This window comes from Gopherus evgoodei, chromosome 7, assembly GCF_007399415.2.
Source record: "Gopherus evgoodei ecotype Sinaloan lineage chromosome 7, rGopEvg1_v1.p, whole genome shotgun sequence".
NCBI lineage: Eukaryota > Metazoa > Chordata > Testudines > Testudinidae > Gopherus > Gopherus evgoodei.
This window is the reverse complement of record NC_044328.1, coordinates 1,374,519-1,498,981: the sequence shown is the minus strand read 5'-3', so window position 1 is coordinate 1,498,981 and position 124,463 is coordinate 1,374,519. Positions and strand designations below refer to the sequence as shown.

The 124,463-nt window shown below is 61.3% G+C and overlaps 9 protein-coding genes across 22 annotated transcripts in view; 6 read left to right on the top strand and 3 right to left on the bottom strand.

Moving 5' to 3' along the window:
* The first annotated feature begins 3,847 nt into the window (after positions 1 to 3,847).
* PGAM1 (phosphoglycerate mutase 1) lies at positions 3,848 to 9,761 on the top strand. Its single transcript, XM_030570560.1, is given in 5 exon segments — positions 3,848 to 3,986; positions 6,897 to 7,082; positions 7,085 to 7,170; positions 8,329 to 8,509; positions 8,776 to 9,761. Coding segments are annotated over 5 exon segments (762 nt in total). The 3' UTR covers positions 8,946 to 9,761.
* A 1,193-nt stretch (positions 9,762 to 10,954) lies between these two features.
* Positions 10,955 to 16,650, bottom strand: EXOSC1 (exosome component 1). The gene is given in 14 exon segments (XM_030570565.1): positions 10,955 to 11,155; positions 11,569 to 11,619; positions 11,622 to 11,652; positions 11,761 to 11,811; positions 12,299 to 12,332; positions 13,359 to 13,396; positions 13,398 to 13,448; positions 14,176 to 14,223; positions 14,226 to 14,252; positions 15,855 to 15,863; positions 15,865 to 15,915; positions 15,917 to 15,937; positions 15,939 to 15,973; positions 16,620 to 16,650. Coding segments are annotated over 14 exon segments (585 nt in total). The 3' UTR covers positions 10,955 to 11,048.
* A 233-nt stretch (positions 16,651 to 16,883) lies between these two features.
* Positions 16,884 to 26,092, top strand: ZDHHC16 (zinc finger DHHC-type containing 16). 7 transcript variants are annotated; one of them, XM_030570545.1, is made up of 11 exons: positions 16,884 to 16,963; positions 19,536 to 19,788; positions 20,579 to 20,773; positions 21,327 to 21,415; positions 22,022 to 22,050; positions 22,723 to 22,856; positions 23,119 to 23,166; positions 23,750 to 23,835; positions 24,071 to 24,194; positions 24,289 to 24,359; positions 25,613 to 26,092. In XM_030570545.1, exons 2-11 carry the CDS (start codon positions 19,552 to 19,554, stop codon positions 25,725 to 25,727), a joined length of 1,128 nt encoding a protein of 375 aa, XP_030426405.1. In that variant the 5' UTR covers positions 16,884 to 16,963; positions 19,536 to 19,551; the 3' UTR covers positions 25,728 to 26,092. The 7 variants fall into 7 exon arrangements, with proteins under 7 accessions (XP_030426405.1, XP_030426410.1, XP_030426408.1 ...); XM_030570550.1 differs by lacking the exon at positions 24,289 to 24,359 and having other exon boundaries at positions 20,660 to 20,773; XM_030570548.1 differs by lacking the exon at positions 23,119 to 23,166.
* A 574-nt stretch (positions 26,093 to 26,666) lies between these two features.
* On the bottom strand, positions 26,667 to 46,313 carry MMS19 (MMS19 homolog, cytosolic iron-sulfur assembly component). Of its 4 annotated transcripts, XM_030570540.1 has the most exons (31): positions 46,193 to 46,313; positions 43,125 to 43,173; positions 42,300 to 42,400; positions 41,337 to 41,422; positions 40,694 to 40,768; positions 39,954 to 40,023; positions 39,668 to 39,796; positions 39,515 to 39,576; positions 38,385 to 38,471; positions 37,595 to 37,669; positions 37,068 to 37,145; positions 36,664 to 36,802; positions 36,225 to 36,379; positions 36,021 to 36,099; positions 35,572 to 35,697; positions 35,247 to 35,328; positions 34,862 to 34,959; positions 32,305 to 32,445; positions 31,774 to 31,929; positions 31,271 to 31,370; positions 30,252 to 30,354; positions 30,102 to 30,176; positions 29,884 to 30,010; positions 29,694 to 29,794; positions 29,559 to 29,615; positions 29,259 to 29,445; positions 27,748 to 27,830; positions 27,503 to 27,667; positions 27,365 to 27,424; positions 27,038 to 27,138; positions 26,667 to 26,949 (listed from the first exon to the last, which is right to left on the bottom strand). In XM_030570540.1, exons 1-31 carry the CDS (start codon positions 46,296 to 46,298, stop codon positions 26,922 to 26,924), a joined length of 3,081 nt encoding a protein of 1,026 aa, XP_030426400.1. In that variant the 5' UTR covers positions 46,299 to 46,313; the 3' UTR covers positions 26,667 to 26,921. The 4 variants fall into 4 exon arrangements, with proteins under 4 accessions (XP_030426400.1, XP_030426401.1, XP_030426402.1 ...); XM_030570541.1 differs by lacking the exons at positions 42,300 to 42,400; positions 43,125 to 43,173; positions 46,193 to 46,313 and adding an exon at positions 41,553 to 41,680; XM_030570542.1 differs by lacking the exons at positions 41,337 to 41,422; positions 42,300 to 42,400; positions 43,125 to 43,173; positions 46,193 to 46,313 and adding an exon at positions 41,553 to 41,644.
* Positions 46,314 to 50,635: 4,322 nt separating this feature from the next.
* LOC115655286 (ubiquitin domain-containing protein 1-like) lies at positions 50,636 to 62,626 on the top strand. Its single transcript, XM_030570562.1, is given in 8 exon segments — positions 50,636 to 50,950; positions 59,655 to 59,743; positions 59,745 to 59,861; positions 59,863 to 59,884; positions 62,190 to 62,215; positions 62,217 to 62,312; positions 62,314 to 62,490; positions 62,492 to 62,626. Coding segments are annotated over 8 exon segments (684 nt in total). The 5' UTR covers positions 50,636 to 50,880; the 3' UTR covers positions 62,579 to 62,626.
* Positions 62,627 to 65,123: 2,497 nt separating this feature from the next.
* Positions 65,124 to 77,244, top strand: ANKRD2 (ankyrin repeat domain 2). 2 transcript variants are annotated; one of them, XM_030570553.1, is made up of 9 exons: positions 65,124 to 65,272; positions 66,860 to 66,973; positions 68,684 to 68,842; positions 69,083 to 69,190; positions 69,868 to 69,966; positions 70,496 to 70,594; positions 70,916 to 71,014; positions 76,650 to 76,748; positions 77,055 to 77,244. In XM_030570553.1, the coding sequence occupies exons 1-9, from the start codon at positions 65,198 to 65,200 to the stop codon at positions 77,151 to 77,153; spliced, it is 951 nt and encodes a 316-aa protein (XP_030426413.1). In that variant the 5' UTR covers positions 65,124 to 65,197; the 3' UTR covers positions 77,154 to 77,244. The 2 variants fall into 2 exon arrangements, with proteins under 2 accessions (XP_030426413.1, XP_030426412.1); XM_030570552.1 differs by having other exon boundaries at positions 65,124 to 65,284.
* Positions 77,245 to 95,712: 18,468 nt separating this feature from the next.
* On the top strand, positions 95,713 to 107,762 carry HOGA1 (4-hydroxy-2-oxoglutarate aldolase 1). Its single transcript, XM_030570554.1, has 7 exons — positions 95,713 to 96,028; positions 99,037 to 99,165; positions 102,283 to 102,410; positions 104,844 to 104,978; positions 105,930 to 106,026; positions 106,561 to 106,694; positions 107,556 to 107,762. The coding sequence occupies exons 1-7, from the start codon at positions 95,824 to 95,826 to the stop codon at positions 107,703 to 107,705; spliced, it is 978 nt and encodes a 325-aa protein (XP_030426414.1). The 5' UTR covers positions 95,713 to 95,823; the 3' UTR covers positions 107,706 to 107,762.
* A 1,025-nt stretch (positions 107,763 to 108,787) lies between these two features.
* MORN4 (MORN repeat containing 4) lies at positions 108,788 to 118,937 on the bottom strand. 4 transcript variants are annotated; one of them, XM_030570572.1, is made up of 6 exons: positions 118,828 to 118,937; positions 117,088 to 117,411; positions 112,399 to 112,496; positions 111,024 to 111,138; positions 110,318 to 110,427; positions 108,788 to 110,097 (listed from the first exon to the last, which is right to left on the bottom strand). In XM_030570572.1, exons 3-6 carry the CDS (start codon positions 112,463 to 112,465, stop codon positions 109,949 to 109,951), a joined length of 441 nt encoding a protein of 146 aa, XP_030426432.1. In that variant the 5' UTR covers positions 112,466 to 112,496; positions 117,088 to 117,411; positions 118,828 to 118,937; the 3' UTR covers positions 108,788 to 109,948. The 4 variants fall into 4 exon arrangements, with proteins under 4 accessions (XP_030426432.1, XP_030426433.1, XP_030426431.1 ...); XM_030570573.1 differs by having other exon boundaries at positions 117,088 to 117,175; XM_030570571.1 differs by lacking the exon at positions 117,088 to 117,411.
* A 3,149-nt stretch (positions 118,938 to 122,086) lies between these two features.
* PI4K2A (phosphatidylinositol 4-kinase type 2 alpha) overlaps positions 122,087 to 124,463 on the top strand; it is an 18,071-nt gene continuing 15,694 nt past the window's right edge. Inside the window, exon 1 of the mRNA XM_030568820.1 lies at positions 122,087 to 122,452. Within this exon, the coding sequence (XP_030424680.1) occupies positions 122,087 to 122,452 (366 nt within the window). The remainder of the gene's footprint in view (positions 122,453 to 124,463) is intronic.

Here is a 124,463-nt window from a genome sequence, read left to right as displayed (position 1 = left end):
GGGCTGGCTGTGAGGGGAGCTCCCAGCTACTCCCAGCAGGGGGCGCTGTGGGGAGCAGGCGGGATCATGAAATTATTAAAATCCTATAAGCATTATGCAGGATCCTGGGCTGCCCAGTGGTTTAGCCTGGGGTGAAGGGGGCAGGGGCCATGGCACTTTGCCAGCCGCCAGTTGACCCCATCTATGGGATGCTCCCCAGCCCTGAATGGGAAGGAGCCCTGAGCCCTGGTCCTGCCTGTGCTGCCTGCTGCCCACCCTCACCCCGCTGCACCCCTCTGACCTCCTTGCTCTCATGCAGGTGCCCTGAATCTGTACCGAGAAGAGCAGCTGGCGAGATGGTTCCTGCCGGATCCCTTGGGCACGACCCTGTGCCCCCGCAGCAGTGTCCTGATCTTCCACTGCGAGTTCTCCTCTGAGAGAGGCCCCCAATTGTAGGTCCTGGGGGGCTTGCCCAGCACCCCCCACGCTCATTCCCCCTGCTGAGGTCTCTGTGATAGGGAGGAGGACCGCAGAGTTGGGGACACTGGGACGCCTCCCCGGCTGAGATCAAGTGGCCCCCACACAACCGGGCATGCCTGGCTCCACCATCCCAGCAGTGCTGCGCATCCGGGGGCCCCTCGCTGCTCCACTCCCAGGGCAGCAGTGGCAGCCATGGCTGGGTTGCAGATGCCCCCCGGAGGATCTATGTCCTATCGGGACGAGGCCAATGCCTGGCTCTGGCGGCTGGGGCTGGCCAGTCTTGCTGGCTGCAGGCTCCATTAACCCCACAGTGCCTCCCACAGCTGCCCCCTGCCACAGTTCCTGTGCCCATGACCCCTCTTGCCTTCACGAGCTCACTTCTGCCAGTTCAGACTCACCCACTCCTGCCCCGTCCTGTGGCCCCTGTGAGTGGAGGGTCCCTAGAGTGACAATGGGGAGAGGCTCAGTGGTGAAATCCCTCTATCATCGGCAGCAGTGCCGCAGCCTGAGAATGGACCGATATGCCAATCGGTACCCAGAGCTCTGGTACCCAGAGCTGTATGTGCTACGTGGTGGCTACAAGGATTTTACCAGCACTTCCAGTACCTAGGGGGTTGCAGAGGAGGGGTGGCATAGCCTATAACAGAACTCAGGAGTCCTGGCTCCCAGCCCCCTGCTCTAACCACTAGACATGAGAGAAATCAGGGGTCCTGGCTCCCAGCCCCCAGCTCTAATCACTAGGCTCCATTTCCCTCCCCAAGGGAAGTGTCACATGCTCTCTCTCTCTAGGATCTCTGCGAGCCGCAGGGCTATATCCACATGCGACACAAGGACTTCCGAGCCGAGCTTAGGAACTACCAGCGGAGGAAACAGCCTTGGAGCCTGCGCAGGATCCGCAAGGAGCTTTTCAAGCCCCTGTCCCCAGGACTCCCTTCCCATAGCAATATCCCTGACTCACAGCGAGGTACCCACTAGCCTCACTCCTTGCCTCTGAAATGGAGCTGCTCCTTTCCCATTTGGCAAGTCAGACCTTCCCCTGCTGGCTGCCCCTGGAGCTCCAGCATCCCAGCTGTAGTTTAAATCTCTAGCCTTTATGGCTGCAAAGAAAACCTTCAAATATGGCTCTGTCAATGACCTTGATGCAGTGACGTCTTCCTGAATCTGCAGGCAGCCTGAAATGATAGCTCTGTGAGGTTGAACTGCTCCATTCAGCTCGCTGGATGTTGACTTGATGTCAGCGTGTTGTTCAGTTTTTCATTTCGGACGCAGAGACACAGGACAGGGGAGGAGCCATAATTTCATGGAGACCTGTGCAATTTGCCTTTATTGGTGTCACATTTTAGTGCCTCAAAAGGGTGGAGTTTGGACTGTGGGTGGAGTTTGAGTGCACATCACTCCTTCCCCTCCAACTGACCTCAGCCCCTGCCCCAGGGCAGTGATTGACAGGCACTTCCCCCCAGGGCTGCCTTCAGCCCCCTCCCCTCTCGCTCCCCTTCTTGCCAGGCAAATACAATAAAAGTGCAGCAGTGTGAGTAAATTAAACCTGGACTGATGCAGCAGCAGCTTTAAGGCCTGGCTCTTTGTGGCCACCTCGGTCTCCTCTTGTTCCCTCCTCATGTTCTCCTGACATTTCCTTTTACTCTCGCCTCCCTCCTTCCCCTCCACATGCTCCCTCCCCTCTCCTGCTGAGCCACCCTGGGAAATCACGCCTCACCAATCTACTAGAATTCTCTGAGGGGGTCAACAAGCATGTGGACAAGGGTGATCCAGTGGATAGAGTGTACTTAGATTTTCAGAAAGCCTTTGCCAAGGTCCCTCACCAAAGGCTCTTAAGCAAAGGAGTCATGGGATAAGAGGGAAGGTCCTCTCACGGACTGGTAATTGGTTAAAAGACAGGAAACAAAGGGTAGGAATAAATGGTCAGTTTTCAGAATGGAGAGAGGTAAATAGTGGTGTCCCCCAGGGGTCTGTACTGGGCCCAGTCCTATTCAGCATATTCATAAATGATCTGGGAAAAGGGGTAACCGGTGAAGTGGCAAAATGTACAGATGATACAAAACTACTCAAGATAGTACTAAAGTCCCAGGCAGACTGCGAAGAGCTACGAGAGGATTTCACAAAACTAGGTGACTGGGCAACAAAATGGCAGATGAAATTCGGTGTTGACAAATGCAGAGTAATGCACGTTGGAAAACATAATTCCCACTATACATATAAAATGATGGGGTCTAAATTAGCTGTTACCACTCAAGAGAGATCTTGGAGTCATTGTGGGTAGTTCTCTGAAAATCCACTCAATGTGCAGCGGCAGTCAAAAAAGTGACCAGAATGTTGGGAATCTTTAAAAAAGGGATAGATGATAAGACAGAAATATATATAAATCCACAGCATGCCCACATCTTGAATACTGTGTGCAGATGTGGTGGCTCCATCTCAAAAAAGATATATCGGACTTGGAAAAGGTTCAGAAAGGGCAATAAAAATGATGAGGGTTATGGAATGGCTGCCATGTGAGGAGAGATTAATAAGACTGGGGCTGTTCAGCTGGCAAGAGATGAGTAAGGGGGGGGCTAGGACAGAGGGCTATAAAATCATGACTGGTGTGGAGAAAGTGAATAGAGAAGTGTTGTTGCTCCTTCTCATAACGCAAGAACCAGGGGTCGCCCAATGACATTAACGGGCAGCAGGTTTCAAACAAAGCAAAGCGGCGCAGGCGATCTGTGGAACTCCTCGCAGGGGGCTGTAACAGGGCGCCGAGATGCACTCAGTCCAGGGCCGTGGCCCCCGCCTCTCTGCCTGGGGCTGGGGGGGCCAGGGGCTAACTGCCTGGATCGGCGCGCCCCGGGGGCGCCTGGCACTGAGGGACACGGGGCTACGTGCACTACGGGTCTGACCCCCCAGCACCCTGGGCCAACCCCGGCTACACCGGCGGAGGGGGCGGTGGAAGCCCCGGGGAAATTGCGGCGTCTCTGATCCACACTTTACGGTAACAGTGTCTCGGCCGTAGTGACGTCACGGAAGCAAAAGATCACGTTGCCCTTCACGTGCGCTCCGTGCTCTTCGTGCGCCTAGACGGCCCTCCAGGACGCATGCGCCACAGCTTCTTGTCCCCATTGCGCATGCTCCAATTGGCGCGCTTGCTCCGGAGAAATGCTGTGGGAACAAGGAAGAGGTGCGCATGCGTCTGGCCCTGCTCGCGGTAAAGGCTCGAGGACGCACGAGCGAAGCGCATGCGTGAAAGGCTCGGGGACGAGCTCTCCGGCGGGCGGGCAGAAGGACGCGGAGGAGGAGCCAGTGTGACTCGGGCGCGCGCGCATGCGCAGTGCGCGGGGGGCGGGGGCGCGCCGCGCGGCTTTGGTGCAGTCCGGCTCGAGCGCCGCAGTCCGCCATGGCCGCGCACCGGCTCGTGCTGCTGCGGCACGGCGAGAGCGCCTGGAACCTGGAGAACCGCTTCAGCGGCTGGTTCGACGCCGAGCTCAGCCCGGCCGGCAGCCAGGAGGCGCAGCGCGGCGGGGAGGCGCTGAGAGGTACCGGCCGGGCCGGGGGGGCGGTACTGACCCGGGGGGGAGAGCGGGACCGGGCCGGGGGGTGGAGTCTGGGGTGGCGGGGAGGCGCTGAGAGGTACCGGCCGGCCGGCCGGGGGGGCGGTACTGACCCGGGGGGGGCGGGACCGGGCCGGGGGGGGCACTGCCCCGGGGGGGGAGTTACGGGGCGGCGGGGAGGCGCTGAGAGGTACCGGCCGGGCCGGGGGAGCGGTACTGCCCGGGGGGGGAGCGGGGCCGGGGGGGAGCTGGACCGGGGCCAGGGGGGCGGTACTGACCGGGGGGCGGACTGGCCGGGGAGGAAGAGGGAAGGGTCGGTACTGGCCCGGTGGGGGGGGAGGGGAGCGGTGTTGGGGGGGCGGTACTGACGGGGGGGGGCGGTGCTGGGGGTGGAGTTGCTGGGGCAGCGAGGCCGGGGCTCCGTGTGGGGCGGGCAGCAGCCGAGGCCCAGCCAAAGCCTGTGGGGCAGTGGGAAGAGTGGAGCCCATCTCCCCCCCCCCCCGTCCGTGCTCAGGGTGCCCAGGCACGTGCCTGGCGTGGCGAGGGGCCACCCCCTGCCTGGGGTGCTGGCCTTGGCTCCGTCCGTGCAGCGCGGCGCTGTGGGTCAGGAGGAGCGGGCTCTGGGTGCCAGCGCAGGCTGCGTTCAGCGTGAGTAAAAGGGAGATGATCTGTTGGCCCGAGTCTCTGCCAGGGCACAGCCTGGCCCTGTTGAAGGGGGTCGGAGCTGGGAGCTATCACGGGGCTGCGCTTTGGGCCCCCAGGCTGTAAGAATCTTGCCCATACAGGAGCTGCTCAGCCCGGAGTCCAGGGTCCCATTTCCAGCTCTGCCCTTGTGACCTTGAGCACGTCTGTCATGTCTCTGCCTGTCTGCAAAATGGAGTGGGACTTGCCCATCCCCATGGAGGGGGGCTGTTCTGGCCCTTAGGCGGAGTTATCCCTGGATGCTGGGAGAGCCCAGCTTCATTGAGATAAAGCGTTTGGAGCCCCTCTGAAATATGGTGCGGAAGGGCTGTGCTTTATCCCCTGCACCTTGCTTCCCCAGCAGTGTAGTGACCAGTTCCCCTCTCCATCCCTCACGTGGGGCTGCACCGCTGTGCAAGATGCTCTGCTCTGCCAGGACTTCTCTCTCTCCGTGGCGCTGAGTCATTCAGGAGTGGTGCTCCTGACGGTAAGTCTCAGCCATGACTGGACACAGCCCTCTTCTCTCTGGGGAGCAGGGAGAAAGCATGCTCTGGCTGTGGGGTTACAAGTGCTGGCGTGTTCCCTCCCCACAGCCCTGTGAGGGAAGCAGAGTCATTGACAGGAAATTGCAGGACCATTTCATCCTTTTGCTTGCTAGACTCAAAATGAGACAATAGGCAGCAGAGTGCCTGATTCATTCCTCCTGCGATGGAACCAGTGCAGCAGAATGTGATAGGCGCTGGCCCAGCATGTCCTTGGGTGGGACAGAGCATGGTTTATCTAATCACATTGCTGGAGTGTGTGAAGCAAAATGTTCCAGAATAAAAAACGTCTGAGCAAATCTGTGCTGAAGCTGCTCTGGGAAGTCACAGCCCGTGCTGGTTCTCACGCAGGTTGGCCAATCTATCCTGGGCACCGGAGGGATGGGAGAACTGTGCAGTGTGATCCTGGGTGAGATGAGTCGAGTGCCAGGCAGGCACCAGCAAGCTGCACTGCCCTTCCGCTGCACCCTGGAACCCAGTCAGCAGCCTTGCAAAACCCTAATGCCTCTTCTCAGAGCCCTGGTTTGTTTCAGTGTTGTGGGGCAGGCACACTCCAGGGGAGAAGTCGGCCTGGCTTTCGGAGGAGCTGCATTGTCTACCAGGAGGAGGGGATTTCTGAGGCAGTGGTGGGGTGGAGCCCCCAGGTTCCTGTCTGACTCTGGCTTCTGCAGGCAGTGTTCCCTAGAACTAGTCACCTCCCGCTGTGTGTGGAGCTGTCCTTTGTACTCTGCTGGCTGACAGCTGACATGCCTCTGGAGGGGAGGCCTGGCCTAGCACAACTGCCAGCACTGCATCATGCTCCCACTATTCTGGCCTATGTGGGGGTATGGCTTGGTCCTGAGGGCCCTTGGCCACCCCCAGTGCTGTGTAGGGCCACAGCTTCTAGACACTCTTGTGTTGTTGAGATGGATTCAGGCCAGTGATAGAGCTCCTCTGGTCGGGGAGGGGGCTCTCAGAGCCCCTCTCTCCAGTCAGCCCTGCCCTGTGAACCTGCGCTCTCCCCGCATGCTCCCCAGAGCTCTGGAGAGGAAGCAGTGGCTGCCTGGGTCTCCACCACACTGAAGTTACATAAGTATCCTGTCTTTCCACTTCAGAGAGCTGAGCTGCCTTGTGATTGGTAGGCAGAGCTCAGCCAGGCTGTGGAGGGGGCACATTTGCCCTCATCAGGCATTGGGGAGAGCAGAGCATCTGCAGTGAAGCGTCAAGGACAGCAGCTTAAAGCCCTTCTGAGGCAAAATATTCCCTTTCCGTGGTACCCTGTGACTCGCGGGCTGGTCCATCAGGCTGGTCCAGCTGCTCAGCCAGAGGACAAATCAACGCAGGCCCGAGACTCCCCGATGATGGGAGCTAATGTGACCTCCCAAACCTGAAGCCGTGGGTGGATCCGATTCACTGCCAGTGGGCGATGCCCATACCTCATTGCCTCTGGTCGAATCTTGAATGCACCGGAGGCTGCTGGGGCTGCGCATCCCGGAAAGGCTAGGGCCAGGGAGTTCTGGGGACCAGTGCATTCTCTGGTGGTGGGGAGACACAGCCTGATGTCAGAGCCTGGCTTGTTGGACTAAAAGAGGGAAGTGCTCCCAGCCTGAGACTCCTGGCATCTGCCCTTTCCCCTCCTTTGCCTCTTGTGGTTACTGTGCACTGATGGCCTCGGGCTTCTGATCCCTTCCAGATGCTGGCTACGAGTTTGACATCTGCTTCACCTCTGTCCAAAAGCGGGCAATCCGCACTCTCTGGATAGTGCTGGATGCCATTGACCAGATGTGGCTGCCTGTGGTGAGGACCTGGCGCCTCAATGAAAGGCACTATGGTGGCCTGACAGGCCTCAACAAGGCTGAGACAGCTGCTAAGCATGGGGAGGCCAGGTGAAGATCTGGAGGCGTTCCTATGATATCCCACCACCTCCCATGGAACCGGACCACCCTTTCTACAGCACCATCAGCAAGGTAAGATGGGGCCCTCGCAGCTCTGCCTTCTCCCGTCTCCCCACAACAGCCAAATGTGGGGCCTCTGGGCTGGGTAGACGGTTGGCTGGCACGAGGGTTGCTGTTCTGTGGGCTCCTGTGTGAATAGGGGGTAGGGGGTGCTACTGCATAGTCCTGACTGGAGCGAGGTGACATTTTGGGGGTGAATACTTTATTTGCTGAAAAATGCAGCTTTGGGTCGACCAAAACTGTGCAGAGATTTGACAAATCAGGTTGGCCAAAAGAACTATATGCGGGTTGAAACGTAGCTCGTTTGGCTTCCCAGAGGGGAAACAACATGGGGATGAACTTGAAAATTGTTTTGGGTCGAACAACGCATTTCATTGTTTTGGCAAAAAAAACCAAACAAAACAATAATTGTTTTAGGACCACCCAAAAGGAAGTCTTTTCCCAGGTGTTTTTGTTCAATGGTCAAACCAGACAGTCCTTGGCCCAGCACCAGTCCTCTTCCCCGGCTCCCGGTCTCCCAGCCTAGGGCTGGGGTGGAGGGGCACTTGGCACGGCCCTAGGCACCCCCCATTGTGGTCTCTGGCACGCAGCTGCACCCTGACTCCATGTCACCAGTGGCTGTAATGATCTCACTGCTGCCTGGTCTCAATCTCTGCTTGCTGTCCCGTGCCCTGAGAAGAGACTGACTCCACTAGGCACTGCACAGGCAGGAGGTGGGAGCCCTGTTATGCCGTTAATCATTACAGTCCCGTGTAGCTCCCTGAGGTGTTTGCTCTGCAGTGAAACCCTGCTCCGAGATAGGGGCCTGCAGCCCCCGAGTCCAGTTGACAGGTAGGTGAATGTTCGCTAGCCATGGGAAACGCACAGCAATCCAGGTGAGGACCGGGAACTAGAAAAGGCTTCCTGGGTCTGAGTCACTCTGTAACGGACTTGGTTGCCCTGCAGAGCTGGGTTGTGTGTTGTGGCTCTCCCCTCTTCTCTCCCCCCTGCCCCCCCCCCACAATCCTGTGGGGACACAGACCAGGAGAGCAGAGTGGTGGGTGGGGCTCCCTGCAGGAACTCCCAGTGACCACATCGGGGGCAGCTCACCATGAGCCCAAAGCCCTTCACTAGCTAGGCATTGCTGCCCGTGTCCACGGTGACTGAGGGCTATTGGTGATTGTTCCCCAGGACCGTCGTTATGCTGACCTGACCGAGGACCAACTGCCGACCTGTGAGAGCCTGAAGGACACCATTGCCCGGGCCCTGCCCTTCTGGAATGAAGAGATCGTGCCCCAGATCAAAGAGGGCAAGCGAGTTCTCGTTGCCGCCCATGGCAACAGCCTGCGAGGGATTGTTAAGCACCTGGAAGGTACGGCAGCCTCATGCTCTCAGCTGCCTGCGAATTGGTGGGGCTATGGGCTGGCTTGGCCCCAGGGTCAGCAAGGTGCTGGCACCTGCCAGCATGTGTGTCTAATTGAACTCCGGCCCCTGCCTGCCCCTTTCCCCACCCAGCGACCCTCTCCCCTGGTGTTGCTGGGACTCTGCTCCCTGCTGCTCTCACAGCCCCTGGGTCGGGCAGCACCCTGCTGAAGGAGCAAGTGTGGGGCTCGGTGGGTGACTGTCTTGTGTTTGCAGGCATGTCCGAAGAGGCCATCATGGAGCTTAACCTGCCCACTGGCATCCCCATCGTCTACGAGCTGGACAAGAACCTCAAGCCCATCAAGCCCATGCAGTTCCTAGGGGACGAGGAGACTGTCCGCAAGGCCATGGAGGCTGTGGCAGCTCAGGGCAAAGCCAAGAAATGAAGGCAGGTAGTGGAGGCTTGTGAGCAGTAGATGAGCCCCCTTCCCACCCCTCCCCTGCACACACTGCCCACAGCCATAAGAACCGAGTACAGAGCCAGCTCCCTGGGACCTGCACCCCTCCACAGACAACCCTGCAACCCACAGGTCAGCTAGACCGCAGAGACAGCAGGGAGCCTCTCCTCAGTAGCCAGGCGGTACCCGCCTCCACAAGGCTCCAGCGAGCCCTGGGCTAGACAGGGACTGTGTAAGGTATTGGCCAACCCAGGCATTCCCTAGACAGTCCCCCTGGGCCTTCCCAGCTGTGCTTGGGGAGCTCTTGTCATCCTCATGAGTTTTACTGTTCCTTGACGGTGTCATTCCAGGCCTGTGAGTGAGGGGTGAATGCTGCTGTGAGTCAGGGACCAGTCTTCCTCTCATGCCCCTGGGGATTTGTCCCCGTTTACTTCTTGGAAAGCCCCATGTTTGGGGTGCTGCCTCTGTAGCGGTGTTCACGGCGTGGGGGAGCGCACTAGCCAGCAACTGTACCTAGCTCCCCAGGGCCAGCTCTTTAATTTAATGCCTTCTACCACAGACTGGGGAGGGGAGTGTATGGAGTGTGGTGTCGAGCTAGCATCGGCCCTGCCCTTGAACTTCTGCTGCCACAGCTGCCCCCTTGCCTGCTGTGTAGTGCTAGTGATACATGCTCCTGTATGTTAGCCCAGCACTTGTGTACCTGGCCTTGGCCTCGCTGCGTGCCTGGGTTTGCACTGGGTCTAGTGTAACTGTCCAACAGTAGCGGTTGTCTCGTTCAGTACAATAAAGGAGTGATGTGCAATAGCTGCTGTCTGTCGTGTCCCTTGGCAGGGCCAGCACAGAGGCAGTGATAGAACTGGGGGGAGTCCGTGACACCAGGTACACACACATGCACCATTACGCCCTTTGTCTACCCCAGCTGGGCTTTGAGTCCTTATAGGGTTGGTTTCCCATTCCTCCTCCTCCTCCTGCCATGGCACAAAGTCTAGTCTCCCCTTCCCTTAGCCACAGGCCCTCCAGCTGCTCCTGGAACATCTGCTGGAGAGAAGTGGGCCCTGCTCCACTAATTACAAAACCATGGGAGGGCTGCCCTGATCCCTGCCCGTGCAGCAGTGTTCTCACAGCCTGCCCTGCATTGTTGCCATGGTGGAGCTGGATGGCTAGGAGGCTACCTTGAAGAGTTGGTTCCCACAATGCCTAGGCTTTCCCGGAGGGGCACCGTAGCTGTGAAGGGTGCCCAGGCCTTGTGCCACTTAACTCCTGAAGGGAACACCCTGAACAGAACCCACTCTGGTAGGCTCTCCCATCTGCTGCTGCTTTCTCCCCCCCAACTCAATTACACAGGGTTAGCAGGACCCAGGAGCTGGGTAGCTTAGTGGAAATTTAAGCGGTCATGAAAACTGTCTTTAGAAGCTGTTAAAGGGATTGTCAGACACCCCCTTCTCAGGAGCTGTGCAAGGACTGCAGCATTAGAGGGGGCATTCCTCCCTTGTCTCAGCCCAGCCTACACCCCTGAGGCCAGTTCTTGAGTCTGGCCTCTCGCTCCTGGACAGTGCATACCTTCCTGCAGAACTGCCCTGGGGAAAGCCAAGGCTGGGCCGTAGGGGCAGCCTCCTAGGGTGGTTCCATTTAAGCCTGGGCACCAAGTGGCACAGGGACCCATACCTGACCAGAGCAGCTGTCTGTGCAGTGCCCAGGGAGCAGCAGGAGCTAACAGGGCCTGGATGCCAGCTTGTGGGCACAGCCAGCCAAGCAGTATCCGCACCAGCATGACAGGAGCCCAGAGCCCTTCAGGAATATATTTATTCAGGGCACAGCAGTTTAAAAACCAAACTGGGGAGCAGGGCCCTGGCAGGGGCTACCCCTTGCAGAAGGGCATAGGGGACCCTACTCCCCCCCCCCCACACTAGCCTTAATACAATCCAAAATCCAGTGGATGCTCCAGGAGGTGCTGGCTGCATGCACAGGCCCCCTGCCCTGGGGCAGGTCAAGTCCTGGCTCACTGGCCTGCAGGGGTTGCTCTGGTTAAGGGATGACAACGGAGGCGCAGGCTGGTGGCCCTGCAGCAGGGACGGGGCACAGGCTGGCCAGCTAGGTCTGCAGGAATTCCGGCTGCACGCGGGCCACCTTGCGGAGCTCCTTGGAGTGTGTCCTGGGGCACTGCATCTCACACCAGCTGATCGGCACCATCTGTGCCCCTAGAGCCAAGAACAGGAGGTCACTGGCCAGCAGAGAGGGGCTCGGACTATGGAACGTTCCAAGCACCCACAGGACTGCAGCTCCCTCTGGGGAGAGTCCTGCCAGCGTCTCCTCCCCAGGGACCACAGTGCTGTGAGCAGCAGCATCCAGGCTCCCCTCCCCACTGGCTGGAGGAGAACAGAGGGGCCTGCCGAGGCAAAGCCAGGGTTATCAACAGCTCCGTCCCTCGCTAACCACTAGAGAACAAAGCCAGCTCCCAGGCTGTGAGCCGTTAATGCCTAGGACAGGGTCCTGCTGCTCATTCTTCGCCCACTGCCCAGCAGCTACAGTCCTCTCCCCACAGGCAGCATGGAGTTGGAGGCGAGGCTGCTGGCCAGCTCTCCCTGCCAGGCCTGGGGAGCCAGTGACTTACCTGCTTCGCTGTGAGCCACCACCACACCCAGCTCATTCTCCGCTGTGCTCGCAGGTAGTTGGACTGCATGTCCCCCAGGGAGATCTAGGCACCGGCAGCTTAAGGGAAAAGACTCCAGGGCTGGGCTGGAAAAGCCTGGCTGGCCGTGCCCCGCCCCGCCCCACCGCACCGCACCACTGCAGGGAAGGATACCACTTTGGCCAGGACTATGTCCCCAGGCCGGAAACTCTTGTAAACTTCCACCTGCCAGAGAGAACAGAAGGCCCAGGTTAGTGGGGGAGGGGGACAGGAGAGCAGCTTTGGCCTGGACCAAGGCCAGTCCCCTTTGCAGAGAGGAGCCACAGAGCCATGTCCAGCAAGGCCCATTACCTTTGGAGCAGCAGGGTACAGTACCCCCCCGAAGGGACAGCAGCGAGCCCCAAACACTGCTCAGCCTGTCCCAGAGGGGGGCTCCCTTCCAGAGCCTGGGATGAAGACACCAGGCTCAGCAAACCCACCTCCCAGAGGGGATGGGGGGGGAGATATGCTGCAGACCAGGGAGGTGAGTGGACAAGCCATGCTGGGGGGTGTTAGGGCTGCATGGGCAGGGAGATGGGAGTTAGGGCTGCACACAGGGGGAGGTAAGTGGGGTGACCCATGCTGGGGAGGGGAGGTTATGGCTGCAGACATTGGGAGGAGGATGTCAGCTGTCGCACTGGGCAGTAACACAAGCAGGCAGCTCCTGACTGACCTTGTCTTTCTCTGTGGCTCGAATGTCTTCTCTCCTGTGAGAAGAGACAGAAGAATCCCAGTAGCGGGGGCAGGCAGACCAGCCCACTCCCCTGGGGCAGCAGGGCCCAGGGCTACTCCCACCTTCTTTTTGAGACTCATCAGTAACTTGCCCCAACAGGGCTTAGCCACCCCCCTGCCTGCCTCTCATTCTGGGATAGGCTGTTCCCCAGGACACTGCCTGGCGCTGGGGCTGGGCAGAAGGCATTAGCCTGCAGGGGCCAGTCATTGGATAAGGCGAGCACTGGGATTACGGAGCTAGCCCCGTTCTCCTTACATCACCGGGGGGCAGGGCAGTATTAAGGTGTCAGAGTCCCCGGGCAATGCTTTCGAACTGCTCCCCACAAAGCCAGGCAGGACTCTGGGAAGCCTCCTCTCCCTTGGAGCAGACTGTCTGCAGGGCAAGAAGCTCACACAGCTTCACCTCCTGGGTCTGACCTTGGAGCATTCAGCATCCTCTGCCCCTCCATGCGCTTCCCACAGCAAGTCCACCCAGGCAGGGTCCTGAGGAAGCCAGAGGGTCCTGCACCCCCACTTGCGGTCAGATGTGACTCTCAGCCAGTCAGTAAAACAGAGGTTATTCGATGACAGGAACAGGGTCTAAAACAGAGCTTGTAGATACAGAGAACCGGACCCCTCGGCGGGGTCCATTCTGGGGGGCAGTGAGCCAGACCCCCACATCTGCACTTCACTCCTGTCCCCAGCCAGCCCCAAACTGAAACCCCCTCCTGCGCCTCCTCTCTGGGCTGTATCTCTTTCCCAGGCCAGGAGGTCACCTCTGACCTCTTGTCCCACACTTTTAGCATCCCCGTGCAGGGGGAAAAGGCCCCAGCCATTTCTTGGCCAGGATACAGAGTGTCGGCCATTTATGCACACTGGAGATTTAAGAAATGCATAGGAGAAACTGAGGCACCCACACAGTATTCAGAGGAAACATTAAGAACAGCCTCACTTCGTCACATAAGGCACTAGCAGGAACCCAACCCTCCCCCAGGGAAGGGCAGACGAGGCCAGGCCCCTACCGTATGGTGCCTCGGAAGGTGGATTTCAGCGGCGTGGAGGCCGATGTACAGGATGTGCACCTTGGCAAAGCGGGAGTTAATGCTGCACACCTGTGAGGAGAGATTCTGGCATGAACCCTGGGCTGAGCGCTGCCCCCAGAGGTGCACATGTACTAGGCAGGGAGCCCAGCAGGGACTGGCTCCTCCTGGCTCTCCTCTAGGGGACCTAACGCCACTCCTGCTTCTCCTTCCTGCTCCCAGGGGAGTCACTGCACGCCAGGCAGGACCCCGCTCCCCCTAAACAGCACCCCCCTTCCCTCCAGCCTAACAAAGGAGCCAAGCATGCCAGGATTTAATGCCTGCCCACAGCCCTAGGGGGAAAGGTCCTCACCTCTTCCCTAGAGCAGGGCCAGCCTGGCAGAAAGCAGGAATTCAGCCACCATAGCCCACACCCTCAGTGGCCTCTGGGCTAAGAGATGGGGCAGGGGGCGGGGTCCACCATGCTGACACCTGCCCCACCAGGCAAGGAATGATATTCAGCAGCTTGTGGCACTGGGCCCAGAAGCAGAGTGTGGCCTGGTTGGCACTGTGCTGTAGAGCCAAGAGGTGTCCAGCCTGGCCTGCCAGCCCATCGGGAGAAGCCTGGCACAAGGGCAGAGAGGGCATCGTCGCTAGGCTGTGCAGCAAAGGGGAAGGGCTGTAAAACTTAACAGTTTTTACTTGGGCATCTATTGCAGAGGACTCCTGTCCTCCCCCCCACCCCATGCCGTGCCAAAGCGCTCTCCATGTCACTCCAGATGCCGTGCCCCACAGGCCTGGCGGGTTTGGCTGCTTTTACCTTGCACGTCACGATGGCCCCTACGTCAGGCAGGAGCTGGGACTTCGGCAATCTCTCACCACAGACACCACCGGCAGCTGCACAGGTGCAGAGAGAAGAGCCTCTGGTTAGCCCAGTGCCTGGCACGAGTATCTCCCACCCCCTACAGAGCCAGCGACTGGCACACTGGTGCCACGTCCACCAGGCCCAGCTTGGGCAAGGGGCTTAGCCAGTCCAGACTGTCAGCCCCCATGCAGGACTGAGCACTAGTTTTGTCCCCACATACTTGAGTTATTTCTTTATATTCATGGGCAGCAGGTATAATAGGCCTGGGGAGACTCTGGGCTTGTGGTTTGGGGCACAGAGGGTCTTGTGGCTCCAGCTCTGGGGATGGCATGGGCGGAGCTGGGGGCTAGCCCATGCGTATAGTCATCCTTTGTCATCTGACCAAGGTTCCACTTTTTTGTAGGACTTATTTTTGAGTTTCAGATCATTGAAGATCTCCTGGTTAGGCCAGGGTGGTCTCTTGCCAGACTCCATGCAGTGGGATAGTTTGCTCTTGGGCCCTTAATAAGGTCTCTTTGAAAAAGTGCCCAACTGTCCTTCTATTGTTTTTCCCCTTAGACTTCCTTCCCATGGGATCTCACCTACCAACTCCCTGAGTTTGCTAACATCTGCCGCCTTGAAATCCATTGTCGTTATCAGAGCTGTAACAAAGAATTTTGCGCCCGAGGCAAGGCCGGCTCCAGCTCTTTGGCAGCAGGTCCCTGAGTCCCTGTCGGAGGGAAGGACTCGCCCCTGAATTGCCGCCCAAGAAGCGGCAGTGGCAATTTGGTGGCAGGTCCTTCCCTCCGACAGGGACCTCGGCACCCGCGGCGACGGTTAGAGCTGCGCCCCTCCGCTTTGTGCGCCTGAGGCAAGTGCGTCATTCACCTTGCCCTTCTTACGGTGCTGGTCTTTATTGTGCTGTTCTCCCACCAGTGCTTAGGAGCATGACCTCCACCATTTCATGGTCACTTTCACCCAGCCTGCCTTCCACTTTCAAATTCTCAACCAGTTTCCTTCCTATTTGTCAAAATCAGACCTAGAACAGCCTCCCCCCAGTAGCTTTCTCCGCCTTCTGAAATAAAAAATTGTCTCCAATACATTCAAAGAACTTGTTGGAGAATCTGTGCCCTGCGGTGTTATTGTCCCAACCGGTCTGGGGAGTTAACATCCCCCATCACCACCAAGTCTTGTGCTTTGGATGATTTTGTTAGTTGTTTAAAAAGCCTCCTCCACCTCTTCTTCCGGTCAGGTGGTCTGCGGTAGACCCCTACCAGGACATCACCAGTGTTTTTTTACCCCTTTTATCCTTACCCAGAGAGTTCCAACAAGTCTGTCTCCCATTTCCATCTCAACCTCAATCCAAGTGTGTACATTTTAATATGGAAGGCAACACCTCCTCCCTTTTTTTCCTGGCTGTCCTTGCTAGCAAGCTGCACCCTTCTATACCAATATCCCAGCCATGCCTATTACCCCCCAGAGGCAGCTCTCCCCCCACTGGGCGGGCCGCGGGGGCTTTCACTCCCTGGGGTTCCCTGCGCCAGGGCGGGGAATGGGGCCGAGCGCACCCACGCTAACCCGAGCCCAGACACCGGCAGCCTCCGAGTGCAGCCGCGGTGGACCCCGCGGGGCCGGCCAGCAGAGGGGAATCTCACCGCTCCGTTCCTCACTCGTCTTCGCCAGGCAGCCGGCCAGCGCTGCGCACACGTAGCCGTGCCCGGGTGTAGGTTCCGCTGCCCAGCCGCGCCCTCCTCCAGGCTGCAGAGCCGCTCACCTAGGGACAGCCCGAGTCAGGCCCGACCGGCCGGGGGCGGGGGGGGGGAGAAAGGGACTGAGCCGGGGGGGGCAGGGAGCGGGGGCACCTAGGGGGAGGGGGAACCCAGCCAGCCCGGGGGGGAAGGGGATCCAGCCGGCCATGGGGGGTCGGGGAGGAGAAAGGGACTGAGTGGGGGGGAGGGGGACCCAAGCGGCTGCGGGGGGGGGAGAGAAGGGACTGAGCGGGGGGGGAGGGGAGGGAGCAGGAACCCTGCCGGCCCCGGGGGGGGGGTAGGGGGAGGAAATGGGACTGAGCGGGGGGGGCAGGGAGCGGGGGGCACCTGGGGGAGGGGGACCCAGCCGGCTGCGGGGGGGCAGGGAGCGGGTGGGGACCCAGCCAGCCCGGGGGGGGAAAGGGACTGAGCGGGGGGGAGGGGAGGGAGCAGGAACCCTGCCGGCCCCGGGGGGGGGGTAGGGGGAGGAAGGGACTGAGGGGGGGGGCAGGGAGCGGGGGCACCTAGGGGGAGGGGGACCCAGCCGGCCCGCGGGGGGGGAGAAAGGGACTGAGCGGGGGGGCAGGGAGCGGGGGCACCTAGGGGAGGGGGACCCAGCCGGCACGGGTCGGGGGCTGGGGAGCTGGGAATCGACCCCCCCCTCCCCCTCACCTGGGACGCAGCAACGCACCGGCGGGGCCATGCCTGCCGCTTTGCGAGTCTCCCTGAGGAAAGCCGTTTTCCCATTGGCCCCGTCTAGAAGTGCGATTGTAACCGGCGGTGCCATTGGCCGGATCTCCCACGTGATCTTTAATCACGTGAGGGGAGGGATGCCGGACTGCGCGGCGCCCTCTGGAGTTGTAGTCCGGAGGGGGAGAGACTACGGCTCCCAGCGTGCACCGCGGTGGAGCCCGCGCAGGCGCAGTGAGGCCAAGGTGTCGGAGAGATGCCTGGCCGGCGGTGACGGCTGGGGCCGGGGCAGATGGAGGCGGGGCGCGGTCCGGTGCGGGCGGCAGGTAGGGGTGGGCCGGGGGGTCTCGGGGGGGGAGGGGCGGGGTGTCTGGGGTGTCAGGGGGAGGGGCAGGCTCTGGGGAGCTGTCAGGGGGAGGGGTGTCAGGGGGTTTCAGGGGCGGGGTGTCTGGGGGGGTCTCAGAGGGGGAGGGGCGGGGTGTCTGGGGTGCTCAGAGGGGAGGGGTGGGGTGTCTGGGGTGTCAGGGGGAGGGGCAGGCTCTGGGGAGCTGTCAGGGGGGAGGGGTGTCAGGGGGGTCTCAGAGGGGGAGGGGCGGGGTGTCTGGGGTGTCTCAGAGGGGGAGGGGTGGGGTGTCTGGGGTGTCAGGGGGAGGGGCAGGCTCTGGGGAGCTGTCAGGGGGGAGGGGTGTCAGGGGGGTCGCAGAGGGGGAGGGGCGGGGTGTCTGGGGTGTCGGGGAGGGGCAGGCTCTGGGGAGCTGTCAGGGGGGAGGGGTGTCTGGAGGTGTCTCAGAGGGGAAGGGGCGGGGTGTTTGGGGGGTCTCAGAGGGGGAGGGACAGGGTGTCTGGGGAGCTGTCAGGGAGGGGCAGGGGCTCTGAGGGTGTCTCTCTGCTGCCCCCCTGCGTGGTGGTGTCTCCTGTGTGCCCCCCTTGGAGGGGGTCTGGCTGCCTGAGGGACTCAGCTCTGTAGCCCCCCCATGTTTGCCTGTCACCATCCTGGGGGTTAGGCCCCTGATTCTCCCCTCCCCCTCCGCCGGGCCGGTGCTGGGAGGGAATCTCCCCCGTCAGTGTGTCAGTGTCACGCACACCCCATTGAGGGTGGCGAGGCCCCGAGCACCCGGTTCAGCTGAGCACTGCAATGGGCACCCTGGGCTGCTGCACCCATCAGAGCCGCCTGCCAGGCAGGAGCCACGGAGCTCGGGTTGATGGGCGCGTCGGAACAACCTGGTGTAGACAGACCCCCCCCCGCCCCGACTCTGCACTTTCGCTTGGCCTACTGCCCTGGTGGTTGGGCATGTAGGGGATGGGGGGGGCCCAGGGCAGAGGCGAGGACCAGCCTGTCTTCGATATGCTGGGCAGATCCCCTTGCCTGTGGGATTCCCCACCTGTTCCACAGCCCTGTCTGTCGGGGGCAAAGACAGGCTCAGAAATAGCCTTAGCCTGTGCCCTGGGAGCTGGAGGAGATGCCAGCTCAGCAGGGGCAGGGTGTGCCACGTGCCGCCCTGGCTGCCCCGTCTGCTTTTCAGTTCACCCACTTTAATTCACTACAGTATTTTCCTAAATAAAATGCCCCCGTTTTTAGTGGGACACTCTAAAAAGACAGCGTGAGCTCCCCCTGCTGCCTGTGCAGGGCAAAGTCATGAACATGCTGCGGTACCCCTGCACCTGTCAGAGCCTTTCCCAGGTTGAACAGTCACATCCCAAAGCCCTCTGCAGAGCTGAATATCACAGCCAAGGGAATACGGAGGGAGAACCCCCCAGCCCCATATCAGAGCACGGGGGAATGAACAGGGGGAGCCCAGAGAAGGGCAACAAGAATGAAGGGGGGACTGGAGGAATCGAGGATGAAAACAGGTACAGAGTGGGCGAAGGGACAAATCTCGGGGGAGGCTAAGTGCTGGCAGAGACAGGAGACAGGTCTGAGAGAGGCTCCGCTCAGCATGATTCCTCCCCAGAGACGGGTGCGAGCTAGGCTGGGAGACAGGCCCCAGGGCCCCCACTCGTGCTGCCTTGTCCTGGCAGCCGCAGTGTGCTGCACCCTACACTGTACCTGAGCCCTGGGGGGGGCGGTCCCAGGGCAGCCTCTCCTAGTTAATGCTGGATGTGCTGTGGGATGCCCCAAGGAGGCGAACCTGTTTGCTCTTGTGCGGGGCTGGCTCAGGTTCCTCCTCATTCCCAGCTGACTCTCCAGGCTGGAGCAGCTGGCCCAGCAAGCAGATGAGCCCCCCAGCCTGGCAGGGCCCCATTCACCCCACGCCCAATACCAGCTGCACCCACTGGGCAGCTTATCCTTGAACCTCCGCCCAGGGTCTGTGCAATGGGAAATCAATCCAGCCTCGTCTTCCAGGCTTGCCTGAGATGAATTGGACTGAGGGGATGGATAACTTGTGGGGCTCCCCCAGACGGGGCTGTGAGCACTTGGGCGGGAGGGGAATAGCCCCCCAGTGCTAGGTTCAGGCCCAGGAGGGAGGCTGCCGTCTTTGCTGGGGTGGGTTTTTAACGCCACCTGTACCCCTCTGGGGGCTCTCTGGAGGAGCTGGCAGGGTCTGAGCTCCCACCCTGGAGCCAGCCCAGCAGTGCTGCCCTCAGCGCCGTCTCTGGTTTCTTCTGCGTCTGGAGTGGGAAAGGCGAGATGGGGCCAGGGAACACCTGAGCCGGGGATGGGGGCGGGAGCTGCAGGAGTTACCGAGGAGCTAGGCTCTGCTTCCCCCACCCAGGCCAACCGAAGGTCACTGGCATCCATCGCTGCCACCCGGGGGCTGGGCTTGCCAGCGAGCGCTGCCAGCCGGGCAGAGGCAGAAACGTTGGTGCCAGTGCTGGGAGGTCGGGACTGCTGGGGAGAACCCCACCCCGGTCCCTGGCGCTCCCTCGAGGGCTGTGAGCCAGGCTCTGTTCCCGCAGGCTGTGCGCGGCAGGGATGAGGAGCCGCCAGCGGGCGTTCTCAGCGGTGATGCGGCTCTGTGTGAAGTGCCTGCGTGTGGGCCGACGGCGCAGGTTCAGGCTGGCCTGGCGGCTGCAGCAGCTGTGGCGCTACGGGCACCTCTGCCTGGGCTCCCTGCTCTACAACTCCTTCACCAACAGCGACGTGGTGCTGGACTCCCTCTTCGAGCCCATCTACTGGCTGGTGGATCACGTCACTCGCTGGTTCGGTGTGGTGAGTGCCCTGCGGGGCTGGGGGGCGCCAGGTGTGACGGAGCAGGGAGCAGGCGGATTTGACCTGGGAGTGTCGCAGGGGAGTTACATTGGGGATGGGGGCCTTCCCTTGAAGGAAGCTACCCGAGCTGTAGCCTGAGCCGGGAGGGGGTTGGGAGAAGCGACACCTTCTGCCCGGGAGACTGGACAAAGGAGAGGAGGAGTTTTTGGTTTTTCAGTTTTGGTGCTGGAACGCAGGGAACCCCAAGTCTCCCTACCCCCCCCCCCCCAGAAGGACTCAGTGGAGGGGTCCTGACTGTGCCTGCAAGCTCTGCTGTAACCTGCGTTCCTGTTGTCCAATAAACCTTCTGTTTTACTGGCTGGCTGAGAGTCACTGTGGGTCCCAGGAAGAGGGGTGTAGGCCCTGACTCGCTCACTCTCCGTGCCCCTCTGCTCAGGGCTGGGGAGCCAGGAGAGGGAATGGGGTCTCATCCCCTCCCCTCTGGAATGCAGCTGTCTGGGCCAGCCCCAGAGCCTTCTGCCCCCCAAGTTGGAGCTGGCAGGGGGTGCTCACTGGCATGGATGGGTTCCCAGCATGCTTTGCCCGTTCCTGGACCCTGTTTAGCGGTGCTGCTGCCTGAGCTCTGGGCACCATGCCAGAGAGGAAAAACCAACAAAATCTGGATCAGCTGTGTAAAGAGTCATGTGCCCCACACCCTTAGGGGCTTAGGATGGAGTGGGCAGGGGGTGCGCTGGGGGTTCAGGGCAGGGAAGGGGGGTGGGCTCAGGCCCTCTCCTGCTCCTCCCTGCAGGTGTTTGTGGCGCTGGTGATTGTGCTGACAAGCTCCATCGTGGCCATTGTCTACATCTGCCTGCTGCCCCTCATCCTGCAGACCTACCCGCCCGGCTGGATCTGCTGGCACCTTGCCTACGGCCACTGGAACCTGCTCATGATCCTCTTCCACTACTACATGGCCATCACCACCCCGCCAGGGCACCCCCCGCAGGTAGGGTGCTGCTGCTGTCCCTCTTCACCCCAGGGGCGCCGGCTGGCAGGTAGGGAGGCTCCTGCCTGCTCCAGCCCCAGACTCCCCCAGCAGGGGGCACTGCGGGGAGCGGGGCAGGAGCTGGCTGTGGGGGGAGCTCCTGGCTACTCCAGCCTCCCCCAGCAGGGGGTGCTGTGGAGAGCAGGGCGGGGCACTGACTGTGAGGCAAGCTCCTGCCTGCTCCAGCCCCAGACTCCCCCAGGAGGGGGTGCTATCGACAATGTCAGGTTCTTGGTGCATCTCAGGGAGCAGTGGCCAGGACCAGGCCCACTGGCACCACTTCCTTGGACTTCCCAGAGCCGTGGGGCTCAGGCAGTGCTGGGGGCAGGGCCTGTTTCCAGCGTGGCCAAAGGCGGATGGTGAGGAGCCTGCGCTGGGCTCTGGGCAAGGGGCAATCAGGGTCTTGATGGGGCAGCGAGGGGAGCCCTGAGCGGGCTTGGCAGGGCACTGGCCAAGGGACCCAGCGGGATGCTGCTCTGAGTGGTGACAGCCCTGCCCGGGCTTCCCTCCACAGGCCAAGAGCAACACTGTGGCCGTCTCCATCTGCAGGAAATGCATCTCCCCCAAGCCTGCCCGCGCGCACCACTGCAGCATCTGCAACAGGTAGGGGCTCCCCCCATTTAGCCCCCCTTTTCCAGTGCAGCATCTGCAACGGGTAGGGGCTCCCCCCATTTAGCCCCCCCTTTTCCAGTGCAGCATCTGCAACGGGTAGGGGCTCCCCCCATTTAGCCCCCCCTTTTCCAGTGCAGCATTTGCAACGGGTAGGGGCTCCCCCCATTTAGCCCCCCCTTTTCCAGTGCAGCATCTGCAACGGGTAGGGGCTCCCCCCATTTAGCCCCCCCTTTTCCAGTGCAGCATTTGCAATGGGTAGGGGCTCCCCCCATTTAGCCCCCCCTTTTCCAGTGCAGCATCTGCAACGGGTAGGGGCTCCCCCCACTTAGTCCCCCCTGCACCACCTGCAATAGGTAGGGACTCCCCCACTTAGCCCTCCCCCTTTTCCACTGCAGTATCTGCAATGGGTAGGGGCTCCCCACACCTGACCCCACCCCCTGCACCACTGGGCACCTGCAGCAGGTGAGCAGCTCTCCTCTCCCCCTCGCTCCGGTGGGCTGTGCTGAGGTGGGAGACCCCAGCTGGTGCCCGTCTCTGCAGACCGGGCGCGGGGTTACTGTGTGTGGCACTCAGCATGTGCCGCTCTCCTTCTCCCAGGTGTGTGCTGAAGATGGACCATCACTGCCGTATCCTTCTGCAAAGGCGAACCCCTGAGCCCCTGCCCAGCACGGGGAGCAGTAGGATGGAGGGGCAGGGCTCTGGGCAGGCTTTGTGCTGCCCTGGCACTCGGAGGCCAGCTCTTCATGCCTGAGTGGTACTGATGAGCCAGGGGTGCAGCAGGCTGGGCAGGGGGTCCGTGATGCTCACTGAGTGGCTGGGGCTGTACGGAAACCTGCCCTTGGAATGGCGGCTCCACTCAGAGGCCTGGGCCGGCGGACAGACAGGCAGCACCTGGCGGGCTGGGCACGGGGAGGCTTCTGGCTGGGCTGATCAAGGGAAGGGTTTGCAGCCTCCTGAGCACTCGGTGGGTCTCGCTGCACTTGCCGGGCAGTGACCCCGTCCTGTTGGACTCTGGCCCAGGCTGAGGCACTGGGCACCTCTGCTTTAAAAGTGCAGCCCAGTGAGACTCCAGGTCCCAGCACGCTAGGCTCCATGAGCGCCAGATGGGGCAGTGCCTGCTGGGGCTCCTGATTTAAGCTGTGGGGCTGCTTTCCTGCCCCCTTTCTGGGAGGAGCTCCCTGGGTGTTCGTGGGCAGGGAAGCATGGGGCCAGCCAGCAGGAGGCAGGGGGCTTTGCGAGCCTGGCGCAGGGGGGTTCTGTACCCGCCGGCCCACTACGCATCTTTAACCCGGGCGCAGCGTGGCTGAATAACTGCGTGGGCCACTACAACCATCGCTACTTCTTCTCCTTCTGCCTCTTCATGACCATGGGCTGCGTCTACTGCGGCATCAGCAGCTGGGACATATTCCGGGAGGCCTATGCTGCCATTCAGGTGACTGGGGCCTCAGCTGAGCCAGCCAAGGGAGTTTGGGGCCGTTGTGCCCATCACCCTCTCGCTGGGCCATGGGGAGCTGGGAAGCCAGTGCCCTGGGCTGGCAGCCTGGCCGCACGCTGAACGAGGTCCCGCCTCTCACAGGGCAGGGGGGTGCGGCCAGCCCCAGTGAGCAGGGCCAAAGGATGCTGGGCATGTGGGGGAGGGTGCTGGCGGCTCTGCTGTGAGACGTGTAACTGGCGCCCTGTTTTCCGTCCACTAGAGACTGAAACTGCTTGAGAAGGAGACATTGCAGGTGGCTGCCAACCAGGTGGGATATCCCCACTCCCCAAGCTGCTGAAGGCAACATGGGGCAGAGTTGTGTCTAGGGGTCCAGCACAGCCCCTGAGCCTACAGCTCCCAGCATGCACTGCTCCACCCTGTGCTGGAGCACTGCATGCTGGGAGCTGGAGTCTCAGCCAGCTGCACAGCCTCTCTGTGGTTGGTGATGGAGAAGGGGCTGGGTTGGGCCGGGCCAGGAGGCTGCCAGGACACTGCCCCAGCACCTCGGCATTGTGTGAACAGCTCTTCCCCATGTGCCACTCGGCTTCCTGGTCTGGGGGCGCAGCAGCACCCACCTGTGCTGTTTGCTCTGCCAATGCTTGCAGGCCTTGCTTGGCGGCCATCCCATCGCTCCCAGCTGCTGGGGGGCTTAGCCTGAACCAGCCACATACCCCATACTTTGCGCTCTCTCTGTTGCTATCTCCTGCTATGCACTGTCTGTCCATCTGCTCTGGCTGCCCGGGCCCGGGGGACCATTTACACATTGCCGGGGAGGGGGGCGGGTAAGTAGCCTCTGACGGCTGTGGAGGCCCAGCATGAGTCTGGTCTAACCTGCCTGCCCTTCCTTGCAGACATACTACCAGACGCCGCCCCCCACCTTCTCCTTCCGCCAGAGGGCCTTCCACAAGAGCATAGTCTACCTCTGGGTCCTGTGCAGGTAACTGGGCTGGGCGCAGACCTGGCAGCCCCACGCAGGGGTATGGCAGTGGGGCAAGCATGCCTGTACCCCCTGAATTGGCAGGCGAGCCTGGGCCTTTCCCTACAGAGACACACATTGGGAGCCCTGGGGTTCCCTGGGGCAAGGAGGCAACTGGCTCTGCTGGGGTTCGCAGCATGCTTCAGCTTGGCCCCTCCCCCCAGCCATCAGCACCCACTGTCTGCTCTCCCTCCAGCTCGGTAGCCCTGGCGCTGGGGGCCCTCACGCTGTGGCATGCTGCCCTCATCACCCGAGGGGAGACCAGCATCGAGAGACACATCAACAACAAGGAGAGGCAGAGGCTGCAGAAGAAAGGCAGAGTGAGTGCAGGGCCCGTGCCCTCAGCTGGGACATCGGGGGTGAGCTGGGGTGGGTGAGCTGCGGGGACTAATGTTGGCCCTCCCTCCGTCACAGGTGTTCAGGAATCCCTACAGCTACGGCACCTGGGCCAACTGGAAGGTGTTCCTGGGAGTGGACACGCACAGGTAGATGGCGGGGGGGGGCTCTGCTTGCCAGCTGCCCAGTGGACATGTGCACATAGACTGCCTGGTGGGGGGGCTAGGACTCTGCCCGGCAGGTGCCCAGCGGACACGCACAGGTAGACTGCCCGCTGCAGGGGGAGGGGGCGGCTAGGACTCTGCCCGGCAGGTGCCCAGCGGACACGCACAGGTAGACTGCCCGCTGCAGGGGGAGGGGGCGGCTAGGACTCTGCCCGGCAGGTGCCCAGCGGACACGCACAGGTAGACTGCCCGCTGCAGGGGGAGGGGGCGGCTAGGACTCTGTCCGGCAGGTGCCCAGCGGACACGCACAGGTAGACTCCCCGCTGCAGGGGGAGGGGGCGGCTAGGACTCTGCCCGGCAGGTGCCCAGCGGACACGCACAGGTAGACTGCCCGCTGCAGGGGGAGGGGGCGGCTAGGACTCTGCCCGGCAGATGCCTAGCGGACACGCACAGGTAGACTGCCCGCTGCAGGGGGAGGGGGCGGCTAGGACTCTGCCCGGCAGGTGCCCAGCGGACACGCACAGGTAGACTCCCCGCTGCAGGGGGAGGGGGCGGCTAGGACTCTGCCCGGCAGATGCCCAGCGGACACGCACAGGTAGACTGCCCGCTGCAGGGGGAGGGGGCAGCTGGGGCTCTGCCCGGCAGATGCCCAGCGGACACGCACAGGTAGACTGCCCGCTGCAGGGGGAGGGGGCGGCTAGGACTCTGCCCGGCAGATGCCCAGCGGACACGCACAGGTAGACTGCCCGCTGCAGGGGGAGGGGGTGGCTGGGGCTCTGCCCGGCAGGTGCCCAGCGGACACGCACAGGTAGACTCCCCACTGCAGGGGGAGGGGGCAGCTGGGGCTCTGCCCGGCAGGTGCCCAGGGAGGCAGCACTCGAGGGTGATGGAGTCACTCCTGGGTTCTCCAGCTGTCTCGGGCAGATCACTGCAAAGCTCAGGGGCCGGTAGCTAGCCCCCATGCTCACTGCTGTTGGAGCCTGGCCCAGTCTCAGCATGTGACATAGGGCCACCCCCACCCCCCCGGGCTCTGTGGCCCCCCTCGTACTACAGCAATGGGGGCTTCTGGCACCACCTGCTGCAGTGCTGGAGGCCGGAGCCCAGCCCCTGTGAAGCTAATTGAGGGAGGGCAGGGCCAGAGGGGCTGGAGCCAGCCAGTCCCCCCTCTCTCCCCACCCCAGTGGGGACTGGCAGGCAGGCCTTGTCTTCTCACCAAGGGGCTCTATTCTCTCCCCCAGACACTGGCTCACCCGGGTACTGCTGCCGTCTACACACCTGCCCCATGGAACTGGCCTGAGCTGGGACCATCCTCCCTGTGTGACAGAGCCGCGCACACCTCTCCTGGCCATCTAACGGACGTGGGGGCAGAAGCGCAGGGTGTGGTACCCGCCCCAGCAGCGCCTGGCCCCACTCCAGCCTGGCACTAGCAGAACGTCCGCAGGGGTATCCAGCCTGAGGGAATGCACCAGCCGGGTGCCTGGAGCTTCCCAGCTCCGCTCACCGGACCCCTCCAGCAAGCCCTAGCATGGCTGCAGGCAGCCAGTGGCACTGGGGCGCACATGCTGCGGTCTGGACACACAGGGATAGGCAGGCAGCATGTGCAGGGCACCGCCCGGGGCGATCACATGTCCAGGACAGCAGACACTCCCCAGCTGGCACTCAGAGCCCCTCCCCTCCCGGGATTTTAAATGCCAGAAATAAAAACGTTTTTCACGAATGCAGCTGGACTGTTAGTTGCTGCCGGGGCCAAGGGGAGGGGGAAGATTTGCCCACAAGCCTTACTGAGGCAGAAGGCATATAGGGGCCACCCACGGGAGAGCAGTGACCCTGCCCTGCAGGCAGGGGGCAGCACTGTCGCTCAGGCGGCTCTGCTTAGGACACACCCACAGCGTGAGCCAGCACTTCGGGGACCTGAGTTCTGGGCTGGCCTTGGGCAAAGGAGTGGCCAGGGGGCCCTGCCCCCCAACATCCAGCAGGGGATGACCAGGTGCTGCTGCTGGACAGAGCCAACGTAGCCAGGAGTGGGGAAGGCCAGCGGTAGAAGGGCGCTCCAGTTCCCAGATCAGGCCCCTGCCTGCAGGACACAGCAAAGCCCTGGAAGGGGCAGGTAACAGGACCCCAGGCTCACGTGGTCCCTGGGCCTTCAGACCCAGACTGGACCAAGCCCTGGAGAAAACCAGGGCCAGGCCAAACCCTCGCCCTCAGGAGAGAGATGGAGAGAGCGCCGGGGCCAGCTGCAGGGCTCCCACCTCCCTCGGGCCCCTCACCCCAGCCATCTTCCCCACTCAGGCCATTAGCAAAACGTGTGTTTATTCGGCTGGCCCATGGATTCCATGCGCCGCCTACAAGTGGGCACGGCCGGGCGGCAGGCGCCTGCCTTCCGTCCAGCACTGCAGGCAGCAGGAGTGGGGCAGCCCCACAGCTCCGACGTGTGCTAGGAGCAGGCTGGCCTCCAGCAGGGGCTGCCGTCCTTCCCGGCCCGCTCTGGGAGGCTTGGCTGGTTAGTGGGTTCCTGGTTAGATTGTCAGTCAGTGCCAGCAGGTTCCCTCACCTGCCTGGGCTCCCCAGCAGGAACCTGCAGACACAGAACAGACAGCATGGTCGGGGGGGGGGGGGTCCAGGCTGTGTTCCGGGAGCCCCCTGCCGCACCCCCCTGCACTCACCATTCCCCACGGGCCACCACCGCCTCCTTCCGCACCAGCCGCTTCATGTCGTCCAAGGGTTTGGCCAAGGCCCGGATCACCCGTGGCTTGTAAGGGAGCACCTGGAGGGGAGAGGTGCCTGTCAGTGTGGGCCCTGCACGCCATGGAGTGAAGGGGGCTGGCTGCCCTGCCCTGGGGAGCGTCCCCTCCCTCCACGCCCCCGGGGGCAGGCACCCGCTAGGGTTCCCCTGCTCTGTACATGGACCCCAGCTTACCCATGGGCCCTGGCACTCGCCTTACCCCCCAAGGCCAGACACGGTGCCCAGCCTGCGCAGAGCGGGGACTTACCACGGGGACGGGCAGGCTGGTGAGCGCGTGGACACACTGCAGTGCAGCGATGCGGATGGCCTGAAAGACACGGAGCCGGGTGAGCGTGGGAGGCAGTGGGGCGGGACAGGGCGGGGCAGGGCAGGGCAGGGCACGCACCATGGCGGGGCTGGAGGTCAGGCCCAGGAACTTGGTGACCAGGGTGTCGACGTGCAGGCTCATGACATGCGGCGCCTCCAGCAGCAGGGGCTGCAGGCAGCTGAGGGTGGAGAGCTGCACCACGTGGTCCGGGCAGGATAAGGCCTCAAGCAGCAGAGAGAGCAGCTGGGGGGACACAGGCAGTGAGACGCCTGTCAGCTCAGCCCTGCCCCCCACCCCCCAGCTCGGCCCGGCCCAGCACTCACCGTAGGCAGCTCCGTCACCAGCACCGGCCTGGGCAGGTGGTTCAGCACGTGGGACAGGCCCTTCAGGTAATTTGCCTTCACACCTGGGGAGAGCAGAGGGCAGCGGGTCACAGCCCCGTTCCTGGGAGGGGCCATGCGCACACCAAGGGGGCAGCACCCCTGGAGCTGGCGGCCCTGCGGACATTGGGAGGGGCTCAGGCAGCAGGAGGAGCAATCCAGGGGACAGGAGGGGCCCAAGCAGCAGAGGGTGGCCCAGGGGAGCGACCTGGGGGGGACTGGCAGGTGGCTGGCCCAGGGGGTGGAAGGAGCAGGCAGCAGGGGGCCAGCCCGGGGGCGGCAGCCCAGGATGTGGGAAAGGCAGGCAGTGGGGAGCCAGCCCAGGGGGTGGGAGCAGACCGGGGAACAGGAGGGCAGAGAGCAGGGGGGCCAGCCGACCCAGGGGCAGGAGTAGCAGGCAACGGGGCCAGTCCAGGGTGTGGGAGGGGCCCAGGGAGTGGGCAGCCCAGGGGGCAGCAGGGGGTGGGAGCAGCCTGGGGGAGCAGGAGGGGCAGGCAGCGGGGGGTGGGAGGGGCCCAGGGGGCAGGAGGAGCAGGCAGAGGGAGGGGCCTGGGGGGCGGGAGCAGCACAGGGGGGCGGGGGCAGGAGGGACAGGCAGAGGGAGGGGCCTGGAGGGGCAGGCAGCAAGGGGGTTGGAGTGGCCTTTGGGGGGTGGGAACAGCCCGAGGAGCAGGAGCAGCCCAGGGGGGTGGGAGGGGCAGGCAGTGGAAGGGGCCCAGGGGGTGGGAGGGCCAGCTGGGGGGGTGGGAGCAGCCCAGGGGCCAGGAGGGGCAGGCAGTGGGAGCGGCCCAGGGGGCAGGAGGGCCGGCTGGGGGTGTGGGAGCAGCCCAGGGGGCGGCAGGGCCAGGCAGTGGGGGTGGGAGCGGCCCAGGGGCCAGGAGGGGCAGGCAGTGGGAGTGGCCCAGGGGGTGGGAGCGGCCCAGGGGCCAGGAGGGGCAGACAGTGGGAGCAGCCCGGGGGGGGAGTGGCCCAGGAGGGGCAGGCAGTGGGAGCGGCCCAGGGGGCGGGAGAGCCAGGCAGTGGGGGTGGGAGCGGCCCAGGGGGCGGGAGAGCCGGCCAAGGGGATGGGAGAGGCAGGCAGTGGGAGAGGCCCAGGGGGCGGGGGAGGGCCGGGCAGGTGGGCCAGCCGAGGGGGCGGGAGCAGCCCAGGGGGCGGGAGGGCCGGGGGGGTGGGAACGGCCGAGGGGGCGGGAGGGCCAGGAGCGGCCGAGGGGGCGGGAGCAGCCCAGGGGGCGGGAGGGCCGGCCGGGGGGGTGGGAGCGGCCCAGGGGGCGGGAGGGCCGGCCAAGGGGATGGGAGAGGCAGGCAGTGGGAGAGGCCCAGGGGGCGGGAGGGCCGGGGGGGCGGGAGCAGCCCAGGGGGCGGGAGGGCCGGCCGGGGGGGCGGGAGCAGCCCAGGGGGCGGGAGGGCCGGCCGGGGGGGGCGGGAGCAGCCCAGGGGGCCGGCGCGCTCACCGGGGCCGGCAGCGTGGAAGCCCTGGACCAGCTTGGGCACGCTATCGGTGAAGAAGCGCTGGCGGAACATGATGCGCACGTCGGCGTGACACCCTTTGTGCAGCACGTCCGGGGAGTCGGCCATGAGCAGGGAGAAGCCGTCGGCCACCGCAGGGCCTAGCTCAGCGTCCCCCAGGAGGCCCAGCAACTGCAGGGGGCGAGAGGAACCGGGAGGCTGAGGGAGGGCAGGAGCCCAGGCCGGCAGGCTGCCCCAGGCCTAAGGAGAGGGGCAGGGTCTCCCCGGGGTGGCTGGCTGCTCACCTTGTCTGTCAGGCGGGAGCTCAGAGGATGGTAGCGCAGAACCAGGCCTTTGGTCACCTGCAGGGGCAGAGAACAGTCAGCTGGAGAGCCGGGTGGGCACTGTCAGCGCCCGCCCCCCCAGGGTGCTGTCCTTACCCAGAGGAGCAGGGCGAGGGCCTGGCTTCGGAGCGGGCCCTCGGCAAGGCCGGCCTCCATCCTGCTCACCGCCGTCTCCAAGAGCTGGTCCAGCTGCTGCCCTGGGGGACGGACGGCACCGGCTGATGAAGCCCTGCAGCGCCCAGGCTGAGCGCCCCAAGGCTGGCCCAGCGCCCGCCCACCCTCTTACCTGCCGGGTACTTGTTCACCAGCCCCGCGAAGCACTTGGCAGCTGCGGTGGCAGTGAAGGGGCAGTCACAGGAGCAGCTCAGAGCCAGCAGCTCCTGCAGCAGCCTGTCCTGCTGGGGAATCAGCACCTGGAAGAGACCAGACCCCAGGACGGACGCTGGGCGCTCAAACCGCAGCGCTGCCCCCGGTTCCACCCGGGAATCCCATCCCCCGACTTACATTCCTGGGCAAGGAGCAGACGAAGGCCATGAGCAGGGCCACCAGGCGTCTCTGTGCTGCCACGTGCTGCCCGCCCTGCAAGGGAACAGCAGCACCAGCGTCACCAACTGCCCGTGCCCCAGCCCCCCCCCCCCCGCACTCCCCACTCACCTGGAACGGCTGGAAGGGGCAGGGGAAGCTGTCCTGGGGCAGGAAGGAGACCTCCCCGTCCAGGAAGAGGGGCACCAGCTGGGAGACACTCTGGGCAGCCAGCCTGCGGGGAGGGAGGGGGAGACATGCAGGAGCCTCAGAGCTGTGGCCCGGCAGGTCAGGAGAATGGCACTTCCACCCAGTCAGCGCCCCCCACTGTGAGGGAACAGCCCCTCCTCGCTCAGCCCCCAGCCCCCCAGGAGGCAGAGCTGGGGGCTGAGCAGCAGAACCGGCACGTGATGGGACAAAGTGGAAAATGTTTGTAATATTTTATGAGTCGGCATGCCTCAGTTTCCCCTGCGCTGTTCCCCCGTGGGTGGGACAGGACTGTTCGCTCTCAAGACAGGCGGAGACAAGGGTGGTGTTGCCTGGCTGCCCTGTCCCCAGATCAGTGGAGATTTGAGACGTCGATGGCAAATCCTGTCCCCAGGACGCTGACACCCAGCACCCCAGGGGACAGAGATCTTCTCGCCTCTGCGCAGGGAGGCTGAGCCACCCCCCACCCCTGCCAGCTGGAGATCAAAGGGCTTGGAGGCAGGTGGGGGGCTCAGAGGGGGCTGCTGGAAGGAGTCGGACCAAGGAGGCCCCAGCCTGACAGAGCTGGAACCCAGGGACTCCCTACAGCCTGGCCGGGCTCCCCAGAATGGGCCGTGCTGGAACCTTCAGTTCTCTGGGCGACCCATCAGCCGGCCGGCCTGGGCCATGGCCAGTTACTGAACAAACCCAACTGTCTGGCGGTGCTGGGGGAGTTGCTGTGAACACTGGGGCAACCTTCAGGGGCTAATGCCCAAGCCTCCCTAGGGGACTGTCCCAGCTGGACCTGCTGCCCCGAGCTATGGGGGTTCAGGCCAAGGAGGTGGGGAAGCAGCGAGGCTTATCCAAGGGGTCTGGCACACTGACGGGTTCCTCTCACGCTGGGGCTGTAGCACTGACCCTGTGGCTCCGGGACGCGGCCCCAGTTCGGTGCCGGTGTTACTCACTCAGGGCACAGGTGGGCACTGGCCGCGCTGACGACGGGCACCATGGCACTCAAGACCTCCTCCTCCAGCAGCAGCTTCCCCAGTGGCGAGTGAGCGTTCTCTGCAGCCAGCAGCAAGGAAAGGGCCAGGTCAGAGCCTGCCTGCAGCCCACCACGGGGACCTGCCACAGGGCCTGCAGTGCGGGCTCAGGTGCCCCCACAGTGCTTCCGGGCACTGACAGGGCTAGGAAAGGGGCTACAAGGCTGGAGTGGCCATTGCAGATCCTCTCACCAGCGGGGACCAGGCACTGCCCTTCCGTTCCAGGCTCCAGGCTGTGACAGCGCCTCCCCGAGGGCACCACGCCTGGCAGGGCAGCTGAGCCCAGCCCTGTGGGCTGCCGAGGCACAGGGACAGCATCTGTCCTGGGTGCCCTATGGCTGCTTTCCAGCCCAAAGCCCCCAGTTGGACCTCAACGAGCCACCAAGCCCCCGACTGCCCCCTTCCATGCCTGAGCGTGGCCTCACCTTGCATGGCAGCCTGCACCGTGACAGCGAGCAGGCAGGGCACCACGGTCTGGTGGTAATACCAGCAGCTCTCGGTGTCCCGCTGGCACTGCACCGCCACTTGCTGCAGGCTCTGGCACACGGCCACCACGTCACAGGCCCGCGCTGGCACGTTCCCTGCAGGGCGGAGAGTCCCATGAACATACCTCCGGCACAGAGAGCGCCAACACTCCCCCGCTCTGGGGCTCCGGACATGGCAGATGCCAAGCAGCACACGGACAAATTGTGAAGTGCCGTTGGGCCAGCTCAAAGCTCCAGCCCACGAGGCACAGCAAGGTACCAGCTCTGCTAATGCTCCTCAACCCCGACCCGCAGCCCCTGCTAGCCCAGCCCTGGGCACCTCCCTTCCCCCAGGGTTCTGCTGACGCCCCTCAACCCCAACCCCCAGGCTGACTCCAGCTCATGCATCTCTGCTGATGCCCCATCTGGCACCCCCTGCTGGCTCCCTCCGGAACCCGCGAAGGCTCCGGCAGGATTCCCTGGTGGCTTTACCTTTCGGCACCTGCCGCAGACACTGCAACAGGACAGGAATCGTCTCGTGCACTATCCCGGGGTGTGTGGACACGGCTGCCAGCGCCTGCAGACAGCGTGCCCGCAGGGACTGCATGGATCGCCTGCCCTCCTCCTCCCGCTCTGAAAGAAGCAGCACATGGATGAGACCAAGGGCACAGGCTGGCGGCTCAGGATGAGGGTGGTGGTGGGGGAGCAGAGAGACCGGGCACAGCGTGACCTCCCCAGCTGGGATCCGCCCTCAGCCCAGCCCCCTGAAGTACCGCCAGGGCCCAGCCCAGCCCTAGGGCGATGCTGCCACAGCATGGCCCTCAGGGAGCCAGCTCTCAGAGTGCCAGGGCCAGGCCGCAGCAGCAGGGCCCCTGTGAAGCCGGCAGTGACAGGAGGGAAGGGAGAAGGGGAGTCTCAGTGTGTGTGTAGGGGGGGAGGGCACGGCTCTGTATAGCTTAGAATCAGAGAATCGAAGGAGTGGGAGGGACCTCGCGAGCATGGCTAGTCCAGCCCCTGCACCGAGGCAGGACTCGGTATTACCTAGACCAACTCTGACAGGTGTGTGTCCAACCTGCTCTCAAACATCCCCAATGACAGAGATTCCACAGCCTCCCTGGGCAATTTATCCCAGTGCTTAACACCCTGACAGGTAGGAAGTTTTTCCTAATGTCCAACCTAAACCTCCCTTGCTGTAGTTTAAGCCCATTGCTTCTCATCCTGGCCTCAGAGGTTAACAAGGACAATTTACCTCCCTGGAACAATACTTGAAAACTGTTCTCATGTCCCCTCAGTCTTCTCTTCTCCAGACTAAACAAACCCAATTCTTTCAATCTTCCCTCAGAGCTCATGTTTTCTAGACCTTTCATCATTTGTGTTGCTCTTCTCTGGACTCTCCAATTTGTCCACATCCTTCCTGCGATGTGGTGCCCAGAACTGGACACAATACTCCAGCTGAGGCCGTGTCAGAGCAGGGTAGAGCAGAAGAATTACTTCTCGTGTCTTGCTCACCACACTCTGCTAAGACAGCCCAGAATGATGTTTGCTTTTTTGAAACAGTGTTACCCTGTTGACTCATATTTAGCTTGTGATCCACTATGAGCCCCAGATCCCTTTCCGCAGGACTCCTTCCTAGGCAGTCATTGCCCATTTTGTATCTGTGCAACTGATTGTTCCTTCCTAAGTGGGGTACTTTGCAATTGTCCTTATTGAATTTCATGCTATTGACTTCAGACCATTTCTCCAGTTTGTCCAGATCATTTTGAATCTTGATCCTGTCCTCCAAAGCACTTGCAGCCCCTCCCAGCTTGGTATCATCAGCCAACGTTATCTGTGTACTCTGTGCCATTATCTAAATCACTGATGAAGATATTGAACGGAACCGAACTCAGAACCGATCCCTGCAGGACCCCACTCTTTATGCCCTACCAGCCTGACTGTGAACCACTGATAACTACTCTCTGGGAACGATTTTCCAACCAGTTCTGCACCCACCGTATAGCAGCTCTATCCAGGAGCTATGCATAGCACGGGCACTACAGTGACAGGTGTGTGTGGGAAAGTGCCAGTGAGGGGGGCATGGCTCCATACAGCATGACACGGGCACTGCAGGGAGGGGAGGGAGAAGCAGGGTGCCAGTGAGGGGGACGTGGCTCCGTACAGAGTGGCACGGGCACTGCAGTGGGGGGAGGGAGAACGGGGTGCCAGTGAGGGGGGCATGGCTCCATACAGCATGGCACGGGCACTGCAGCGGGGGGAGGGAGAAGCAGGGTGCCAGTGAGGGGGACGTGGCTCCATACAGCATGGCACGGGCACTGCAGCAGGGGGAGGGAGCAGCAGGGTGCCAGTGAGGGGGACGTGGCCCCATACAGCATGGCACGGGCACTGCAGCGGGGGGAGGGAGAAGCAGGGTGCCAGTGAGGGGGACGTGGCTCCGTACAGAGTGGCACGGGCACTGCAGTGGGGGGAGGGAGAACGGGGTGCCAGTGAGGGGGACGTGGCTCCGTACAGAGTGGCACGGGCGCTGCAGGGGGGGAGGGAGAACAGGGTGCCAGTGACGGGGGCGTGGCTCTGTACAGCATGGCACGGGCACTGCAGCGGGGGGAGGGAGAAGCAGGGTGCCAGTGAGGGGGACGTGGCTCCGTACAGAGTGGCACGGGCACTGCAGTGGGGGGAGGGAGAAGCGGGGTGCCAGGGAGGGGGACGTGGCTCCGTACAGAGTGGCACGGGCACTGCAGTGGGGGGAGGGAGAAGCGGGGTGCCAGTGAGGGGGACGTGGCTCCGTACAGAGTGGCACGGGCACTGCAGTGGGGGGAGGGAGAAGCGGGGTGCCAGTGAGGGGGACGTGGCTCCGTACAGCATGGCAGGAGCACTGCAGCGGGGGGAGGGAGAAGCGGGGTGCCAGGGAGGGGGACGTGGCTCCGTACAGAGTGGCACGGGCACTGCAGTGCGGGGAGGGAGAAGTGGGGTCCCAGCCTCTCCCAGGGTGGTGGCGATGGGACCTTCCCCAGGTGGAGAGTTGTCCCCCGCCCACACCAGCCGGGCCCCATACCTGACTGTAACTCCTCCGCTAGCCTCTGCACCATGCGCCCAGAGAAGGCCCCGGGGTAGATGGGGGCCAGAGATCCTGCGGCCTCCATTGCAGCCACGCTGTGGGGAGGAAGAGAAGAGGTGAGAGCGGCCGGGTGGGGCCAGCAGGGTCCCACCCCAGCCACATGCAGCAGGCAAAGGGCTTGGAGCACAGCACCGCGAGGAGACAGGCTGGGTTCACAGCCCCTCTGTAGAGGAGCTGGTGGCTACGCCCCAACCCTGGTCACTCCTCCATTCCTGCGGCAGGCCCCGGTGTAGTTCTTGGGGGTGAAGGGCACCCAGGACGCCAAGAGCCCAGGCATGCTGGGTTTGTTCTAGCCAGGCCAGGAACCCCCGCAGCCACTCACCAGCTCTGGGAATCGTCCGCATGCAAGACGAGCCGGGTCAGGTGATCCACGACCAGCTGCACATCCGGGGGAGCCAGGAGCCCTGAAACGAGACACGGCTGAGCTGCGTCAGGCCCAGTGCCCAGGGCACTGCCCTGCCCCCACAGCCTGCAGCATCATCTAGTGCCCCCAGGTGCTGCCACAGCCCAGCCCAGCAGGCGGGGAACAGGGCCCTAGGGTGCCCCCTACGATCAGCACCCTGCAAGGAACTGACACTGGCCCATAACCAGACAGCCCCCCCGAGCTGCCAGCACCAGCGTCCCCCCTCCCCCAGGAAGACACCAACCTGGCAGCGTGCCCAGGACGGTCAGGGCTCGGATCCCCACCAACTGCAGCTGCACGCTGGGGTCCGTCAGTGCCGAGAACAGCACGGAGCACAGCGGGGCGCGGGAACACAGCAGGGCGCTCTCCTCTGGGGGACACAGACACAGCGTCAGGGCCCTGTGGGCACAAGTCCCAGCACCCCCACCCCACAGGCACCCTCCGGCCTGAGGGCTGCACAGACTTCACACGCAGCACACCTCACCCACCACAGCAGTGCAGCCACCTCTGAGGTGAGACGCAGCAGCTGGTTCATCTGCACATCAGTTTAGAACACTAAGACTGACTGCGCTGCCGGCCCATCGCTGCCGAGTTCAGGGCAGCGGGCCGCGCCCAGGACCAGTCCGCACTGTCGGGAGCGCCGTGGAAGCAGGTAATGGCCCCCATGCTGGGGGGCTGGGGTAACAGCCTCACCTTCATCCTCGTGCCCCCACTTCTGCTGCACCTCTAAGAAGCCCAGAAGCATCTCCAGGATCGTCCTCCGCTGGCTGCTCTAGAAGGGAGCAAAGGCCCAGCCCAGGTCAGAGCCCCTGCTCAGAGCTGGGAGGGGGGGGGGTCCTGTGCAGCGTACCGGCACCAGGCCCCCCCGCGCACACTGCTCTGGCGGGCGCCCCTCACCTGTGGGTGCTGGTTGTACTGCTCCAGCAGCAGAGGCACGACGCTGCTGGTGATCCGGTGGCCGGCTCGGAAGGAGGCGCCTGCCGCTGCCTGCAGGAGCTTGGCGCTTGGCCACACCAGCTTCATATCAGGCTCGCACAGATGGTGCCTGCAGTCTGAGAGAGCAGGTGTCAGCTATGTCCCCCAGAGCCCCAGGCCATGCTGCTGCTCTCCACTCACCCAGAGCCCGCAGGCGCCCCTGCCATGCCAACCCTCTGCTGGGAAGGGTGCGACCCCGGCAGTTCCCCAGGCTTGTCCCCCAGTCCATGCTCCCCGGCATGTCCTGCGAGGGGGGAACAGGATGCGGAGTGGTGGTGGGGAGAGCTGAGAAGGGACAGTCAGTGCACACAGTCCCCGGAGCCGGACGTGGGGCCCCGTACAGGGCCCCTCCAGGAGGTACCTTGCAGGATGCTGCTCAGGAAGGAGTCTAGCAGGTCCTCAGTGTCCGAGCTGAGCACGGAGCGGGACAGGCAGGCAGACAGGCCGTGCAGCGCAGCCAGAGCCTCCGCCTCGACCTTCTCGCTGGCCGTCTGAAACACCTGGGGGAGGGAGTCAGAGAAGCCCAGATGCCGACCAGAGGGAGTCGGGCCCCACTCCCACTAGCTCTGGAAACTGAGCACTCCCCAAAAGCCCCAATGGGGTCTGGGCTTTGCCCAGGTTCCCCATAACCCTCGTGTTCTGGGCAGGGCTGCCAAGGCTGACCGCAGTGCTCTGGGGCTCTCCTGTGGGCATGAGGGAAGACTCCTCTTCCCAGCAGGGAGCCTTCTGCCCCCAGATGCGCCCACAGGGCCCAGCTGCACTCACCTCCCGGCGCAGGGACGACCAGAGGCTGGGGAGGAATTCCTGCAGCTCCTTCTGCCCGTAGATGGTGCAGCAGGCGCCCTGCAGGAGGGAGCCAGGACAGACGTTAGGGAAGAGCCAGCAAGGGAGAGGGCCAGAGAGCAGCGACCGCCCACCTCAGGCTCAGCCTGCCAGGCTGGCTGTGGGTAGGGCTGCAGGGATAATCGCACTAGGGCCAGGGAGGAGAGACCCGGTGCTCCCACTCCCTTCAAGCCAGCAGCAAGGGGAGCCCATGTAGCAGTAAGGTTTAGTGTTTGTATTTTGTGTAACTGAGAACGAAGGACAAAGGATCATAGCGTAGTATGACTGTATTCTGCTGGGATGTGTTTTTTTCCAATGACCCAGGGTCGTTCCTTCCTGCTGCTATCCAGTCGGGGTGGCCGGCAGAATACAATCAAATCAATACATCCTACATTATTATCCTTTATCCTTCCTTCCAAGTTCTACAAAACACAAACAATAAATCCTACTGCTACACCTGTGCCCCGTACCAGGGTCTGCAGGGAGTCCAGCTTGGCGCTCTGCATCTCCGAGTCCATCTTCTCGATTAGCAGCGGCAGCAGGAACTGTAGAGAGAGAGGGGCGGTTAGGATCCCTGGACCTAGTCCAGCACCCAAGCCCACACCGCCAGCTCCCCCGTCCCTGGACAGAGGCAGGGCTGCAGGTGCAGAGCCTTCCCCAGTGCATGGCTGCCAGCAGCCACCCTGAGCTCGCAAGGCAGGGGACATGGCCTTGCAGCCCTTTCCAGGGGAGGCCCAGCCCATCAGCTGCCATCGTCCACCAGAGCGCTGAGATGTAGCACAGAGCACTTGGCGTCAGTGCCCAGAGCCAGCCTGGCCGCTCCAAGCTCCGGGGCCCAGCCATTCACACCAGAGCGGCGTACGTTCGTGACAGGCAGGGGCACCAACCAAGGGAACCACACCCCAAGGGGCACGGGGATTCCCTGGCATGTGCCATTTTTAAAGCAAGCTGAGATGTTTTTCTAAGGATTATTTCAGGGCAGGTCTCCAGCCTGTCACACAGAGGGTCAGACCGGACGATCACAACGGCCCTGGGATCTGTGAATTCCCTTCTCCCACCACAGTGCACCATGCAGGGAGCTGCCTCTGCTCAGAGGTGCCACCGATGGCTCTGGAGAGGGGCCGGTGCCCAGACCAGCACGTCCGGTCCTACAAACCAGAGCCCAGGGCATGGAAACACCAGCCCGCCCGCCCTCCCTCCAGCTCAGAAGGACAATGCTCCTCGGCGTAGTTGCTGCTGCCCACCCGAGGGGCGTCGTACCTCGGCAAACTGGGGCGTGGAGGCCAGCACGGCCCGGAGGCTCACAATCAGGTCCTCTCTCTGAATGCAATGAGGGTCGTTGGGGGGCTGGAACGGAAGCACAAAGAGCAGGAGGCCTGTCAGACAGATTCCCCAAAGAATAAAACAAGCAGCAAAACATGCCGCCATGGCTGAACCAGAGTAAAAGAGAGATTTAAAGGCGTCTTTTAAACCCTGCAAATCAAACCTTATCGAGGAAAATAGAAAGGAGCATAGACTCTGGCAAGTTTCTTTGCATGGATCTTCACGGCTGAGGATGTGAGAGAGATTCCCACACCCGAACCAGCCTTTTTAGGTGACAAATCTGAGGTGTCATTAGAGGAGGTTTTGGAACAAACTGATAAACAGCAATAAGTCACCAGCAATAAGGATCAGATGGGATTCACCCAGGAGTTCTGAAGGAACTCAAAGATGTGAAACTGCAGAAGCATTAATAGTGGTATGTAATCTACCGCTTAAATCACCCTCTGTGCTAGCTGACTGGTGGACAGCTAATGGGACACCAATTCTTAAAAAGGCTCCAGAGGCGATCCCGGAAATTACAGGCCAGTGAGCCTAACTTCAGTACCAGGAAAACTGGATGAAACTCGAGTGAAGAACAGAATTACCAGACATAGATGAACATAATTTGTTGGGGAAGAGTCAACAAGGTTTATGTAAAGGGAAATCATGCCTCACCAATCTACTAGAATTCTTTGAGGGGGTCAACAAGCATGTGGCCAAGGGGGATCCAGTGGACATAGTGCAAATGGGCCTTCAGAAAGCCTCTGTCAAGGTGCCTCACCAAAGGCTCTTAAGTACAGTAAGCTGCCATGGGATAAAATCCATGATCCTCTCGGGGATTGGTAACTGTTTAAAAGAGAGGAAACAAGGGACCAGAGGCCAGCAAAACCAGTCAAACGAACCTGGCCTCACGCACACCGTCCTGCCCTCAGAATGGTCCTCGGCCTACGACACCAAGACACCACAGGACGCTCACCAGCCTCGGTTCTCACCTTGCCCCTCTTACCCCCAGCCCTGGGCAGGACACAGCCCCATGGGAACATGCTGACAGGCAATGCAGAAGGTACGGGGAGGAGAGACTCACTCACAGGAGTAAAATCAATGGGGAAGTAGCAGGATGTCACTTCAAAGAGCTCCTCTACGAAGGGACCTGCGGGGAGAGAACAGAAATGGCTCAGTCCCAGGGCCAGCCCCCCAAGCTGCCTGCAGGGCTGAGGGCAGCAGGGCTGCCAGGTGCTTACCCAGCACATAGTCCTTAAGGATGAGGTCGCAGACGATCTGGAAGGCAACTAGCAGATTGCGAGGGTCCTTCTCCCCGTCCATCACCTGGATGAAGCCGAAAGTGAAGTCGGCGCCCAGGCCCTTCAGCTCTGCAGAGGGAAGGAGCAGGCACAGCGATGGCCCAGGGTCCCCACAGCTCAGCTGCTGGGCCAAGCCACGGGGCACTGCCTATGGGCTCCCCCCTGCCCCCAGCCAGGCCACAGCGCCCACCCTCCCCACTTCCAGCGGGTTGCCTCCCTGCCTCACCTTCCTCTCTGGTGTGCATGAAGTTGGTGATGATGCTGTAGACCGTGTGGCGATCCAGCTGCGGCAGGGACTGGAGGGGAAGAGCGGAGGAGTTAGAAGAACACACTGTCACGGACTCACAGATCATGCCCACTGTGCTCCAGAGCAGAGGGATCACAGCACTGCTGACTAGGGGCTGGAGGGACTACACCACATGGTGCTGCCAGCTGAAGGGACGCCAACATGAAGGACATGCGCCCCTGGGGGAGAGGCGTTAGCGTGGCACACAGGGGCATGCGCAGGAGGAGTGCAAGGGCATTAAACGAGGAGGTCAGGCTGGGCGATCGTCTCCCAGAACAGGAGGAATCCCCGTTGCTTGGAGGTCTAAGCCTGACCTGCAGAACAGCCTGAAGGACCCTATTCTGCCCTGGCCAGAGGGGTCGGGGGCGCAGACCAGATGGGAGCCAAGGCTCTGCTCTCTGAGATTTTTCCAACCACTCCCAGAAGGGAGCTGGCTCCTGAGCAGGCCTGAGCCGCCAGCCAGCAGGGAGTCTCCAGAGACCAGCGCTGCCTCCTCCAGGCATGGCTCGAGCCACAACACCATGCAGGGGGGACAGAGGAGCAGGAGCTGTGCCCCTAGGCAAGAGGCAGCCCAGCTCACCAGACCATGCATGTAACATGTTACCCTGGCCCCTGGGGGCGCGGACAGCAGCTGGGAAGGGCCCGCAAAGGGGTGTGACAGACGGACTCTGGCCGCTTACCTGAACGTGCACCTCCTGGAAGATGGCTTTGAGCACAGACACGGCCAGGCCTGGGGCCAGCACCTCGCACAGGCTCTGGGGACACAGAGAGAGAAAAGCAAGGTACAGCGCAAAGCTGCCAGCCAGCACCGGAAGGTGATCTGCAGCAGAGTGGGATGCCCCCACGCTATCCCCCCACCACATTCACAAGACAGGATTGAGCAGCTGTCCCCTCACACCCTGCACAGCTTAGTCACAGAGCCCACAGGCTCGTCACACTAACGATCCAATCACCTCAGCCCAGCCAAATCCTGCGCCAGAGGGACCCACCCGCTCCTGGGGAGGTGCTAGTCCGTGGCCATTAACATGTAATAAGGGTGATCCGACCTCATGCTTCAAGTTCTAATCTGCCCTTGCCACTCCCCCCGCCGGGTCAGGAAGGCATCTGCCCTCCCCCCCATGCATTAGAAGTGGCTTCAGCTCCTTCAGAAGCATCCTACAGGCCACACAGGCATGTGGAGGAGATGAGACAATGGCTGATGCAGCGCAGACAGGAGGGGCCAACAGACTGTTCCCCCCGCCCCTAGACAGGTTCCCAGCTCTGCCCTGGAATCCTCCCGACCGGCCGGAGATGGGGCTGCAGCAGCAGCAGAAGCGAGCTCACCAGCGCATGGAGTCCCTGCAGCACAGCAGGGATCACAAGGTGATGATCCTTCAGCCGGTTCTCATAGAACAGGACCAGGTGTGTCACTGCACAGAAACAAACCCCTGAGGTGTGAGACCCCCAGCTCTGTGGGCTGAGCCCACACCTCCCCGAGAGCCATGGCACCTGGGACAGGGCAGCAGAGCCAGCTGCCAGGTTAGAACCCAACGCACTTACTGGTGAGCATCTGGCTCTGGAGCAGCTGCAGGCTTTCTGCCATCAACAGCACCACCCACTCCTCCTGGATGGGCCCCCCCGGACACCTCTCTACCCCAAGAACAGCCCTTTCTGCACTCTATGGCTGAGCGCTAATGAGGTGGGGCTCTGCCCACGGCTGGGCGGAACCAGATAAGGGCCTGGGCGTAAGTGCATGTGCAAAGACCAGGCCTGGAGCTGACAAGTCAGCTCAGCCAAGCAGAGACACACCACAGCAGCCTGGGATTCCTCCCACCCGGTTCCAGACACGTTCCTTTCCCCTGAATCATAGCCCAGAGCACCCTGGGGCCACTGTGGCAGGAAGCAGACGCCAGGAGCCAGCTCACAGCACCTGTGCACTCTGCTGCGGCAGGGGAACACTCAGAGCCCTGGCACAAGAGCGCCTTGGAAACAAACCGTGACCCCTTTCGCACAGCAACGCTGCCACTGCGACCCCTCCCCCTTATAAATTCAAAGCACATTGTTTTACATATAATGCCATGATAAATGCTGGAGACAAGCAGCGTTTGGGGATGGAGGCTTGCAGCTCACAAACCCCAGGAAATAACCTTGCGACCCCCTGAGGTGTCCCAACCCCCCCGGGCGCTACGGCACTTCATGCACATGGGAAGTCAGCCACTACCAGAGCAATGCCCATGCTGAGCTGCCCCCTCTCCCATGTCTCGGGCTGCAGTCACACAGGGAGAAGGGGGCTGGCACGTCCCCTACCTTCCTCCTCTTGGAGCATGGAGTGACATTGGAGCAGGACCTGGGACAGCAGCTGGAGGCCTCGCCCACGCGTGCGAGGTTCTGTATTCTCAAGGCAGGACCTAAAGGGGGGGTGGAGAATGACGACAGGGCTGTGGTGAGCAGAGCCCACACTCAGTGTGTACAAGTGAGGGGGAGAGTAGTGGTCAGAGCAGGGGCCGGCAGCAAGGACTGCTCTGCTCTGTGCCCAGTTCTGGCACTGGCTGCCTGGCCTTGGCAAAGTCACTTCCCCTCTTGGTAACACAGCCCCCCGCCTGCCCTTGGGGGGGGAGGACTGGGGGAGCTCACCCACTCATCTGGCCAGGGCCATGGAGCTGACACCAGGGGCCCCTCCCCCCAACCAATACATCCACAACAGGAAACCCCAGTGCTCCGTTAGCTCTTGGTTCCAAGTGGCCGCAGAGACTGAGGGGAGGAGCAGCACCAAGACAAGGACCCTTCTCTGAGAGCAGCCACCCAGCAGGGAACTCCCGTGGAAGATGGGGGGTGGGGGCAGTTACTTTGGATCCTGGCGGGCAAAGATTTGGTGGAGACTCCTGCTCGGTTTGGGTCCTAGAATCCATTCTCCTGAAGCAATCCGGTATGCAGGGGCTGGGCAAGGCCAGGGGCACTCAGCTCATCCCCAGAGGGGGCGCTGCCTGGTACCGATACAGCCAGAGTGCACAGGGGGGTCTCGGCTCCAGGCCACAGGAGCGACACAAAGACCCCTCTGCCTCTAACGCTCCTGCTCCTGACTTTCCTGAGCCGGAGGAGGAAGAGGGAAGTGGTGTACGAGGTTTCTCTCACCCCAGGGCTTCCACGATCTCCAGGATGGTCCAGCTTCCTGCTTTCACCCCTAGGAAAGGAGGCAAATGATAAGCCAGGGAGAGCCCAAAGCATTCCTCAGACAGCCAGGGCCCCAGAGAGCGGGGCTGGGCTGCTCCTCCTCTCCAGGGAAGAAGAGGCAGGCCTAGCTGATGGCACAGGTGCCGTGCGTTTCCCTGGTACCCCACTAAGTACTGGGGGAATTACGGGGAATTGTGGTGCAGGACAGGGGCTGCTGTATACACGCCAGCTCCCGAGGAGACAATAGGCTGGGGCCGGTTTTACGACTGAACTACTTGACAGGGATATGAACTGGGCTAGCTGGAGCCTAAGGAGTATTTGCAGCAGGGTGGGAGACACGAGCTGAGGACTGAAAGCCTGGGAGAGGGACAGAATTTTGACCCAGAGCATGCTCAGTGAGTGGCTGCCCTGCCAATCATGTGGGGACAGTGCTGTTTGTACTGCCCCTCCGCTGACAGGGATTCTGCTTTCTCCCTGCCTGCTTTGTGGGGAGGATGTGGCCCTGGAGCTGGCGGAGGGTGGGGGGAGGGCTGTGACCAGCTAGGAACACCGGATGAGTGTGTGTCAGGTAACCCTCTCATGTGCTAGTAATTGACAGCACGTGCCGAATGCCGTCTAGGACAGCAAATCACATCACTGGATGACATCATAGTGCAATATTAGCTCTTCTCTGGTGCTGTCCCTCCAAAGTTCTCAGTGTGTGTTCCAGACATTTAAAGAGGCCCCAGGCATCCCCTGCAGGTGACTTACACCTGCTTTACTGGTAGGGAAACTGAAGCACAGACAGATGACATGACCTTCCTGAGGGATCTGAGCCACAGCTAGGAATAGAACCTGGGACTCCTGATGCTGTCCCACTTGGGCCGCCCGCTAAGCAAAGATGGCACCAAAACACTGGATCCCTAGAAACCTCCAGTGATGGGGATTCCACAGCCTGCCTTGAAGCCTGGCCCAGAGTGTAACTCTCCTTACAGATTAAGCCCAGTACTTCTTGTCCTATCCTTGATACGCATGGAGAACAATTGATCACCGTCCTCACTAACAGCCCTTAACACAGTGGTCCCCAACCTTTTCCGGGTGGCAGATGTCGGACGACGAGCCACTGAGGACCGTGGCCAGCGGACAAGCACCTGCCAAAATGCAGCTGAGAAGCAGCAACATCAAGAAGTGTCACTGCCAAAATGCCGCTGAAAATTGGCAGCACCGCCTACTGGTGAGGCCGTTTTTCGGCAGCATTTCAGCGGATGCTTGTCTGCCGGCCAGTACACGGGTGCACATAGATGCCATGGCGCCTGCAGGCACCGCGTTGGGGACCGCTGCCTTAACACATCTGCAGACTATTATCAGATGTTCCCTCTAGTCTTTTCTCAAGCAAACATGCCTTTCATTAACCATCCTTCACATGCCAGGTTTTCTAAACAGTTTATCATTTCTGCTGTTGTCATTTCTGCTCCAAGGCCTACTCTTCCTGGGAAAGTTGATTAGCATACCTCTGGTGGAACAAGCTGTTCCACGATAGCTCCCGATGTGGGCACACTCTTCTAGAGTTAACGTGACTTTTATTCCAGAATAATGACTCTACATTGAGAGTAAGAAACTAAGAATATGCAAGGTAGGTGACAGAGGTAAGCCAATGGAAATTTTGTCTTAGTACTGAAAGTTTGGCCTTCGAGTGTACTTATATCTTGCTCTTATACTAAAGCCAGAGAACACAGAAAGACCAAATGCCCATCTTCCCCGAAGCGCGGGGCGCCCACACTAGGACACAGCAGTGCAGCTGAGGCCTGGCCAGTGCCCAGTACAGTGGGGACAGTTACTTGCCACACCTCACCTACCACAGGAGAGACCTATTCCACCACGAGAGGTGCCAGGGAACCTACACACAGGAAAGGCAGCCAGTGACCAGGCCACATCAACCCCAGAAGGTGCAGATGTCACCCAAGTCACCAGGCTGCGGGACGGTGTGTGGGGGTCAGGGAGCCCCAGCTGTGCGGATCCCAGGGGTGCCCTGGACAAAGCCGGTGCTGCCACTGCTCATGTCAATCTAAGTACATGTAAAAGCAGCAAAGAATCCTGTGGCACCTTATAGACTAACAGACGTTTTGGAGCATGAGCTTTCGTGGGTGAAGTCACCTGGAACACTCTTTTCCTGTATCCAGTCTTGCCCACCGACCCCCAGGTAAGTGGCCGTGACCATCTTAACCCAGATTCCCAGCATCCCCACTAGCCCCCAGTGCCCTGTCTCCCAGCACACTGCCCCAGCCCTACATCCCCCCAGCCCTGCCCCATGTCTCACATCCTAACCCCACATCCGCCGGCCCCGCCCCACGCCCCACACCCACCCTGCCCCAGCCCCGCCCCACATCCCCCAGCCCCGCCCCATGCCCCACACCCACCCTGCCCCAGCCCCGCCCCACATCCCCCAGCCCCGCCCCATGTCCCACACCCACCCTGCCCCAGCCCCGCCCCACATCCCCCAGCCCCGCCCCATGTCCCACACCCACCCTGCCCCAGCCCCGCCCCACATCCCCACAGCCCCGCCCCATGTCCCACACCCACCCTGCCCCAGCCCCGCCCCACATCCCCCAGCCCCGCCCCATGTCTCACATCCTAACCCCACATCCTCCAGCCCCGCCCCATGCCCCACACCCACCCTGCCCCAGCCCCGCCCCATGCCCCACACCCACCCTGCCCCATGTCTCACATCCTAACCCCACATCCTCCAGCCCCGCCCCATGTCCCACACCCACCCTGCCCCAGCCCCGCCCCACATCCCCCAGCCCCGCCCCATGTCCCACACCCACCCTGCCCCAGCCCCGCCCCACATCCTCCAGCCCCGCCCCATGCCCCACACCCACCCTGCCCCAGCCCCGCCCCACATCCCCACAGCCCCGCCCCATGTCCCACACCCACCCTGCCCCAGCCCCGCCCCACATCCTCCAGCCCCGCCCCACAGCCCCACACCCACCCTGCCCCAGCCCCGCCCCACATCCCCACAGCCCCGCCCCCCAGCCCGCGCCGGCCGGTACCTGCTGCCACCTCGGCCGCCCGCCCGTCCTGCAGGCCGGACACGAAGTCCCGCACCCAGCCCCGCAGGGCGCCGCCGGGCCCCTCAGCACCGGCCGCCGCCGCCATGATGCGCTGGGGGGGGGGGAAGACAACCACAGGCGCATGCGCGCCGGAGAGAGACCACCCTCCCGTCACGTTGGACAGGCGGGACAAACTGTGTCACGTGACAAAGGGGCCCGGGAGCTGCTAGTGCGCGTGCGTGGAAGGGCAGACTCAGTGCCGGGGGGAGGAGCTTGGATTAAGGGTGGGGCCTGTGACTGCCACCGGGAGGGGCTCAGGGCGCGGGTGGGGCCGGGGGTAAAGGGGATCAGGACCTCCCGCCCGCGGCTATGACCGTGTCCGAGCCGAGCCCGGAGCAGGCCTTGGGGGGCGGGGTCACACTCAGCCCTCCCCATACACACACTCCCATTGGTCTGGCCAGGGGGCGGGGTCAACCCCCCTACACACACTCCCATTGGCCCTGCCTGGCCCGGGGCGGGGCTGCGAGTCTCCGTCACGTGTCCCGGGGGCGGGGCTCTCCGGGCAGAGCCGGTGCGGGTCGGGCGGGCAGCGGCTGTAGGGCCCGGCCCGGGCATCCCCGGCAGGAGCCTCCGCCATGGGCAGCTGCGTGGGGCGGGAGCGCCCGCCGGCCCCGGGCCCCCCCCGCAAGCGAGCAGGTGAGCGGGGACCCTGCGCTCGGGGAGTAACTCCCGTCACACCGCCCCGGGGCCCCCCCCGACCCCCCCCGGCTTCCTGCCCCCGGGACACCCCCCCCGGCTTCGCCTCCTCCAGCCCCGGGATCCCCCCCCCCCGGCTTCCCGGCCCCGGGACACCCCCCCCCGGCTTCGCCTCCTCCAGCCCCGGGGACACCCCCCCCGAGTTCCCGCCCCCGGGGCCCCCCCGGCTTCGCCTCCTCCAGCCCCCGGGGACAACCCCCCCCGGCTTCGCCTCCTCCAGCCCCCGGGGACAACCCCCCCCCCGGCTTCGCCTCCTCCAGCCCCCGGGGACAACCCCCCCCCCGGCTTCGCCTCCTCCAGCCCCCGGGGACAACCCCCCCCCCGGCTTCGCCTCCTCCAGCCCCCGGGGACAACCCCCCCCCCGGCTTCGCCTCCTCCAGCCCCCGGGGACAACCCCCCCCGGCTTCCCGCCCCCGGGACCCCCCCCGGCTTCGCCTCCTCCAGCCCCGGGGACACCCCCCCTCGAGTTCCCGCCCCCGGGGCCCCCCCGGCTTCGCCTCCTCCAGCCCCCGGGGACAACCCCCCCCGGCTTCGCCTCCTCCAGCCCCCGGGACACCCCCCCCGGCTTCCTGCCCCCGGGACACCCCCCCCCCCGGCTTCGCCTCCTCCAGCCCCCGGGACACCCCCCCCCCCGGCTTCGCCTCCTCCAGCCCCCGGGACACCCCCCCCCCGGCTTCGCCTCCTCCAGCCCCCGGGACACCCCCCCCCCGGCTTCGCCTCCTCCCGCCCCCGGGACAACCCCCCCCCCGGCTTCGCCTCCTCCCGCCCCCGGGACACCCCCCCCCCGGCTTCGCCTCCTCCAGCCCCCGGGACACCCCCCCCCGGCTTGGCTTCCCGCCCCCGGACACCCCCCCCCGGCTTGGCTTCCCGCCCCCGGGACACCCCCCCCCGGCTTGGCTTCCCCCCCCCGGGACACCCCCCCCGGCTTGGCTTCCCGCCCCCGGGACACCCCCCCCCCCGGCTTGGCTTCCCGCCCCCGGGACACCCCCCCCCCCGGCTTGGCTTCCCGCCCCCGGGACACCCCCCCCCGGCTTGGCTTCCCGCCCCCGGGACACCCCCCCCCCGGCTTGGCTTCCCGCCCCCGGGACACCCCCCCCCGGCTTGGCTTCCCGCCCCCGGGGCAACCCCCCCCCCGGCTTGGCTTCCCGCCCCCGGGACACCCCCCCCCCGGCTTGGCTTCCCGCCCCCGGGACACCCCCCCCCCCGGCTTGGCTTCCCGCCCCCGGGACACCCCCCCCGAGTTCCCGCCCCCGGGGCCCCCCCCGGCTTCGCCTCCTCCAGCCCCCGGGGACAACCCCCCCCCGGCTTCGCCTCCTCCAGCCCCCGGGACAACCCCCCCCCCGGCTTCGCCTCCTCCAGCCACCGGGGACAACCCCCCCCCCGGCTTGCGCCTCCTCCAGCCCCGGGGACAACCCCCCCCCCGGCTTCGCCTCCTCCAGCCCCCGGGGACAACCCCCCCCCCGGCTTCGCCTCCTCCAGCCCCCGGGGACAACCCCCCCCCCGGCTTCGCCACCTCCAGCCCCCGGGGACAACCCCCCCCCGGCTTCGCCTCCTCCAGCCCCCGGGGACAACCCCCCCCCCGGCTTCGCCTCCTCCAGCCCCCGGGGACAACCCCCCCCCCCGGCTTCGCCTCCTCCAGCCCCCGGGGACAACCCCCCCCCCCGGCTTCGCCTCCTCCAGCCCCCGGGGACAACCCCCCCCCCGGCTTCGCCTCCTCCAGCCCCCGGGGACAACCCCCCCCCCCCCGGCTTCGCCTCCTCCAGCCCCCGGGGACAACCCCCCCCCCGGCTTCGCCTCCTCCAGCCCCCGGGACAACCCCCCCCCCGGCTTCGCCTCCTCCAGCCCCCGGGGACAACCCCCCCCCCGGCTTCGCCTCCTCCAGCCCCCGGGGACAACCCCCCCCCGGCTTCGCCTCCTCCAGCCCCCGGGGACAACCCCCCCCCCGGCTTCCCAGCCCCGGGACACCCCCCCGGCTTCGCCTCCTCCAGCCCCGGGACACCCCGGCCTCCCGCCCCCGGGGCCCCCCCCGGCTTCGCCGCCTCCAGCCCCGGGGCCCCCCCCCCGGCTTCCCGCCCCCGGGACACCTCCCCCGGCTTCGCCTCCTCCAGCCCCGGGACACCCCGGCCTCCCGCCCCCGGGACACCCCCCCCCGGCTTCGCCGCCTCCCGCCCCCGGGACACCCCGGCTTCCCGCCCCCGGGGACACCCCCCCCGGCTTCGCCTCCTCCAGCCCCCGGGACAACCCCCCCCCCGGCTTCGCCTCCTCCAGCCCCCGGGGACAACCCCCCCCCCGGCTTCCCAGCCCCGGGACACCCCCCCGGCTTCGCCTCCTCCAGCCCCGGGACACCCCGGCCTCCCGCCCCCGGGGCCCCCCCCGGCTTCGCCGCCTCCAGCCCCGGGGCCCCCCCCCGGCTTCCCGCCCCCGGGACACCTCCCCCGGCTTCGCCTCCTCCAGCCCCGGGACACCCCGGCCTCCCGCCCCCGGGACACCCCCCCCCGGCTTCGCCGCCTCCCGCCCCCGGGACACCCCGGCTTCCCGCCCCCGGGGACACCCCCCCCGGCTTCGCCTCCTCCAGCCCCAGGGACACCCCCCCGGCTTCCCGCCCCCGGGGACACCCCCCCCCCGGCCTTCGCCTCCTCCAGCCCCGGGGACACCCCCCCCGGCTTCCCGCCCCCGGGGACACCCCCCCCCGGCTTCGCCTCCTCCAGCCCCGGGGACACCCCCCCCCCCGGCTTCCCGCCCCCGGGGACACCCCCCCCGGCTTCGCCTCCTCCAGCCCCGGGGACACCCCCCCCGGCTTCCCGCCCCCGGGTACCCCCCCGGCTTCGCCTCCTCCCGCCCCCGGGATCCCCCCTCCCCGGCTTCCCGCCCCCGGGATCCCCCCCCCCCCCCGGCTTCGCCTCCTCCAGCCCCGGGGACCCCCCCCCCCCGGCTTCGCCTCCTCCAGCCCCGGGATCCCCCCCCCCCGGCTTCGCCTCCTCCATCCCCGGGATCCCCCCCGGCTTCACGCCACCGGACACCCCCCCCCGGCTTCGCCTCCTCCACCCCGGGGCCCCCCCAGCTTCCGCCCCCGGGACACCCCCCCCGGCTTCGCCTCCTCCTGCCCCCGGGACACCCCCCCCGGCTTCGCCTCCTCCTGCCCCCGGGACACCCCCCCACCGGCTTCCTGCCCCCGGGACACCCCCCCCCCGGCTTCCTGCCCCCGGGACACCCCCCCCCGGCTTCGCGCTCCCCCTCCTGCCCCCCAGCCCCTGGGACCATCCCGGCTTCCAGTCCCTGGGCGGAGTCTCCCCTGCCGGCTGCTGCCCTTGCTCCCTGGGGCTCCCACTTTAGGGACTCTCCGTGCCTGCCGGGCACGGACCCAGGCTGGCCCAGCACCCTGCTCTGCCCGAGTCACCGCGGCGTGTCTGCCAGCCAAGGGGGACCCCAGTCCCCGCAGCTCGGCCGGGGGAAACCCGGCAGCCTAGCTGGGTGTTAAGCAGCTCCCACTTGTGGCTGGGCGCTCGGCTATCTGCCCTGTGTGACAGGGCCGTGTACAATCCGTGTAACACGTGTCAGACAGGCGTGTGCAGCCTGTATGGACCAGCGCTGGTGGAGTGACAGCACCTAGCACCTGTGCTGTGGCCCAGCCCTGCCCAGACGCTGCGTTCACTGCTCCAGCCAGGGACAAGTCAGGTGTGATGCTACCTGTCACTTCTGGGGGGCCCAGGTGCTTCTCCCATAGAGCTGCTAGTGCCACGGCCTAGCCCCGTGTCAGGGATCTGTGCTGGTGGAGGGCAGATGTTCCGCTTTAGCGAGTGGCCGGCCTTAAAGAGACAAAAGCTGGGGAAGTCTGAGACAGCCAGAGCTTTGCCTAGCTCCCACAGTGCGTTGGGACCAGCCTGGATCCTGCCCTGCCTGGGGCTGGCCTCATACATCACAGCGGACTGGTTATGCGTTGCCCCCTCTTTGATTCAGGAGCCTCTTATATCCTCGCTGCCCCTGGAGCAGGATGCAGGCCAGGTGTGTAAAGAGAAATGCCCCCCGGGGGGTGGGCTTGCACTGTGCCATAATTCACGTGAAGCCTCACGCGTTGGCTGCTACTGGAGACAAAGCGAGGACTCGGGTGGGCCACTGTCCTGCTGGCAGGATCCTCCTGATCTGTTCTGCTTTGGTATTTCCTGAAAACGACGCAGCAGATTCTGTCCCGGTTCTTTATCCACCTGCAGGAAAAGGGGCCACTTCTGCCAGTGCTTCAGGTGCCTTAAAACTTTGTTTGGGGGCTATTCCAAGCCCCCTTCTCCGGGAGCTGCCGGAGAGCGAGCAGCTGGAGTTGTGTATTGGAAGCATTCTCAGAGGAGTTCCTGTTGACATGTTGTTGGGATTGTGCAAGTGCAAACCTTGTGGACTTGACTGAGTCAGCTAGCAACAAACCCAAATACCCACCCAAGTCTGATTATCTACCGCCCTTCCCCAGGAAAGGCCCCACAGAGCACAGCCCTGCACGTGGGCTGTCCCTGCTGGGGCCCTGTCAGATTTTGGGCTAAGCAGGGCTGTTCTTGGTCAACATTTGGATGGGAGAACTGCAGGGAAGCCAAGTGTTGGGAGAAGGGGTGTTGTGCTAGTGATTCAGTGGAAGAGACTCTGGCTGCTCATGAGCCTTAAAGATCCCCTAGGACTCTTCTGGGAAGTGTTGTTTTGTGAACCTCAGTTTGCTGGCTGACTTCTGACCGGAGAAGGGCTTTGTCTCTACATTCTCCTGCAGTTTCAGCTGGCTGTGGTGTGCGTTGCTCTGTTTCCTGAGCTCTTGTACCATCGCTGTTACACAGCTGCCATGCTGCACCTCAGAGGTGGATGCATATCAGTGGTGGGTGAAGTGATCCTTGCCTGTCCCTCCCTCCCTCGCAGAGGTGTTGTGATGTTTAATTAGTGATGTACCTGGGGACTGTGGGAGGGCTGTGATTGCACTGTGTGACCGCAGATTACACCCTCCCGCCCGTGATAAGCAGCTCCAAGCATTCCATGCACCAGCCACACCAGGAGTGGAGGCAGGGTGGCTGTGGGGCTGACTCACGCTCCCTTCCTGTCACGCACTGGTGATAACTACTCTGTTTGTGGGAAGCAGGAAAGGAGAAAAGACAGCGGGGTCACTGGGTGGGGAACAGGGGCTGAGTGACACCTTCCCAGGGAGGAGAATCCCAGTGTGGCTCCAGGACCTGAGCACAGACAGGCTTGGAGCCAGAGGGCAGAATGCCAGCAGCCAGGGCCCCAGACCCAACCAGCGTATCCTTGTGAGCGCTGGCACGGCTGAGGTGGGGAGTGGGGGAAACGCACTGCCAGAGTTGGCTATTGGACACCAGGCAGCCCAGCAGGTTCCAGTGCCCAGGCACCGAGCAGCCCTGCTCTAGCATTGGCAAAACTAACTGCTGCTGGGTGCTCCCTGGGACATTAGGCTGCAGCCTGCCCAAGCCGGCGCTGGGCCTGCCAGGCGCTTGGTGCCAGCGTCCAGGCTCCGGTGGGTGGGGAAGAGGCCTCATGGTGAGGGGTGCTGCTGCTCACAGCTGGATGGGAACATGGACCTGCCGCTGCTAAAGCAGCGTCACTTACCCAGGGCCTGCTTCTCCCAGCCTCTGAGCCGTGCCCAGTGCGACTGTGCCAAGGTGGCTGCAGGACTGTCAGGGTGATTGGTGCCTGGGCTCTCCTGGCTTAGATCTGTCCTCACTGCCTTTCCCCCTAGCTTGTGGCAGGTGTGAGCTCTGCCACCCTGTGAGCTCGTTGCCTGGTGCCAGCGGTACAGGAAGATTGGGCGTGGGCCTCTGTGCGGCGCTCAGGCATGCGGAGCAGAGCCGCCACTCTAATAACGCAGCGTCTGGCCCCGCTGCAGGAACAGCGCCCCGTGCACAGCTCCCTCCACCTCCTTTCCCCGGGGTCACGACTCCCACTGTGGCAGCTGCAAATACCCTAATTAGCCCCTCTGCAGAGCCCTGGCCCTGCGACTCCTCACAAGCATGCAGGCATTAATTAGCCAGGGGTCCCAGCTCTGCGTGGCCGTGCAAGGTGCTTCACAAACAGCTCCTTGCTGCCGAGCTCCCAAGCTGGGGGCTGGGGGCCCCGTGCTCCCATCAAAGCCATGGGGAGATCAGGGGGCCTCGCCTTGGCCCCCCAGTCTGAGAGTCTAGCCCTTGTCCCAGGTGTGGCTGCACTGCCCTCTTGTTGCACCCCCGGCCCAAGTCGATTTTCAAACTCCTGAACTTAGCCATGGGCTGAGGAGTGGGAGCTGGGCTCCTGCCTGGCCCCACGGGAGCTCGCCCACCCTCTGCCATGTGCATGGTCCCCCCAAGGGCGGCGCTGGGGGAGCGGAGCCTGGAGGAGGCCTTCGCTCTTGTGGCCGGACTGACACCTCGCCTCCTCCTGCCATTCGGGGCATGGGCAGCGACTGGCCTGGGGTCTGAGTTGGGGGTGCTGGGGATCTGAGGGTGGACCAGCAGCTTCTCTGTGAAACCAGGTCTGCATTCCTGTGGGCCCCAGCTGTGAGCACCAGCGGGCCTTGGCTGGGTCACCTTCTGCTGTCCCCAGCCATCAGCTCCCCACCAGGCGTGCTGACCTGCTTAGGTTTTCCTGCAGAACGTCTGCCCTGCAGCACTCCTCATGCTTTCCCACCCAAGGGCTCAGACAGGGCAGCAGGGAAGTCTCCCCAGGGGATCCTGTGAACTAGGTGCTGTGAAGCTGGGAGCACAGAGGGCCTCGGGAAAGTCACTCGCTGCGTGTGGGGTACAGGTCGGCCCTAGTAGCTGGGACAGCACCTGACTGCGTGCATGGGAGACAGGGCTGGCCTCTTGCCCCGGTGCTCTCGCTGCATGGCAGGAGCCCCAGGACTGCAGCTAACTGGTGTGGGATGGAGCAGGTTTGAGGAAGGTGCAGCCCACGGAGACGCGTGAAGCCAGGCTGGCAGTCGGGGTAGAGCATTGCATGCTGGGATCTGTTCATCGGGGGTCACGCTGTAGGGTTCGTGGGCCTCCTCCCCAGGCCGTTGCACTGAGGTCAGAGCGTGCTACTCCCAGCCCAGAGGAGGGGGACAGGCAGCCAAACATGCTCCCCCGGAGCAGTCCCCCCCTCCCCCAGCCCTGGCATGCCATGTCTTTCCAACACAGGCCTGGTGACCTGGCATTTCAGGCTGGGCCCTTTCTTCCCTCTGGGCTTCCCTGTCCCTCTTGCCCCACATCTGTGCATGGCACTCACGTCCTGCAGGATTTACCCCAGATCCCTGTAACGACTATCCCAGCTGCCAACATTAGCCAGGTGTGATGGAGTAGGGACTGTCTGTGTGGGGAGTGGGAGAGCAGGGGAGGACTTTAGGGGATGGACGATGCCAGAGCCTGTAACCTGAGCTAGGTAAGGGAGGGGAAAGGTCAACACCTTTGCCCGGGAAGGGGACAAAGGAAGGGAGTGGCAGGAGGGAAGCAGTTTGAGTTTGGGCTTGGGGCTGTGTGGGTGGAATTCAGGGTAACCTAGCTAGGATCCAAGCACCCTGAAAGCCCAGAAGGACTCGGTGGAGGGGTCCTGACTGTGCCTGCAAGCTCTGCTGTAACCTGTGTTCCTGTTGTCCAATAAACCTTCTGTTTTACTGGCTGGCCGAGAGTCACTGTGGGTCCCAGAAAGAGGGGTGCAGGGCTGGACTCCCCCACACTCCGTGACAACCAGGTACCTGCTGTACCCGTTTGGGGCTTCCTGCCTGAGTTACCTCCTGTGTCAGTGAGTTCCACAGGCTGCTGAGCTCACATGCCCTAGCCCCATCAGCTCTGTGCAGCGGCTTTCAGGCAAGCGTCTCCCTTGAAGCTGCAGGGGCGGCGGGAGCCAGCGTTGCATTTCCCTAGCTCTTGTGAGACTTGCTAGGGGCTCTTCAGCAATGGTTCATGCTCCCAAGGGCTGCACCATGTCGCTGTGCCCGACTCAGGGGAGAGCGTGCTGCCCGCCCTAGCGTGGTGCTGGAGCACTGGGGGTGGTGCTGACCTAGAGGGGCCATGCCCAGCGCTGCCCTGTGCAAAGCCATAGACACCACTGCTGCATGGGCCAGGGAACCAGCAGGGGGCAGCGTGCCCTGCAGCCCCTCCCCGCAGCGCTGGTGTGTGCCAGGGGGCGGTGTGTGGGGGGTTCCCAGCATCACTTCCTGCTGGGGTACCAGGGTACCAGCCCCGTACCAGGGTGCCAGCCCAGGCCCAGTGCCGAAGGGTTGAATCCCCTCCCTGCATGATGGGGATAGGGGCATGTTGGCCCTGACCCACAGCCTCTGCCCCCCACGTGCCCTGCAGCAGCCCAGCCCCCCAGCCTGCCCTTGCTGTCTCTGCCGGGCTAGCCAGAGGGCCACTGGGATGTGACAGCTACACGCTGACCGCAGCCCCCTGGGATTGCCTCTACAGCCGGTGCATGGGGCCAGCCTGGGCCAAGCCCTGCCCTAGAGCTCCCCATGTGCTGCCCTAGCTGGTGAGGGGTCAGGCCAGGGGACATGTGCGGGCGCTGGGTCTCTGCGGAGCCGCTCTCGTTCCAGGGGCCAGGGATTGGCTGCGCTTTCGGCCGTCCCTGGTGCTGTGGGGAGCGACGTCGCTGGTTGGGGATCCGGGCCAGCTAGGAGAGGTGGGGAACAGGGTGGCCTTGGGCGACGGGGGCGAAGGGCAAGCTGCCAGCACCCTGGATCCTGTTGGCCTGGCCCCAAGTGCAAGGAGTGGCCCAACCTGTCTTGGTTTTCCTGCGGGAGGCCCTGGGAGCTGGCGGGGGCGGGGGCTGCCTGGGCCAGGAATAGAGCAGCACAAGGCGATTAGAGATAGCGATAAGTAGAACAGGCTTCACTCCTGCGTCCCTGCCTACCTGGGCCTAGCTCCCTGCGGGGCCTGCGCCGGGCACGGTGCGCTCTTGCCATGTCTCTGACCGACCTCCCACGCCGGCCTGGCCTGGGCCCCTACTCGCTGTCAGCTTCTGGCTGTCCCCTTGTGAGGGGAGCAGAGAGGGAGTGACGGCCGGCTGGGGCCATAGGGCTCCACACAGACCAAGCCCTGAGTGCTGCGGGGAGCGGCCCTGGCCAGCCTCAGGGGTGGCAGCGCCTGAGACATCACTATTGCTCTGCCCTGCAGGAGTCGAGCGCACATCAGAAATGCACCTGCTTCTGGGGCGCGAGAGAGCTGCGAGTGGCACACACCCTGGCTCTGATGCCCAGGCCGGGCAGGCCTTGAAGGCCTTCACCAACAGTCTCTGGCCCCATCACCCTAATCCGTGGGGCAGCTACTGTGTCTGGGAAGAAGGAGCTGGGTTGGCCCTGCCAGGGCTGGAGCTGAACTCACTGGCCCCGTGGGCACCGCCCCACACCGGAGGGAACTGTGGTGTCTGCAGGCACTCCCCTGGGTGCTGAGCGGCTCAGGGGGTGCGGAGAGATGTGGGTGCTGTTGGCCCCATGCACGGCTCCCTCATAGCGGGACCTGCGGCTCGGTGCTGGGCCTTGAAACTGAATTGGATCCGAGCTCGGCCCTCACTACAGCCAGGGGCGTCTGGGGCCACCTAGGCTGCGCCCAGAGGGGTGAGGGCAGCCCAGGCTGTGATGGCCAGGGGCCCTGGCACCCTGCACTCAAGGGATGGGTCCTGGGGGCCCTTTCTCTGCAGAGGAGCAGAGCCTTGCGGCGAGGGGGCCCCAACCCTGGCCATGCCAGAGGGCGGGCCAGGGGCTGTGTCCTCGCAGTGTCTCTAGTGTGTTTGTGGTGCTTGGGTCCTGCCTTCCCGGCCCTGCCCAGAGGGGTCCCGGAGCTGCCTGGGCTATGCTCTTGGCCTGACACTGGGCTTGTGGCTCCACTCCTTTTGGCAGTGGGGTGTCCTGTGTCCCAGGCCGTGCTGGCCCATGGCAGCACTGCAGCGAGCAGGGCCCACGTCGGGGCTCAGAACTGGTCTGGTCTCAGGGCAGTGCTTTAATTCAGACTGGAGGGGTGGGAGCAGGGCCCCCCAGTAGCTTCCAGGGGCCCTTCTCTGTGCGAACTGGCGCCAACTGCCGGTGCGTGGGGCTGGGGACAGGCTCAGCTGTCTTCTTCAGGATCGTGTGCACCCTGGGGCCCTCGGGGAGGGGTGGGGGCTGCACTGGAGGAAGTTAGCACAAGCGTTGGGGCTGGCCCAGGTCTCTTTCACTGCCCACACAGCTGCTCCGAGGGCATCGTGCACAGCGTTCCCTGGCGAGCAGGGCCTGACGTGCTCCCAGCTGCTGCCGGTGTCTGGAGGGCAGGGGCTGGTACAGGCTGGTCCTGTGGGCGAGCTGTGTTCAATGCACCGGAGCACAGGGGAGTGGATGAGTCCCGGCTGCAGCTGCTCTCCCAGTCTTTCGTCCTTCAGAGTCCCCCGCAGCCCTGATGCAGCTGGCTCGGCCTGGCCCAGGGCAGCTGTGATCTCTGCCCTTGTCCTGTGTCACACAGCGCTGCCTCACTCCGTCTCAGGGGCGCCTGGCCTCTGGCTCGGGCTGCAGAGCATGGGGGGCTGGGGACTCCTGCCCTCAGCACCCCGCTCCCTGGGCTACAGCCCCCTGATAGGTGCCCCCTGCACTCCCTGCCTGGGCGCTATCCCCTTCTTGCAGAGTGGGTTTGAACGTCTAGCACACAGAGCAGCATGTCCAGGGCATTGCTCTGCTTAGCACAGATTGCTGGCACACACTGGCTTACCCAGCTGTGCCCATGGTCCCTGGAGGAGCTCAGCTGTCTAGTGTACCCTGTACACACACCCAGGAGCAGCCTTTCTCCATGTGCCCTGCGGCCCCTGAATGCAGAGCAAGAGGAGCCCAGTGGGGCAGCACCTGCCTCCCTCAGCCAGGAAAGCTGGGGGTGGGTTCTTGCTGCGGGAGACAGGGCTGGCACTGGCGGGCATGGGGCTGCGGAGCTCCCTGCCGGGCTCCCAGCAGGTCCGCCTGGCCAGGCAGCAGGGAGAGGGCTGGGTATGTGCCCTGATCCCTGTGCCCGAGGCTGCTGCCTGGGCTCAAAGTCACAAGACCAACCAACGAACTGGCTGCTGACACACAGGCTGCACCTGCATGGCTTGTTGCCTGGCTTTCGGGCCCCCGCTGTGGGTCTCCCTTGTGCCGGCCTGGTGGCAGTCCTCTTGTGATGGTGCCTGGGCCAGCAGCCAGTCCCTTTCTAACCCGCGGGTGAGTTACGCCACCCACCTTGTACCAGGGGGCACCGTGCCTCTTCTACAGATGGGGAAACTGAGCCATGGGCAGCGACTTGCCCAAGGTCACACATGGCAGGCAGGAAGAGAACCCAAGAGTCCAGGCAGCCCCGTACATTAGTCCCAGTGCATCCTTTCTTGTCTGTTCCTCCCCGGCCCCCAGGCGTGGCTCAGCCCTGTAATCCCCCTGCTCTGACTCTGGCTAATTCCCTGAGCTATAAATACTGCCCTTGCCAGGGGGCCCCTCAGTCCCTGCGGCTGCCTGACAGGGTGGGATTAGAGCAGCCGACTGGCAGGGGCACGGGGCGCCTGGTTCCCAGCCAGGCCTCTCCTGATGGTGGGAGCTGCATCTGTTCCCATTAGCGGGGGAGAGCCAGGGAGGGGGCTGGTTTGTGTACTGCAGCTGTGCCCTGCAAGGGGGCTGGGCAGGGTCCCTGGGACCTGAGGAATGCTGCCCCTCACTCCTGACAGCCCAGCCCCAGAACACTCAGTGTCTACCCCCCGAAGCTCCTCCCGCCCTTTCCTTGCCCCAGCATGCCTCGTGCCTCAATGTCCCCCATTCTGCTTGTGGGACAGTGTGCCCAGGGACCCCCAGCTAGTGCAGGTGGCCTCAGCCCAGCGACTGCCCCTCAGCTGGGAACCGAGTGAGGCTGTGGCTCCGGGGACAGGGCTAGGGCTGGGCCTGGCCTGCCCTGTGGGCACTGCCTGGTACCTGTGGGGTCAGTCCTGCGTGGGGGAGGGGAGCGAGTGTGGATTCAGACTGTGACAGGGGCAGGGGTCTGCAGATAGGTGCGGGCCTGGCTGTGATGGGGGCAGGGGCCCTGGGGGGGGGCAGGGTCTGCAAGCGGGTGTGGGCCCAGCTGTGATGGCGGCAGGGGCACTGGGGGGGGGGCAGGGTCTGCAAGCGGGTGCGGGCCCAGATGTGATGGGGACAGGGGCACTGGGGGGGCAGGGTCTGCAAGCGGGTGCGGGCCCAGATGTGATGGGGACAGGGGCACTGGGGGGGGCAGGGTCTGCAAGCGGGTGCGGGCCCAGATGTGATGGGGGCAGGGGCACTGGGGGGGGTAGGGTCTGCAAGCAGGTGCGGGCCCAGATGTGATGGGGGCAGGGGCACTGGGGGGGTAGGGTCTGCAAGCGGGTGCGGGCCCAGATGTGATGGGGGCAGGGGCACTGGGGGAGGGCAGGGTCTGCAAGCAGGTGCGAGCCCAGATGTGATGGGGGCAGGGGCACTGGGGGGGGCAGGGTCTGCAAGCGGGTGCGGGCCCAGATGTGATGGGGGCAGGGGCACTGGGGGGGTAGGGTCTGCAAGCGGGTGCGGGCCCAGATGTGATGGGGGCAGGGGCACTGGGGGGGGTAGGGTCTGCAGGCGGGTGCGGGCCCAGATGTGATGGGGGCAGGGGCACTGGGGGCGGGGGGTAGGGTCTGCAGGCGGGTGCTGGCCCAGCTGTGATGGCGGCAGGGGCAGTGGGGGTGGGGGAAGGGTCTTGGGGCAGGTGCTGGCTCGGGGCCCCTGCTGAGCTCTCTGCCCTTCCCCCCCCAGGCCGCAATGAGCCCCTGCGGAAGGAGCGGCCCAAATGGAAGAGCGACTACCCCATGACGGACGGGCAGCTGCGCAGCAAACGGGACGAGTTTCTGGGACACGGCACCTGCCTTCGAGGGCCGCAAGGAGATCTGGGATGCCCTGAAGGCGGCTGCCTACGCTGTGGAGGCCAACGACCACGGGCTGGCCCAGGCCATCCTGGATGGCCGCCAGTATCACCCTGCCCCACGGTAGGCAGGATGGGGATGTGGGGGCAGGAACCTGGGGCCAGCGGGTGGGAGGGGGACTGCTGTGGACACATCAGGCAGGATGGGGACCTGGGAGAGGATGTGGGAGGAGGACAGAGACCTTTTGGGCCAGCAGGGTAGGAGGGGAACATGGGCAGGGACTTGGGGCCGGCGGGGGACATGTTGGCCAGGGGGTGACCCAGGAGTGGGCCCTGCACTGGAGGAGCCGCTGGAACCCACTGACGGGTGACTGAGATGGGCTGTACCCCCAGGGTGAAGCCTGGAAGCTGTTGGAACCGCTCTGCCCCCAAACCATTCAGCTGGACTGGCCCGCTCAGACTCCTGCTGATGACACACAGCCAGCCCCTCTGGGCCTTGTTATAAAAAAACTATTCCTCTCTCCTAGAGCTGGAAGGGCCCTCAAAAGGTCATTGAGTCCAGCCCCTGCCTTCACTAGCAGGACCAAGTACTGATTTTGCCCCAGATCCCTAGGTGGCCCCCTCAGGGATTGAACTCGCAGCCCTGGGTTTAGCAGGCCAGTGCTCAGACCACTGAGCTATCCCTCCCCCTGTTGTTACCCAACACAACAGTAGGTGGCGCCACACACCCAGCTGAGTCACCTGAGTGCTTTACCTAGGCCAGGTATTGAGGCACCAGCCAATGTCCCAGCTCCTGAGCCTGGCACCCCTGCTGGAGCATAAACCCAGAATGATACCGGCCTGCGCCGCTCAGGGATGTGTACAGTTAATTAGCCTGCTGCCCCTCGCTGTGGGGAAGATACACACCAGCCTTTGTTACAGAGCTGAGATTCCCTAACGCTTCACTCAAAGACACACAGGTTAAGATAAAACATGAAGCAGGTTTATTAACTACCAAAAGATCGATTTTAAGTGAGTATAAATGACAGCAAACAGATCAAAGTAGATTACCCAGCAAATAACCAAAACGCAATCTCAGCCTAATATACGAGATGGGATTTGACTCAAACAGCGTCTCACCCTGTTAGCTAGTACAAGCAGTTTGTCGGTGTTCTGTACCTGGGCAGGAATCAGCTCTTCCAACCTGGGCATAGTTCACTCTTTGGTCCTCAGGTGTTGAGTTGTAGAGGGAGTGAAGCCCCTTGCTGGTGTCACTTTCCCCGTTTAGTTTTTCCACAGGGTGGGATCCCTTTGATCCAAGCCAGGTGCTCAGCTCAGTTTGTGGGAAAATACAGGTTCCAAACTGGAGTTCAGTATCATGTGGTCTGGTCACATGCCCTTGCGTGCATCCCCCAGTCACAGCCACCATTATCCACAGGCTGTCTGAAGGGTCCCCAGGTGAGGACGAGCCTTTTCCAGGGCCCATAGTTTCTGTTGATGGGCCATTAGCACATGCTGTACCTGAAAGGCTAGTTGTGGGTATTACCCAGAGCAAGCGCATTTGAAATACAGCTACATGGTCAGTAGTCATAGCTCCAGAGAGACAAATGATACAAGCCTACAAATAGGAGAATCATATTCAGCAAATCATCACTTTTCCGTTGACACCCCACATGACACAGTTTGTACAAGGTGCATCATAATTATGTCATAATCATACCATTAGGATGAATATGGGGCAGTGTCCCACCGGTCATCACTGGACCCACACCATCCACCCACAGGGGCTCCCTGTGCCCCAGCTCTGCTCTGGGGGTGCTGGGGGCAAAGGCTCCCAATCCCACTCTGCCCACCCAGGATCGGGATCTCCCTCAGCTCAGCTCCAGGCACGTGGGCAACTCACGTGGCTCAGGTTGGTGGCTTCTCCCAGACTCAGATATAGAGCCTCAGAGCTGTGCAGCTCAGGAGGTCCTGGCTGTGTCGAGTCCCGGAGCCCCAGCTCCCCCAGCCAGCTCTTAGATCCCAAAGGAGAATCCGTCTGACCCCTGGCACCCAGGCACTGAGCCATGGTGGCTGAGAGGCCGCACTCCCCCGGCGCACGGGCTGGGGATCTGCAGAGGGAGGGAAATGCGGGTAAGGGGCTTCAGGAGATGGATTTTGAGTGTTATGGGCTGGAATACCATCGGGCTGCAGATTGGAATTGAGGGGCACCATCAGAGCTATTTTGGGGGCAAGGGGACCCCAGGACTGGGCTAGCCAGGGCTGTGGGTTGGGATTGAGGGGCACTGGTAGGGCAGAGCGAGGGGGCAGGACTGGGCTGGTGGGGGCCGTGGATTGGGATTGAGGGGCACCAGCAGAGGGGTCTGTGCTGTTGATGGCTCCTGCCTGTGCTGTAGCTGTCTCCAGCTCATTCCTCTCATCCTTCGCTGGCATCTCCGGCTCCCCCGCAGGGTCCCTGACCGAGTGCTACGACGAGCTTGGGGAACCGCTACCAGCTGCCCGTGTACTGCCTGGTGCCACCTGCCAACCTCATCCTGGAGCGGGGTGGCGACGAGAGCATGGAGCCCCCGGAGAGCCGCACCCAGCGCCCGGCGTGAGTTCCCGCTCAAGGTGCTGCTCTCCACCGGCAAGGACCTGCGGCTGAGCGCCAGCATGGCCGACACCGTGGGGCAGCTGAAGAAGCAGCTGCAGGCGCAGGAGGGCATCGAGCCGGGCTGGCAGCGCTGGTTCTTCTCCGGCAAGCTGCTGACGGGACCGCACGCGGCTGCACGAAGCCAAGATCCAGAAGGACTTTGTCATCCAGGTGATTGTGAACCAGCCGCTGGTGCCCAGGAACTGAGCCGGGCCGTCTGACGGGCGCAGGGGCTGCTGGGCCCCACGGAAACCCAGCAGGGGCCCTCTGGGCTGGAAACTCAGTTTGCCAGCTCAGAGGCGACAGCCCGCACTCGCCCGCCGGGCACGGCTGGGCACACAGCCCCGGGCAGAGCTGCACCCACGGAGCTTGCGCTCGCCTCTGCTCTGCGTCGATCCTCCCCGCCCCTTTGTGCTGCAGCTGCGGGGTGGGGGCTCACTGGCATCAGAACACAGCAGCCCCCTCAAAGCCCTGTCCCTGGAGGAGGTGTACCCAGCAGTCTCGGGAAGGGCTGTGGGATGGGTGGAGCCTCTCTCACCCCATCGGCACTTGGACACTCTCATAAAATGGTTTTGGGATTTGAGACCAAATCTCTTCCTGCAGGAGCCGCATTCCCAGGGCGCCGGGACCCTGCTGCGCCCAGGGCGCCTGGCACCTCGGGCTGCCCTCCCAAGCCCAGCTTCTGGGGCGAGCCAGCCTGGACACTTGGCCCTGCTGCATGTCACCTGGCACCCTCCCAGGCAGGCCAGGCGCTGGGTGGGGCCAGGCAGGGGACAGCTCTCCCGGTTGTCTATGGGTCTGCGTATTTATCAATAAATCCTTTTTAGCTTTTCCCGCCCCGCTGCCCTCCAGCACCTGCTTTCACGTCGGCTGGGGCACAGGGCACGGGCTGGCCAGGCTGCATGGCACACACAGCTGCCCCGTCCAAGCCCAGCCCTGGCCCCTGCGGGATAGGGTAACGGCCTCACCCTACCCCCCCCACCCCTCATAGCTCAGAGCCACCCACCCCACTGCTTCTCCCATGTCATCAAAGGGGGAAACAGAGGCACAGAGCCAGCGACTCCCCGGTCACTAGAGCAGAACTGAGAATTGAGCCCAGGCGTCCTGGTGCCCAACCACTGCTGTAACCACTAGACACCCCAGCCCCTTTCATCCCCAGTGCATGTCCCCCTCTCAAGCCCAGCCCAACCCATCCAGCCCGGACCCCCAGCCCAGCCCCCCACGAGGGGGGCACGCATTGGGCTTGGCTCAGCTCTGCCCCCTGGCTGGGAGGGGCCTGTGCTAGCAGCGCCCCCTTGTGGGCTTGACTTGGCTGATGTCCACCTGCCGGACCTGGACTCTGGACAGTGCTGGGACCCGGCAGGCGGCTTCTCCTGGCAAGGCAGGCTTGGCCCGTTCTCTGCGGTGCCAGTGGCTGTGATGCGCCCGCCTTGGGGCGACTTCAGGTCCCCCTGCGGGGACCTCTGGTGGAAAGGCCAAGGTCAGCACCGGGAGCATTCTCGGCAGCCTGGAATGCCCCCGGGCTCCGGCCGTGGCCCTGGGGCAGGGGCAGCTGGCGTCCCCCACCCCTCGGGAGGCCAACCCCCATGACACAGCCCATGAAACAGCTGGGCCAAAGCAGTGGGTGGAGAGCCCCCCACATGTTTCACCAGCCCCCAGTGTGTGCGAAGCGGAACCTGTCGGCCCCTAGCGACTCGCACTGACCCCGGGTATTGCTTCCGGCAACACTGGTCAGATCCCTGCCCCCAGGCTGCCCTGCACCCCAGGCCTCCCTGCCCCCAGGCTCCCCTGCCCCCCAAGTGTCCCCTGCCCCCACCGGCTCCCCCGTCCTGTCCCCCAGCCCTGCCCCCAGGCTCTCCCACCTCCCAGCCCCCTGCCCTGTCCCCAGGCTCTCATGGCCCCCAGCTCCCCCCATCCCCCACTGCCCTTGACCCCGGCAGCCGCTGGCTGACCAATGAAGGAAGTGCTGCAGCGAGGGCTGAGCGTGGTGCTCAGAGCCAGGAATAGCTCCCGTGCCCCCCGCGGCCTGGCTCAGCACAAACTATTCCCACCATTCCTGGCTGGCGGGGGGCACCGTCCGAGCAGCACATCCCGGGGCTGGGCTCTGAGCTGTGCAGAGCCAGCAGCTCCTGAGATCATCCCTCAAACCAGCCAAAAGCATCACCTGCCACCCAGGCCGGCCAAGGGGATCAGAGACGCTGCCCCGTTCTCACGTGGGGCACCAGGGCACCATGGAGCTGGCCCCTGTCACACAGAATAACCCCAGGTTTGGGGGGCTCTGGCTGGGGGGAGTGACGTGAGGTTCAGATGTGGGAACAGAACAAGGCCCCCCCTGCCCAGACTGCTGGGCGTTCCCGGCACAGGTTGCTAGGGCAGCCTGGCCAGCAAGGGCCGTGCTCTTCCCAGATGGGGGGAGGTGCCAAGGCCCTCACCCCACAGAGCCCCCAGTGTGCCCCAGGCTGCCCGGAGCAGGGCAGCCCCCAGCCCCTCTGCGTGCCCAAGCGGGGGGGGGGGGGCGCTCGGCACCAGGGCCAGGCCCTAGGCTCGTTAAGCCATGCCAGGCACTGGGTGAAGGTGACCCCATGGCAGCGAGACTGAGAATGCAGCCGGGTGAGCTCATGACAAAGGCTCCCGGGTCACGTGGGCTGGGCATCTCGGTTCCCGTGGGCCCTGGGGCGGAGGAGCAGCCCTGCATAAAGCGCCGGCGCTGGTGGAGCCCCCCACAGCAGCATGAGCTCGGACGGGGCCCAGGCGGCTCCGTGGCACAGCCAGCAGCCCTGCCCGGGAGAGGAGCCGCTGGGCGCACACCCAGGGCGTGAGGGGGGCATGGAGGAGGCACCCATGGAGCAGGGCGTGAAGTGGGCTACGGAGCTGATTGACCAGAAGCTGGAGGAGCAGGAGGTGAGACCCTGGGTGAGCGAGCTGGAGGGCAAAGGGGGCCAGGAGCTCCTGGAGCGGGGCGGGGATGGGGGGGTGACGGGGAGCTCCTGGAGCAGGGAGGGGATGGGGGGGTGACTGGAGCAGGGCAGGGCTGGGGGTGACGGAGAGCTCCCAGAGCGAGGCGGGGCTGGGGGGGTGCCTGGAGCAGGGCGGGGATGGGGGGGTGACAGGGAGCTCCTGGGGCGGGGATGGGGGGTGATGGGGGGTGCCTGGAGTGAGGCGGGGCTTGGGGTGACAGGGAGCTCCCAGAGCAGGGCGGGGCTGGGGGGGTGACGGGGGTGCCTGGAGCGGGCTAGGCTGGGGAATGATGGGGAGCTCCTGGAGCGGGTGGAGATGGGGGGGTGATAGGGGTGCCTGGGGCGGGGATGGGGTGATGAGAGCTCCTGGGGCGGGGATGGGGGTTGACGGGGGTGCCTGGAGCGGGGCTGGGCTGGGGAATGATGGGGAGCTCCTGGAGCGGGGCGGGGATGGGGGGGTGATAGGGGTGCCTGGAGCAGGGCGGGGATGGGGGTGACGGGAGCTCCTGGGGCGGGGATGGGGGTTGATAGGAGCTCCCGGAGCGGGGTGGGCTGGGAGGGTGACGGGGGGGTGCCTGGAGTGGGGCTGGGGGTGACGGGGAGCTCCTGGAGTGGGGCGGGGCTGAAGGTGGCAGGGGGGGTCCTGGGGCGGGGATGGGGGTTGACGGGAGCTCCCGGAGCGGGGTGGGGCTGGGGGTGGCAGGGGGCTCCTGGGGCGGGGCTGGGGGTGACGGGGAGCTCCCGGAGCAGGGCAGGGCTGGGGATGACGGGGGTGCCTGGAGTGGGGCTGGGCTCCAGGGGCCAGGCCTGGGAGCTCTCCGCAGGGCTGCATTACCATTGATCTCCTACACCTGAACCTGTGCCCATCACCATGGGCTCAGGGCGCCTCGGTTCGGTAACCCCCCAGACTCACCGACCTGGGGAAACACATGCCTCAGTCTGCGCTGGCCCCATGCCTGGGCCACTGCTCGGCGGGCAGCCCGTGTCAGGGAGTGTGCCAAGCGCTGGGCAGGGAGGTCGTAAGGGCCTGCCCTAGGTAGGGCGATTGGACACTCTTGAAAGGGGCGGGTGTGGGGCACAGGGCACCAGCATGGGGTGTGGGCTGCAGCGCGTGGGGAGTCAGCCCCATGGCAAGTGCAGGTATGGGGTCGTCCCTGCTCGGGTGGGCCCCAGGCCTGGGGGATCCCGGGAGGAGCCCTCGGGGAGATGAGCCTTTGGGGCTGGCCCCAGGCAGTGAGCAGACCCAGATCAATGGGGCATGTCCGTCAGGGCCCATGGGGACGCCAGCACCACCTCCTGGTCTGTTTTGGGGGCCAGGGCTGGAAGCACCCAGAGATTAAGCTGTTGTGCTTGGCAACTCGGGCTAAACCCCTTGCATCTGCAGTGCCCATGTGGGTACTGGGGCTGTGGCAGGAGGGGGCCTGGGCCGAATGCCAAGGGAGGCAGGGGACGGACTCCTGAGGGGGCAGGGGGTGCGGGGCAGGCCGGGGCCTGGCCCTCACCCTGCTGGCTTCTCTGCTTGGCTTCACAGCGGCTCAAGAGCCAGGCCCCCAAGATGCCGCCAGCGGTGGCGAGAATGGACACGCCAGAGCTGGAGGACGAGAAGCGCCGCGGCCCCGTTCACTGGGGCATCGAGGGGCTCAAGGTACGCGGGACTGGCCTGGCCTGCTGGGGGCATCACAGCCAGACCCCCCCGGCGCAGCGAGCCCAGCAGCCCCCCCCACACACACACTGGCACAGCGAGCCTGGCAGCCCCCCCCCCCCACACACACACTGGCACAGCGAGCCTAGCAGCCCCCCCACACCCACACCCACACCCACTGGCACAGCGAGCCCAGCAGCCCCCCGCCCCCCCAGCACAGCGAGCCCAGCAGCCCCACACACACACACACACTGGCACAGTGAGCCCGGCAGCCCCCCCCCCCCAGCACAGCGAGCCTGGCAGCCCCCCATGCCCTGTCTGGCTTGCATCATTAACCCTTCCCTGGCCCAGCCCCGCTCATCAGACTGTGCCAGGAAGAAGCAAGGCTGGGCACTGAGGGGTTACACAGGCTGCAGCCCCCACCACACCCGCTGTGCTGCGCTGGCACTGGGGGTCAGCAGGGAATTGGCCCCACGTCTGGGCTCATCACCTCCCCTGGGCATCTGCGTCCGGAGCTGCAGGCTGGGTCCAGGCCAGGTGGAGCAGGGCCGATGTGGGCAGAGGAGGAACCTGAGGCAGGACTAGCCAGCAGCATGTCAGTCTGACAGAGGGGCAGGGGCCATTCTGTGGTGATGCCCCCCAGGCCTGGCTAGCTGGGGCTAGTCTCTGCACCCCAAATCCATTCCCTGCCCCCTGGTGTGTGGGGCACAGGGCAGCACCAAGCCCCTGGCTCACTGCCCCCTCCCCAGCCTGCCAGACACCTGGCCCAGGCCAGCTGTTAAACACAGGTGGCAGCGCTGCCCCACGCGGCTTCCCTCTGCTGGGGCTGAGGTCGGGCAATCTGCGATGGAGGGGGTCGGCTGGTGGGGCTGGGCAGTCTGATGGGGGGTCAGCTGGTGGGGGCTGGGCAGTCTGATGGGGGGGTCGGCTGGTGGGGACTGGGCAGTCTGATGGGGGGGTCAGCGGGTGGGGGTCGGGCAGTCTGAGATGGGGGGGGGGGTATCGGCTGGTGGGGCTGGGCAGTCTGTGATGGGGGGAGGGGTATCGGCTGGTGGGGGCTGGGGCAGTCTGTGATGGGGGCAGGGGATCGGCTGGTGGGGGCTGGGCAGTCTGTGATGGGGGCAGGGGGATCGGGTGGGGGGGGCTGGGCAGTCTCAGTGGTTTGAGCATTGGCCTGCTAAACCCAGGGTTGTGAGTTCAATCCTTGAGGGGGCCATTTAGGGATCTGGGGTAAAAATTGGTCCTGCTAGTGAAGGCAGGGGCTGGACTCGATGACCTTTCGAGGTCCCTTCCAGTTCTAGGAGATTGGCATATCTCCAATTATTAGTCTGTGATGGGGGAAGGGGGGTCGACTGGTGGGGCTGGGCAGTCTGTGATGGGGGAGTATCGTCTGGTTGGGGGCTGGAGCAGGCATTCTGGGAGGGGTCAGGGCTGAGGGGTTGATGAGGGGCCAGGGGTTGGGTGATTGGTAAGAGGCCAGGGAAGGGCCAGACAGATGGGAGCCAGGGAGTGTGTGGGGGTGGGCTGGGGTCAGGACCAGGGGCCAGGCAGTTGGGGGTCAGGACCAGGGGGTCTGTGTGGAGGGCTGGGGGTCAGGACTGGGGCCAGGCAGGGGGGACCGGTTGGGGGCACTGCCGGGGAGGGACCCAGGAGTCCGGTGCCCTGGCAGGGCTCTCCCCAGAGGCTGCAGCACAGCTGTGCCCGTCTCCGCAGGGCCAGGGGCGGGAGAGGAAAAGCTCGCTGGACCTGCGCCGGGAGATCATCCACGTGGGCGGCATCCAGTACCTCTTCGAGCTGCGCAAGACGCGCCGGAAACGCAGGGAGGAGAAGGCGGCGCCGGAGCCCGAGCCCGAGCCGGAGCCTGAGGAGATCGTAAGTGGGGACCCGGGAGGATGTGGGTCTGTGCCAGCCTGGCTTGGGGGCCAGCGGATCCCTGTTGTTGACTAAGATGGTGGCCACCCCAGAGAGCAGCCCCCTGCCAGTCAGAGCACCTCTGGGGCAAGGGCCATGGAGCTGGCATCCTTGCTGTGGGGCGGGGCTCTGGGCTAGGTTTGTGGAGCCCCCACATGGGGCACACAGGACCCCTGAGCTGCTGTTCCATCCACCCCGCAGGTGGGCCCTGTGGAGGAGGAGGCGTTCCTGAGGGCAGCTGTGCAGGGCAAGATCCGTGTTATTGAGAAGTTCCTGGGGGACGGGGGCTCCCCTGACACCTGTGATGAGGTAACACCCCCCTTCCCTCGGCCCCCCCGGTGAACCTGCGCAGCCAGGCTCCAGCAAGCAGGCAACACTCAGCCCAGGCCCCTCCACCCCGGCAGCTCTTGGCCCAGAGTCTGGCGTGCCCAGCCCCCCGACAGCACCCATGGCTGGAGTCAGAACGATGGGGCCCTGAGGACTATGAAACTGGGGGGCCCCAATCTGGCCCAGTCCCCCCTTGAAGAAGGACTGTCGAGGCCATACCTGAGTGGTGCTGTGATCCAGCGTGCCAGGTTGCGACACCACTTGCCCAAATCCGGGGGACCTTTGAAATGGGGGCCGTGTGTCGGTGCACTGAGGGCATGTGGGTTAATCGAGGTCTGTTGGCACCGAGATACCAGGGGATCGAGCCTTCCCCAGATGGACATTGGATGGCTGGGCTGGGGCACCCCCTCTTCCCAGGCATCTCCCGGAGAGAGCCACCCTCCCTGGAGACAGTGCCTGGCCCAGCCGATCTTGGAGACGCCCAGGAACAGGGCAGAGGGCTCTGCTGGGCTGTCCCAAACACCGAGCAGGCCGGGTGCCTGGGGCCAGACCCGTGGCTCGCCCTTGGGAGGGCTGGCAGCTGTGGCTGCCTGGGGCGGTGCAGCAGCACTGGCTGGAAATCCTTTTGATATCTGCATCGTTGCCGCCTCCTGCCCCAGTTCCACCGGACGGCCCTGCACCGTGCCTCGCTGGAAGGGCACATGGAGATCCTGAAGACGCTGCTGGACCATGGCGCTGCCGTGGATTTCCGAGACCGGGTGAGACGGGCGCTCTCCCTGCCCACGAAGCAGTGATGTGCCCAGCTTGGGCAGCACTGGGACTGGTACCGAGTCTGCACACCTCCGGCCAATCCATCCAGGGAGGAGCCGCAGTGGGGTGGAGGATGTGGGGCGGCCAGACAGGCCCAGCCATTGCAGCCAGGAGACCCCTTCCTGGGGGGTAGGCTGCGCCACGCTGCTACCGCACGGCTCACCCCCCTTCCTCTGCACAGCTGGTGCAGGGCACCATGGGAGACGTGGGGACACCAACCTGGCTGTTCACACCTCAACTCAGACCCCAAACCAGCGTGCAAGGCCGACCCCAGGCTGCTGCCGCTGCCCATGCACATCCTGCCCCACTGCAGGGCCTCCCCCAGCTGCTGGAGGGGGCAGAGCATCCAGCCTCCCCCAGCCCCATATCCTCATCAGATAGAGGGACTGGAGGGTGGGCAGTGAGGGGTGCAAGGTGGGGAGCGGAGGGTGCGGGTGTTGCTGCTGCCGTCCTGACTGGGGTCTCTTGCTGGTGCAGCTGGACTGCACGGCCGTGCACTGGGCCTGCCGGGGGGGACACCTGGATGCCGTGAAGCTGCTGCAAGACCGAGGCGCTGACCTCAACCTGAAAGATAAGGTGGGGGCTGGGGGGCCATGGCAGCACTGGCAGTGAGGGGCAGGGGAGAGCTACGGCTGGCATAGAGCAGAGGCAGGAGGGTACTGGTGGAGGGGGACGTATGGGGGGCAGGACTGAGGTGGGTGGATGAGTGGGGAAGTAGGGGGGCAGGGCTGAGGTGGGTGGATGTGGAGTGGGGGCAGAGTTGTGGCAGGTGAGTAGGGGTGGGGGTGAGGTGGGGGATAGGGTGGAGATGGGGGTAGCAATGAGGCTACAGCATTTGGCTGGCTGGATTAATTATTGTAAACCAATGGGGAGCTAATCCCCTCTTGCCGTACTCAGCTCCTGAGCACCCCCCTGCATGTGGCGACCCGAACTGGGCAGACTGACATTGTGGAGCACCTGATCAACACAGGGGTGGATGTCAACTCCCGGGACAGGGTAAGAGCCCCCAGGAGCAGTGTTTGCACCCATGGGTGTCTGGCACCCATGGGTGTCTGGCACCCCCAGTGCCAGCAGCTGGTGTGCATCCCCCCACCCCCTGTGACCCAGAGCATCCAGAGCAGCCCACACTGACAATGCCACGGTCAGGGCAGGCTGCAGGAGGAGAGCAGATCCCCCCCCCCCCCAAACTGGTGGTTAGATTCACCCACCAGTCCCAAACTGTGCTCCGGATCCCCCGGCTGGTTATCAAGAAGCTGAAAAAGGAAATCACCCAGGGCCCTGTATTGCATTCCAGTTCTCTGGCTCCCAATCAGCAAACTGGCTCAGGAAAGTGAGAAATGACTTTGAAACTCCTCATTCTGTTTGCTGATACAGACTAACACGGCTGCCACTCTGAAATTAGAAACTCTGCTCATTGATACAAATGTCCTTCTGAACCCAGAAGGGCCAGCCACGTTCCCAGAGCAACACTGGTTTCAGAGTGGTAGCCGTGTTAGTCTGTATCAGCAAAAACAACAAGGAGTCCTTGTGGTACCCTAGAGACCCAGCCACTCCCAATCTTTATTCAGGCCTAATTTGATGGTGTCCAGTTTGCAAATTAATTCCAGTTCTGCAGTTTCTCGTTGGAGTCTGTTTTTGAAGTTTTTTGTTGAAGAATGGCCACTTTTTAACTCTTATCGAGCGTCCAGGGAGATTGAAGTGCTCTCCTACAGGTTTTGGAATGTTACAATTCCTGATGTCAGATTTGTGTCCATTTATTCTTTTGCGTAGACACCGGAAGTTTGGTCAATGTACATGGCAGAGGGGCATTGCTGGCACACAATGGCGCACATCACATGGGTAGATGTGCAGGTGAACGAGCCCCTGATGGCGTGGCTGATGTGGTTAGGTCCTACGATGGTGTCCTTGAATAGATATGTGGGCAGAGTTGGCACCGGGGTTTGTTGCCAGGTTTGATCCCTGGGTTAGCGTTTTTGTTGTGTGATGTGTAGTATCCTGCAACAAACTGTTATCATGGCCCCTCTCACTCTTCTCTTCTCCAGACTAAACAAACCCAATCCTTTCAATCTTCCCTCAGAGCTCATGTTCTCTAGACCTTTCATCATTTGTGTTGCTCGTCTCTGGATTTTCTCAAATTCGTCCACATCCTTCCTGAAATGTGATGCCCAGAACTGGACACAATACTCCAGTTGAGGCCTAATCAGCACGGGGTAGAGCGGAAAAATTACTTCTCCTGTCTTGCTCACAACACTCCTACTAATACAACCCAGAAGGATGTTCACTTTTTTTGCAACAGCCTTACCCTGTTGACTCATATTTAACTTGTGATCCACTATGACCCCCAGACCCCTTTCCGCAGGACTCCTTCCTAGGCAGTCATTGCCCATTTTATATGTGCAACTGATTGTTCCTTCCTAAGTGGGGTACTTTGCATTTGTCCTTATTTAATTTCACACTATTTACTTGAAACCATTTCTCTAGTTTCTCCAGATCATTTTGAATTTTGATCTTATCCTACAAAGCAATTGCAGCCCCTCCCAGCTTAGTAACGTCTGCAAACTTTATAAGTGCACTCTCTATGCCATTATCTAAATCATTGATGAAGATATTGAACAGAACCGGACCCAGAACTGATCCCTGCAGGACCCCACTCGTTATGCCCTTTTTCAGCGTGTCAAGATTTTTTCCCCCACTTTGAACTTTAGGGTACAAAAGTGGGGACCTGCATGGACACTTCTAAGCCTAATTACTAGCTTAGATCTGGTAACACTGCCACCACCCAGAATTTCAGTGTCTGGGGCACTTTTTGTGTCCCCCCAGAACTTTCCCCTCCTGGGTTGCCTTGAGGGACTTCACCAATTCCCTGGTGAACACAGATCCAAACCCCTTGGATCTTAAAACAAGGAAAAATCAATCGGGTTCTTAAAAAGAAAGCTTTTAATTAAAGAAAGAAAAGGTAAAAATTATCTCTGTAAAATCAGGACAGAAAATGCTTTACAGGGTCATCAGATTCCTATAGACCAGAGGGTCCCCTCTGCCCCCCAAGCCTTAGGTTCAAAGTTACAGGAAACAGAGGTAAATGTTTCTTTTTGCTGGAAGGATTTTACAAGTTGAGAAGACAAACATAAGACTAACACGCCTTGCCTGGCTACTTACTTACAAGTTTGAAACATGAGAGACTGATTCAGAAAGATTTGGAGAGCCTGGATTGATGTCCCATCCCTCTCAGTCCTGAGAGCGAACAACAACAAAAACAGCACAAACAAAAGACTTCCCTGCACCAAGATTTGAAAGTATCTTGTCCCCCTATTGGTCCTCTGGTCAGGTGTCAGCCAGGTTTACTGAGCTTCTTAACCCTTTACAGGTAAAAGAGACATTAACCCTTAACTATCTGTTTATGACACAGCGTGACTGTGAACCACTGATAACTACTGTCTGGGAACGATTTTCCAACCAGTTTTGCACCCACCTTATAGTAGCTCCATCTAGGTTGCATTTCCCTAGTGTGTTTATGAGAAGGTCATGCAAGACAGTATCAAAAGCCTTATTAAAGTCAAGATATACCACATCTACCACTTCCCCCCCATCCACAAGGCTTGTTACCCTGGCAAAGAAAGCTATCAGGTTGGCTTGACACGATTTGTACTTGACAAATCCATGCTGACTCTTATTTATCACCTTATTATCTTCTAGGTGTTTCCAAATTGATTGCTTAATTGTTTGCTCCATTATGATTCCGAGTACAGAAGTTAAGCTGACGGGTCGGTAATTCCCCGCGTTGTCCTTATTTCCCTTTTTGTAGATGGGCACTAGATTTTCCCGTCTTCCATGACTTTTCAAAGATAATCGCTAATGGCTCAGATTCTCCTCAGCCAGCTCCTTGAGTATTCTAGGATGCATTTCATCAGGCCCTGGTGATTTATAGACTTCTAACTTCTCTAAGTAATTTTTGACTTGTTCTTTCCCTATTTTAGGCTCTGATCCTACCTCATTTTCACTGGTATTCACTATGTTAGACGTCCAATCGCCACCAATCTTCTTGGTGAAAACCGAAACAAAGATGTCATCAAGCACCTCTGCCATTTTCACTTTTTCTGTTATTGTTTTTTCCCCCCTCGTTGAGTTAACAGTCTGTCCTTGGTCTCCTCTTGCTTCTAATGTATTCATAAGATGTTTTCTTGTTTCCTTTTATGTCTCTTGCTAGTTTAATCTCGTTTTGTGCCTTGGCCTTTCCAATTTTCTCCCTACGTACTTGTGTTATTTGTTTATAGTCATCCTTTGTCATCTGACCGAGTTCCCACTTTTTGTAGGGCTCTTTTTTTATTTTTAGATCACTGAAGATCTCTTGGTTAAGCCACGCTGGTCTCTTGCCAGACTTCATACTTCCTATGCAGTGGGATAGTTTGCTCTTGTGCCCTTAATAATGTCCCCGAAAAACTGCCACCTGTCATCAATGTTTTTCCCCTTAGACTTGCTTCCCATGGGATCTGACCTATCAACTCCCTGAGTTTGCTAACATCTGCCGCCTTGAAATCCATTGCCTTTATTGTGCTGTTCTCCCTCCTACCATTCCTTAGAATCATGAACTCCACCATTTCATGGTCACTTTCACCCAGCCTGCCTTTCACTTTCAAATTCTCAACCAGTTCCTTCCTATTTGTCAAAATCAGACCTAGAACAGCCTCCCCCCAGTAGCTTTCTCCACCTTCTGAAATAAAAAATTGTCTCCAATACATTCCAAGAACTTATTGGAGAATCTGTGCCCTGCTGTGTTGTTGTCCCAACAGATGTCTGGGGAGTTAACATCCCCCATCGCCACCAAGTCTTGTGCTTTGGATGATTTTGTTAGTTGTTTAAAAAAAGCCGCCTCCACCTTTTCTTCCTGGTTAGGTGTTCTGTAGTAGACCCCTACCATGACCCCTCCTACTTCAATCTCAACCTCAGTCCAAATGTGCACATTTTTAATATCTAACGCAACACATCCTCCCTTTTTTCCCTGCCTGTCCTTCCTGAGCAAGCTGTACCCTTCTATCCCAATATCCCAGCCATGTGTATTATCCCACCAGGTCTCTGTGATGCCAACTATGTCATAGTTGTTTATTTACTAGCATTTCGAGTTCTTCCTGTTTATTCTCCATACTTCTCACATTAGTATTTAGACATCTAACAAACTGATTTGGTTTCCCCCCACCCAGTTCTGTCTTGTTTCAACCTTATTTCTGCTATAACAGCCCATGCTCCCCCCAGATTCTGACCCTTCTCCCAGGTCTCCATGTCTTTTACTCACCCATGGGCTTTGGTCACCTGCTCCCATCAAACCTAGTTTAAAGCCCTCCTCACAAGGTTAGCCTGGCTGTATCCAAATATGCTCTTCCCCTTCTTTGATTGGGTCCACCTATCTCTGCTTAACAATCCTTCTTCCTGGAACAGCATCCTGTGATCAAAGAAGCCAAAGCCCTCCTGGAGACACCATCTTTGCAGCCAGGCATTTATCTCCAGGATGTACCTATCTCTGCCTGGGCCCCTACCCTTTATCGGAAGGATCGAACTCATTCACTCTTACTCCCAGAGCCCTGTAGTCACTTCTGATCTGCTGAGGGTCATACCTCGCAGTAGCATTACTGCCCACATGGATGAGTAGCATGGGGTAGTAGTCAGAGGGCCAGATGAGCCTCGACAATCGCTCCGTAACAACTCAGATATGGGCCCCTGGCAGGCAGCATAAGTCCCGGGATGCCATGTCAGGGCGACAGATGGGTGCCTCTGTCCCCCTCAGAAGAGAGTCCCCAACCACCACTACCCTACGTTTCCTCCTGGGAGTGGTCGCTGCGATCCTCCCGGCCCTGGGGGTACATGGCTTCTCCTCCTCCATCTTTTGGGGGTGATTCCTCATCACTCGTTGCCAGGGCAGCATATCCATTTTCCATCACTATGGTGGGTGGGTTGAAAGTAGGGGTGGAGCCCAGCCTGCTGCCGGAAGTCACCAGCAGCCAGTGTCCTCCCTGTGACAGAGCCACATCCTCCTCCCCCAGGGGTGTGACAGAAGTCCTCTGGAGCTGGGTAGCATCTGCAGCCTTGGCTGCTCCATGTGAATACTCTCTAGGAATTCCTTCTAGGCGCGGATGCTTCTCAGCCCAGCCACCTCCTCCAGTAGCTCTGCCACCTGCTCCCTGAGAGATTCCACCAGCAGGCACCTCTCACACTGGGTGCCCCCCCCAGCCTGGCTTCCTGTGAGTGGGAAATGCAGGCCACAGTCTCTGCAAATCCACACCAGGATCTGGGTAGAGGCATCCTGGGTAGGGATCTCTGTCTGGATGCAGGCACAGGCGGAGGAGACAGGAACAGCGTTGGCACTAGCGATGTGGCCCTTCCTAACCATAGCGACTATATCGCGTCTCCCTCCCACAAACTCCACTGTTTGCGGCCCCCTGTTCCCATACCTCATGCACTCGCCCCTTACGTGGCAGATCTGTGCAGGATTCATTGCAGTGTTGTAATATGGGTACAGGTACTGTTATAAATAGTCACCTCTGTTCCATCCAGCGTCACATCCCCCCGCATACACCCCAGGCCATGCTGGCCCCGTGCGAACAGGGTTCCCTGTGACGCCCATGCGCTCCGTCCCTTGCAGGAGGGGGACAGCGCGCTGCATGACGCCGTGCGGCTCAACCGCTACAAGATCATTAAGATGCTGATCCTGTACGGGGCGGACATGATGGCCCAGAACCTGGTGAGTGGTTCCCCCTGCGGCTGCCTGGGCTGGAGGAGGCGGGCAGGGGGCAGCCCCCAGCGGTGGGATCACACAGCACAGATAAGAGCCTTGCTTCTGTCACCAGTGGGGGATTCTCCTTCTTTAGGGGGGCTGAGCCTCTGTCCCCAGAGCTGCCCATGTGCTGCATAGGGGGAGCCTGCAGTACATGGAGGGGTGGCAGGTCTCGGCACCTCCCACATGTCCCAGCCCCAGCTGGGCTGCTCACCTCAATGGGGAAGCAGGTACTGGCTCGTCTCACCCTCGGCCCCCTCTCTCCCCCCACAGGCAGGAAAGACCCCCACAGATCTGGTGCAGCTCTGGCAGGCAGACACCCGGCAGGCGCTGGAGACGCAGGAGCCTGGCGAGACGGAGGCCCCGGCGTGAGGGGTGGGCGGAAGGGCCCTGGGCTGGGGAACGGGACCCATTGCACGACTCCCAGCTGCGTGAATCTCAGAATAAAACCCAGTGAACAAGAGGGCAGCATCCGGTGCCAGCATGAGCCACATGGGCTGCAGGGGCAGGTGTTACCCGGCTGAGCCCGGGGCGTCCCTCGGGGGTGGGGGAGGGCGGTGCCCGGCCGGGGGGGGTCCATGGTGTCCCTCGGGGGTGGGAGCAGGGCAATGCCCGGCTGGGGTCCATGGTGTCCCTCGGGGGCAGGCGGTGCCCGGCCGGGGGGGTCCATGGCATCCCTCGGGGGTGGGAGCAGGGCAATGCCCGGCTGGGGTCCATGGTGTCCCTCGGGGGCAGGCGGTGCCCGGCCGGGGGGGGGTCCATGGCATCTCTTGGCGGTGGGGGCAGCGCGGTGCCCAGCTGGGGTCCATGGTGTACCTCGGGGGTGGGGGCGGGCGGTGCCCGGCCAGGGTCCATGGCGTCCCTCGGGGGTTGGATGCTGGGCAGGGCTGCCCTATTTGAAATCTGGATTCCTTTTCCTTGCATTAATCCCATCTGAGGGGGTCGGCTCTACGTGCCCTGCCCCCCACAGTGCTCTGTTCAGTGCCAGATCCTCCGTCGCTGTGACATGCCAGACACAATCCAGGCCAGTGAGTAGCTGGGTCACCCCTTCCCTCTAACCTGGGCGGCCCTTTGCACTGCTTTGCTGCTGGAGCCTCACAAACAGCCCCACCTGCAAGTCACTCCCAGCCATGTCTGTGTGCTGCGGCCAGCCAGTCATCCCTTGGCTCCTACCAGCCTGGGTTATAGTGCGGGGAGACCCCAGCACGCCCCCCATTGTAGCTTTCCCCTGGCAGCGCATGTCCTGGACTGCCCAGCCCTCTCCTGGCCAATGCAGGGTTATGGAAAGTCCATTGCTGCTTGAATAGAAATAATATGCACTTAACTTGGCAGCTCCAGCGGAGGTTCCCAGACAGTCTGATTTAAGCACACGGGATTAGGTAAAACACTAGCGAGCTGTTAGGTGCTGGGACAGAGCCAGGCCAGTGGGGTGCAGGGGTCTGGTAGAGGGCAAACACATTGGTCACTGGGTGAGTAGTTTTCTGTTCCCTGAGTGACCAGAGCAGGGGCTGCGCTAGAGTAATCAGGAACCTGCTAGAACCAATTAAGGCAGCCAGGCTGATTAGATCACCTGCAGCCAATCAAGGCAGGCTAATCAGGGCACCTGGGTTTAAAAAGGAGCTGACTCCAGTCAGGCAGGGAGGAGCCAGAGGAGAGGAAGTGCGTGTGTGGAGCTGGAAGCAAGAGGCACAAGGAGCTGAGACTGAGAGGGTATGCCGCTGGAGGACTAAGGAGTACAAGCATTATCAGACACCAGCAGGAAAGTCCTGTGGCGAGGACAAAGAAGGTGTTTGGAGGAGACCATGGGGAAGTAGCCCAGGGAGTTGTAGCTGTCACACAGCTGTTACAGGAGGCACTATAGACAGCTGCGATCCACAGGGCCCTGGGCTGGAACCTGGAGTAGAGGGTGGGCCTGGGTTCCCCCGAAACCTCCCCACTCCTGATCAGACACAGGAGGAGTTGACTGAGACTGTGGGGAAGATCAGTGAGGTGAGCAAAATTGCCAATAAGCGCAGGACCCACCAAGGTAGAGGAGGAACTCTGTCACAGTGTGTGCACCGCCTGAGGCGTAAAAGTCAAAGATGGTTCCAGGAAAATAAAATGAAAAGGCTCCTGGTGCTTAACTTAACTAACCCTGTGAGGTCGAAGTGATGTGTCTCACCACACGCTCTCTGCGATCTCACGGGCCGACCCCTCCTCCCAGAAGCCAGTGAAGGTTCCTCTGTTGCTTTAGGTGCAGAGAGTCGCTGGCAAGGAGCCAGAAGGGTGCCTTGGGGTGTCTGCCCCTCCTTTGTGTAACTTGTCCCCCTTTAGAAAAACATTTCCAGCTGGGCACCGGAAGACAAAAAGTCTAGGGGGAAGGATGTTCCCTGCTGCATTTTTCTCACCTGTTGGAGTGTCCTTTGTTTCCCTTCCTGCTTGCTTATATGCAAATGAAACAGAGGCCCCATTCCTTCATTTGAGCCAGACCTGCTCAGTTTGGAACATGTGTTAACACTGTACAGTGGAATCTTAGAATTTCACAGACAACATTGCCACATATATTTCATCAGGACAATAATGACCAGCAAATTATGAGTTTTCAAATAACACTGCACAAGGCATACCTGTACAAAGATCACTACAATAGTGTCTGGGGGTGGACATGGGGTACATTCTGTCACAATCACTCCACATGCTAACTTGTCCTCCTTTAGGCCATCCCACTGCTCCATTGTGGGTCTCCCTGTCTCTTTCCTTCTGATGCAGTCTCCTACCCAGCTGGCTGTCAGCAATGTGCTGTACATGCCCGGACGTCTCAGCCTGTGCTTCCCTGTTTCTTCGTATTACACTGAGCGTGTCTCTAACACACAAGTTCCTCAGGTGGGTTCTCTTGCCTATCCCGCTCGTCCATCCCAAGTGCCGCATTTCCCTGGAACAGAACGTTTGCTCATGCCGCTTCTTGGCTGCCCATTGCAAGTGGGCAGACCACCACGCTACAGCCTTTCCTTCCAGTCTTACTGGGATCGTCCCTGTTTGCAGGGCTGGGTAGCTGTATTGGTCCAAGAATATTAGAGAGACAAGCAGGGAGGGACTAGCTTTTATTGTAGCGACTTCTGGCCACGCAGAGCTCTTCCTCAGGCCTGGAGTGTCGCAGCTAAATACAAGGAGGAACACATTGTTTAACAGCATAAGCAGTTAGTCCATATTGTGAGAGACCATTCGGGTGAAGTGGCCTGTTAACACGTCTGCAATTGTAGGACAAAAAGAGGAGGTGGGTCTATAGGTAATAGGCTATAAATCTAGTGTCTCCATTCAGTCCATGATTTTCAGTGCAAAAAAACCCCACCATCGCTCTGGGACATTAGCAGGAATGTTGTGAGCAAGACACGAGAAGTGATTCTTCCGCTCTACCCCGCTCTGGTATGGCCTCAGCTGGAGTATTGTGTCCAGTTCTGGGCATCACATTGCAGGAAAGATGTGGACAAATTGGAGAGAGTCCAGAGAGGAGCAATGCGAATGATGAGAAGTCTAGAACACAGGACCTACCAGGAGAGATTGACAAAATGGGGTTTGCTTAGCCTGGAGAAGCAAAGACTGAGGGCAGGGGCTTGGTCACAGTTTTCAAGTGCATACAAGATTGTTATAAAGAGGAGGGTGCTAAATTCTTCTCCTTAGCCACTGAGGATGGGACAAGAAGCAACGGGCTTAAATTGCAGCAAGGGAGATGTAGGCCATGTATACACTGCCACTTATGTTGGCAAAACCTGCTCAGGGGTGTGAAAAACTAGCCCCCTGAGCGACGTACGTTACGCTGACCCAAGCGGCATCGGTATGGCTGTGCCACTGTAAGCTCTCTAGTGTAGACATGGCCTGTGGTTGGCCATTCGGAAAAACTCCCTACCTGTCAGGTGGTTAAGCGCTGGGATAAACGGGTGTGGAATCTCCGTCACTGGAGGTGTTCAAGAGCAGGTTGGACACACACCTGCCGGCAGGGCTGACTGTGATGGAGTAGGGGCTGTCTGTGTGGGGGATGGGAGAGCCGGGAGTGACTTTAGGTGAGGGACAGGTGCTCAGCCTGTAACCTGAGCTAGGCAGGGGGAGGGGTGTCAGCTCCTTTGCCGGGAAGTTGGACAAAGGAAGGGGCCAGCTGGAGGGGAGTGAGTCAGTTTCGGTTTTGGGCTGGGTGGTTGGAATTCAGGGAATCCCAAGCTGGGATCGAAGCTCCCTGAACCCCCAGAAGGACTTGATTGAGGGGTCCTGGTTGTGCCTACAAGCTCTGCTGTAACCTGCATTCCTGTTGTCCAATAAACCTTCTGTTTTACTGGCTGGCTGAGAGTCACTGTGAGTGCCAGGAAGAGGGGTGCAGGGCCAGACTCCCCCACACTCCGTGACACTGACCCTAGACCAAATGGTGCCCCCCTCCCCCCGAGCAGTTAAACTTTTCAATACCTTATGTTTTAATTGCATTTGTTGCCCATTTCACCACTTTGATGCATGATTTACATTCATGATTGATCCCTGTCACAGAAGATGATAAATTTGCACACTAGACTCTGTAAACCTGTATTTATTCATGCCATATATAAGCAAATAAAAACACATCTTTTTCCTCCAAGCCTATAGAAATGTTTAAATGTTAAGAATAACTTAAAATGTGCTAACATCAATCCCTGGAACATTTTACTTCAAACATTCTGTTTCCCCTTTTATTGCTAACAACAAAAACAACCCCCCAAGCCCAGCGTTCCCCCAGCCCTCCAAGCCCAGCCCCGCTCCAACCCTGGCACCCCAGGCTTTTGTCTGGGTCACCTGCCCCTATAGCCACCCTGCCAGGCCCAGGGCTGGTCTAGGTAATACTGAGTCCTGCTCCTGCCTCGGTGCAGGGGCTGGACTAGCCGACCTCGCGAGGTCCCTTCCAGCCCCACACGACTGTGATTCTCTGATTTATGACTTACTCCAACAATCTGCAGCCCACTAACCCCCTTTTCTGTCTGTGACTCCAGAGGTGTTAACAGGCCACTTGACCTTGCATAGTCTCTTACAATATGTGTTAAGTACGTATGCAAAACAATCTGTTCCAGTTTGTATTTAGCTGTGATGCTCCATGACTGATCCCTGGGTCCTCCTCTGCAGTACCCCCACCTCCGCAGTCCTTGCCCGGCGTGTATGTGCAGTTGATCCCTCCTTCCTAACTGCAGCACGTTGCATTTGTCTTTATGGAGCTCCGTCCAAAGTCTTTAGTAAGCCCAGGATTTTTAGTGGCTAGTAATGTGAGGGGCTGAGGGGCCAGGCTCTGCGCTTGAGGGGGCTGTGCAGGTTTCCCTTGAGGAAAAGGAGAGAGCTCAGGTCTGGAGAGCTCAGCAGGGAAGAGCTCTGTGCAGCTGAAAGCTTGTCTCTCTCACCAGCAGAAGTTGCTCCAGTAAAAGATCTGATCTCACCCCGCGAGCCACTTCTCTCTCCCCATGTGCGGCAGGCAGTGAGCGGGCGGCAGGGTTGAAGTGACACCCTGCTCTGTGATCGCTGTGCGTACGCTGACCCCAACTCTCCAGCACGTCTTTTTCCGGATGAGCTTTCTCCTCGCTGCCTGGAGTGAGAGCATCCTCAGCCAGCGTGTGCCCACAGGCCTCCTCCAGGCTGCTGGCTGATCTCATCTGTGCTGGTTGTCATGGAGTCCCCGTCTCGGTTGCCGGGCACTGCCCTGGATGAAGTCAGGCAGGGCTTCCCTCAGGCCACACGCTCACCAGGGCAAGAAGACTCCTGGGCGTCGGTGCTCCCTGGGTCTGACCTCGGAGTGTTCCGCCCCCTGTTCACCCCACCCCGGGAGCTCCCGGCAGCGAGTCCCCCTGGATCGGACCCTTGGGGAAGCCCTGTTGTACCAATTATATTAGACCAATAAAAATCAGCAGGATCTTATTAAAGGGGACAAGGCAAAGATGCCACATTTATTATTATAACAATTTATGACTAATAACTAATATCTTAATTCTTATACACACACATTATACCTATTACCTATACACACACACACACACACACACACACACACACACACACACATATATATTCATCAGGTGTTCTGCAGCTGCTGCATAGTTACCAGTCCTGAAGATAGCTTAAGTTCATGGCTTGATTTTGCAGCTTGGGTTCGTAGCTTGTGGCAGCTAACTGGCCAGGAAAGCTGGGCACAAGGCTGAGCTGGATCTCTGTTGGGCAGGCACTGATGTCCTTCCATGTTGGCAGCAGAATGTTACCCAGAGTTTCTCATCTCACCCTTCTTTTTTATAGGCTTTTAGTTTGGATTCAAAGTCTATAGGTCTTGCTGTGTCACGCTGCCTCTGGGTTTAGATTGATCACCCATTAATTGCAGGCGTGACTTTCAGCCTTGAACCTGGCTTTGATCTTCCTTCTGTTGTCCTTTTCTTTTTAGGGTGGATGCTTCTTACTTTGTTTAGGGCTGTTGTCTAGGTCTTCAGCCGTTGGTATTTGAACTTTATCTCATCAGGACAGGCTGGGGCTGGAGGTTGATTCCATCATTCATACATACCTCATTCACACATCTAAACTAAACTAATAAGATTACAGCAGGGTTTGCAAAAATGAAGGTTGGAGGAAGCTTTTACAAAATGTAGTGAGTGTTTTAAAATGGGGTTTGAATTACAATATGGAACAGAAGTTACAGTGTAGGCAAGTGTAGTGAATGGTGAACAGAAGTTACATGAATAAAATGAACAATTAAAAACAATTTCACTTATCAGTTCTACAGCCCCACCTGTCCCCAAAGGGCTCTGCCCCCCCACTCGGGAGCACAGCATAGAACAGAGCTTGGGAGCACAGAAATCAGGGACGGTCATAAAAGTCCATCTGGGGGGATCCCCCCAGAGCCCCAAACCAGGAGACTGACTCGCTTCCAGCAGCCCAGCCTCAGACACTCCTGCTGCCCCTCCTCCGTCCTTTCTCTCTTTCCCAGGGAAAAGGGCTGCTTGGTCTCCACCCTTCTCCTTGCTCCAACTTGTGGCAGCCCCGACCATCCGTTGCTGGGTCACGGAGTCCTGTGGCCATTATCTGTGTCAAGCAGCAAGGGGCAGCTGCACCTGCCCACTGGGGTGTGACAGTGCTGCCCGTGGGAGCCAGCTGAGGTCACTCAGTCAGGGTGAACTGCAAACAGAACGGTCAGACAAACCCCAGACGCTGGCGGTTATTCCAATACTGAGATTTACCAACCAGCACAGAACAGCTTCTGTAGCACCTCACTGGTTACTCAGAATCCAAACAAAGCAGTTCCCTTCAAGTGCCCAGCCTCAGGCCTCCGGCCAGACACACCTGTCAGATATGATGTTGGTTACTGAAAATCAACCGTGTCCCAGGGTTCTTTTACATTTCCAGCAGTCTTTTGGCCTGAGAAAACAATAGGCTGAACTCTCCTTCTCCCAAACATCCTGGCAATTAGCACAGGGTAACTTATCCATTAAACAGTTCAGATACAGGTTACCACAACCTTCAAAGAGACACATAGACAATAATACTATTTCACTCGCGTCTTCCTAAATGTGAATATTTCTGTTTCGATCTTTGAATCAAAGCTCTAGCAATAGACAAGACTTGTTTGCTGACTCTCAAGCCCTGAGCAAACACCTCCCCTTCTACCTCTAACAATGCCGGCTGCATTTCAAAGCTCTGTTCACTTACAGATCTTCCTAACCAGTCTCTAAAGTTCGCCCATGGGGCAGGTCAGTCTGGGAGGTAATTAACTACTTCTGGTCCTGTCGCCTTTCGATGAGATATTAGATCAGACTCATAATGTCACACCCCTAACACAAAATTGATGCAGGAAGGGATGACACAAACATCACTGACTGGATCCCAAGAGCTCCCCATCCTGGGTTCTGTCTCATTACAGCTTGTACTGGGTTAGAAGCCACGTGAATGTATAACAGAAATGGTTTACCCAACTCATATTCAATAACTTCAAAAACAGCTTCAAAAACAGACTCCAACGAGAAACTGCTGAGCTGGAATTGAAATGCAAACTAGATACAATCACCTTAGGCTGAGCCATTACAAACATTGAATCTATCTCCCCTTGTAAGTATTCTCACACTTCTTATCAAACTGTCTGTGCTGGTTTCAGAGTAGCAGCCATGTCAGTCTGTATCCGCAAAAAGAACAGGAGTACTTGTGCACCTGAGAGACTAACACATTTATTTCAGCATGAGCTTTCGTGAGCTACAGCTCACTTCTTCGGAGGCATGGAATGGAACACGCAGACAGGAGATATTTATACATACAGCTATCTTGATTATCACTTCAAAAGTTTTTTTTTCCTTATGTAATTGGCCTCTTAGAGTTGGTAGGGCAACTCCCACCTTTTCATGCTCTCTGTATGTGTATATATATCTCCTCAATATATGTTCCATTCCATGCATCTGAAGAAGTGAGCTGTAGCTCACGAAAGCTCATGCTGTAATAAATTTGTTAGTTTCTAAGGTGCCGCAAGTCCTCCTGTTCTTTTTGCGGATACAGACTAACACGGCTGCTACTCTGAAAAAAAATAACATGATGGAATCTCTTTACAAACTCAGGGTAAAACTTGGTTAGAACAATAGTGGATTGGATCTGCTCTAGCAGCAGGATTTCTATATGTCTCACATGATCTTGCCAAGAGCTAAAGAAAACAGCTACTTTATCCGTATGTTGGGTCTAAACTTTTGGTGAACTTTGGAGCCAAAACACACCCAGACTGGCCGTCTCTGCATAATCCTTTCTGAACCCTTTATCGAACAAAGCACTGACCTGCAAACTACTCATGACACCCCCTTTATCAAGGAGCCATTAGCCTTTATCTCTATGCATTTACTTGTTAAACTTGCTTTTCCTGTAAAATCTTGATTGATTATGCATGACCATTATCTTTTGTTAATCACTTTGTTTACTTCTGTGTATAAATATTGATGCTCACCCCTAATAAAGGCGCCACACTTATTCTAAAGCTTTTGGGTTAGTGTGAGCCCGTTGATCAACGCATTGGTGTCTGGTCTCTGACAGAATTATGTGCCCATAACCACTCCGCACGAACTCGGGTGCTGGAGAGGTGAGTAAGGACTTGCTTTATTACCTAACACATACACGCTCTGGCAAATACTTGAAACTCAATTAACATCAAGTCAATGTAGATATCAATGTTGTCCATAGTACAGGAATTTTGGCATTTATCCATTTATGGTAGTGTGCCTCGGTTTCCCTTTTCCATACAGCACATTCAGTCTGGAATGTCCTTTCTCCTGTGAAAAGTTCCAATACTGTTTACAGGCATTAACTGTGCAACATTAGCACTACAAGGCCTTTTACCATAAAGTGTGTTCTCATGTATTCCCCTTAACATGTTCAAGGGATTTTCCAAAAGATTAGGCACCTGGTACATTTTTACAATTTTTGGTAATAGCAACACATTGGTTACAAAAATCACCATTAGCAATAACAGCAAATTCATTGCAAGTGTCTATCTACAATCATTTTTGTTATGCCACACCTTTGGCTCAATACCATTGGGGTTTGGGCATTTGAGGGTTAACCTGTGGCTTCCCTTTGCAAAATTAAGGTCTCTCTTTCTTGCTTGTCCTGAAGGATCAAACCCTGATTTCTCTTGCTTAACAGAATTCACTGGCTGATGGGGTGGGCTCTCTGTGCTAACAGCTATTAGCAAGTCTTTCTTCTCTCTGCCAGCCAGGTAATTTGCATCAACACAGACCCTAGCTTTCAAATTTTCAGCTGCTACCAATTCTAAGGCTGGACTCTATCTTGTAGAGATACCACACAAATCCAGCGTCTGTGAGAGTTTGCTTGCACTTCCCCCTGCAACCTCAAGCATTGGGCCATAGAACTGTTTTGCTCTGAAACACCAGTAACTAAATCTGTCCTCACACCCTGAAGCACAAACTGCTCACTCACAGAATCAGCTTGGAGACAGTCCTGTCCCAACACCATTGGCTTCCCAACAAGCTGGCCAAACACTGCCACTTGGTTATAGGGCTGCTCAACTTTCTTAACAGGTCTTACTCCATCTGAGACCTTCTCAGAGCTCCCCACACTGGATCTTTCAAAAGGAAAGTCAGTGGATCCATTTACAACAAAAAAATTCTGGCTGTTAGGAACTGAAACTTCCTGGATTAAATCACTTTCACACTCTGCAGCTACAGTAAACTGCTTGCACAGATCATCCTGAGGATTCCTTTCCCTAAAAGCTTTTCTAAGCAACAATTCACCCCTCACAGAAATTCTGCCCTTACCCTCTTCACCTAGGGCTTGCTCTAAATGAACACGTTCCTGAGCAGCAACAGACTCTTTCTGGGTCTTACTTACATCCAGGATCTCCTTTGGCCCATCAGGCAGATTCCCCTTTCAGGCAAACTCATAGACTCACTAGATAACAGGTTAGAAGCATTCTCCCCACAAGTTCAGAAATCTTTTTCTTCTTGCTACTAGTTGTCAAACTGTCGGTGGATAACAAAATTAAATCACCTTTCTGCTCTCCTTGTGCCCTGGCTAAGGTATCACCCTGAGCAGACAGAGTTGGTACACTCTTTTCCAACTACACATTAGCAACCGGCAAACTACAAGCACCAGAATTGTCTGGTCTCTGGGATTTTACTAGGACACTAACTGGATGCAACCTAGTTACAGTGCCATCCTCCCTAGCAGACACAAACTTAGGACCATTCCCTTCCTGGGCTTTAGTTGAATCCAGAACTAACTCTGAAAGACAACTTCACTATTCTCAACCATCACAGACTGAAAGGCACCTTCTGTCTGCTCCACAGACAAAGAAAAGCCAGAGACACCTTCTCCTTCACCAGACACACAGCTTGGGATTTCCTTTCCCTTGTCCCAGCACACAGGGCTGTTCACAGACAACTGCTTGGAGACTGAGGTAGCTCCCTCCATAGGCAAGTCAATACCCCTGACAGACACAGGTACTTTTCCTTTACTGTCACATTTCTCCACCCAGGTAACAGGTAAGGGATAGGGACACTCATCTTTTACTATCCTGGCCTTCCCAAACTGCTGACTAAGACAAAGCCATCAGCACACAAGGCTGCCTAGGCTCCTCCAAAATCTTGTCCTCCTCTCCCATGTCTTGATCTAATTCCAGATTCACTTCTGAGACATTAGACAGACATTCAGAAACTTCATTCACAGACAAACCACTCTTCTCAGACAAACATTTGGAGGGCCCCTCCCCAGACACAACCATAGAATTAATCCTCTCCTGTGCCGGGTTTGTGTTAACTTGATCGAACATGGCTTTAATATCATTTCCGATCATAAGATCCTCAAGGATTGTGTTTTTTACTCTCACAACCATGGTGCCCTCAAATCCCTTCCATTTCAGGTGGATTTTCGCCAAAGGCACCTGGACAAAATACTCAGATAAGGCTACAACAGTTACATCTTCACCTGGCCAATAATTTTCCTCCCTGACCAGACTTGCTTTAAGCAGAGTAATGTCTGCTGCGGTGCCCCTCCCTGCCATACACCTCACTCCGGTCACTGCTAATAAACTCTGCAGTGTTGTTCCCATATCTAGCTTTCATGTGAGTTTTAAGGTCAATTTCTTCAGAGACCACGGAAACAGCATTTGCACACAGGACCCCAGCGCTGGGCTCTGTGGGGCTTGCCTGTGAGTTTATAACAACAGGATTAGTATTTGGGGCTGCCCATCAGGGTCGGGCAATCTGGTCCCATGTGGCCAAGCACACCACAGTGCTAGGAAGTAACCTGTTTAGTCTTGGGGTGAGAGTTCCTACCCTCTGGGCCCCCATGAGCTCCTTTAGAAGAGTCAGGGCCAGGTTACCTTTAAATCCTTCCCTCCTCTTGAACTGGGGAGAATCCTAGAATCTCAGGGTTGGAAGGGACCTCAGGAGGTATCTAGTCCAACCCTCTGCTCAAAGCAGGACCAATCCCCAGACAGATCCCTAAATGCCCCCCCTCAAGGATTGAACTTGCAACCCTGGGTTTAGCAGGCCAATGCTTAAACCACTGAGCTTCCCTATGGGATTTCCCAAGTCCTGTTTTGGGTGTGGGCATCTGCAATCTCTGCAGCCCGTAGGACTGAGACAGGGTCCCTATCACACACAGCTGCTCTCACATAGTCAGCAGCACAATGTCTAGGAACTGTTCCAAAGTTATTCAGTCCAGCAGTTTTTCAAAACTCCCATGTGCCTTTGCTCCCATCACCCACTTTTTGACAAAACCCATCAGCTTATGAGCACATTCTACAAAAGTACCATCATTAGACATCTCAAACTTTCTAAAATTAAGTCGGTAAGAATCAGGAGTAACCTTCAACCATCTTTAAACCACCCATAATCCAAGGCTTCTTGTTCCCCCAAATCATTAAATACCTCGCTGGCTTTTCCAGTCAGTCTGGTCAGCAGGACAGGCATTCGCTGATCATCAGGGATCTGGTACAGATTGCAGAGGCGCTCAAAGGTGGACAAAAACTCCTCTATATCCTCAGTATCATCGTAGACGGGACAGAGCCTTTCCCAGTTTTTCTCGTGGCGGTGGGCATGCGGAGTACCAGGTTGTGATGACTTTCTTTGCTCTTCCATTACTTGGAGCTGCAGTCTGGCCGTCTCCTGTTCCATCTTGTGAGTCGTCTGTTCCATCTGTCGAGCTTTCTCCTCAGCAGCCAGCAGCTCCACATGCCCCTTACGAGCTCTTTCTTCTCTCTCAGCAGCCTCCCTCTTTCTTTTATCAGCTTCTCTCTCTAATTCAGCTATTTTCTGCCTTTTCAGCAATCGCAGATCTGCTAGTTTCTGTTCATGCTCCAGTTGCAGTGTATTTGCTGCTTTTTGCATTCTAATCGCTTCTGCAGTTCCTGTAGTCTCAGGTAAGGGCTGGGCTCCTCCCTCCTGATCAGCGGCCATTAACAGCTCTCCCATCTTGATTTGTAGCTTATCCCCTTTCTGAACACAAATCTTCCAGGGCTTTTTTGCCAAGGCCTCGTATGCTCTTTGCTCACCCATTGCAACTGCTCTTTAACCAACCAAACTTCCAATTTGGATAGCGCGGGGTTCTGACCCAAAGCTTAATTGACCTGGTTCGGTGGATCCTTGCACGACTCCGCCACTGTGATGGCGATGCCCGTGGGAGCCAGCTGAGGTCACTCAATCAGAGTGAACTGCAAACAAAACGAGGCAGACAAACCCCAAACGCTGGTGGATCTTCCAGTACACCTGTACCCCAATATAACACTGTCCTTGGGAGCCAAAAAATCTCACCGTGTTATAGGTGAAACCGCGTTATATTGAACTTGCTTTGATCCACTGGAGTGCGCAGCCCCCCCCGAGCACTGCTTTACCGCATTATATCTGTGTTATATCGGATCGCGTTATATCGAGGTAGCGGTGTACTTAGATTTACCAAGCCAGCACGGAACAGCTTCTGTAGCACCTCACTGGTTACTCAGAAGTCTGAACAACGCAGTTCCCTTCAAGTGCCCAGCCTCAGGCCTCCGTCCAGACACATCAGATATGATGATGGCCACTGAAAATCTTCTCTCATCATATTAAAGAAAACGTTCTTCTACCTCCAAAGGATCAGCCACACACCCAGGTTCAATTATAACTTAGATCTTACCCAAAATACACACTTAGAGCCAATTCTTATTAACTAAGCTAAAATTTATTAAAAAAGAAAAGAAAGAGAGAGTTGGTTAAAAGATCAATACACAGACAGACCTGAATTCAATTCTTGAGGTTCAGGTACACAGCAGAGATGAGCTTGTAGTTGCCAAAAGTCCTTTTAGAAATAGTCCAGAGGTTATAGTCCAATGTCCATATTCAGGTGGCTCCAGTCACTGACTGGGGATCTCAATCCTTGTGGCTTAAGGTTTCCCCCTCTTGAAACCCAAAGCAGATCTGAGATGAAGCAGGATCGTGTCCCAGGGTTTTTATACATTTCCAGCAGCCTTTTGGCCTGAGAAAACAATAGGCTGAACTCTCCTTCTCCCAAACATCCTGGCAATTAGCACAGGGTAATTTACCCATTAAACAGTTCAGATACAGGTTACCACAACCTTCAAAAGGTCACTCAAGTGTCTTCCTAAATGTTAATATTCCTTTTTTGATCTTTGACTCAAAGCTCTAGCAATAGACAAGACTTGTTTGCTGACATCCCAAGCCCTGAGCAAACACCTCCCCTTCTACCTCTAACAATCCAGACTTGCATTTCAAAGCTCTGTTCATTTACAGATCTTCCTAGTTTCCAAAGTTCGGCCATGGGTCAAGTCAGTCTGTGAGTTCATTAACTTTTTCTGGCCCTGTCATCCTTTAATGAGATATTGAAGGTTACGGAGTACTTTGGCCATTATCTATGTTGAGGCAGCAAGAGCCCAGGCAATGGGGAGTAACACACAGGGGAAACTGAGGCACACACAGTAGTCACATAGGTGAAACCGCGTTATATTGAACTTGCTTTGATCCACTGGAGTGCGCAGCCCCCCCCGAGCACTGCTTTACCGCATTATATCTGTGTTATATCGGATCGCGTTATATCGAGGTAGCGGTGTACTTAGATTTACCAAGCCAGCACGGAACAGCTTCTGTAGCACCTCACTGGTTACTCAGAAGTCTGAACAACGCAGTTCCCTTCAAGTGCCCAGCCTCAGGCCTCCGTCCAGACACATCAGATATGATGATGGCCACTGAAAATCTTCTCTCATCATATTAAAGAAAACGTTCTTCTACCTCCAAAGGATCAGCCACACACCCAGGTTCAATTATAACTTAGATCTTACCCAAAATACACACTTAGAGCCAATTCTTATTAACTAAGCTAAAATTTATTAAAAAAGAAAAGAAAGAGAGAGTTGGTTAAAAGATCAATACACAGACAGACCTGAATTCAATTCTTGAGGTTCAGGTACACAGCAGAGATGAGCTTGTAGTTGCCAAAAGTCCTTTTAGAAATAGTCCAGAGGTTATAGTCCAATGTCCATATTCAGGTGGCTCCAGTCACTGACTGGGGATCTCAATCCTTGTGGCTTAAGGTTTCCCCCTCTTGAAACCCAAAGCAGATCTGAGATGAAGCAGGATCGTGTCCCAGGGTTTTTATACATTTCCAGCAGCCTTTTGGCCTGAGAAAACAATAGGCTGAACTCTCCTTCTCCCAAACATCCTGGCAATTAGCACAGGGTAATTTACCCATTAAACAGTTCAGATACAGGTTACCACAACCTTCAAAAGGTCACTCAAGTGTCTTCCTAAATGTTAATATTCCTTTTTTGATCTTTGACTCAAAGCTCTAGCAATAGACAAGACTTGTTTGCTGACATCCCAAGCCCTGAGCAAACACCTCCCCTTCTACCTCTAACAATCCAGACTTGCATTTCAAAGCTCTGTTCATTTACAGATCTTCCTAGTTTCCAAAGTTCGGCCATGGGTCAAGTCAGTCTGTGAGTTCATTAACTTTTTCTGGCCCTGTCATCCTTTAATGAGATATTGAAGGTTACGGAGTACTTTGGCCATTATCTATGTTGAGGCAGCAAGAGCCCAGGCAATGGGGAGTAACACACAGGGGAAACTGAGGCACACACAGTAGTCACACAAAACATTAAGTAATAAACCCTCCTACTTTGCCACACTGGTTATTCCAAAATGCCACAGAAATGATCCTGTATGCCAAGTATTTCCAGGAGACCCTATAACAACACGCCAGCCCCAGGAGTCATGAGCAAACGAGCGCACACCCAGCCCTGGTACTCCCCTGGGACATGTCCAACCCTGAGACTCGCACTGACCGTGTGATCATCAGCTAGCCCCTGGCTTAACCGTGCAGCCCCCTGGCCTCGGCACTCCTGAGGGGGCCTACAGTACGTTAAGGGAGGTTTGGAAATACAAACCCACCTGGTGTTTACAAGTAACAAGCTACTGCATGCTACTACGCTCCGGTGGGACCCCCGCCCAGCTGCCCCAGGGCAGAAGACACTCCCGGCTCGTGAGAATGACTGCAGCGGTGGGGAGTGGGAGTGGAGGATGTGCCCCAGGACAGCTGAATACCAGCCATGCCCTGCAGACACAGGGTCTCCCTTCCCCTCCATGTGCAGCAGGTGCTGACTTCCACAGGTAGCAGGTTATATACATTTGCGGTGCCCAGGCTCCAGGAATGTTCAGGGCCGGGTGCCCTGCTCCAGCAATATTTGGAGCTGGGTCTCTCCCCAAGCCCTGCCTGGATCAGGCCCCGGCCCCTGTGGGCCTCCCCCCCACCCCCACCATGTCTCTGCCTGGAGCAGGTCCCAGCCCCCAGCTGCCACCCCTCCCTCTGCGTGTCCCCCCCCCCCGCCGCCTCGTCCCTGCCTGACAAAAAGCAGCACGCGCCTCTCCCCTGCCTGCTCCTGCTCCTGGAATAGAGTGATTCCCGGCAGAACTGCTGTCTGCTGCCCTAGGGTTCTAGCGCCTGCCCTCCGCTAATGGCAAGGCAGGCTGTCCTTACCCTGCCCTAGCCCTGAGCCTCTCCAAGGTCCCAACCCCTCATCCCCAGCCAGAGCCCTCGTCCCACTGCACCCTAATCCTCAGCCCCAGCCAGAGCCCTCATCCCCCTGCACTCTAATCTTCATCCCCAGCCAGAGCCCTCGTCCCCCTGCACCCTAATCCTCATTCCCAGCCAGAGCCCTCATCCCCCCGCACCCTAATCCTCATCCCCAGCCAGAGCCCTCATCCTCCCGCACCCTGATCCTCATCCCCAGCCAGAGCCCTCATCCTCCCGCACCCTGATCCTCATCCCCAGCCAGAGCCCTCATCCCCCTGCACCCTGATCCTCTGACCCAGCCAGAGCCCTCAGCCCCCTGCACCCTAATCCTCATTCCCAGCCAGAGCCCTCAGCCCCCTGCACCCTGATCCTCATCCCCGGCCAGAGCCCTCATCCCCCCTGCACCCTGATCCTTATCCCCAGCCAGAGCCCTCATCTCCCCGCACCCTAATCCTCATCCGCAGCCAGAGCCCTCATCCCCCTGCAAGCTGATCCTCATCCCCAGCCAGAGCCCTCATCCCCCAGCACCCTAATCCTCATCCCCAGCCAGAGCCCTCATCCCCCTGCACCCTGATCCTCTGCCCCAGCCAGAGCCCTCATCCCCCTGCACCCTAACCCTCATTCCCAGCCAGAGCCCTCATCCCCCTGCACCCTGATCCTCATCCCCAGCCAGAGCCGTCATCCCCCTGCACCCTAATCCTTATCCGAGCCAGAGCCCTCATCCCCCTGCACCCTAATCCTCTGCCCCAGCCAGAACCCTCATCCCCCTGCACCCTGATCCTCTGCCCCAGCCAGAGCCCTCACCCCCCTGCACCCTAATCCTCATTCCCAGCCAGAGCCCTCATCTCCCTGTACCCTAATCCTCATCCCCAGCCAGAGCCCTCATCCCCCTGCACCCTGATTCTCATCCCCAGCCAGAGCCCTCATCCCCCCGCACCCTGATTCTCATCCCCAGCCAGAGCCCTCATCCCCCCGCACCCTGATCCTCATCCCAGCCAGAGCCCTCATCCCCCCGCACCCTAATCCTCATCCCCAGCCAGAGCCCTCATCCCCCTGCACCCTGATCCTCTGCCCCAGCCAGAGCCCTCAGCCCCCTGCACCCTAATCCTCATTCCCAGCCAGAGCCCTCATCCCCCTGCACCCTGATCCTCATCCCCAGCCCGAGCCCTCATCTCTCTGCACCCTAATCCTCATCCCCAGCCAGCGCCATCATCGCCCCGCACCCTGATCCTCATCCCCAGCCACAGCCCTCATCCCCCTGCACCCTGATCCTCATCCTCAGCCACAGCCCTCATCCCCCTGCACCCTGATCCTCATCCCCAGCCACAGCCCTCATCCCCCTGCACCCTAATCCTCATCCCCAGCCAGAGCCCTCATCCCCCCGCACCCTAATCCTCATCCCCAGCCAGAGCCCTCATCCCCCACACCCTGATCCTCATCCCCAGCTAGAGCCCTCATCCCGCCGCACCCTGATCCTCTGCCCCAGCCAGAGCCCTCATCCCCCCGCACCCTGATCCTCATCCCCAGCCAGAGCCCTCACCCCCTGCACCCTGATCCTTATCCCCAGCCAGAGCCCTCATCCCCCTGCACCCTGATCCTCATCCCCAGCCAGAGCCCTCATCCCCCCGCACCCTGATCCTCATCTCAGCCAGAGCCCTCATCCCCCTGCACCCTAATCCTCATCCCCAGCCAGAGCCCTCACCCCCCACATCCTAATCCTCATCCCCAGACAGAGCCCTCATCCCCCTGCACCCTAATCCTCTGGCCTAGCCCTGAGCCCTCATCCCCCCGCACCCTGATCCTCATCCCCAGCCAGAGCCCTCATCCCCCCGCACCCTGATCCTCATCCCCAGCCAGAGCCCTCACCACCCACACCCTAATCCTCATCCCCAGCCAGAGCCCTCACCCCCCGCACCCTGATCCTCATCCCCAGCCAGAGCCCTCATCCCCCCGCACCTTAATCCTCAGCCCCAGCCGTGAGCCCCCTCCTGCACACCCACCCCCTGCCCCAGCCTGGAGCCTGCACCCAGCACCCAAACTCCATCCTAAAGCCTGCACCCTGCACCCCTTCTGCACCCTAATCCCAGCCCAGATCTGCACCCCAGACCTCCTCCCCCAAGCCCCCTCCCAGAGCCTTAGGCAGATGGGGACGGAGTGTGGGGGGCAGAATTATGGGGTGGGTTCTGGGCACCACCAAAATTTCTACAAACTTGCCACTCATGCTGACTTCTGCTCGTGGTGGGTCCCCTTTAAGGGAGCCGGAGGGGCTGCCAGGACAGGATATGGCTCTAGCGGCTATGGGGGGAGCCCCAGGGGCCAGCTACTGTCACCAGGGGGCCTGACCCTGAGGGGCAGACACACGGCCTGCTAGGCCCTCATGGCTGCCCCCAGTGCCCCCGGCAGGGCCACGAGGGCCCCAGCGAGAGGCCTCGCCCTGGGAGCAGCAAATCCCCAGCCAGCCCCATCAATTATTAACAGCCCTGGGGCTGGAGGCTGCAGTGGGGCAGCAGCTCCGAGCTCCCCAGGCCCCGCGATGGCACAGCCCCCCAGGCTCCTCGCCCCTCTCAGGCTGGGGCTGGCAGCATCTCGCTGGCTCAGCACCCCTGCCACGCCAGGGGCCCGGCTCGACCTGCGGGGCATCTTCCCCCCGCTCACCACCCCCTTCACAGGCCTGGCGGAGGTGGATTACAGCCGGCTGGAGGAGAACATGCACCGCTACGCCACGGTCCCCTTCCGAGGTGAGGCTGGCCGGGCGGGGCCCAGCACCCCCCAACTCTGCACAGCGGGGCCTGGTTATCCCTGGGCATGGCCAGCCTGGCTGGCACAGGGTCTGCCCCACCCTCATCCCCTCACCCTGCCCAATTCCACATGCCCCCGCCCTCTCCCTACCCCCTCGCCCTGCCCCCCACACTCCCACCCTACCCAATTCCATGCACCCCAGTCCTGCCACCCAATGCCCCACCCTACCCAATCCCACACACCCCGCTCTTCCACCCAATGCCCCACTCTGTCCTGCCCTACATCTCCCAGCCCTACCTATGTTCCCCCCACACGCTGCCGGTGTGCCCCACCCTGCCCAATTCCACACACACACCCCCCAGCCTGGGCATGGGGCCGGCAGGGTGCTCGGGCCACGGCGGCTAGAACTGGCCGAGGGCACTAGGGGGCGGAGGGTTTTCCTTTGGGCTTGGCCCCACTCAGTGCCCAGTCAGACCGACGTGGGGAAGGCTCCTGGCCCCGGCCAGGTTCTAGGCCAAGCCCGGAGCATGGGCAGCAACGTCCCAGGACAAGGGGCACGCTGCCTGGCTGGGGCTCCTGGCACACATCTGCCGTTGGGTCAGGGCCAGGTCTGTCACAGCTCATCTGGACTAGGGGTGAACGGCCGGCTCCATGCCCAGCTGCCTCCGTGCCGCCCCACACTCAGCTGGCCCCACACTCAGCCGCTTCCACTCTCGGGACCCTGCTCGGAGACTCCCAAGCGCAGAGCCCTGCTCCCCTGGCCCCAGGCTCTCCCTGGCCCTGAGACCAGCAGGCACAGCAGGGCCAGGTGCTTCCCTCACAATGCCCCCGTCACTGGTGACCCGGGCGCTGCCCAGGGGGAGCAGGGAGGCTGAGCAGCTGGGACCCACGCCTGCTCCCTGGGTGTCGTTCTGCCCAGCATGGCCCAGCTGTCCCACGAGCCCCAGCCCCCTGCTCTTACCTTGCCCTGACCGCAGCCTTATGGGGTCAGCCAGGGCCTCACACTGCTGGAAAGTGGCGCTGGCACTGGGGGCTGCCCTGCTGCTGGGGGCCGGCGCCCTGTTCCTGTGGCGGCGGAGGAGGGGCCGTGGGGGGGGCCGCCCGGCACCGGAGCAGGCTCCGCACTGGATCAGGTCGTACTACAGCTGCTTCCCCGAGGAGAGCGAGGCCGCAGGGGCAGAGGAGAGGCCCACTGGGCGCTGGCGAGCCTGGCAGCACGTGGAGGAGGGGAACCAGGGCACCGAGCGTAGCAGGGAGAGCGATGCCCCGAGGAGGCGCCTGGCCGAGGCCCTGCTGCTGCGTGCCACCTCCTGCCAGATCAGCCGCCAGGCCGAGGCAGCCAGGCCCACCCTGGACACGCTCCTGGAGGGAGGGAGTGCCAGGCTGCGGGCCCACGCCCTCATCCAGCGAGGCGGTGCCACGCCAGCTACTGCCCACATGCTCCACTCCAGGCTGGCTCACCGCTGCAGGGACTGAGGCCCAGGGGCTCCTGGCAGCACCCGCCAGTCCCCAGGCTCCATGCTTCCTGCGCCCACACCCCGACAGCAGGGACAGCTAGCCAGGACCCTGCCCTCTGCCCCTCGGACCCGCTGCTGGCATCACCGCAGGGCAAAGCGCAAGCGAGGGGATATAGCCGAGGGCATAACAGTGGGTGTGACGAGTGCCCCCTGCCCAGCACCCACCCTCTCGCCCCCAGCACGCCTGCAACCTCCTGGCTCATGCATCTGCTTCAGGGCTCCAGGAACATGGGTGCCCCTTCCTGGGCAGCTGCAGTGCTGGCTGGGGAGAACGCAGCGCGCCCCTGCCAACGGGCAATAAACTCTTTGCTAGCGTCCCTGTGTGGGGTGATTTGTGAGGGGTGCATAGGGGGGTGAGCACGTGATGGGGGTTGGCGCCCTTGGGGCTGGAGGAGGCCGTGGGCCGTGGCACCTCGTGTGTGTGTGTGTCCCCGTCCAGTCTGCCCCTTCCTGGGCCCCCTACTTGGCCTCCATGCCTCAGTGGGACTCCAGGGCAGGGCCTGGCACTCACTGGCATGGCAGGGCCTCAGTTTGATCTCAGCTCTTAGGGCTCCAGTGCCCCAAAGCGAAGAGGCTCTGAGTGCCCCCCAGGAGCATCTGGCCTCATGTCCAGGAGCTGGCACTGTCTGGGCTCTAGGCAGTCAGGCCTGGTGGCTGGAGTGGCAGACAAAGCTGGATTTAGGGTCTGGACCAGGCCGAGGGCAGCGCTGAAACGGGGGTCTGGGGAAGCCGGGTCAGGGTCGTAGGCTGCAGGTGGTTGGAGTTGGTCCGAGGTGGGCATCAGGATGCAGGGCCAGGGCTGGAGCAGGGCAGGGCAGGGCAGGGGCAGGGTTGCAGGTGGGCTGGCAGCTGAGGGGGTCTGAGGCCGGGAGGCAGCAAGGGGGCTCCTGGCCGGGTGAGGCTGTCACCGGACTGGCCTGTGGCTCTGGGGGGCTGTGGAACACCGGCGCCCGGGGTCACTTGCCCTGCCCAGGGCTTTCACATGGCTCTGCCCAAGGGATGTCACGGCCGCTGCGTGGGCAGCTCTGGGCCAGGTTTCACTACAGAAACACCTGCTGGGTCTGCCCAGGAGGGGTCCCCGCATGTCCCTGGGGAGGGCCTGGGTGGGACTCAGCTAGCTCTTGCCCCTGCACAGGACAGATCCAGGGACAAGGGTGGAAGGGCTGGGCTGGGCTGCCAGGCTGGGTGCCCCTGGGGCTGGGCAACTACCCATGTGCCCCCACCCCAGGGCTTGGCACCACCCCCATGTGCCCCCCACCCCAGGGCTGGGCACCACCACCCAATGCCCCTGCCACCTTGGGGATGGGCACTATCCCTCACGCAGCCCCCTAATGGGATCTGGGCACTTCACCCCCACCCAGCCCCTGCTGGCCTAGCACTGCCCCCCTTGGGCCTGGGTCCCGCCTGCCCCCTGTGCGAGGGGCCGGCCAAGGCTCACCCATGGCCGGGGGTGCTGGGGCAGCCTAACGGCTTTGTGCTCTGTCCTGCAGGCTTCGTGGTGCAGGGCTCCAGCGGCGAGTGCCCCTACCTGACGCCCCAGGAGCGTCTGGCCGTGGTGAGCCGCGTGCGCCAGGCCGTGCCCAGGGACAAGCTGCTGCTGGCCGGGTCGGGCTGCGAATGTGAGAGCAGGGGCGAGGAGGGGTCCCTGTGGATGTGCCTGGGCGGGTGCCATGGCCAGAGGGCTCCTAACTCCCCTCCTACCCCCGGGTCACAGTCCCTTACTGCTGCAACACCGGCCTCTGCTCCCCATTTCCTCTCCAGGCCCGGGTTCTGCCCCCTCCATCCCCCGCCCCACCCCCCAGTGCCTGGGCCCGGACCCCTCCATCCCCCGCCCCACCCCCCAGTGCCTGGGCCCGGACCCCTCCATTCCCCACCCTCCAGTGCCTGGGCCCGACCTCTTCATCCCTCACCCGCCCCCCAGTGCCTGAGCCTGGACCCCTCCATTCCCCCCCCCCCAGTGCCTGGGCCCAGACCCCTCCATCCCCCGCCCCACCCACCAGTGCCTGGGCCCGGACCCCTCCATTCCCCGCCCCTCCAGTGCCTGGGCCCGACCTCTTCATCCCTCACCCGCCCCCCAGTGCCTGAGCCTGACCTCTCCATCCCCCGCCCCACCCCCCAGTGCCTGGACCCGGACCCCTCCATTCCTCCCCCCCTCCAGTGCCTGGGCCCGGACCCCTCCATTCCCCCCCCACCTCCAGTGCCTGGGCCCGACCTCTTCATCCCTCACCCGCCCCCCAGTGCCTGAGCCTGGACCCCTCCATTCCCCCCCCAGTGCCTGGGCCCGGACCCCTCCATCCCCCGCCCCACCCCCCAGTGCCTGGGCCCGGACCCCTCAATTCCCCCCCCACCTCCAGTGCCTGGGCCCGACCTCTTCATCCCTCACCCGCCCCCCAGTGCCTGAGCCTGGACCCCTCCATTCCCCCCCCAGTGCCTGGGCCCGGACCCCTCCATTCCTCCCCCCCCCAGTGCCTGGGCCCGGACCCCTCCATTCCTCCCCCCCTCCAGTGCCTGGGCCTGGACCCCTCCATTCCCCCCCGCCCTCCCCAGTGCCTGGGCCTGACCTCTCCATTTCCCCCCCCCCCGCCCCCAGTGCCTGGGCCTGGACCTGGACCTCTCCATCCCCCCCCCCCCAGTGCCTGGGTCCAGACCCCTCTTTCCCCCTCCCCGCCCCTGAGTGCCTGGGCCCAGACCCCTCCACCCCCCCTGCACTCCCCAGTGCCTGAGCCTGGACCCCTCCATTCCCCCCCGCCCTCCCCAGTGCCTGGGCCCGACCTCTTCATCCCTCACCCGCCCCCCAGTGCCTGGGTCCGGACCCTTCCATCCTCCCCCTGCCCCCCAGTGCCTGGGCCTGGACCCCTCCATCTCCCCGCCCTCCCCAGTGCCTGAGCCTGACCTCTCCATTCCCCCCCGCCCTCCCCAGTGCCTGGGCCCGGACCTCTCCATCCCCCCCACCCCCCAGCGCCTGGGCCTGGACCCCTCCATCCCCCCCCCCTCCTCCAGTGCCTGGGCCCGGACCTCTCCATCCCCCCCGCCCCCCAGCGCCTGGGCGTGGACCCCTCCATCCCCCCCCCCCCCTCCAGTGCCTGGGCCCGACCTCTTCATCCCTCACCTGCCCCCCAGTGCCTGGGTCCGGACCCTTCCATCTCCCCGATCACCCCAGTGCCAGGGCCTGGACCCCTCCATTCCCCCCCGCGCTCCCCAGTGCCTGAGCCCAGACCCCTCTTTCCCCCTCCCGCCCCCCAGTGCCTGGGCCCAGACCCCTCCAGCCCCCCGCCCTCCCCAGTGCCTGGGCCCGACCTCCCCTTCCCTCCACTCCCCAGTGCCTGGGCCTGGACCCCTCCATCCGACCACCCCCCAGTGCCTGGGCCCAGACCCCTCTTTCCCCCTTCCCGCCCCTGAGTGCCTGGGCCCAGACCCCTCCATCTCCCCGATCACCCCAGTGCCTGAGCCTGGACCCCTCCATCCCCCTCCCCCAGTGCCTGGGCCTGGACCCCTCCATTCCCCCCCCCTTAGTGCCTGGGCCTGGACCCCTCCATTCCCCCCCGCCCTCCCCAGTGCCTGGGCCTGACCTCTCCATCCCCCCCACCCCCCAGTGCCTGGGCCCAGACCCCTCCATTCCTCCCCCCCCTCCTCCAGTGCCTGGGCCGACCTCTTCATCCCTCACCCACCCCCCAGTGCCTGGGTCCGGACCCTTCCATCCGACCACCCCCCAGTGCCTGGGCCTGGACCCCTCCATCCTCCCCCTGCCCCCCAGTGTCTGGGCCCGGACCCCTCCATTCCCCCCCGCCCTCCCCAGCGCCTGGGCCCGGACCCCTCCATTCCCCCTCCCGCCCCCCAGTGCCTGGGCCCGACCTCCCCTTTCCTCCACTCCCCAGTGCCTGGGCCCGGACCCCTCCATCCGACCACCCCCCAGTGCCTGGGCCCAGACCCCTCTTTCCCCCTTCCCGCCCCTGAGTGCCTGGGTCCGGACCCTTCCATCCGACCACCCCCCAGTGCCTGGGCCCAGACCCCTCCATCGCCCCCCTGTCTCCCAGCGCCTGGGCCCGGACCCCTCCATTCCCCCTCCCGCCCCCCAGTGCCTGGGCCTGGACCCCTCCACCCCCCCCCCCACCCTCCCCAGTGCCTGGGCCCGACCTCCTCTTCCCTCCACTCCCCAGTGCCTGGGCCCGGACCCCTCCATCCGACCACCCCCCAGTGCCTGGGCCCAGACCCCTCTTTCCCCCTTCCCGCCCCTGAGTGCCTGGGCCCGGACCCTTCCATCCGACCACCCCCCAGTGCCTGGGCCCAGACCCCTCTTTCCCCCTTCCCGCCCCTGAGTGCCTGGGCCCGGACCCTTCCATCCGACCACCCCCCAGTGCCTGGGCCCAGACCCCTCCATCGCCCCCCTGTCTCCCAGTGCCTGGGCCTGGACCCCTCCATTCCCCCTCCCGCCCCCCAGTGCCTGGGCCTGGACCCCTCCACCCCCCCCACCCTCCCCAGTGCCTGGGCCCGACCACCCCTTCCCTCCACTCCCCAGTGCCTGGGCCCGGACCCCTCTATCCCCATCCTCGTGCCAGTGCCCTGACCCACCATCCGCCTTCTCCTGCCCCCCGGTGCCTGGGCTCAGACCTCTCCATCCCCGCCATTGCCTGGGCCCTGCACCCGCCCCTGGCTGGGTCCCTGTCCCAGGCCCCATGGCCCCACGCGATGCTCTGGCAAGGCTGTGACATGACCTCCCGCTCACCCTCCTCCCCCAGCCACGCAGGGCACCATTGCGATGACCGTGGGCATGGCTGAGGCGGGCGCTGACGCCGCCCTGGTGGTTACACCCTGCTACTACCGGGGCGCAATGACCAGCGCCGCCCTGACCCACCACTACAGCCAGGTATGGGGCAGAGTGCAGCCGGGAGGCTGGAAACCAGCCTGGCTCTGGCTCAGTGACAGCTGGATGGGAGGGGGCGGGGCCTGTGGGCAAAGGGGGAGGGGCCTGTGGGAGGGAGGAGCCTGCAGGAAGGGGGTCTCTGGGAGAAGGGGAGGGGCTCTGCAGGGGAGGGGCCTGTGGGAGGGAGGAGCCTGCAGGAAGGGGGTCTGTGGGAGAAGGGGAGGGGCTCTGCAGGGGAGGGGCCTGCAGGAAGGGGGTCTCTGGGAGAAGGGGAGGGGCTCTGCAGGGGAGGGGCCTGCAGGAAGGGGGTCTCTGGGAGAAGGGGAGGGGCTCTGCAGGGGAGGGGCCTGTGGGAGGGAGGAGCCTGCAGGAAGGGGGTCTCTGGGAGAAGAAGGGGAGGGGCTCTGCAGGGGGAGGGGCCTGCAGGAAGGGGGTCTCTGGGAGAAGAAGGGGAGGGGCTCTGCAGGGGAGGGGCTTGTGGGAGGGAGGAGCCTGCAGGAAGGGGGTCTCTGGGAGAAGGGGAGGGGCTCTGCAGGGGGAGGGGCCTGTGGGAGGGAGGAGCCTGCAGGAAGGGGGTCTCTGGGAGAAGAAGGGGAAGGGCTCTGGGGGGAGGGCCCTGGGGGGAGGGGGAGAGGCCTTTGAGGGGATGGGGCTAGGGTCAAAAAGGGACCTTGGCAGCTCTGATCAGCAGTGCTGAGCGGGCTGTTAAAAGTCAGTCGGCGGCACAGTGGGGCTAAGGCCGGCTCCCTGGCTCCCTGGCTCCCAGCTCCTGGCTCCCAGGCTCCCTGCCTGGCCTGGCCCTGTGCGGCTCCCGGAACGGTCCAGCATGTCCCTGCAACCCCCGCTCCGAGCGCCGGCTCCGCAGCTCCCATTGGCCAGCTGCTTCTGGGAGCCACCTCACGAAAGCGCTATCCGCCCAGAGCCCGCAGCCTGAACCCCCTCCCGCACCCCAACTTGCTGCCCCAGGCCTGAGCCCCCTCCCACACCCAAACTCCCTCACAGAGCCGCCCCTGGACCCCAAATCCCTGCCCCAGGCCTAACCTCTCCCCCCAACTCTCTCCCAGAGCCCACACCCCCTCCTATACCCCAACTCCCTGCACCAGGCCTGAGCCCCCTCCTGCACTCAAACTCCCTCACAGAGCCGCCCCCAGACCCCAACTCCCTGCCCCTGGCCTGAGCCCCGTCCCGCACCCAAACTCCCTCCCAGAACCCGCACCCCCTCCCACACCCTGACCCTGAGCCCCCTCCCACACCCCAACTCCCTGCCCCAGGCCTGAGCCCCCTCTTGCGCTCAAATGCCCTCACAGAGCCCCCCACCCCCACCCCAACCCCAGGCCTGAGCCCCCTCCCGCACCTAAATGCCCTCCCAGAGCCTGCACCCCCTCCCACATCCTGACTCTGAGCCCCCTCCCACACCCACACACCCTCCCAGAGCCCACACCCCCAACCCCCTGCCCCAGGCCTGAATTCCTCCCACACCCAAACTCCCTCCCGCACCCCAAGCCCGTCTCAGGCCTGAGCCCCCTTCTGCACCCAAACTCCAGGATTGCTAACTTTCTACTTGCACAAAGCTGAACACCCTTGGCCTCCCCTGCCTAACCCCTCCTCTGAGGCCCTGCCCCTGCTCACTCCATCTCCCCTCCCTGTCGCTCGCTCTCCCACCCTCACTCACTACCTCCTTTTCACAGGGCTGGCCCAGGGGGTTGGGATGCGGGAGGGGGTGAGAGCTCCGGCTGGGGGGGTGTGGGCTCTGGGCTTGGGCTGGGGATGAGGGGTTTGGGGTGCAGGAGGGGTCTCCAGGCTGGGGGTGGAGCCAAGGGGTTCAGAGTATGGAAGGGGGCTCAGGGCTGAGGCAAGTGGTTGAGGTGTGCTTTGGGGTACAGGCTCTGGGCTGAGGGTGCAGGTTCCAGGGCGGAGCCAGAAATGAGGGGTTCAGGAGGAGGCTGTGGCTGTGGCAGGAGGTTGGGGTGCGGGGATTGTGAGGGCTCTGACTGGGGATGAGAGATTTGGGGTGTAGGAGGGTGCTCCAGGCTGGGACCAAGGGGGTTGGCAGACATGAAGGGGATCAGGGCTAGGGCAGGGGATTGGGGTGCGGGGGTGGGCTCAGGGGTGCAGGCTCCGGGTGGCGCTCACCTCGAAGCAGCAGCATGTCCCTGCTCCAGCTCCTATGTGGAGATGTGGCCAGGTGGCTCTGGCGCTGCCCCATCTGCAGGCGCCGCCCCCACAGCTCCATTGGCTGTGGTTCCTGGAGGGATGGGGGCAGCGTGCAGAGCCCCCTGGCTGCCCTTCTACGTAGGAGCCGGAGAGGGGACTCGCCGCTGCTTCTGGGAGCTGTGTGGAGCCAGGGCAGGCAGGGAGCCTGGCTTAGCCCCACTGGCCGCAGGCGGTATTCCCCTGTCCTATGGGCCCATGCCCAGCGCCCCTTTGTGTCCACAGGTGGCAGATGCGTCGCCAATCCCCGTGGTGCTGTACAGCGTCCCAGCCAACACCGGCCTGGAGCTGCCCCTGGAGGCTGTGCTCACCCTGTCACAGCACCCCAACATCGTGGGCCTCAAGGACAGCGGGGGTGATGTGAGTGGGGGAGCAGGGGGCCATGTCTGAGACTAGCCAGCCTGGGGAGCCCTCACCCCGCCATGCTCCTGCTGCCTGGCTCAGCCCTGCGGGCTCCAGGCCTCCTGCCCAGGAAGAGGGCGAACCCAGGGACCCGTCACTCCTGCGCTGGGACAGGGGCTTGCCTGGCCGCCCTGATTCTGGGGCTTGGGTAGGGGTGAGTCTGGGGCAGCTGTGCTGGGGCAGCTCAGAGCAGAGCAGCCTGTGGTTCTGGGGCCAGGGCAGTGGTTCTGCCAGCTGGGCACCAGCACAGCCCGAGTGGCTGTTGGATGAGACCTTCAGACCCAGCTGAGGTCCCCTCAGGCTGGGGCCTCTGCCCTGGCAGGGCCCAGCCCCCATCGCCCTTTCCCACCCCCCTTTCCTCCCCGCAACAGTGCCATCACCCCTCCCTGCAGCCAAAGTGCATTACAGACACTGACACCCCCCCCAGCAGGTATCAGGGCCAGTGCCCCCAGCAGACAGGTGGGGAAACTGGGGCACAACACTGTGTGGGGAAGGAACCCCACGGCCAAGATAAGAACCCAGGAGTCCTGCCACACACACACACACACACACACACACACACACACACACACACACACACACACACACACACACACACACACACACACACCCTCCGCCCAGTCCCTGTAGAATCTCCCAGGAGCCATCTGGGCCCCAGCCGTAGTGCTGCTCGGGGGTGGAGCCTGTTACTCTTGCGAGGGTGCCACGGGTGAGTTGTTTGTGTAGGACCTACCTCATGGGTGTAGTGGAGCTAGGGTGCTTTGCCTGGTGGCCTAGCTGGTGCCCCGGCAGCCAGCTGGTCCTCTGGAGCCTGCCCAGCTCACGGTGCCCACAGCTTCACCGTGGCACTTGGGGCCGTAGCACCCAGGGTGTTCCTTGCGCCCAGCAGGACACGCTGTGTCTCCCCAGATTACCCGGCTGGGGCTGATTGTCCACAAGACGCGGACGGAGGAGTTCCAGGTGCTGGTGGGATCGGCTGGATTCCTGATGGCTGGCTACGCCATAGGTAGGGGCAGCCTTTCCTCTGTGGAGCTTCACTCCCCCCCTGCCCCGCCGCAGGGGGATGGTATTGGGGCTTCGGGAGGTAGGGTGGGGGTGTTGACTATAGCACGCTGTGGGGGGAAGAGGAGCCAGGGAGATGTGTTTGAGGGGACAGCTGTTGGGGCAGGTTGAGGTGCCAGGGAAGGGGTTAGGGTCCTGGGGGGTCATGATGGGGTGCAGGTAGTGGGGGCAGACAGGTGTTGGGGTGCTTGGGGTGATAGGGTGCAGGATGTGGCGGTACAGAGGGGGATGGGGTGCTGGGGAGGATATGGTATGGGGTGCAGGATGTGGGGGTGTGGGGAGGATGGGGTGCAGGATGTGGGAGTCCAGGGGAAAGGAGGGGGCAGGGTGCAGGATGTGGGAGTACAGAGGTGGGGTGCTGGGGGAGGATATGGTACGGGGTGCAGGATGTGGGGGTGTGGAGGGGGTGGGGTGGTGGCAGGAGGTCGGGGTGCAGGATGGTGGCCAGGCCCTGGGTACTCTACTCCCTGCCCTCCAGGTGCCTGCGGGGGGGTCTGTGCTCTTGCCAACGTGCTGGGAGCCCCGCTCTGCCAGTTGGAGCATCTGTGCCAGGAGGGACGCTGGCAGGAGGCCCAGGCCTTGCAGCTCCGGCTCATCGAGCCCAACGCAGCGGTAAGAGACGTTCCCGGGCTAGGGGATGCGGGCGCTTTTCGGCACAGCCCAGCGCAGGGCAGAGCCCCTGGGCTTCAGGGCTTCAGAGCAGAGCAGCTCCCAGGGGCATGAGAGAGCAGTTTTCCTTGGCCTGTTGTGTAGGCAGCAGGTCGGGACTGAGGGGCACCAGCAGAGCTGGGGGAGCCCAGGCTGGGCTAGCAGGGACTGCGGGTTGTGGTGCAGGGCATGGGCAGAGCTGAGGGGGATCCCAGAGCTGGGCTAACAGGGGCTGCGGGACGGAGTGCAGGGCATGGGCAGAGCTGGGGAAGCCCAGGGCTGGGCTAGAAGGGGCTGTGGGTTGGGATTGAGATGGGGGGGGAATCCCAGGGCTGGGCTACCAGGGGCTGTGGGTTGGGGTGCAGGGCATGGGCAGAGCTGGGGGAGCCCAGGCTGGGCTAACAGGGGCTGTGGGTCGGGATTGAGATGGGGGCGGCGATCCTAGGGCTGGGCTAGCAGGGGGTGGCGAGTCGGGGTGCAGGGCACATTCATGAGCCCTCTGCTCTCCCCTTCCAGCAATTCTGCTGCGTGGCAGGGTCTGGGCGCCCAGGAGTGTCAGGGAAGGTGGGGAGATGCCCCAGCCCCAAGGCAGAGGGCAGCCTGCCAGGCTGGGCTGGAGGCCGAGCACAGGCAGGATGCCCAGTGCCTCCCCTTCCCCGGTGGGAAGTGCCCGGAACAGCATATGCTGTGGCACCAGCGCAGCCCCCCCAAGCTCCTGAACTTCCCTTCATCCAGACAGGGCAGGGCATGGAGGGGGACATCTGATGGGGGGGGTACAGAGAGGGGGGGCAGGCCAGCCTCTCAGCATGTCTCTGGCACCTGCAGGTCACCCGCAAGTTTGGGATCCCGGGGCTGAAGCAGGCCATGGAGTGGTTCGGGTACCACGGTGGGCCCTGCCGCGCCCCCCTGCGCCCACTGAGCGAGGCCCAGCTGGAGGAGCTGCGCAGGGACTTCCGCATCAATGGTTGGCTGTGATGGGGGAGCAGAAGGGGGTCCTCCCTCCTCTGCTCACCTTCCCCTCACTGGCACCCTCCCCTCCGCTTGCCAGGAGTCCCCAAGTCCCCTAGCTGCCCAGCCTCCTCCCGAGGGCAGCCCCTGCCCAGCCCCCAACCTTGCTGCCTGCCCCCTAGAGCTGGCCAAGGGGGTGCAGCCCCTCCCCGCACAAGCCCCCTGTGGCAAGGCAGAGCCAATTTACAGGCCTCAGCAATATGGCAGATTCCCAGGTCCCTCCAACCCCTGCGTGGACCCAGAGCCACCCTTCCCCTCCCACCCCCCCGTCACTTCCCTGGAGAGGTCTGGCAGTCCCGGTGCCGGGCAGCCCCATGCAGGGTGGGGGGTGGGGAGTCGGGAGGGGCAGCGTCCCTGGTGCACCATGAGCTGTCAATAAACCCCTGGCATCTGCATTGCGCCCGCCTCTGCCCTCCTCACTCAGAGAAGGTGGAGCTGCCCCTGCAACCTGGAGGAGGCACGCTGCTCCCTGGAGATGCCTCCTGGCCGGGGGGGGCGTGGGGTGACACTAAGGCATTATCCTCTCCCGGCAGGACCAGGGAGCTTGGGCAGGCACACGCCAGTTCCCAGGGAGGGGCAGGGCTAGCCAGGGCGGGGAAGGGCTATACCAGCGTATCAGGGCCCTGCCCCAGCACACTGCCCTTTCCCCCTGGGGCTGGGCTTTAGCACTACCCCAGGAAAGCCACGGCCCTGCCCCGCTGGCCAGTGCCCCCCACTGGAGCACTGAGTGGCCGGCCAGCCAGCGTAGGGCATCTGGAGCCCAGCGCCAGCAGGCGGAACTGGGCCAGGACACGACTACCGAGGTCTCTGAACAGGGCTCCAGGGCACTGCTGCCGTGGCGGGACCCTGCCCCAGGCTGGACCATCACTCTGCTCCTGGGCCCCTTTGTTCCAAGGCTCTGGGTGTGTCCTGGGTCCCTCCCCCTGCTCAAACCTGGGAAGGGTTGGGGGGTATAAACCCCTGGGGGTCACCCTCCCTGGGCTGGGGGATGACAGGAGGGAGGGGCAGGCCTGGCCCCAGCTCACCTCACAGAACCACACACAGCAGGGCAGGTTTGGCAACACGGTTTATTCGCCGAGGCCCCGGGGGCAGGATACAACAAGGCACGAGGGCAGCAGCAGCGCGGCTGGCGCTGTTCACACGGCCCCCAGGTGGGCCAGGCCCCGGACTCCCCACATCGGCGTCAGGAGTGAGGGCTACTGCTCCCAGCAAAGAACCGACACCGCAGACAGGCAGGCGGGGGGGTCCCTGTGTGCAGCTCTGCTGGTTCCCCCCATCCTGCCCCATGAGCCCTGGCTCCCCCCTCAGCCCCTGCTCTTCCTAGCCCTCCAGGCCTGCAGCCCCCAACACTGGCACTGCCAGGCTGCACCCCGGTGCTCACTAGGGCTGAATGGAGGCCAGGCAGTGCAGACCCACAGCGCGCCCTGGAGCCCTTCAGCGCTCACAGCCCTGGCCCGACCCTGTGCCAAGGCACTAGTGACCAGACAGCCCCCAGGACACAGAGAGGCCAAGTCTCGCTGCCCAGGGCATGGCTGGGAGGAGCCCTGGGCCTGCTCAGGCCAGATGCCCTTGGGAGAGCTGAGGGGAAGGCAGGGGCCATGGGGCCAGGACACCCAGAGCAAGGGAGGAGGGGCCCTGCCCTGCCCCCAGCATCAGAACAAGAAGGGGCAGGGAGATACCAGCTCCCTGCCACGGCCACATCCCACTAGCGAAGTCAGGCCTTGGTCAGCACCCTGCTGGGGACGGGCACTATTCCCGCTGAGCTTGGGGGGCACCGCCTGGGCATGCCTGGCTTCGGGGACACAGGTGCAGCAGCTCCCAGCTGCATCCCCTGCTAACCATGGGCATCAAGGCCCTGGCAGGTTACCCCCTCCACTGCCCCACAAAGCCCAGCAACAGGGCTGGCCACGGGGGCTGTGCCAGGGGTCTGTATGGAGAGCCCCAAGGCAGTGAACAGAGCCCTAGGGAAGGGGGTATCCTGTCTCCCCCCAGTGGGGGGCAGCACTCAGAGTCCCCAGGATCCAGGACGTGGGCACTCGGAGGATGTTCTCTAGCCAGCAGGAGGAAGGCAGCCAGCTATGCTGGGGCCTGTGACGAGCAGGCACACTGGCTCTGCCAACACCCCTCCCCGGCCTGCCTGGGCACTGCAGCTCCTGCCCCCAGCGGCAGGAGGGGCCACGGGTGGGCAGCGGAGTCCCATGGCAGCACGGTCACGCCGGAAGGTTGTGTGCGGACTTGGAGGCACTTTGAGCTCTCTGGATCACGGCTGGGCACTTCTCCCGCCGCAGCAGCTTGTTGTTCTCAAAGAAGCCTTCACTGCGGGGCACCCCGTGGGAGCCGTCGGGGAAGGTCAGGAGCCCTGGGGGAGGGAAGAGCAGGGAGTCACGGGGAAGGGAGCTGCACACACGAGGGAGGGGCAGGGCGGTGGGGGAGCAGGGTCTAGGAGCGGGGCAGCAGGGGCCAAGAGGAGAACGGGGGTCGTGCTGGAGAGCAGGCCTGCCTGCCTCTGCCCAGGCTGTTCGTCCTGCTGCTCTTGCTGGGAGGGGCTGCGGCTGCTTGCTGGGGCTGCTGGGACTCACCGAAGCCGTCCACACGCCCGCTCTTGAACTCGCCCTCGAAGGTCATCGAGTCGTAGCGCGTGAAAACTCCGACGCCATTGAACTTTCCCTGCACGAACTCCCCCTCGTACCTGCGCAGACAGAGCCCCGCAGCGTCAGGCTCCCCTGCTCGCCCCCCACAGTGTCAGGCTCCCCACCTGTGCCCTCCCATGCCCCGCAGGTCCCCCACAGGCGCCCACCACTTGAGGGTCCCCACTTGCACCCTCCCCCGCCCGCAGGCTCCCCAAAGGCACCCCGCCACGTGAGGCTCCCCGCTCGCACCGCATCTGGCTCCTCGCCAGCGCCAGCCCCCGCCGCACAGCGTCAGGTGTCCCGCCCAGGCCCCCCCCAGCACACCCACCCCAGCCTCGCGGCTGCTCAGCCATGGGACAGTGGGGCGCTCTTACTCCCTGGACATGCAGGGGCTGGCAGTGCCAGTCTGCAGCAGCCCTGCGGGCAGGGAGTATGGCTGCGCCCCACACAGGCTGACGGAGGAGCAGCACCCACAGGTTCCAGAGCTGCAGGGGGAGGGTGTGGGGTAAGCAGGAGCAGAGAGGAGAGGGTCTCTGTGGGGCAGGAGGGCAGAGACACACAACTCAGCACCAGCACCCCTCAGCCATCCCCAGTCCCCGTGGATGAGACCAGCCATTGCCCCAAGCTCCCCAGGCTGCTCAGGCGCCATACCTACCTGGAGCCATCGGAGAAGGTGAGCACCCCGCAGCCATGGAAGAGCCCATTCTCAAAGTGACCCAGGTAGGTACCGCCATCTGCAAACATTAGCTGGCCAACGCCGTGCCTGCGGCCTAGGCAACAAGAGCAGGCAGCGTCACCAGTGCCCGCAGCCAGGGAAGGGGCCCCAGCGCCCAGCCCCCAAAGGGGATCAGAGGGACTTGGGCAGGGCGCTGCTGGGGGTCGCAGGAGCCTCACTTGGGCTCCACAGGCCCATACGGGAAAACCCAGGACTAAGCTGGCTCCCAGCGCTGGCCCAGCTAGGGAGGCTCAGGTTGCTCCCAGGCAGGATGCTGCACAGCTGGGGCCCAGTGGGTCCATCTGTGCGCAGTATCTGTCCCCACACAGCGCCAGGAACCCCAGCACTCACAGCTGCTCTGCTGGCCTGCCGGTGCCCAGGGGCCGGCAGGAGGGAGCCCGAGAGATTCAGGGAATGGCAGCTTGTCTTCATGGCTGGGCTCTGCGCAGTCAGCTCCCCAGGCCAGTGGGGCAGGAGTGTTTGGACTTTGTAACAGCAGCCTCTCTCACCCCCCACCGCCCGGGGCCAATCCACATGTGGGGAAGGCATCTGCCATCCACCTGGACACAGGAGGGTCCCGACAGGGCACATTCACGATCCACACTGCCAGGAAGCTGCCGAGTGCTGGGGCAGACATCCCCAAACACAGGCTGCTCCAGGGCTGCTGCCAGCTTTCCCTGTGCCATGGCAGGGCTGCCTGGGCTGGCACACGCAGCTCAGGAATCCCCAGGCCCAAGGTCACTTGGCCTGCTCTCTTCCCTCAGAGCAATGGCAATTGCCAGTGGGGCTGGGACCCCAGGGGCAGTGTCTGGCAGTGCTGCTCAGCAGCTGGGGTGAGACCCAGCTCTCCTCACAGCACACCCAGCTCCTCAGAGAGGGCAGCCCCAACACCGACAGGGACAGGGCTCCCTGGCAGCCAGTGGTCCTCTTCCCCAGTGTAATGGGCTGAGGCCAAGGGGGAAGGCGGGAGATCAGGCTGCCCTGTCCCAGGAGTTGAGGAGCAGACAGGGGCCCGGGGAGGGCAGGCGCAGATGCTGTCTGGGGAGAACCTGGGTTCCTGATTCTTTAAGGGCCTGGCACCGGGAGCCTTGTCATGTAGGGAGGGGCAGGCTCCCCTCTCCTAGCCAGCCGGGCCCAGCCCTGGGAAGAGGGCACCATACAACCTGTGGGACGGACTGGCGCAGGTGCCACTCCCAGCCCTGCCCACAGAGGAGGCTAGCAGGCTGTGCCCAGCACAGATGCCAAGGGTTGTTTGCAGCCCGTTTGGGTGGAGCCAAGGGAGGGTAATGGAACGGGCCAGCTGTGCCCTGCTCACCTTCCTTCCACTCCCCGCAGTACTCCTCCCCACTGGAGTAGGTGAAGGAGCCCTTGGTCAAGGTCATGGTGCCAGCTCTTGGGCGGGCGAGACGACACCTGCAAGGAAGGGGCAGGTGAGAACACCCAGCAGGCACTGGGGGTAACACACACAGGGCTGGGAGGCAGCTGGATGTGCAGGACCCAGGCCATGAAGTTTGCCATTGTGCCCAGTGCCCTGCTCCAGGCCAGGCAGCATGCTGCGGGAAGCTCTCCCTCTGCCGAAAGCATGTTCCTTCCCCCCAGCTCCCCGCCTTCCACACCCAGGGCAAGCTCCAGGGCCTCTCCCTCAAGGCTCTGCCTAGCACCGGCCAGCACTTCTCCATTCCCTTTGGATCTCCTCCCAACCCCAGGGCCTCTCTCAGGCCTGTCACTAGGCCTGACCTGCCAGGAGATGCCCTCTATGCTAGTCAGGAGATGGCTGGGGGCTGAGCTCTCTTGGGCCAGCAGCCTCACCTTGGCAGCAGCCCCTGACATTGCCGCTTCCAGCGCCATGCTGCAGCCTCACAGATGGGCTGGCAGCTGCCTAGACGGGAGGAGGACCGAGCCGTGTGACCGTACAGACCTCTATCCCCTGCGCAAGCAGGAAGGCTAAGGCGCTCCCTGCAGAGAAAGATGGCACTCCGGCTTGGGAGCTGAGGAGGACAGGATTTCCTGCTCCGAGTCAGAGACTAACCTTCCGCTGGATTCCACAGAGCAAAGCACTCTGCTCACAGCTGAGCTGCTGAGTACCAGGGGCTGGGGGAAGGTGTATGCCATGTCGCGCTCTGCACGGCTGAGTGAGCGTGGGAGCCGGGTTTGCCCAGCATTTCAGCGTCAGCTCTCTGCTAGAATGACTCAGGAGTTGAGTGTCATAGGCCAGCTGAGATAGGCCGATCGCCTGATCCATGACTCCAGAGCCTCAAAATACCTGGGGACCTGCTGACTGCCTGGACAGACTCTTGGATTTGGGGCCTGCAATGTCTGTAGTGAGTAGGCCTCATTTGCATAAGGGAGACCTAATCAAGACCTTTTGGTGATCCTGTGATCTTGGGTGAGGAGGGCCCGGTTCAGATTTACTGAGGGGCTTCCAAAGGGGAGAAGGCAGACAGGCCACCTTTTGCTTGCCTGTCCTGGCAGCTCCTGTCCAGCAGTCTCTGGCCACCTGATGCCATCGTGCCTGGAGAGAGGCTTGTGCTTCCCCCAGCCGGCCAGGGAAGGGCAGGAGTCTAGCCATAGACAGCCACTAAGCCTTGACCCTGCCAGCAAGTAACTCTAGGAGCCAGCAAGAACGTCCGAGTCCGTGATAAAAGCACTGGGTATTACCCCAGCTCGACTTCCCGCGGCTGAACCAACCGAGAGTCACGACAACCATCCTGCGCAAGTAGCAACCTTCGGGGTTTGCGGTTCTCTTCCAATGTACAGCCGAGGGTTGCCGCTACCCCTACCTTCCAGCACGTAGGGTTTAAGCTCCAGCACCTGGCTAGCAGCGAGTACACAGGCGTGCAGTAGGGCTGGGCCCCAGAGAAGTTAGGTGAGAGTGGCACCTGTACAGCAGCTCTCAAACTCCTGACTGCCCTAAGGGAAACAACCTCCTTGCCTAGGAGCTCGTACGCACATCTGCTGGGGTAGGAGCTGTATGTTTAATCCTGAGAAATCCCTTGGGTTTCACCTACATTTGTCATTTGAATTGTAAATTAAACATCCCAACAGAACGCCAGCCAACATGGAATCGGGTGTAGATTTGGCTGGGGGGTGATTTTGGCCCTCCCTGAATCACACTATTCAACAGGAACAAAGCTATCGACTGGCGCAGAGATTCATAACGCTGCTCCCGTGGGGATGACTGCTATGCAGTACAGCTGCCTTCCTCCAGTATCACACAGAGCTTAGAGGGAGCTGCTGGGTTAAATAACCCAGATCGTTACATGAATTTGCTTATGTCACAGAGAGTGGGGGAGTCAGGCACTGTGAGTCCCAGGAAGAGGGGTGCAGGACCGCTCAGCCAGCCAGTAAAACAGAAGGTTTATTGGACAACAGGAATGCAGGTTACAGCAGAGCTTGTAGGCACAACCAGGACCCCTCCATCGAGTCCTTCTGGGAGTTCAGGGTGTTTGGATCCCAGCTTAGGATTCCCTGAATTCCAACCACCCAGCCCAAAACCGAAACTAAAACTAACTCCCCTCCAACAGCCCCCTTCCTTTGTCCCTCCTTTGTCTGGCTTCCTGGGCAAAAGGTGCTGACACCCCTCCCCCTCATCTGGCTCAGGTTACAGGCCTAGGTCCTGTCCCTCACCTAAAGTCCTCCCCGGCTCTCCCATCCCCCACCCAGACAGCCCCTACTCCATCACAGCTTGCTACTAACCCACTTGCTCAATGTGACTCATCCATACTTTGTGCTGAATTTAGTAAATAAAATACATTAACTGGAGACCTGCCTGGTTTGCTTCTGTCTTCCCAGATGTCAGGTTCTGGATCTGCAAAGTCCCAAGGTAAATAAGAGGGAACTGTGCCCCACCTAATGGTGGTCCATAGAACTGCCCCATAACCCTCCCATCAATGGCATGTGCACAGGGACACAGCTGGGTTTTGAGGGAAAAACTGATTCTGTATGAACAGATTCTGTCAGTAGCAACGCAGAACCAACCATTGGGGCCCAGCCAGCCAAGCTACCAGCTGAGCTGTTCTAGATGCCTCATGCCCCAGTGGAGAGTCACGTCAAGCACTGAGGCAGGATGTTTGCACACAGCCAGGTGCGTATCAAAGCGAATGGAGAGAGGGTTGAACACAGCTCTGCCAGCTCAGAGGTCAGAGTGAGTCTGTATGTCCCAGCTGCACTTTACCCTGGAGAGAGAGGACTTCACCCTGCTCATTTCTGTGAGGGGGGTGGGGGGAGAGGACAATGCCAGGAGAGGTGTCACAAATCCATATACAGCCCAAGGAGCACGCTGGCAGTGTGGGAACCACTTGGCTTTAGCCTTCCCCCCGTTTCTCTGTTCCCTCCCAAAGCCTAGGGAGGGAAACTGCCAGCTCTATTCAGAGGGCAGCAGCAGTGGTGAAAATCAGAACCCGTTTCCCCTGGTCCCCCAGCTTGGGCAGGCACCACAAGCACGCTGGGATTTTAATGTCTTACCTCCACAGCCTCCCCTCCATCTCATTTTCCCCTTTAGTTACTCACCAACCCACGATTCCAATCCCCAGGATACAGTAAGTGCCACTAGCCTTCTAGTTTAATTTGCAAAACCAAGAGCCAACACCCAGAGAGGCTGTGTGTTTAATCAGCGTTTCCATTCAAATCATGGCTCAGCTGCTCATTTGGAAAAAGCTGTTCCTGGGAGAACCATGCTGAGCTTGTGTGACACTATGAGTGTAATATAATATTTCATTAAAAGGTGACAGGGCTAGAAAGAGTTAATAAACTCACCTCACCGACTGACCTGACCCATGGGTGAACCTTAAGGACTGGTTAGGAAGATCTGTACATGAACAGAGCTTTGAAATGCAGCCGGCATTGTTAGAGGTAGAAGGGGAGGTGTTTGCTCAGGTCTTGAGATATCAGCAAACAAGTCTTGTCTATTGCTAGAGCTTTGATTCAAAGATCAAAAAAGGAATATTAACATTTATGAAGATACTTGAGTGAAATAGTATTATTGTCTCTATGACCCTTTGAAGGTTGTGGTAACCTGTACTTGAACTGTTTAATGGATAAATTCCCCTGTGCTAATTGCCAGGATGTTTGGGAGAAGGAGAGTTCAGCTTATTGTTTTCTCAGGTCATAAGGCTTCTGGAAATGTATAAAAACCCTGGGACACGATCCTGCTTCATCTCAGATCTGCTTTGGGTTTCAAGAGGGGGAAACTTTAAGTCATAAGGATTGAGATCCCCAGTCACTGACTGGAGTCACTCTGAATATGGACATTGGACTGTAACCTCTGGACTATTTCTAAACGGACTTTTGGCAACTACAAGCTCACCTCTGCTGTGTACCTGAACCTCAAGAATTGAATTCAGGTCTGTCTGTATATTGATCTTTCAACCAACTCTCTCTCTTTTCTTTTTTAATAAATTTTAGCTTAGTTAATAAGAATTAGCTAATAGTGTGTATTTTGGGTAAGATCTAAGTTATAATTGGACCTGGATGTGTGGCTGATCCTTTGGGATTGGAAGAACCTTTTCTTTCGTATGATGAGATAAGATTTTCAGGAATCATCATCCTATGTTTGACAGTGTCTGGACGGAGGTCTGAGGCTGGGTACTTTAAGGGAACTGCGTTGTTTGGATTCTGAGTAACCAGTGAGGTAATACAGGCACTGTTTTGTGCTGGCTTGGTAAATCTACCACCAGTGTTTGGGGTTTGTTTGCCCTGTTTGGTTTGCAGTTCACCTTGATTGAGTGACCTCAGCTGGCTCCCACAGGCAGCACCATCACAGCTTGTCATGGCACCAAGAGAAGCCAGAGATGCACCCACAGTGCAGCATTACCCTGGTGTGCAGCTCCCACGAGCCATGCTTCCCCTCTTGGGGACCAGCTCCACAGTTCAAGCTGCAGCCTTACGATGCAAGCTACGAGAAAGGGCTACCTGGTTTTTTAAAAAGGGAACATACCAGCTTCACACTCTGGGCCGGGGATGGGCTGCTACCTCTGAGAGAGAGGATGCTCACTCGCTCACTTACCTCCATGGAAGCTGAGAGCTAGAGAGCTCCTCAGCCAGCAGGATGTATTGTTGGGAAGGACCAAAGCTAGACTGCAGAGACTTCTTGTCTAGAAGACAGATGGCCCTTAGTCAGTGCCAAGCCGGTAATTGAACTGAGTGCTCTCTGCTGAGGTCATCAACAACCAGCACTCGGGCTGAGGTCATTAACAGGCCCCACATCAGCCTGGAGGAGAGGCCTGGAGCGGTACGGATGGGATACAGAGAAGCACTGGTTTGGATGACTTCATAGGGAGATGCACAGAATCCAGGCACCAGAAATCACACTGGAATTCATGATCCAAGGCTGGGAGAGAGGAAGTAATGGAGAAGGGAGAAATGCAGCTGCCTGGGGACCACGGATTGTCCTGCCTCCCACGAAAGGGGCGTGCACCTCTAGGAACAATCACAGCTTGGTGGAAGTGCAGGTCAAAAAGCCTGCCATGTGGAATGGAATCTACACTGTGTGTGCATGCCAGTCATTGTCTAATGCAATGGCTCTCAACCAGGGTTCCAGGGCCCACTGCGGGGCCGCGAGCAGGGCCAGCATTAGCCTTGCTGGGATTCAGAGCAGAAAGCCGAAGCCCCACCGCCTGGGGCTGAAGCCAAAGCCTGAGCTTCACAGTTGTGGTGTGGACGGGCCATGGAATTTGTACAGCATGTTGGGGAGGCCTCAGAAAGAAAAAGCTTGAGACCCCGTGGCAAAATGGAAGCAACAGTCCTTCCAGCAGCAATCTGCCCCCTCCTGCCACTACAACAGACCTCAGAGACACCCCACGCTGTCATATGCAAGAGGGCAAAGCACCACGAGAACTAAGCCAGTAACTCAGAGCAAGCCACCCCCCTTGAATCAGCACCCACTCCTCACCCCAGCCAACGAGCCGAGCCAGGCAGCAGTAGAGATCCATGTGAACTGACCCAGATGTGCCCCTTGCTAGGACAGCCTGGGGAGGAATGACCTCATCTGCCATCCATGGAGGCTGGATCAATGCACCCCCCATGAGCTTCTGGAAAAGTGTCACTCAGGTGACCCCACACAAATCACCCCCTGAAACCCCCACTCCCGAACCCCACCCCTCCCCCACCTGCACCCCAACACCACACTCCTGTACCCTACTCCCTCCCCCACCCCTCCCCACATGCACCCCACCCCCACTCCTGTACTCTACTCCCACCCCTCCACCATCTGCACCCCAACCCCACACTCCTGTACCCTACTCCCTCCCCCACCCCTCCCCCACCTGCACCCCCAACCCCACACTCCTGTACCCTACTCCCCCATCCACCTCTGCCCACCTGCACCCCACCCCTACTCCTGTACCTACTCCCCCACCCCTCCCCCACTCCTGTACCCCCAACCCCACACTCCTGTACCCTACTCCCTCCCCCACCCCTCCACCACCTGCACCCCCAACCCCACACTCCTGTACCCTACTCCCTCCCCCACCCCTCCCCACCTGCACCCCACCTCTACTCCTGTACCTACTCCCCCACCCCTCCCCCACTCCTGTACCCCCAACCCCACACTCCTGTACCCTACTCCCTCCCCCACCCCTCCACCACCTGCACCCCCAACCCCACACTCCTGTACCCTACTGCCTCCCCCACCCCTCCCCACATGCACCCCACCCCCACTCCTGTACCTACTCCCCACCCCTCCCCCACTCCTGTACCCTCTCCCCCCCGGACTCCTCGGACCGGCGACACAGGGCGGGGCCCCCACCTGGACTCCGCGTTTCACCGCCGGCGCCGTTCCCCACTGGCCGTCCTGGTCCCCATCGACGGCCGCCAGCCCCGCTGACCACCCGGCTTCCCCCACATCCGGCCCGCAGCCCCGCCCCAGCAACTCGGGCAGCGACACTAGACCCCATCTCTACGTGTCATTGGCTGTTACCATGACACCCCGGAGCAACACGGCTTCCCATTGGCCATATTCGGAGGGCCTGTCACCAGTCGCCATCTTTATGAGGGGCAAAGATTCTACTCAGGAGTCTTTACTGCTGTGAGTGGCTAGAGACTTCCCCACCCTGATGGCGCCATGTTTGTGCGGGGCCCGGCGCAGCGCTCCTAGGGCGGCCATGTTTGTGCGGGGTGAGGGAATTCCTGACTTGGCCACTGGCCTCCCTCCCTTTCAATGGCCTGGGGGGGCAGTGGGTTCTGGCGGGGGGGCAGAGGAGGAGGGGTATGGGGTGTCGGAGGCGCTCAGGGCTGGGGCGGGGTGGGAGGTGCAGACTCTGGGAGGGAGTTTGGGTGTGGGAGGGGCTCAGGGCTGGAGCAGGAGTTTGGGGTGCAGAAGGGCTTTTGGGGTGCAGGGTCCCAGTGGCCTTACTGCTGCTCCCAGAAAGCAGCCCCCAGGTCTTTGCCAGGGAGGCACCACATGCTGCCCTTGTGTCCACAGGTGCAGACCCCCCAGCTGCCATTGGTCACAGTTCCTGGCCAATGGGAGCTGCAGAGCCAGCACTTGGGCGGGGGCCGTGCGCAGAGCCTCCCTGGCTGCCCATGCGCCTAGGGCAGGGGTCAGCAACCTTTCGAAGTGCTGTGCCAAGTCTTCATTTATTCACTCTGATTTAAGGTTTTGCATGCCAATCATACATTTTAATGTTTTTAGACGATCTTTCTGTAAGCCTACATACAACAATAGTTTAATTATATATTATAAAGTAAATAAGGTTTTTAAAATGTTTAAGAAACTTCATTTAAAATTAAATTAAACTGCAGAGCCCCCCAGACCGGTGGCCAGGACCCAGGCAGTGCGAGTGCCACTGAAAATCAGCTCATGTTCCACCTTCAGCACACATTCCATAGGTTGCCTACCCCTGGCCTAGGGGCTTCAGGGACCTGCCGGTCAGTTCTGGGATCTGCATGGAGCCAAGGCAAGCAGGGAGCTTGCTTTAGCCCCGGGCCCCTGCTGCACCCCTGACCGGACTTTTAATGGTCCAGTCAGCAGGCTGACTGAACCCGCCATGCCTGGCAACCCTAGCCCCGATCCCCCGGCCCAACCTTCTGCCTGGTCCCCAGCTACAGCCCTGTCCCCTCTGAGCCTAGTCCCCAGCCATCGCCCTAGCCCTCCACCCAGCCTCCTGCCTGGTCCCCAGCTCTTTCCACTTACAGCCTGGTCCCCAGCCATGGCTCTGTCCTCCTGGTCCAGCTCCTTGCCCAGTCCCCAGTCACAGCCCCAGCACCCCAGAGTGCCAGGCCCCACATGCTTTTCAGACCAGATGCACAGGTTAGCGTCTTTGGACGGGCTGCTGCCTGTGAGCCCAGAGAGAGACGCTAGGGCACGGGTCGGCAACCTTTCAGAAGTGCTGTGCTGAGTCTTCATTTATTCACTCTAATTTAAGGTTTTGCGTGCCAGTAATACATTTTAACATTTTTAGAAGGTCTCTTTCTATAAGTCTATAATATATAACTAAACTATTGTTGTGTGCAAAGTAAATAAGGTTTTAAAAATGTTTAAGAAGCTTCATTTAAAATTAAATTAAAATGCAGAGCCCCCTTCCCCGCCCCGGACCAGTGGCCAGGACCCAGGCAGTGTAAGTGCCACTGAAAATCAGCTCGCGTGCCACCTTTGGCCCACATGCCATAGGTTGCCTACCCCTGCGCTAGGGCATGGTGCGATTGGTCAGTGTGGTTCCCTCTGGGCAGCTGCCCATGTCTCTGATGTCCCTTTCCAAAATGCCTTCCTGCTTGTGTCCGGATGAGCAGTTGTGGCTAAGGCAGCAGTGACATTGGGCACCCTCTGGGAACACTGGCATGAACTGGCACAGCTACACATACTGGCCAGCTGTATGGGGGCAGAAGGGTGGGAAAGGCTAAGGCCTGCATGATAAAGAATCTCAGAAAGAGTCACTTTCTTCTAACATCAAACAAGGAACTTTATTAGAATGAGGGAAATAGTACTAGCCCTAAAGCCACTCTGTCTCTCCCACAGAGCTTTCCCCAGCCTCCTCCCGGCCTGCCTCCCTGCTACAAAGTTAAAGAAACAGCATGCATAGCCTCACAGGACTGCACATTCTTTAGGCTGGTACCAGCCTTTCCCCCAGAGAGACCATGGGTCCAGGGGGTGGGGGGAGTGGAATACAGTGTCCTTAGAGCCTGCAGTCTGTAGTGCAGAAGAGGTCACAAGTGGGGAGTATCTGCATGAGGGAGGCCTGGTGCTTCCTATTTGAAAACACGTGTACAGGTGCAGTGAGATAGAAGGAGAATCACAGAAGTGGAGTGGAGGGAGGCAGTGATGTTGACTCAGGGGGACTAGAGTCCCTGCTCATGGATGGATTGTCCTCACCTCTCTCCAGCTATTCAAGCAACCTGCACGATGCGTCAGCTGAATCTCCTTGCATTAGGAGATCCACTTGACAGACAAAAAAATAAATGATTTCAAATCAAGTTTGGATGCAATGAGTAGGAGGAGCTTAGAGAAAGGGCGTGGCCAGTGCAGTAAGTGGGAGGAGTTTAAAGAAGAGGTGGTCAGTGCGGTGAAGGCAGGATGGGAGAAGCACAGGATTAGTCAATGAGTGAGAGAGGTTTAGGCAGAGGGTGTTGGTGGGAGGGGCTAGAAAGGGGCGTGGTTATAATGAGTGGGAGGAGCTTAGGGAAAGGGCGTGGCCAGCACTCTGAAGAAGAGTAGGCACAGTTAGAACCGTGCCTGGCTCCGGGGGCGTGCCCAGAGCGGTTAGTGGGCGGAGTGTAGCGCAGGGGCGTGGCCAGCACTCCAAAGAGGAGGGGCAGGGGCGCACCGTGTCTGGTTCCGGGGGCGTGGCCAAGGCAGTCAGTGGGCGGAGTTGAGAGGAGGGGCGTGGCCATCACTCCAAGGAGGCGGAGCAGGCGCGGAGCGCACTGACTGATTCCGGGGGCGTGGCCCGGAAGTTGGCGGGCCCTGCTCCTGACTGGCCGGCGCTGGCAGGGGGCGTGGCGGCGGCCCGCGATTGGCGGCGGCGGCCGGGTCAGCTGACGCGCGGGCCGCCCGCCACAGCCGGCCGGCCATGGAGGAGAGCAGCCCGCTGGTGTCCCCGCAGCGGGCCCAGGCCGCCGCCTACGGGCCGCCGGCGGGGCCAGGCGGCGCGGTGCGCGCGCAGCCCCCCCCGGCCCCGGCCCCCGCCCCCGCGCCCTCCCCGCCCGGCTCCCCGCGCGCCCGCGCCCGCGAGCGGCAGCCGCTGCTGGAGCGAGGCGCGGCGGGCGGCCGGGGCCCCGGGGCGGCGCAGGCCCAGCGCGAGCGGAACGACTTCCCCGAGGACCCCGAGTTCGCCGAGGTGGTGCGGCTGGCGGAGGCGGCCAGCGAGCGCGGCATCTTCCCGGAGCGCATCTCGCAGGGCTCCAGCGGCAGCTACTTCGTCAAGGACCCGCAGGGGGTGAGCCGGGGCCCGGCAGCGCCGCGGGCCCTGGGCCTCTTCCCTGGCCGGCCGCCCGCCAAGCGCCCGCGGGCCCTGGGGCCTCTGCGGTGCGGTGCGGTGCGGCCCGGCGGGGGCGGGGGCTCGGGGGGCGGGGGCGGGCTTGGAAAGAGAAGTGACGTGGGGCAGGGGGCTGTGCCGTGACAGCGCCTCCCTCGGGGCTGCGGGGAGCGGGGGGGTCAGTGTGGGGGGCCGGGCCCGGCCGGCGGGGAGCGGGGAGGGGTCAGTGTGGGGGGCCGGGCCCGGCCAGCGGGGAGCGGGGGGGGGGTCAGTGTGGGGGGCCGGGCCCGGCCAGCGGGGAGGGGGTGGTGGTGTCCCCGCTCCCCCGGGGCAGAAGGGCTCTGGCTGACCTGACCCCCTCTCCCCCCCGGGGTTCATGTCCTGCATTAGCTCAGGTTGCTGTGGCCAGGGGCAGAGCTAAGCCTGAGTTGGGGAGCAGGTTTGCTGGGCTCCATTCAGGTGCTGTCAATATTGGTGGATCCTGCCCTTTTCTGCGTCAAACCTCCCCGAGTCCCACACTTGCTGTGGCGGCCGGGAGATGGGCCTGCTTGTTGCTAATGGACCTGGTGCCTCAGAGCGAACCGGTCCAGTGCCTGGCCTGCTCTGATTAGACTCACAGGCCAGGGGGTGGCAGGCCAAGACCCTTTCTGAGAGTGTGTGACTGTGTAGAAGTGGTCTCCCTGCTGCAGGGCTTGGCTGCCCTCAGTGCTCATCCTTGTCCCATCTCCTACAGCATTCGGTGACTGGAGCGTAGGCTTAGGACAGGGCTCTTTGGGCTGGAGTGGTAGCCAGGACCTCAAAAAGTCTGTGTCACCCTGGGCGACTGCATCAGTTGAACTGAAGTGCAGATTTAAAGTGGCTGACGGCGGTGCCAGCTCTGGGTGATGCTGATTAGTCTGGCTGTCTCTTGGTTTTGATAAGGGAGCAGGTTTCAGCTAAACCGAGTGTTCCCACAGATTTGCTCTGGTTCAATTACAGGGATCAAAAGCTGGTTGTGAATGAACAGTGCAGCCTGGGCAGAGCTGACACCAACTTGTCTGGGGTGTCACCCAGAAGCCTATTCCCACGCAGACAGGCCCAGAGGAGGTGCCAGTTGTCAGGACTCTGCTGTGGAGTCCGGCTCTGGGGTTGTGCGCCCGGCAGTGGCCGTTGTCCCAGCCAGGGACTCTGTGCTAGAATCTCTAGGAGGGGCGCAGTAAGGGAGATTGACGCTCTCAGCCCAGCTCTGCCTGGCTCCCAAGCTCTGTCATTGCCTGGTTCCCTCACAGCCCTGTAGGCCTGAGAGTGCACCCTGACTAATGCCCCCCCCCCCCCACCGAACACTTCCTGAGCCCATGGCTCTCACAGAGCCCCTCTGTCTGCTTCCCGCCCCTGTGGGGTCGCTGGCTCAGACTCCATGGTACGGTGCTGTGGGAGCAGAGCAAGACGTGTTCCCTGTAGGAGGGGGGATGGACCAAGCCAGTGTGAAGTCACCGTATCTCTTCTCCCCATGGGTCCGGTCGGCTGTGCTGCAGCATTCTCCAAGGCATTGATCGGGGCTGGGTGCGGGCCGTGTAGCTGCCTTGTGACTCTCCCTGCTAACCGGATTAGCCTTGCTGCTGCTTCCTGGGGCTCCCTTGTCAATTGCTGCCCCTGGAAGCAAGGCTTGGCTTGACTGGGTTTTTCATAACACCAACTTCCCTGCCCCTGTCGTGGGCCAGCTGGGATTCTGGCTACTGGATCTTCCACCGGCTGGGTCCTGGTGCATTGGCGGATCTGCCCCAGCCAGTGGTGAGGCGCTAGAGCCAGTGGGTGACTTCCTTTCATGCTGGCGGTATGCCATTCCCAGCAATGAAGAGAGAGCATGGGGGGTGGAAGCATTGTCTGAGCGTGTGGCACTGCGGATCAGGAGACGGGGGTTTTCCTGGCTTGGGTGCCTGTCCACCTCCTCGTGGGGAGCTGCCCCTAACCATATGTCGGGGGGGCTTTCAGA

What these genes read in the sequence shown, in the direction of transcription:
- HOGA1 (XM_030570554.1), top strand. Translation starts at nt 95,824, where the DNA reads ATGGCACAGCCCCCCAGGCTCCTCGCCCCTCTCAGGCTGGGGCTGGCA. An exon ending in CGCCACGGTCCCCTTCCGAG is followed by an intron (nt 96,029 to 99,036) that starts GTGAGGCTGGCC and finishes TCTGTCCTGCAG; the next exon opens with GCTTCGTGGTGCAGGGCTCC. An exon ending in GATGGCTGGCTACGCCATAG is followed by an intron (nt 106,027 to 106,560) that starts GTAGGGGCAGCC and finishes CCTGCCCTCCAG; the next exon opens with GTGCCTGCGGGGGGGTCTGT.
- ANKRD2 (XM_030570552.1), top strand. Translation starts at nt 65,198, where the DNA reads ATGGAGGAGGCACCCATGGAGCAGGGCGTGAAGTGGGCTACGGAGCTG. An exon ending in AGCAGGAGGTGAGACCCTGG is followed by an intron (nt 65,285 to 66,859) that starts GTGAGCGAGCTG and finishes TTGGCTTCACAG; the next exon opens with CGGCTCAAGAGCCAGGCCCC. An exon ending in AGCCGGAGCCTGAGGAGATC is followed by an intron (nt 68,843 to 69,082) that starts GTAAGTGGGGAC and finishes TCCACCCCGCAG; the next exon opens with GTGGGCCCTGTGGAGGAGGA.
- MMS19 (XM_030570540.1), bottom strand. Translation starts at nt 46,298, where the DNA reads ATGGCGGCGGCGGCCGGTGCTGAGGGGCCCGGCGGCGCCCTGCGGGGC. An exon ending in GCCCCTTCCAGCCGTTCCAG is followed by an intron (nt 30,177 to 30,251) that starts GTGAGTGGGGAG and finishes GTTCCCTTGCAG; the next exon opens with GGCGGGCAGCACGTGGCAGC. An exon ending in CCCTCGCCCTGCTCCTCTGG is followed by an intron (nt 29,616 to 29,693) that starts GTAAGGACAGCA and finishes CTGCCCCTGCAG; the next exon opens with GTGACCAAAGGCCTGGTTCT.
- ZDHHC16 (XM_030570544.1), top strand. Translation starts at nt 19,552, where the DNA reads ATGAGGAGCCGCCAGCGGGCGTTCTCAGCGGTGATGCGGCTCTGTGTG. An exon ending in CGCCAGGGCACCCCCCGCAG is followed by an intron (nt 20,774 to 21,326) that starts GTAGGGTGCTGC and finishes TTCCCTCCACAG; the next exon opens with GCCAAGAGCAACACTGTGGC. An exon ending in AGGCCTATGCTGCCATTCAG is followed by an intron (nt 22,857 to 23,118) that starts GTGACTGGGGCC and finishes TCCGTCCACTAG; the next exon opens with AGACTGAAACTGCTTGAGAA.
- MORN4 (XM_030570572.1), bottom strand. Translation starts at nt 112,465, where the DNA reads ATGACCTTGACCAAGGGCTCCTTCACCTACTCCAGTGGGGAGGAGTAC. An exon ending in ACCTTCTCCGATGGCTCCAG is followed by an intron (nt 110,428 to 111,023) that starts GTAGGTATGGCG and finishes CTGTCTGCGCAG; the next exon opens with GTACGAGGGGGAGTTCGTGC. An exon ending in CGGGCGTGTGGACGGCTTCG is followed by an intron (nt 110,098 to 110,317) that starts GTGAGTCCCAGC and finishes TCCCTCCCCCAG; the next exon opens with GGCTCCTGACCTTCCCCGAC.